Source organism: Azolla caroliniana, unplaced genomic scaffold (assembly GCF_043228905.1).
Source record: "Azolla caroliniana isolate FFs.n. ecotype wild unplaced genomic scaffold, voAzoCaro1.0.p SCAF_10, whole genome shotgun sequence".
Classification (NCBI taxonomy): domain Eukaryota; kingdom Viridiplantae; phylum Streptophyta; class Polypodiopsida; order Salviniales; family Salviniaceae; genus Azolla; species Azolla caroliniana.
This window is the reverse complement of record NW_028230445.1, coordinates 1,511,020-1,653,185: the sequence shown is the minus strand read 5'-3', so window position 1 is coordinate 1,653,185 and position 142,166 is coordinate 1,511,020. Positions and strand designations below refer to the sequence as shown.

The 142,166-nt window shown below is 37.1% G+C and overlaps 14 protein-coding genes, 1 non-coding gene and 1 pseudogene across 23 annotated transcripts; 6 read left to right on the top strand and 10 right to left on the bottom strand.

The window, feature by feature from the left end:
• Positions 1 to 6,010: 6,010 nt before the first annotated feature.
• Positions 6,011 to 8,558, bottom strand: LOC147858633 (uncharacterized). The gene has a single exon (XM_087325332.1). It carries the CDS (start codon positions 7,778 to 7,780, stop codon positions 6,014 to 6,016), a length of 1,767 nt encoding a protein of 588 aa, XP_087181458.1. The 5' UTR covers positions 7,781 to 8,558; the 3' UTR covers positions 6,011 to 6,013.
• Positions 8,559 to 17,741: 9,183 nt separating this feature from the next.
• On the bottom strand, positions 17,742 to 29,479 carry LOC147858632 (uncharacterized). 2 transcript variants are annotated; one of them, XM_087325282.1, is made up of 8 exons: positions 28,285 to 29,479; positions 25,791 to 26,956; positions 25,466 to 25,709; positions 20,142 to 20,390; positions 19,233 to 19,400; positions 18,972 to 19,151; positions 18,770 to 18,883; positions 17,742 to 18,193 (listed from the first exon to the last, which is right to left on the bottom strand). In XM_087325282.1, the coding sequence occupies exons 1-8, from the start codon at positions 29,284 to 29,286 to the stop codon at positions 17,870 to 17,872; spliced, it is 3,447 nt and encodes a 1,148-aa protein (XP_087181408.1). In that variant the 5' UTR covers positions 29,287 to 29,479; the 3' UTR covers positions 17,742 to 17,869. The 2 variants fall into 2 exon arrangements, with proteins under 2 accessions (XP_087181408.1, XP_087181407.1); XM_087325281.1 differs by having other exon boundaries at positions 25,791 to 26,959; positions 28,285 to 29,478.
• Positions 29,480 to 36,036: 6,557 nt separating this feature from the next.
• Positions 36,037 to 39,740, top strand: LOC147858631 (deSI-like protein At4g17486). 2 transcript variants are annotated; one of them, XM_087326233.1, is made up of 4 exons: positions 36,037 to 36,261; positions 37,233 to 37,520; positions 38,578 to 38,658; positions 39,384 to 39,740. In XM_087326233.1, exons 1-4 carry the CDS (start codon positions 36,159 to 36,161, stop codon positions 39,455 to 39,457), a joined length of 546 nt encoding a protein of 181 aa, XP_087182359.1. In that variant the 5' UTR covers positions 36,037 to 36,158; the 3' UTR covers positions 39,458 to 39,740. The 2 variants fall into 2 exon arrangements, with proteins under 2 accessions (XP_087182359.1, XP_087182358.1); XM_087326232.1 differs by having other exon boundaries at positions 37,233 to 37,562.
• A 994-nt stretch (positions 39,741 to 40,734) lies between these two features.
• Positions 40,735 to 44,661, top strand: LOC147858630 (uncharacterized). The gene is made up of 5 exons (XM_087326378.1): positions 40,735 to 41,016; positions 42,984 to 43,027; positions 43,211 to 43,434; positions 43,587 to 43,728; positions 44,221 to 44,661. The coding sequence occupies exons 1-5, from the start codon at positions 40,812 to 40,814 to the stop codon at positions 44,338 to 44,340; spliced, it is 735 nt and encodes a 244-aa protein (XP_087182504.1). The 5' UTR covers positions 40,735 to 40,811; the 3' UTR covers positions 44,341 to 44,661.
• A 453-nt stretch (positions 44,662 to 45,114) lies between these two features.
• Positions 45,115 to 52,185, bottom strand: EER5 (proteasome family protein). Its single transcript, XM_087326342.1, has 13 exons — positions 51,927 to 52,185; positions 49,661 to 49,797; positions 49,055 to 49,148; positions 48,882 to 48,971; positions 47,658 to 47,723; positions 47,421 to 47,510; positions 47,286 to 47,342; positions 47,005 to 47,066; positions 46,618 to 46,705; positions 46,063 to 46,139; positions 45,904 to 45,978; positions 45,728 to 45,833; positions 45,115 to 45,652 (listed from the first exon to the last, which is right to left on the bottom strand). The coding sequence occupies exons 1-13, from the start codon at positions 52,101 to 52,103 to the stop codon at positions 45,521 to 45,523; spliced, it is 1,251 nt and encodes a 416-aa protein (XP_087182468.1). The 5' UTR covers positions 52,104 to 52,185; the 3' UTR covers positions 45,115 to 45,520.
• Positions 52,186 to 53,573: 1,388 nt separating this feature from the next.
• Positions 53,574 to 58,549, bottom strand: LOC147858628 (internal alternative NAD(P)H-ubiquinone oxidoreductase A1, mitochondrial-like). Its single transcript, XM_087325982.1, has 8 exons — positions 57,359 to 58,549; positions 56,230 to 56,449; positions 55,866 to 56,026; positions 55,674 to 55,739; positions 55,369 to 55,532; positions 55,118 to 55,232; positions 54,713 to 54,895; positions 53,574 to 54,067 (listed from the first exon to the last, which is right to left on the bottom strand). Exons 1-8 carry the CDS (start codon positions 58,472 to 58,474, stop codon positions 53,912 to 53,914), a joined length of 2,181 nt encoding a protein of 726 aa, XP_087182108.1. The 5' UTR covers positions 58,475 to 58,549; the 3' UTR covers positions 53,574 to 53,911.
• A 15,045-nt stretch (positions 58,550 to 73,594) lies between these two features.
• On the top strand, positions 73,595 to 78,586 carry LOC147858627 (signal peptide peptidase). Its single transcript, XM_087326182.1, has 11 exons — positions 73,595 to 73,722; positions 74,975 to 75,090; positions 76,302 to 76,453; positions 76,534 to 76,622; positions 76,717 to 76,838; positions 76,926 to 76,976; positions 77,098 to 77,184; positions 77,256 to 77,325; positions 77,687 to 77,823; positions 77,910 to 77,987; positions 78,082 to 78,586. Exons 1-11 carry the CDS (start codon positions 73,683 to 73,685, stop codon positions 78,178 to 78,180), a joined length of 1,041 nt encoding a protein of 346 aa, XP_087182308.1. The 5' UTR covers positions 73,595 to 73,682; the 3' UTR covers positions 78,181 to 78,586.
• A 916-nt stretch (positions 78,587 to 79,502) lies between these two features.
• LOC147858626 (uncharacterized) lies at positions 79,503 to 85,916 on the bottom strand. 5 transcript variants are annotated; one of them, XM_087326074.1, is made up of 9 exons: positions 85,727 to 85,916; positions 83,469 to 83,584; positions 81,511 to 81,723; positions 81,321 to 81,426; positions 81,059 to 81,241; positions 80,817 to 80,970; positions 80,195 to 80,472; positions 80,045 to 80,113; positions 79,503 to 79,963 (listed from the first exon to the last, which is right to left on the bottom strand). In XM_087326074.1, the coding sequence occupies exons 2-9, from the start codon at positions 83,487 to 83,489 to the stop codon at positions 79,878 to 79,880; spliced, it is 1,110 nt and encodes a 369-aa protein (XP_087182200.1). In that variant the 5' UTR covers positions 83,490 to 83,584; positions 85,727 to 85,916; the 3' UTR covers positions 79,503 to 79,877. The 5 variants fall into 5 exon arrangements, with proteins under 5 accessions (XP_087182200.1, XP_087182199.1, XP_087182197.1 ...); XM_087326073.1 differs by having other exon boundaries at positions 80,195 to 80,499; positions 85,727 to 85,915; XM_087326071.1 differs by having other exon boundaries at positions 80,195 to 80,541; positions 80,817 to 80,967; positions 85,727 to 85,915.
• A 3,714-nt stretch (positions 85,917 to 89,630) lies between these two features.
• Positions 89,631 to 91,583, bottom strand: LOC147858625 (uncharacterized). Its single transcript, XM_087325221.1, has 5 exons — positions 91,311 to 91,583; positions 90,905 to 90,966; positions 90,698 to 90,782; positions 89,884 to 90,045; positions 89,631 to 89,792 (listed from the first exon to the last, which is right to left on the bottom strand). The coding sequence occupies exons 1-5, from the start codon at positions 91,539 to 91,541 to the stop codon at positions 89,724 to 89,726; spliced, it is 609 nt and encodes a 202-aa protein (XP_087181347.1). The 5' UTR covers positions 91,542 to 91,583; the 3' UTR covers positions 89,631 to 89,723.
• A 3,733-nt stretch (positions 91,584 to 95,316) lies between these two features.
• Positions 95,317 to 104,398, top strand: LOC147858624 (uncharacterized). Its single transcript, XM_087326067.1, has 18 exons — positions 95,317 to 95,450; positions 95,865 to 96,225; positions 96,982 to 97,447; positions 97,562 to 98,215; positions 98,592 to 98,738; positions 99,209 to 99,370; positions 99,473 to 99,655; positions 99,752 to 99,865; positions 100,525 to 100,634; positions 100,738 to 100,850; positions 101,207 to 101,268; positions 101,941 to 102,243; positions 102,669 to 102,821; positions 102,894 to 103,045; positions 103,313 to 103,421; positions 103,520 to 103,579; positions 103,812 to 103,955; positions 104,067 to 104,398. Exons 1-18 carry the CDS (start codon positions 95,339 to 95,341, stop codon positions 104,118 to 104,120), a joined length of 3,459 nt encoding a protein of 1,152 aa, XP_087182193.1. The 5' UTR covers positions 95,317 to 95,338; the 3' UTR covers positions 104,121 to 104,398.
• Positions 104,399 to 106,666: 2,268 nt separating this feature from the next.
• LOC147858623 (methionine-S-oxide reductase) lies at positions 106,667 to 108,053 on the bottom strand. 3 transcript variants are annotated; one of them, XM_087325381.1, is made up of 3 exons: positions 107,945 to 108,047; positions 107,614 to 107,701; positions 106,667 to 107,119 (listed from the first exon to the last, which is right to left on the bottom strand). In XM_087325381.1, the coding sequence occupies exons 2-3, from the start codon at positions 107,667 to 107,669 to the stop codon at positions 106,759 to 106,761; spliced, it is 417 nt and encodes a 138-aa protein (XP_087181507.1). In that variant the 5' UTR covers positions 107,670 to 107,701; positions 107,945 to 108,047; the 3' UTR covers positions 106,667 to 106,758. The 3 variants fall into 3 exon arrangements, with proteins under 3 accessions (XP_087181507.1, XP_087181508.1, XP_087181509.1); XM_087325382.1 differs by having other exon boundaries at positions 107,614 to 107,679; XM_087325383.1 differs by lacking the exon at positions 107,614 to 107,701 and having other exon boundaries at positions 107,945 to 108,053.
• Positions 108,054 to 112,589: 4,536 nt separating this feature from the next.
• LOC147858622 (uncharacterized) lies at positions 112,590 to 116,323 on the bottom strand. The gene is made up of 2 exons (XM_087325380.1): positions 114,276 to 116,323; positions 112,590 to 113,593 (listed from the first exon to the last, which is right to left on the bottom strand). Exons 1-2 carry the CDS (start codon positions 116,230 to 116,232, stop codon positions 112,965 to 112,967), a joined length of 2,586 nt encoding a protein of 861 aa, XP_087181506.1. The 5' UTR covers positions 116,233 to 116,323; the 3' UTR covers positions 112,590 to 112,964.
• A 7,599-nt stretch (positions 116,324 to 123,922) lies between these two features.
• LOC147858621 (PRA1 family protein B2 pseudogene) lies at positions 123,923 to 124,546 on the top strand (annotated as a pseudogene).
• A 2,554-nt stretch (positions 124,547 to 127,100) lies between these two features.
• On the bottom strand, positions 127,101 to 128,960 carry LOC147858620 (protein LEAD-SENSITIVE 1-like). Its single transcript, XM_087325266.1, has 2 exons — positions 128,650 to 128,960; positions 127,101 to 128,369 (listed from the first exon to the last, which is right to left on the bottom strand). Exons 1-2 carry the CDS (start codon positions 128,747 to 128,749, stop codon positions 127,537 to 127,539), a joined length of 933 nt encoding a protein of 310 aa, XP_087181392.1. The 5' UTR covers positions 128,750 to 128,960; the 3' UTR covers positions 127,101 to 127,536.
• Positions 128,961 to 132,327: 3,367 nt separating this feature from the next.
• Positions 132,328 to 132,399, bottom strand: TRNAC-GCA (transfer RNA cysteine (anticodon GCA)). Its single transcript has one exon. It is a non-coding gene; the product is annotated as a tRNA-Cys (tRNA).
• Positions 132,400 to 135,376: 2,977 nt separating this feature from the next.
• Positions 135,377 to 135,712, top strand: LOC147858618 (uncharacterized). Its single transcript, XM_087325655.1, has one exon. It carries the CDS (start codon positions 135,377 to 135,379, stop codon positions 135,710 to 135,712), a length of 336 nt encoding a protein of 111 aa, XP_087181781.1.
• The last annotated feature ends 6,454 nt before the right edge of the window (positions 135,713 to 142,166 follow it).

The window sequence follows — 142,166 nt, the reverse complement described above, 5'->3', positions numbered from 1 at the left end:
AACATCTAAAATACTGAACATGTTTGTACTATCATTTTACATTTGCTTTGAAATGTTGCCAGTGCAGATTACTAAAGATGACAATTTTATTCGAATGTGGCTTAAGATGATCAAGGTTTTGAGAGTGGGTGTGCACACATTATAAAGGCATTTCTTAACTTGGTAGTGACTCAAATCGTTGGTTTACATACTTCAACTTCAATTATACATGGGGTCTACATTATATGATCACATGAGTTTAAGACCCCAACAATTGTATCATTGAACACTACAAGTTCAAGGGATTAGCTTAGCAATGACCTAATTGGTTTGAATGAGTATGAAGCAAAAAATTGAACTAGATCCTATGCAATATAACCTTAACAATGGCATGATAAACCACAATGACCTCACAAATCCCTTGGCGTTATTAATGGCCTAATAGAGAAAATTCTTGAAGCTGATATAATTTGCGCATGAATTCTTCTTTGTAACCTAGGTCCTAGATGTCTTCAAATCACAACTCACAGCAAATGATTATATACTTCATTGTTTTTATGTCCACATTGTAGTGGTTCTCTTGTTTCTAATGGACTAGAACTAAGGGAATATACTTAAAGCTAGATCTAACATGAGGGGAACATTATTTTGGGCTTTATTGTACGAAGTGAACATAGGCTTTGAAAATCCCACAACCTTTGTTCTTGATACTTCATCCCTACATGAGTGAGTGCCATATGATCGACTTTGATTGTCAAATGCGTGGTAAAGCTACATTTCTTGAAAGTTAAGTTATATTACATGAACTACACTTTTCACATAGAGTTATCTTATTTTATATATTCAATGTGGTTTTACCTTAAAACAATGATGTATATCTTGGAATTGTTTTACATATATGGAAGGTAATGATAAAACAGGCACACATCATTGTCCATTTTTAACACAACAAATCATCATCACTAGCTGGTAACAACTTCCTTTCAATGTGTTGAGGTTGTTTAGGAAAATTTGCAACAATTTTAATTTTGTTTTTCTGAATTCCCCTCGCATTTATCCAGATCATGCTCATTGCACAATAAAAACCTTTAGCATTAAACCATAACAAGGCTCAATCACAACTGATGGCTTTGTTGTTTCTATACCATGTTGTACCTATATAGTGATGTGTATCAAAGTGAGCACTTAGCTTGTGTGAGAGTGATCTCCTCTCTCACAAGCCATGTTATTGGTCCTATTCATTATAGTAGTGCAATAATACATCGTCACCATCATATGTCTCTAGCTAATCTCATAAAGATGCAAATATCCAGTAGTTTGTCAATATCTACATGAACCTTTGGCTCTCCTTCTTTCTTTGACTCAAGCTACGTCTTGCTACGTCTCTATCTCATAGCATTGTGGTATTACATCATAATGTCAATATAAGAGAATGCATACTTGTAAACATGACTAGAGTATTGTGCCGAAAGTCCACCACAATTTCTACTAGATAGTCACCATTGATTGTTATCCACACATTTTATACAACTTTACTTAAATTCAAGAAAACATACTCTTATATTGTGTGGTTTATGCTTTTGTACACGCCCAAATTTTCTCAACCCTAAGGATTTATCATATGTTCACTTTATTCTAGTAAGCTACGTAGGTAGTAAAATTATTGATACTTCCAAATCCATGTTGATAGAAATTATATGGTTACTTATTGAAGAGAAATTGAACTACCACATGCGTTGTCTACTTATTACAATGGCATGTGGTTCTCCCTCACACATCACTACAAGCTTAGTATCTGAACCATAATAATAGCGTGATGGATTTCATCCCATAACCATTCTAAAAAGTAACAACTATAGATTTTGGACACAATGACCCCCTTGAGATAACAATGGATGAAGATTCAAAGTGTTTTCTTTGAGGAAGTGATCTTGCAATATTCCAGTTACAAAGAGATGTTTTTTTTTCAATTTATAAGAAAAAAGGCTTCATGGAGAACTCACCAAGAAGATATTCTTCAAATTAAGGAACAAACTAAGCAAAATTATAGTATCAATGTATATAAAAAAGCTTGTTTACAAGATAAAGAACACGTTTATTTAGTTTTTTCACTTTTTGTGGACATTAGGCCATTGAGGAAGCAAATGAGTGGCAACTTCTTATTTTGCATGGCTCCTGAAAGACTTTCATTGGATCGTGCTCCTAGAACCTACCTTCTATACATCTAAACAAAGCATATTTCTCATGAACAACTAGCAACCCCCCTCCCTTTTTTTTCCCAAATGGGGAGGGCGGATCTCTACTCCAAAGGGATGAAAGGATAGGCCAGTGTTTGGCTGATGGAACTGTGTTGTGGTATTGGCCAATAGAAGACAAATAGCAGACAAGCCAACTTCACGTGACAAGAATATTTCAAACACTAGAAACATGATAGTGCCGATGTTGCAAAACAAGATGCATACTTTTTTAATATATTTTCAACAAGAGGATGGAACCAAAGTGAGTGGAGATGTCATACAAGAGTATATTACAACAAGTACATATCTTTTGGGAGAATATAGCTTCAATTATTTGAACTTGTGTGGGTTCAAAGTCTCTAGTCTTATAAATAAGAGGGAAGTAAATGGTCCAAGACAAAGTGTTGGAATCGTTATGAATTTGGGCATCCATGTGATGGCGACAAAAACACGATACGGAATTTGGAGTTAAGGACAAGGTCTCCCATCATCCATGATAGAAAAGGATTCTCCTTCTTGAATAAAGCATAGTAAACAGATTCTGCATTTTGCATGATAAATCACTTGAATGCTAAATGTCATTACATAGTTGTGTGCATACATATTATACAAAGATACGAGGTACCAAACTCTCAATCGTCTTACATTACCCACACATGTCAACGAGAAATCTCAATGTAAGAGTAAAAACATCGTTTCACTATTTCCTTAACCATTTGTGAAGGATCGCCCTATGCTCATGGTGGCGCATGCACTTAGCACACTTACTTATCAATACCTTAAGTTTAATGGATCATGCATTGTGTCCTAATGGCATGTGCCATTCACCCATGGTGCTGTCATATGCATAAAAACATGAAATCCAATTGGTCCCCACCTTAGCACTATGGTTATCTCCGATGTTCTATACAAACCTGCAAATTTTGGTTCATATAGTTAAGTTTCATATAGAACATTGGTTGCCTATAATTTTATGATAATCATTGATACTGAACATACATATGCAATATAGCACTTTGAGAACACTTCAAGGATGTTGTCAAGTTGATTAATGGTTCATATTGATGCACCATTCAATACTTTATCCATATCACATGGACATTCACCTCCATTAGTTGCAAACGAAAATCAATTTAAAATTAAGTGAATGGGTACCTTTCTCCACTTGCTCTGTCATATCTACATGTACTTTGGAATCTCTGATGATTTATGGAAATTTGCATGAAGTGATTGAAATTACAATACACTTTATCGATTACAAACCTGCAAAATTTGTCCCCAATACCATCTACAAGCACTTTCCTATAGTCTGCAACCCTCACAATTTTGAGTTTATCGTGTGTGACACATACAATAACATATTTGATGATTAGAAGTAAAGATAGAATATCCAACATGTATCTCCATCTTTGCCAAACAAGAGTTCAAATGGAAACACAATTTACTTACAATTAGGCTTAATATGTTAAAATATGGATGGACACTTGTACAATTGTATAGTAAATCTCAAGGCAGCCAAATTAACCACTAAACTTACCTAAAACATGTATATAGATCTCTCTCATAACAAAACAACATCCAAGGACAAATTTAGGACACATAAAAGACTTGCAACTCATGTCTTCATCCAAACTTGGTATCATAGTCGTAATCCGACACATCACATACAAATGTCATCTTTTGAATAAATTTTGTTTTCATTCACACCATTTTCAATGAGTGTGATTGCAACACTTGAACTTATTTTCGTGTTGATTCGATTTAATTAACACGTGGTTACCCCCATTTTAGATCATTGTGTTGAATTGAGTGGATTATGCAGGCGTGAAATCTGTATAAACTATGTTGGAGCATATCAATAAGGCATCCTAGCTTATCGATTTGAAGCTCCTAATCACACTTAACTCTCTTAAACTTAATGAATACCTAGGAAGACATTCGCACAAAGAATGTCTTGACTCTTAACTGACACATAATAGCCAATTATTTCAATCTTAACGAAGGAAAGAGAAGTGAGATATCAAACATTACCCCAACAATATTTCCTATATATTACTAGCTGTACTCACACATTTTTAAGTATTAAACTCTTATCACAAGGTAAAATTTGTCACTTTATCGTGGTCTTGTACTATTGATTAGCATGGACAAGGAAGTGTTAAGGATAATAATATGTATCTACGGCCAACATTTAATACTTAAATACCAATGCATAATTATTTGTGCAACAAATACTCACATTACATTGTGAATATTTCGGTCATCCGTCGAAAGCTGCCATATCCCTACCCATCACACTTGTCAACCTTAAACACATAGCATTCGCTTGTCAACAAGCTCATTTGTGCGAATGGTTAGACCTGTAAGTCCACATATGTTCTTCATTTGTACAAGTCAGGGAGATGTTTTTCATTTGCATTCTTCATGACTTCCTCTAGAAATGCAGAGTATGTGAGAACTACACTCCTGATATTCACGTGTCAACAAGCTCATTTGCGCCGATGGTTAGCCATATAAATCAAGATATATTGTTCATTTGTACAAGCCCAAAGATGTTTGTCATTTGGGCTTATTCTTGATGTCTTTCTCTCACATTATGAAGTATATAAGCAATATTCATAAATTGCAAGCACCTAATAGCTAGTTAGAGCCACCTAAGGGAGGATTGATCACCTTTTCTATGGTCATGAGCCTCTATGAGCCTACACATGTCTCGCCAAAACAATGAAGTGTTAACGACATCCGAGGCATACGATTACTAAGGCTTTAGGCTTTAGACATTGCATTCTCATTCCTCTGATATAGACTACATTTTGGACCTATCTGGATCATCTCAATGGAATAAAGCTCATCCTAACTCTTGCATATCCAAATCAAGACTCTCCCCCCCACAATGCTCGACCATTAGCTCTTAGGCTCTATATCCTACACCATCCACACAAATCACCAAGGTACACCCCGAACAAAAAACATAATAACCAAATGTAGGCAAAATCCGAGAGAGAGAGAGAGATGTGATTAGTGTCCACCACCTCCCCATCTCGATTGCTAATGCCGACAATGCTTTCGCCCCTACCTTAGACTAACCAAGACAATGGGACCTATCCCTCTCGTCTTAACAAAAAACCCGAGAAAATCAGCCCGACAATGCCCCCTGACCATAAAATGAGCACCCAATTGTCCGGACAAATGAATCCTGAGGTAAGTGTCAATGGGTGTGACCCAATGCTGGATAAGTTAGTAATTCAATGGGCATATACTAAATGATTAGCCATAATCCCATGCAGCCAATTATGCTAATTATGCTTAATCATCTTCAATCTGATTGAAATGATTAAGTATAAGTTGGTCATAGAGCACCTGCTGTTTTTTGATTCACACAAAATAGTGAAACAAGAGTGATCATTCAATTTTTGCAACCCAATACCAGAGGCAGAAGAAAACCAGAAGTATATGCAACAAAAGCTTCAAGATGGATGGGTACCTACATATGGAACATGAAGAAGACAGACAGACAGACAGAAATACTGAATTCAATAGTGGCAAAATTATATATAAGAATCATACATATATGTATATATATATCTCATCCAACGGTTATGATCATCAGAGCATCCATGGCTTTCATTCTTCGTATCCCTAACGGTCATTTTCACACCGAAGTACTGATTTCTGGCTAGCATATACATAAAATACTTGGGTTCTGGTTATATAAAGATTCTGATTGAATTCAGTGGGCGATTCCGATGGTTGCTTAAAATCCAAGCTAAGATCATATACATATTAGCAGCAAGTTTTTAATTATCCGGTTTTGGCAGGAATTGATCTTGCATCAGGTATATCAATCCGGCCGTGGAGTTCCGCCTCAGTGATAATGCATCAGATGGCGGAAGTATGCAATGGGAGTGGGAATGGCGCCCTAAACCTAACTGATCTGCTTGATGCAAATACAAACTGTTGGGAGGAGCAGGAGAGGGAGAAGAATTGGGCATTTCCGATCTCTGCATCATCAATAACGAAGGAGCATTCATATGATTCTGGTTCTGCATTACCTGCATCGGTTGTTGATGGTAATCCATGTGATGGCGATGGTGGTGAAGAAATGGCGATGGTGGAGGTGGAGGAAGATGATGAGGATGATGGTAGAATTGGATATATGAATGATCTGAGGCAGTAATGGCAGAATCAGTGCTGGTAGTGGAAGCGATCGTGGCTAAATTGCAGAGATTAATGGACTGAAGGGTACCCCTGGGTGAATGATCACTGTTATGATGGAATTTGGGCGGCGATGGAGGAGTGCAACCTGTGTCAGGATCCAAGCGATGGCGGGCGATGCAGGAGGCCCCACCAAGGCTAGCTGCAGCTTCTGTGCAGAACTGGGGGTGCAGAGGCGATGGCGCCGGAATCCTGACCTGATTCTGCAGCTGCGATTTTGATGATGGTGATGATGAAGAAGAAGACGAAGATGATTGAAGGAGGAGATCCGACAGAACTTGTAGCTGCTTGACAGGCGCTGTCTGTGTCTGTGTCTGTGTCTGTGTCTGTGGCGATGGCGATGGCGATGGTGGTGGCATGGACAGCAGAACAGCTGCAGAAGCGGAGACCTTCTTCCACGGCGGCGATGGAGCCACCTCTGCTGCCTGATCCTTCCTCATATGGCTACTCAGCCTACTCTTCCCTCTCAGTATCACTCTCTCGCGAGCTCTCTCTCTCGCCATAGCCCTGCGAGCAACGCCATCAGGCACCACACTACCCACCTGCTGCTGCTGCTGCTGCTGCTGCAGAGACTGAGACTGAGACTGAGTGTCGTTAAGATTAGGGTTTAATCTGGAGCTATGGAGGTGGACACAGCTCGGCGGCAGCAGAGCAGAATCAAGGGATTGAGACATAGCCGAGTAAGGATTAGGGTTCGATTTGAAGCGCTTCTGCGGCAACGAATCATCAGAACTGTGGTGGTGAGGCAAGTGCTTGGCGATCCCTGCAGAGGGGAAGAAGGATGGAGCGGCGGGCTGAAGGAGCTCCTGCTGCTCCTTCTGAGGCTCATCATCAGCGATGGCGATGGCGATGGCGATGGGGGCGAGCTCATCAATGGCGGATCTGGCGTTCTGGATGAGCCAATCCACCGCCTTGCTGGGCTGATCGAAGCCCAGCCTGTCCTGGATCTCGAAGAATTGAACGGCAGTGGGTGCAGACAGGCGGACCCTTCGATCGCGAAGGCCTTTCGCCGTCCTCACCTTGCTGTGCCGATCCTTGGCGTTCGTCGATCGAACTGTCAGGCTGCAGCTATTCCTGCTCCTGTGGCCCGACAAGAAGAAGGGCCTGCTCGATTCTTCGTGGATATGGTGGGAGATCGGCGATGGCGGATGAAGCTCAGGCTCTGAGATCCGGCGGCGCTTCACAGGAAGCGCCGCCGCCTCCTTCTCCTTCTCCTCCTCCTCCTCCTCCGTCGCTATGGTAGCTCCTGCTTTCCTCTGATTATATGCAGAATTAGCAGCCCTACTAAAACCGATCTCCTGCTCGTCTTCTGCTTCTTCTGCTTCCTGTCCTTCCGCTCTGCTCTGCATCAGATTCAAATCAAACCCTCAAACCCACCTCTCTCAGCTAGCTTCCATTTTCCTGCCTCTGATCCGCCTTTTAGCTTTCAATCAGCTTCTGCCTTTTCGGCCATGAATCCATGCTGTCAATTTGCCTCTTTCGATTCTGTACGATAATCCGCTGATCATTCATTTTTTTCTGGTTATCTGATGATTTCTTTACACTTACTCCTCAGCAAATGGGCATGGAGAGATGAGTAAATTTGCTCGACGCCATATCCACTGGGATTGAAGTTCTTGAAAATAACCAGGTATAGGCTGGAAACACAGAACGATTTTGGAGCCAAGAAAAATCAGTTTTAAAAGAGAGTATGATTGCAGATACTACCGTGATTCAGCTTGAGATGAAATAGCATACCAAAATCTTTAGCTAGCAGTGGAGTGCAGCTCAGATGGGTGAGGTTAATTAATTAGCTGTGATTAACATCCCTAATGACCCTATTGGAATCGCTAATTACCAAAACAGCCTCTTAAACTACCCAATCGGAAGTGCTAATTACCGAAATAACCTCTTAAGTGACCCAAGCATCAGCATCCCTGATGACCCATCATGTAGGTATCCAGCCATTCAGAATCTCTAAACACCCATATCAGCATCCCGGATTAACCCAAATAGCATCTCTAATGACCCAATTGCTGCGCCTAATTACCTATCTGGCATCCCTTAATGACCCAATCAGAAACACCCGCATTAGTGTCTCCGAGGACATATAATCAGTATGTTTGTTTTTACAGCTTTACCTCTCTTTAATTAACTCTCTGATAACAACAGCAACACTGTTTTTTCAATTCAATTGTGATGTAAAAACAGACATGAGCCTCCTGTTCATTCTATGACTCATAAAAACGAAAGGCCTATCGATAATTAAGTGATGATTTGTTTTTTTTATTTATGCAGTAGGATTTTGTTCTCAGCCGCCTCCCAAAAAACTGTGCCATTTAATACACAGCCTTTATTTCTTATTCTGTTCACCATCACTGCTTTAAGACCCTATCTTCACCCTCTTTTTAGCTCCATCCACTAATTCAAGTTACCACCTGACCCCAGCTTAGTCATTAATTTTACCCGAATCACTCAATTATCCATCAACATTAGTGAGTAATTAGCAGTCACGTTTGCTCTTTAATTACTCTTACGTTTAACTTTAGTCCATTAATTGTAACCCCAAATCAGTCATTAATTTACCGCCCTGATCAGCCATTTAACTTTACCCAAATCAGTCATTATTCCTACTAAATTTGGTGAAAGTTTCCCAATATTACTAGCATAGTCAATTTTTTCTTCTTATTTAGTTCCTCCTCTCTATTAATATAAGTAATCCGTTCGCTGAATTTAACACCCAATTCACGCATTGATTTAACCCCAGATCAGTGAACCATAATTAATCACTGAAAGAAGTGACGAATCCCAACCAGTCTTTCAGTTTTTGTGTACTTGACTAAACTTAGTGAAATCAATCCATTTCTTTCTTTTCCTACAATTTCTCTTACCATTGATCTTTTAAATCTGTTTTAGCAGCCATTTTCTAGCTACAAACTGATGAAACCAATTCATCGTTCTATTTTTCTTCATTAATTGACCATCTTCCCTTCAGAAATTCATTACAACTAAAACGAAATTCATCTTTTCCTGCTCTTTCATTTTTATTGTTTATTTACCTTTGAGCTGAACGCCTGTTGTAAATATTTTATTCTGTACGGAGGAGTGAGGCCATTATCCGTACGGTCCGCTGCATATATGCATAGCCTGATTGAGAATTAAAATCAACTGGTAGAAATGAATTAATGGATTGATTTGTTTCTTTTACCGAAGAGATTTGATTAAAGAATTTGGTTTTCTGCAGTATATGACTATCATTACTGACTTTAATACTACTACCATCAAGACAGGTGCGGAATTTTAATGGTAAATTGCAGAGAAAATATATACATATATAACACTGATTTTTGTTTTAATTGTTTACTTTAAATGCAAAAGATTTCTGGGGAGGTAATATTATTACTGAAGCTAGATATATTGTTGGATAATGAATAAAGGAAATTTGATGATAAATTTGAGAGACATCAAATTGTTTTTTTGGTAATGGGCGATGTGAGGTAATAATTGTTTTTATGGTGGCAGAGTTTACATCAAATTAATAGAGAAATATTTTGATTGACGATGGGCGAGCGATTTACAGACAAACAATTTTGATGGTGGGCGACTGTTTATAGAGAAATAATTTCGACGATGGGTTTGATTTGCAGACAAAGGAAATGTTGATGATGGGCGATGATTAATACACGAAATGATTCTGTTGATGGGTGTTTTTACATGAATAAATGAAGCAGGAGAGAGGGATTTTACATACCAAGGAACAATTGATTTAGTATATAAATTTTCCCAAAGATGGAATTAGGATCAAATTAGGGGGCAGGCCCATTTGACATGATGAGTTTTGCGAGAAAAGAAATTACTGCAGGATTTACTGCATGAATCCATGGCACATAGAAAGACAGCGATAATTAATTAAACGGAAAGGTGAGGTAAAAGCTATGGATTAAAGCGCCAAACAAGAAGAAGACGATGATTAAAACATTACAACACACGAATGAATGAATGAATGAATGAAGACGTGATGATTGACAACAACAAAATTGAAGCAGAGATTTAGGCGCCTGATTGTGATAAAATTAAGACAGGAAATCAGAAAGGGAGGAAATTTTTTGTAAGTGTGCTGCTCATGGATGCAGCAAAAAGGGGATGAAACTGAAATTGAATGAATCATTGAGAAAGCATGGCCCATCTGCTTTCACATTTCCCATTAAATTTCTCCATTTTTCAGCCCAATTCCTTGCCATCATTCCAAATTTCCAATTGTATAAAATCTACAAAACATCTCCATCTCTCTCTCCATTCAAGGGGGGGGGGGGGGGGGGGGCTTTTTTTTATTTGTTCTTGTTTTCAGTCCATGGGTTTTGTCCGGATTGCATTCACACTATACACTTTGTCCGGGCTGCATTCACACTACTCGATTATGTTGATACGTACCCAAACGATGCCCACCCCATATGTTTTATTTAACCCTCTAGTTCCGAGGGTCGACAACCATCCAGTCGGAAACAATATAATGAAAAGGATGGTTCTCTTGTTCATGGCCCAGTTAGATGGCATTCATCTAGTTATCTATGAGATGCATATCGAGCTTCCGCTTTGCAACAGTGAAGTGGTTTTGGCGAAAACCCGTTATATGCCTTCCGACTCGCCCACTAGTATATCTCAGGTTCTTGGCCCTTTACTAAGCTTACTTCGATTCGCCTTTAACTCCTTCTCGAAATCCCCTAGGAGCATCTCGTTTTTAAGTATTCTGGGTTTCACGTGCCAACAAATATTATTGAACTTGTATGTTCGATTCAGAGGTCTCTCGCTTTGTGGATGGAAAGGACCAAATCATGTACCAATGGAAACGGATATTGTAGTTGTAGCTAACAATTTGATTTTCGTATTTAGATGGCTATATGTTATGTATGTGACCCATCTCCTTGCCCATCATGGAAACGTAAGGTGTCCATTGAGTACCGTATATATTTAATCATTTCAAAAGAGAATTTATACATCAAAGGATATTGTGTATATATTGAGTACAAAGGGGTATGTGTAGTTGATGGAGAGTTCAATTCCATGGGTTCACTATATGTTGGCCTTAATGACCTACATATAGTGAACACCTTGGAGTTGAATGCAATGTACGCGATGATGAACACGAGGTGTGGGAATAGAAAAACACCTTTTAGAGTATGTATGTTGTTTCCGACTCATTCAAATATGTTGTAGGCATCAGGACATTTGTTCTTCCATTTGTAATTGTCAACAGGAAGCTTCGCGCGGCATTAAGTGCTCATGGCATCTTTTGTTTCTCCTAGAGACGCCATGCAAAAGGTACCTATCACCTTGTGTTGTGATCCTTCATAATTATGAATTTGTTTACTCATTGTCACAAATCTACCAAACATCAAGCAATATAACGCACCGGCATGTTAATCACGAGAGAAACCGCAATGTCGAGGACCATCATTCACCAATCAAATCTCCACAATTCATTTGAAGTACATGCTTTGTCGCCAATTATGGCTTTTTTGTCAACCAATTATCATAATTTTGACTATCTTTCTCGCATAGAATGCCTACCACACCTATGTTTAGACCTTCAAAATCACAATTTGTTACAATCACATTTATATGTAATAAAGCATACCACGTCTCACAAATGTGGTCCATATGCTTTAAATCATTTTGGTTTAGATGTGATTTTCTAGGTATTGAAAAATATTCACAGCCCTTTCTACGAGTAAAAGTGCCTCAATAATTATCTCGTGTGGGTTCTCTTTCACTCTATCTCAACAGTACTTTATCTTAGTTGTCCAAAAAGACCTTAGAATTTGTCAATGTGGTGTAATTCCAATAATAGTACAAAATCATAGAAATGACATTTACAAATATGCCATCCTAAGTAGATGTAGAACCGAGTAGGAGAAACCATCGAAGGGGTTTGTACGACCATTAAAGGTCATCGAAAACACGGAATTGGAACTAAGGTGAAAATGACCTAAGGTCTCTCTCTCTCTCTCTTTCTCTCTCTCTTTCTCTCTCTAGGATGAATGAAATATATGAAGAAATGGTTTGGAAAATGCAATGTATCAATACATTCCTTAGTGGATTAGGCTCTTTCGTAACACAGATGTATCATGGCTTGAAAAGGATGTAAGGGCTCATGTTTCACACATTTTATCACTTATGTTGCAACAACCTACAAAACTATCTTCTTCTCCAAATGAGGAAACCACAGTTACTGGTGCATGCTAGATCCCATCCCTTTCTCCATCAACCAACCATTACTTCCTTACAAGCTAGCCCACATTCTCGTTAGTTTGAGGTTGAGGCGTTTGGTCATAGGAGAGGAGACTCTTTGACCATGCATAACAAGTTCATGAGTTAGAAGTATTACATATTGATACAATGCTCTCTCTTTGTATGACCACATTCGACTTTGCTTTCCATACGTTGTCCATTTCGTCCATCCCTAACACAAATTCCTCTCACAATGACAACATGCACTCTAGATTGTAGCCTTTATTAGTAAAATTCTTGAATATCAAGGGTTGTTACTCCATTCCACTCATGCTATTTAAAAATGTTTAACTTTTGGTTCCATGAGTGATTTTTTATCTTCAAGGATGATAATAAAATATGTCCATCTATCTCTCATAAAAGTAGTGTATATTTTGAAGAAATATGACAATGCAACAAAACATTTGCTGTCTCCACTATAATATAGTTAGGATCTTATCGCAAGGCAAAACCCTCTAAGGTGTTGTAACTTGTGAGACTAACATAAAGGCAACTCCTTTTGAAGAGATAGGTGACTACAAAAGCGTAATTGTGATATATGTCCTTCATATCAATCAATCAATGTTCAAAATTTTGTAGATGACATGATTACATGCATACGTGCTCACATGTGCACTCACAAAATATTGACAAGATATAATAATATTTATGTAGGTAACTTTAGGAAGGGGAAACCTCACACAATACCATGTGTTGTAACATCTTCATTGGAATGTAGATCCATTAAGGTGCATGTCATAGTTAGAGCATTATGTTATCTTATGACTCATGAGAGAACATTTAACTATGGGATCTCATTGTGAAGCAAATGGGAAAGAGGAGATTTATGAGATCATATCCTCAAAATTCACATTTGGTCTACGGGGCTAGTTTGTTGGATTCTAACTTCTGCCAAGATATTGTCGTATATCCCTACAAAATACGTGAATATATGTAGTCTCTATAGTTCAACATGTTTTATGTCACACCTATCAGGTGCATTTGCACTCTCCGGATATCCCATTTTCCATAAACAATAGAATATGACAAATTCGAGGCAATATTCGTCAAATAATAGCCCAATCCCATATGCACCGAATGGTTTACAAATCCATTTGCATCATGTTACACGATTAATCTTTAATGCTTCTTCCTCATAATTTAATACTACAATATTAATTAGCATATACATTCCACCGTTGTTTGGTTTGCATCCAATTCCTTTATATAAGCATTATGCAATCTTGGTATCGACAACATAATTGCCCCTTGGTTTATACAACTTTTATAGAATTGTTAAGGCATCAAAGGTTCTACATTCACAAATAATTGGTTGTCAATTTAACACTACTTTATTTGATATGTGACAAAATGTTGACATTGAAGTAATGCTTGTATCAAGAAGGTTATTATAAATCCATAGTCAAGAAGTTTATGGCATGTGCCCAAACTTTAGGTGCCATGAAGATTTTGACTTTTATTAATTTTTACCATTGAGATTTATAAGAGGAATTGTAGATGCAATGCAAAGCTTGTTTGATGAAGTTCATAAATATTGGTATCTCAATTTTATAACATGCACATGGTGATGTTAAGTTGTATATTAGCATTAATTTTCTTCGAGTAAGAAAAGGATGGTTTTGTCTATATTGGAAATCGTTGTAGCTACACATTTGTCTAATGTTGGTGGTAAAAGGGATATTCTTAATGATGTTTACTTTTGTCATATTTTTCACCTGTCATAACCTCCAATATTCGTTCCACAATTTATAAGTAAAAAACTAAGACATTTCTATCCGTCTCCCACACTAGTTGCTTTAGCCCATAGAATCAATGCTATTGTTAAATTTATTTTTATTTTTATTTTTATTCCAAAAAAAAAACTCCTTCCATTAGTTATAAAATTTTATAAATAAGTTTAGTATATACAAATCCCTGTAGGGACACGATAGGTCCATCTTATGTGGATGCCCACTGACTAAATAAAGGGGGAGGACGACCATTGTTGGATGAAGGCTAGCCATTGTCTTTCAACTCCATCGGAGTCACCCTTGAGGCCATCATGTTTTCTCTTTAGAGTGGCTACCACTTTACTCCATATCTCTTGCATTAACACTATTGGTTGCACGGTTTGGTTGGAGAAGACCCATCTACACCGTTGTTTCCATAGAATCCAAAGAGTTATTGGGCTGACCAATTCCAACACAACTTGAGATTTGGCATTGATAGGTGTTGAGTGGACATTGTCGATGGTGGAGCAAAAAACCTCTTGTGCTTTTATAACCAAAGTCATCCCCTCATCCTGATTCTCATATCTGTCAACTAGGGCCTACCATGATAGCCAACATACATTCCCCCACTTGATTGAGCCTTGCACCTAGCATAATTGCAATAAGCGGCCAACCCCCCGCCATATTCAATGGGACTCTGGGCAGTCCCATAGAGCGTGTCGTATTGATTCTATTACAGTTGGACACGCTACACAGTTAGGAGAGTTGAGGTTCCCACGCTGCCATGCACCAACCAGTAGTGACTTATGTATTAACAGCCATTGGAAAGTGGTGATTCGCCTCGTGTGTTGTTGTTTCCAGAGTTTCTACCAGAACTCGGTGATAATTGTGTTAGGAACATGATATGTTTTCCAGACCTTTGCAGCAACCGGATCTCGGGCAAATTTAGCGGCTATAATATGGCGACCCAATCTAGTTGTGAATTGAAAGAAAGGCATAGGTTTGCTTCCTTGCCCCGCATAAGGATCACACCATGTCCATTGCAAAGGGTTCCAACTGACCTTACATAGCCATGTGTTTTCATGAGTACATATGTGCCAATCTGGTTGTACTTTGATCGGATTAAGATCTACAATCCATTTATACTGAGTATATGCTAGTACTCAAATTGCCTTACGTTGTGTTGATGCCTCGTTGTCCTGCAGTTCTGAGCCTTCAATCCTATTTAGTGTGTCCCTACCTCGTGGGAGCAGAGAGCCCTCCTCCTTGTAGCCTATCCATTTCTTCGTTGTCGTCCTTTGATGAGCAGCTTCCCTAATCAATAGAGCGTTATTGATTTCAGATCTCATAGCCCATCCGCCCCTGATTCCATGGAGGATGTTGGCCTAGTCTTGTATTGGCAATGACATAAACCGTCTCCAACATTCAATCTTCATATTGTTCCCATTGAAATTGCAAACAATCAATCTTCATTATGGTTTCATCTTGCCAACAACTCTATTTAAAACTTAGGGGTGAGTGTCGAAAAATCATCATTATATGAGGTACCGATAATGTCACGAATCCACATTTTGGACTAATGTCACGAATCTCTAGATTGCATCTACTACTCGCCTATAAATCAAAGCAAAAAAAGTGTCTCAAAGACTCTACTTGGCAAGAAAGTAATGTTTCTTAATGTGATTCTAGATATGATTTTACCTAGTTCCTTTTGGATGCTTATGACTACAATTTTATCTTTGTAGAGAAGATTATTTGTTATTTTATAAACACAAAAATGTGGTAAGCGCTTGACTAGGTTAACGAAGAATTAAAACCATCATGCATTAACATATTGGCATTAGAAATGGTTTGTCTAATAAAAAAATTTGAAATATGAATTTATTAGTATTCAAGATGCACACATGTGGGCACACACACACAATGACAATCAAAACAAGAGCCAATGAAGCACAAGAGAAAGTTTTATGAGATCATATACCTGTACTCCATATCGCTAATGTTTGCTTTCTTTAAAGTTAGCAACAAATGGCCTTATCAAACAATATATTTCCAATATCTTTCAATTTAATACAATGTTATGTTAATGTGTAGGAAGTTCATGTCATATATGATCTAGAAAATCTTGGTTTTAGGAATTTAGCACGCACACACACATCCTAATTCATGGAGTGCATAAAATCAATTTAAATACTTTGTATTCACCAAACAACCAAGCATGTAAACTGAGAACTTCTCATTTTCAAAGTTTTGATGGCAGATTCTAATGTCTGCTGATTAGTGGAAGGTGGATCATTATCATCTTAAACCATTAGCCGTTAAAGTGTATTAATGGCATATTGATGCTCCCATATATTTATATTCATTACATGTAGAAAATGAAAACCATATTCACACTCTAAGCACGATATTCACTCTAAAGTGAGCACATCATTTGCATTAATGTTTTTTTGTAGCACATATCAATTCATTATATTTACAAAATAAAAAAACTCACCTACACCAGCAAGAATAGACCAGTAAGGAAAAGAATAACATTCTATGAAGAAATTCCGCATGAATCGCGATCGTGTGTTATTTATTAAAACAATAAAGCGCCCAAGTATATTAATGTGCAAAATCATGATCCAGTTCTTCTAAAGGTGTTTTACTTAAACACACTTTCATACAAAAACGTAATCAAATAGGGCAAAATACTAGAGACAACTACATGGAAGCATGGAGAAAGCATGGTGGCCACAACCATGTAACATGTTTGATGCCACCAATATTAAACTTTGGTTGAAGAGTTCAGAATACATACCAATCTTTTGCCTCACGAAGTGAGGCTTGACCAAATGAAGAAAAAAAGTATGGAATAATCCCACAAAAATGACCAATGCATAACTATGGATATGGACTAAAGGGTGCGCCAGAAATATGAAGATAGCAATCAAATTCAGTATCTTACAATAATATTTAAAAGCTTCCTCTCAATTAGTGTCAAAGTAAATAAGCATTTATTTTCAGTCACAATGATAATTCCCTGTTCTTTTTGTTCATCATCCATATTGTCCAGAGCACAATGGCACAAAAGGACATAACCCAATAACAAGGTAAAGAAGACTTAATTTTCACACGTAGGAGCGTGTCTAGTGGAAGTTCTAGGCATGCTAACGTGGCACGGCATTGCACTTAACAATTGAGGTAAGATAAGAAGAAGACGAAGGCATGAAGAAGGCAAATTATGTTGACAAACCAAATCCGATGGGTGCGAAAGAGAAGGATGTCTGTATGGTTTCTAAACAATTACGTAAACACTGCCAACTACCAAAAGAACATGGCTATATATATATATATAGAAACATCCCTCTCTTTTATTTACAGTTGGAAAAGAATAAAGTGTATCATACCTGTACAAATTTGCATTGCCATTCACAGATATATATACTAAATGGCAGAAACAGAATTTTGATAGTCCATTCAACCACTGGTCCAAACTTCTCGGAGTAACCGAAACCGAGAACATGATCCAACTTCTTTAATGGTGCCACTGTTTTTCCTAGTAATACGAGTTGAAGGCGTGTTTTCCAAAAGCCATGACATGGGAGATTCAAGTTCATCAATCTCATCATCACTTGTATGGCCCTTCCTCAAAACAGAGTTGCTTCTATTAAAGAGACCATTCACACTGACAGCATCTCCAATCCAAGGTTTCACCATACTTGAATGAGGGCGAGAATACGTTACTGGAGGCGAAACAGCAATATTTAGTGACATCATTCCTTCGTCTTTATCTGCTGCGATCTGTTAAAACATGACACAAACCAATGGTCTTACCAATACTCAAATTGTAATCAATATTTTGAGAGTACCTCAGTTCCCCAAAAAGGTCAATACAATTCTCAAAATATAACACCCAAAATCGCACAACTGCAAAATGCATGACCCCACGAAGATTACCGAGTTGTACAGTGTATGACAAACCGCCACCATTTACATGCATCTTAGTTCCCATCATTGTCTTATTGCAACGGTTAGCATATTGTTTCCCCAGACCCAACTATACCGCTCATTACCTAATTATACTAAAGGAATTCTTATATCCTTGCTATATTCCATGTGCTTTCTATACTGAAGAAACATCACAAGGGGATAGAAGGCTATCTAGCACAGCCCTAACAGCTGGCAAAAAATCAGAATGGACATACAACAAAACTATAGTCTCAAATATGAAAGTTGAGACAACAAAAGATCAAAACAATAATCTGTGTATAAAGATTGAGTGTTTCTTTTCAAATTGTCTCTTGATCTTTGTTGAAACAAACTCACAGATACTATTGTGTTTTTAGATGAAATTGTGCAACGAGGAAGAAAATTTACTTCAGAATTGATGGCATCAAGCAACTCTGATGAGACAGGATCTGGGGAAAACTCATCTGGCTGGTACTTGGAGAGAATTCTTCCAATGAAAGTTAAACTTAACGTGGAACAGACCTGTATGTCAGAAAATAAGAGAAATGAGAAACCTTCGCATTCCATAGGAAACTATTTCAAGAAAACTATTTGAAGCATTGGCAAACACCTCTTTTCTAAGAGACTTGTCAATAAGCATGTCTTTTGGAAGCATCAACAAGCCTCCCATTGCTTTCAACAATGGAAACATAACAAAGCTTCTCTCCGACTCCTCTGATGTGTCATTAGAAATAGTACTATTCACATCTTTATAAATTAGATTTGAGAGCCATGATGATAAATTGGACACCTGGAGAATCACAAAATGAATCAGGCACACGAACTTGAGAAAAACTTGACGCAAAGAACAATTACGAAGTTAAAATGATACCGCATTTTTAAGTTGTGCTCCAAGTCCAAAGCTCAGACTGCCGATTGGGATTGGGAGGACACAGGTATCACTTATTGGATCAGATATTGGATCTGTAGGGGTTTCATCATCACGAATGATGGCATTGAACATAGCAACATCCAGTCTCACAATACATGCTTCAAGGACCTACCATTAAAAATTTGAAATAGAGTCTCAGCATCTTGGAATAAATTCATACACAGTTTATTTACTGTTACTTCAAAAACAACCAACAAATATCTTCACCACATTCATCAATGAGATTAAAAATCTCCCAACCAAGCCCAAAAATGCTCCTGTTTCATAGTCTTGAATTCCAGGGAAGCCCAAACTTTTGCCATGCATTCACATATGAAGATGCGCTATCAAAAGCCTTCCTATTTAAATACTCACAATCTGGATGGCACGTTCATATTTTAGCTGTAAACCTAATATATTATGAATTATCATTCACCAATCTTGCTCTTCATTTTCATATTATAATTAATTTCTAAGACTCATCTAAATTTCAACAATCTCGACCCAACCTCTTGCTTAAAATGATTTCCTGGCAGGCTGAGATACATTGAAAATCTTCCACCATTATCAGCAAGGAAAGCGATAAGAAATAAAAAAGGATTCTAGAGCTTGTCAAACACCAGAACTTTTGGATACTACCAGAAAGATTCTAGATTTCAATGACCAAGCAAAGTATATTAAACATATGCTTGTTTAGGACTTTCTTTATATTGCTCTGATTATCCTACTGAAAAGGAGCTCCATTGAAATGTTGGACCTAAATAACTTCCATTATTAATCGATACAATATGGATGTGCAAGTATTCAAATTCCAACTGATTACTCAGGTTCACCATGAAAGGATTCAGTGTTGAGATTTGGTGTATTTACCATTTTATTAAGCATAGGTAAGCAGCCACACTCTACACCAAGCCTTCGAACTGGACATAGCCTTTCATAAGAATCAAGGAATGCTTTTTTCCATATCTCCACTGAAATGCTTCCTTGCTTGATATCTTCCAAGTCTGAATTAACTGCCATTTTATGGTTACTAGCATCCTTCCTTTTTTCATGCATATCATCTTGCTCACCTTCAGATGTTGCATCCTCAATTGGTTGTTGCATCTTCGGTGTTAAAACCTGCAAGTGATCCACTTTTAAGACACTGAACAAAGGAGATCTCAAAACTGTTGCATCAAATATAACAACAATATTATTAATATTTTGAAATGGCCTAATGTTTAAATAGTATACATATGCAGCATAAAAGTCCATTGTATGCAACAACAATCGATAATAACCTTTAGACATAATTGTTTATGCAAAAGAACGGATTAAGAAAAACTTTGCTACTGCTATTTTTAAGCAACTCATAACCATACAAGAAGAACCTCATTATATATACAAACAAGAATTCTTCTCAATAGCATTAAGCACACATATAAATTCTCATAAAAGGGAGAGCTCCCTCGTTTGGATACTAATGTGAACGTTGTGCAAGTGTTGTCATGGAGAATTCTCTTTAGATATCAAAATAATTTGGCAAGCCAATGACTACAAGGGCGACCCTCCACTGTAGACTAGGACAAACTTTCTAACTACATGAATACATTGTGTAAGCCTATCTATTCCTACCCTAACGTATCATTACATGAAATGGCGGTATTTGGTTTTAGCAAAACAGACTATCACTTTGACAGCGTTAAAATGGAGCAGCAGTAAGGAAATTGTTCAAATGCTGAACTGACACAGGACAGGGGTAACACTGATAATAAAAAGATAGGCATCACTCAAACTATGTGCATAAAGTTCTTCTGATTGAACATTTGGGAAATGCTTCACCTAGGATTCTTGGTTGATCACATAAGAAACAGCATACATTTTTACACAATTATTATTTCTGTGCAACACCCAACTTGGTGAAAACATTAAAAGGCTTTTCACCAAGAGTACATGTATTGACTCTTTCGGCGTCCTGTTTCCTAATGCTGAATTCACTGCAATAATTTACTGTAAGCTTGAGATCATCCTTTGCACTTTATGCCTTTCCATCTCCATCTCCACAAAAATGACGGGATGAATGCTTCACTATCTCTTTCCCTTTATCCTCCATATTCAATGACAGATTCAGTGCCAATGTTGATTTAGCACTCTATGAATGTTGTGGCTTCTTGGACAATTTTGCAAGATCAATTTGAGATGCCAAACAAGACCAGAATCCAACCCTGGAGAATCAGTGGCCTCTGAGTGGATGGTGGAAGGTGACAAAGCGGAATGGTTTATCACAATGATAAAGCATTCCCAGATGGCAATTGTCAGATTAGTGAGATCTGGTGTCGAGTTAGCTCGAAGATGTATCCACACTGTGCTTCTGAAGAATAATGGCTTGGTGACAACCTGGACCATTCAGGTAAGCAATTCTCTACTTTCCTTCAAGTTGTGGATGAGAACTCAGCTTTGACCACTCATGAAGAAACGTAGCATATGGGAAAATGTCAATAGTCAAATATGGAATCCTCATTCTCTGCTTGATAGGGTAGAGAGAAGGGTGGAAGGTTGAGCGGAAAGTCCTTTAGTAGAGGGTGATGTACATGTGGCAAACAGGGCATATAGCAGGAGACTGCAAAGTCAAAAACCAAGAGTTTGATACATCTGGATAAGGGAGAGCCAAGAAGGCATCCCTTCATTCAGCTGACGTTGAGAGTGTGGAGTTGTTGCTAGTGGAGAATGCAGATCGTGTCAGCTCTCTAGGCCTCACTGAAGTGTGGTCAAGTGCATATGTATTGAGAAGGAGCAAGCCAGGACATGACGAGTCAAAAGAACTCATTCTGGAACTTTGGGGCGTGTCAAAGATGCATTCTTCCCAGTGGGAAACGATCAGATGTCCTGCCTAGGAAAGCAGATCAGTAAAGGGGCTGGAACAAAGTTCTTGGAAGATGTACTTCTGGTTCTTCAAGTCTGGTGAAATGTATTGTGGATGTCAAGATTTGCAGGTGCTGACTATAAGCGTAGCTGTGAAAACCTATACCAATAACAGACAGTCATTGGGTGTTCTGCTTGAGTTGACCGCATTAGTCACAAATGAGTGCAAGACAATATCGGATGCGAAGCTACAGTATCAATGCTTTGGGCACCTGAGTTCCACAATATCCTGGAAGATTCAAGCAGATCAACTTGTGTAGACTGGCCAAAGTGCCCAGGAAGTGTGAGGCTTGCATTTTGGGTAAGCAATGTTGAATGTCTTCCCTGCAATAGGTCGAGAGAGCAAAGTCTTCTCGAAAGTTGGTCTCTAACAAGCTTAGCAGATAGATAATGACAAAAGTGTTAGGCAGATTATCTACTCAACTAGGAGCATATGGATCTCTCCATTCTGGATCGACTATGCAAAAGATCTTTCGAAACAGAACTTATAGTATATCTAACTTGAGAATCTTATGTGTCAAAAACCAGATTCTTTCATCTCTTTTTATCTTATTTACTTTTATATTTACTTAGTAATATTTATTTTATTTTGATTTGTTTTTCTCAACAAAGTGACAATACTTAAGATGTAATCTCTTGTATAGTCTTATAGGCCATTTTGGCCTCTTAAAAGATATTAACATTTCTTTCTTTCTTATCAAACGCTTTCTTGTGGCTGGGCTTTATCACTTCGCTAATATAAATCTATGTCTTCTCCAGTATAAAATATTAGTTTGTGCATCCCCATGTTTCTGTCCAATATTTATCATAATCATCTAGTAATAATTGGCAAAATTACAAAATTGACCTTCTCTTCAGAGATTTATTGGTAAGCGCCTTCTAGTTAAGTTCCCAATCTGACAACTATTACAACAGCAGTTACTATGTTACCTCAAGAAAAGTTATGCAACAAGGGAAACATGAGTCAAAGATGCAAGAACCCTATCTGTCTAGTCCAGATGTTTTGTGTCACACAAGTTACATTGATCTCTCACAGGTTACAGCTTAGAGAAACAAATAGAAATTTTGAACAGAAATCCAAAAGCAATTTGCGAATATAATCCTATGTATTTGCCACTGTATACTCTGTGTTTGACATCCTCATGTTTCTGTCCAATATTTAACATGGTTACCTAGAATAATTAGTGGAGGTACAAACTTGATCTTGTATATGAAAGATTTATAAGCAAGCATCCTCTAGTTAAGTTCCCAATCCGACGACTATTACTACCAGCAATTACTGTGTTACCTCGAGGCAAGTTGTGGAAAAGGGGAAAATGAGTTAAAGATGCATTAAACTTATACATCTAGCTCATGTTGTTTTGTATCACATAAGTTGGAGTACTGACCTCTCGTTTAACACAGAGAGGGAGAGAGAGAGAGAGAGACAAGGGGAGATTTGGGACAGAAATCCAACTGCAATTTGCAATGCTCAACAGCACTTATTATTTGTCCTTCCCAATTTGCCTCGGTTTCAATAAGCATTCCCACAGCTTCCCATGGAATGGTGTCTTATTGCAGTTCCAGAATTCTAGGACAGAAAAAGGTTCTTGTGCTAATGAACTACAGACTTAGAATTGCTATACAGCACATGTAAAGTTCAGGGTATTCCAGAAAGACACTTACTCCATATACCGTTTCTTGTTTACTTCACTATCTAGCGTCTCGTCACTGTACAAGTTGTATATTTTCACTGTGAACACAATTTAGCTCACCTATTCCATGAACTGACAAAGGGTGTGCAGTGAAGATTGTATAAGCCATCACATCTACTAGTGTCTCATGCAAGGAGCTCAATTTAAAATCAAGTTACCTATAATGCTAGCCCAAACACAAGAAAGACCTCCAAAATCGCCTCAGCCACCCATAATCATCTGCAGACTGCAGTCCCTCCTATCTTCATCAGAATAAGAATAACGTATGTCCAGATGTCTGGACTCTGCATGGAAAGGAAAACTACGAGACTTAACATATCTCTGTTCATTCATATAGAACCAAAATGTTACGTATGAACTTATACTTCCAAGAGGTCTACTCACACTGGGAGAACTCTATTATGTCTAACTTGAGCACTTGTTGCTCCTCATGAAAAAGGTGCCCCAGCTTCAGTTCCTTTCTTCATTATCCACATTGCAGTATTCATGTAGATTGTAACCATCATGTGCACATAACACAGTCTGTGGATGATATGCTACCTGAGTCCCATGTATGGTAATATTATTATCGAAATTTATATTTGTCATTTTCTTTTGAAGTGCATCAAAAACCTTTTTATCATGTGAATGTTAACATTACTAAATGTCGGCGAAAAATCCTCATAATACTTGGGGGAGGGGGGGGGGGGGGGGGAGGAGCCATTTCTTTTATCATCCCCAAATACTCCTTGCTTCTTGTTATTTCACCAAAAGGCCAATTGGTTCAAAATCCCCCCTCCCTCCTTCCCCTTCCCCCGAGCAACGATTTTCACAACATAACTTAAATTCCAACAAAAATTTATCCAAATGCCGCACAAGTTTTTCTCTATTTCATCAAATGGCCATAAGTTCTTATTATTTTCGCCCCTTGGTTGTCACTCTCCGGTGCTTTCCGGCTACAGTAATACATACTATACATGGTAGTTGAATCACTGGGAACCATCCGAACCAAAAGTAAAAGAGGTTCCCTTATATGTGCCATTATGATCGAATCTCGTGTGGCTAAAAAGCAGGCGTAGATCTGGTGACACTTCAACTGTCATGATTTTCAATTTGAAAGTACATGGCCGGAACGGCCTTAAACTAAACTGTCTTATAACTCAGACCCATCCACTACCTAGTGGTGATAAATAGCTATTCTCAATCATACAGTTCTCATTCAATATGGATAGAAAAAATTGCTCATTCTTTCTTTCTCTTTGAATAAAACTCCATTGGTTCAATAGATTCTGTTGGCTCAATGCTTTAGGAATTGGAGTCAATAATCACATTATTAATTAGTGTTATTCTGTCACATTGTATATATATCATTCATTATTGAGGTTAACCGAATGGTTAGGTGAACTAAGTTACTAATCACTATTTGCGTGTATCTATACTTGAAATCTTCAGACACTGTTATTATCTATACTGAATTTCAGCAGGCAGACACAATGTGTTGAGCATTCAGAACTTCTTTGCTGGATGTTGACCATGGACTTCATTTTAGAAAAAAGATTGAATATGTCTTATGTATTCTTTCTCATGCATAAAATAGTTGGTAGAACTTGTGTCACAAACCTGCCACCATATTGACTCCACCACTTTAGTGTAGATCCATCCCTCAAGCTGTTCTAAAGCAGCAAGAAATGTGTGCGGGTCTCTCCAATCCCCAAGAAAAAGTTTTTGTTGATGGAGCTTTAGGTCATCAGATAAATTTTCAGGATGCGTTTTTGTGACTATAGTTGCAGATGCTAGCATGATATCAATATTACTAGAGATGATTTCCCGCAGCACGATAATGTTAGACCACCAAAAAGTCAACCTATAACCAAATGGTCACTTTAAAATAAAACATACACATAGCTGCAACATTTTTCACAACAAATACAGAAGCATTCCAGACCTTGGAACATCATTACCACAAGTTCTGGCAACTAGAACAAGCCCTGCCATAGTATTCCTTGCACTTCCTGCCCTTGTCTCTTCAGTCCCATGTCTACAAGCAAACGAATACACTCTAGCAAGCCTACGTGCAGGAGCATGAAGCTTTAATGATGAGCTGCCATGTTCAGCTGTGGCTGAATACAAGGAAGCTTCTACAGCCGCAACATCTCTCAGTTCTCCTCTCAATTTTTCAATTTCTTTTTCCATCTGCAGGGCCCTTGCTTCTGCAAGTATCACCTTGCATTTGGCTTCTTCTAACTGTTTCCAATCAAAGTTTTCTTGATTATTTGCATGTTTGTATGTGAAAAGCTTCTCTTCTACTGGATCTGGACTTGCTGAGGTGTTTGCCAGGGTATTTTCTGCAGCATACTTCTCCACCAAGGATGATTTCAGTACATTTTTTATCTCAGGCACAATCGGCAACTTTGGTTTATGTGTATCCTCAGCAGATTTAACTATTGATAGAGACCTCTCTTCTATAATCTCAACTTCGTTGTTTGATTTTTCCAAATTCCCATATGATTTCCTATCATCAAAATGTTGTTTGGCAATCATTTTAAGCTCAAAATTTCCTTTTGTGGAGTTCTCATTACTTAATTGGTTGGGTGAACATGAAATATCCGACTTTGTTGCGATGATGATCAACGATTCAGCACTCTCTCTAAGCATCTCTTTACTTTGTAACAGAGGTGTTATGTTTGTCAGTGTCTCTGATTGAATGGTATTTTCAGCTTGATCACCTTGCATGTTGGAGTTTTTTGACATCTTACCCTCTTTATCACTATTTCCCTTGGCATCAAGAATGCTAGATACTTCCCTCACTGTATTAGTATTCTCCACTATCACTGGCATGTCACGGGTAGTTTTTATGCTATTAAGAGGAGACTTAAGTGACATGTGCCATCTGTTCATGGGAGCCGAGGGAGATTGACGTGAAAAACGGAAGGGCAAATCATCCTCCTCACTGCTGTATGAACTGTTGGGTTCATCCTTGACATTTCTTGTTAAAAAGGAACGTTTTGGAGTGTAAGCAGTTGAAGCTGCAATTGCTGCAGCCCTCGCAGGTGAGGCTTGCGGCGATGGAAGGGTAGGTCTTAACATCCAATCATCGGCTTTGCCTGGTGGCTTCTGTGTCATGGTAGATCAAAATGAGTGAGTAACATAAAAAATGATAAGAATGATGAATTAACCACAATTATCACTGCCTATTATTATGAACATGCATGCTAAGCACATTAAACATGCTGTTAGGGTTGGAATAAAGGCTAGAGATACGACAATCGGAAGTTAGAACCTTATGGCCACGTCTGTCTGGATGACTATGTTCTGGGCATGGACATTGTCTCTGCAGGTGCTAGGGCTTTTAGAGTTACGTAGAACTCTAGATACCCATGTGCATCGCGTTCACTATATGACTAATCGCCTTCTTGAGATGGCAGCTCTTCATTGTATACCTTTCCCCATGGATCATGCTAGAGACCTCTGGGCGTAGAATGGAGGTGCAAAACCCTTCTAATAGGCTAATTGGCCTCACCTCATAGGAGAGACCCTACTCTAGCCATAATCTGCTGATTTGATTCAGCATTGATTAAGCAAATACCTTGATAACTACGTCGCTCACACTATTTCATTAATGATTGATTAATTGATGCCCATTTCTTGATTGGGACATCTACTTGTGGAACCCACCTCATCTCTTTATTATACTCAATGTGAAGGAATGATAAAACTCCTTAACAAGTAACCAGCGGAATAAAGGAGTCCTCCACATTACATAATGAGTGATCGATGCAATGAATGAATATGCCACTATCAGTGTTTAACGCAATGACTGAATCCTCCACAATGACTTTGATTGGTGCAACGCCCATATCAACTAAATCTTGTGCCATGGGTATCTTTGTCCTCCAAAACTCGTTTTGAGGAAGCAAAGGAATCTCTTCAGATTGTTCCATTCTTCATTACTGATTAGTTTATACATATATCTTGCTGAGGACACCTATCCCTGAACCAACCTTATCCACCTCTTATGTGCAATAAAGATGAATGTATGCTCCAGATAAATGAGTGCGTGAATTCTTGATGCTTACCTTTACTTAATCAACATGTACCTAGGGGTTTCTTCGCATTCCAGGTTTCATTTCGAGGACCTACTACATTGCTTCATTAATAGCCAATTGATTGATGCTAATCTCTATATGCAAAACCGAAGTAAATGAATGCATGAACCAATGACTACCTCTCCTAAAACTATATTTGATGTTCGGTTTGCCCTCCAAATCTAGCTCTGAGCAAGAAAAACAACATATATTACATCACGGAAAATTAATGGATGCTAATCATAACCTCTTGAAATGGAGATTCTGTTCATAAAACTCACCCCTCTTCATTACAATGTGAAAATGAATTATTCAGAAAATGATTGACAACTTGAATATTCATTCAATACTTACCTCTAGTAAATCTGGAGCCAAGGGATTGTTCACCTTCCGGATCTCATTCCGAGGAAGATTGGAATTGACATCCATTACTACATCACTCGACCTAGATGAGGTCAGAGGAGGAGGAGGATCTTCTTCATCATCGGTAAAGCTTTCCATCTCTTCCTCTTGCAATAGAACATCTCCGTTATCTCTTTCTCTATCTTTTTCTCTTCCCCTAGTTTCTCTTGTTTCTTCTTCTTCATCAACATCGTCATCATCATCATCACTCAGTAGTGATGCCACAATAGCTCGTTGCTCATCTTCATCAATGGGTGGGGGAAGAGAAGAACCATCTGATGCTGATGAGGCAGCTGCCGACTCGAACCCTCCCGAATTATTACCCACACTACTACTATATTTACCAATTGATTTTGCATCATCTTTATCTTGATCTGATTGTTTGTAACGATCAATAGTGAAATGAAGCCGAGGACCATCCTTCATCGAAGGATTAGCCAGTATATTGTTCTTCTTCTTTGAAACAGAGAGAGGAATGGAGAATGCTTGTGGGAGTGTCATTGATAGAAAAGGCTCCATTTTGAGCTCAGTTTGTGCTAAAGGGGGAGAATTATTCTTACTAGAATTCAATTTTGGGTTTGGAGAATCAGCCTCAATGAGAGAGAAGACTAATGGACGGTCCAAATCAGGTAATATCTTCTTTGCTTTCTTAATTATTTCCCGATTGGGGGCTGTAGAGATCCGGATGGATTCATCTAATACGATCTTTCTTGATCCATCGATAATCTGAAAATTGTTAGGGTTTATTATTTTGGACACTCCAACTGCATTATCTCCTCGGTTCCATCGCAGGAGAAGCAATGGAACATATGGCGAAGATTTGGATGAAGACGGAGGAGGAGTCTGTGCTGGCCATGGCCTGATCTCGAGAAGATGAATGTGAAAGTCTACTAGCTGAGAAGCTATGGAGGAGGCCTGATCCTTTTTGGATCGGGACCCTAACCCTAACACCATGGATGATGGATGGTTTGATGTATTGGGGGAGAAAAGGAGGAAGCTCCGATTGTCAGAAGAGGATGATGAAGAGGAAGGGGGGGGGGGGGGGGGGAGAAGATGAAGATGAAGATGAAGATGAAGATGAAGGAATTAATTAGGAAGGAAAAGATGTGCAGAGAAGAGAATGGAAAGAGACAGAGAGAGAGAGAGAGAGAGAGAGTTATGTTTTGTTATGTTATGTTTGTTCTTTTGTTTCCTGACAGTGAAGATCTTCTTGGAAAAGAGCAGAAATGCAGTTTTCTAAAACAATGGAATTGTGTGTTAAAAAAGGAGGTTCATATTTTGACAAAAGCCTCTTTCTTCCTTCTTCTTCTTTTTTTACATGTAAATTGAGTTGTTGTTAGGTTCCATGTGTGTGTGTGTGTGTCTCTCTCTCTCTCTCTCTCTCTCTCTCTCTCTCTCTCTCTCTCTCTCTCTCTCTCTCTCTCTCTCACACACACACACACATAGTCTTATGTCTTTGCCTGTTGTCTTCTGGCATCTTCCCTACGGCCCCAGGACACCCATCCCATCTCCCCTGCTCGTCACCTTTCCTGAATCTTGGGCAATCTCCCCAGATAGACCCGTCTGCTCCAATAGCTCGCTTCTCCATGAGTCCACACCACGATCTACTTCGATAGGTAGGTCGCCTTGATCGGATGCCGATTCGGCTCACAATTATAGCGTGGAATGCTCGTGCCATCCTCGATATTCACGGGGACAGTTCTGAAAGCATCTTATTGGGTCCACACCACAATGGTTCAAAATTTCCACATAGCGCCCATGATGACATGTTGTTAGATGTACACGTATGATTGCTAGAAGCTGAGAAAGTTGAGACCCTCTACTCGATTCAAGAGGTTCTAAGGTGATTTGTTTTAAGATCGAAGCACGATAAGTCATATGTCTATAGCATTTTCAAAGGAGTTGGTTCGAAAGCATGTTGATGTTGCATTGTTGTGTGAAGAAGAACCATGGATGGGCGAAATTTTAATTATTGACCTTCAAAACATGAATGGTTGTCTCTACAAGAGGTCACAAGCCGAATCTTGGCAAGGTCATGTGCCTTCTAGGACTATTTAAGCTTAAAGTGTTTGTATTTTCAAGGATTTTATTAGCATCATGAGGTTGAGTCTTGGTAAGGCCATGTCCCTTATAGGATAGGGAAAGAGTATGTGAGTTGACCTTTTTCAAGGACATGTATAACAATGAATTAATCGTTGGATCGATCACTTTTAGACACATAAATCGGCATGGAATAATAGATGGCACCTCTTTTGTATTTTCAAGGGCACGTCTGGTTTATGAATGGTTGGCCAAAAATATTGCTTCTGAAGGACCCACAAATTGCATATGCAAGCAAGGAATTGAGAAAAATTAAGCTAATTTCTTTTTCAATGTGAAGGATCTAGGCATGACCATGAATGTTTGGATATGTAGTCACTTTCAAGCAAGTCCAAGAACTGTGTTGGGGAGTTTTGGAATAGGACATGGAAGGCAATTTGGTTACAAGTGCAAAGAATGAAGTATGCAAATTTGAATCCTTACACTATGAAAGCACATACGAGGCTTGGAACAAAGGTAGCAAGTTCCGGTCTTTGGATGAATCATACGTAGCATTTTAGAACAAGAAAATGCAATAATTTTTTGGTTCACGCCAAGCATGTTGTGTTTTCTTGAAACAACCAAGATGCACCATTTCAATATTGTGTTCTTGCACAAACCACTTACTGTGCAATGTGATTTCAATATTGTTGCTCTTTTTCCAATGACCAATAAAGGCCTCTTTTTTGCTATAATCTTTCCACACATTTTAGAACTATGCATGTTCAAACGTGAAATGCTTCAAATGGGCCCCGTAAATTCATGCACGTCGGAGTCCAATGTAATCCTTCCATAGGGATCGTGTCCTTTTCCTTTTTCATAGCATGATCTAAATCCAACATCAACTTTTTGAGATAATAGATGCCATTTGAGCCTTCTAAACATTGATGGCTTTGTCATTTCGTGAAACACAAGGTTTTGTTTCCTTTAATGAGTGAAATGGCAACTTGGAAACCTAGGAAGGGAGAATCTATTTATTTTCCCCCTATTCATGTTAGATCCACCATATCATATAAACCTTTTCGAGATAGAAAGTTGTCTTCTACCATTGTAATACTTCATGCACATTTATAAGGAAAATTATCCACACATGTCGGACTCTCTAACTTTTGCATTCTCTATTTGCATAAATTAGCAACTAGCACAAAACAATATGATGTTCCTTCAATGTGAAGTTATTACTAACAAGGATGAAAAAAAGGTGGGGCTTGATGCAAAAAAGTAAGTTATGCCTTCTTCCTTTGCTTGAAGGCTAAAGCAAATGGGATTTTTTGAAAAAGGAGGTTTCTTATAGAAAAAAACAATATTTGTGTTTTGCAGCCCAATGTGTATAGTGAATCTTATCTTAATTATTCTTCCAATGATTAATCGAGATTCAAAACCATCCCAAATCACATTTGATAACTAGATGAATTGAGTTATTCTTATTGTCCATAATGGCTTGCTTATATAATTTGCAATTGGATGTTGTCTACCATCTTGCCATTCACAGATAGCCAAACACTTTTATCCAATGCTAAAATATTTTCAACTTAGACTGTGGTCCACTATAAGTTAATACCATGCTCAAAAACATAAGCTTAAAAGGTAATAATACAAGCAACATTGTTTAGGGGAGAGTACTTTCTTGATGAAAATTTTTGCATGCTAACTTATATGAAGTTGGTTTACCAACTAATTAAGTACTAACCTAACCCTAGGCTCATAAGGATGGGAAATACTCAACAAATATGGTGATTTGTCTTTGTATTAAACCAAGCAAATTGCTCCCGACATCCATCCAAAACAACATTCATAAAAAACTACTTTGACGTATATTTAAGTATTTTTGTATGCATCCAAGATATGCTTGAGTATAAAGAATGGATATATAAGGTAGAGTGCATATGTTTACATAACAAAGCCTTCATATTCGTTGCTTTCTTGATATTTTAAACATGGTCGTGGTGGAGGATTGTCATAGCATATATTTCATCACCTGTACTTTATGGTGTTTTTATTTTGACATGGATGTTAGGTGTGATGCATGAATGACACAAGCATCATAGGGATGAACCAAATTACATATCCAAGATTGTTGATGCATGGCTCTAAACATGTCGAGATAATTGTAGATATAAATAATCCAAGCATGTTTTTATCCATGATTGGATCTTTACTATATGGCAAGGTTAACCTATTTTACAACATCGTCATGATTTCTAATCAAAGTTATGATACACTTATTGTGGGAAGACTTGCGCCCAATAATATGCACTTTGAGCACTTTCATGATTGAAATTCAAATTCATGGTAGTGTTTGACCTAATTGTAGTGCTTAGCATAGATTGTAGTTAGTTTAGTTGTCAATGCTTGGGATGAGTCCTTCGTTTTTGGCCATGTTATCTACAAGGATGATATGTTGGAACATTGGTTATCTTTTAAACATGTTCTTACATGGTTGTTTGTGTAGAAAACATCATCTCGGTCATTCACGTGTTTACTAATGGATATCTATTGTGATAAGGTTATCATATTTGATGCATAAACTTGTTTGTTTGATTGTATGGTTCTAATATGTATGTATGTATGTATGTGTGTGTGTGCATGATAAAAAAAATTGAGATTATTTCATGTTTAACCGGATTGTGACTCAAAGTTCAAATAATTGGTGGGGAATGAACTATACGCATTGATCATTCCCCTTATCCTTCCCTTGTGTATTGAATTTAAGGGGGATGATTAACTTGATTTTGATTATAAATGTTACTTTAGCTTTATTGCAACTTGGCATCGAGATAAACTCATAAATCCATTTGTCAAATGATCAAAACCCAAAATTGTAGTTGATAACACAAATGTTTTTAATCTCAATTGATATCATTTTGTATTGAGTGTTGTCACAACCACTGGAAAATAAATGTGTTTCATCCACAAGTTATGTATGTATTTGAAAGGGAATGCTCCTCCATAATAAATCATTATAAAAGAACATTACACTCGTAACCTCTGATACAGTGATGTGCATTTCCATTTTAGTTCTTGAGCACGCATATAAAATTGAATGGGATATTTTGATGGTTCAAAATGTATGCAATAACGAGACCATAAGTATTGCATGATCCATCACTCTTACCAACAATTCGGGGTTTGATGCAAGCTATTTGGTGAATATTGGATATTGCTCACATGAATTGTTTGGGATACTCAATTGATGTTTTGTCTTTGTCCCCTTTTGGTCACCCATCGGGGTTTGATGGATTGGTTTTCATGGTGAACCACTCATATGTTTTGATTGACATCTTACATTGGTGTCAATCAAAAAATTGTAATAAGTAACTTTAAGTGCTTCAATTTTCTTTTTTTGAAGGTACTTATAATCTTGGACGTTGTCCACGATGATATACTTAAGTTAGTACTCCCATATATTTGAATATGTAAATTGATCTTCATAGTGCATATATTCACACAAAAAGCTACATAAAGGCTGCAAATTTTATATGAACTAATATTGGTACAATTAATTACATATATGTAACCACATTTTTTACCATCTTATTTATGATGCTAGCTATAAACAATGTTGTTCGTCTTCTTTATATGGACAGTTGGTATGTTTGTATTATGTACTAAAGTATTATTGTATTTATTTAGTGTTCTCGTCGTTGAATGTTTGGTATGTTTTCAATTTTTCATTAAAGGACGCCAAAAGGATGAGCACAAGCAATTCGAGCTATTTTGGATAAGGACTTTTTGGCAAATCTACCCTTAAAAAAGTAAAGCTTAGGTGTCTTTAGAATGGGACGTCAGACTACAATATTGTTCTTGTTCATTAGTAAGGTTTCTAAAATATCTTATACGAGTAAAAGTCAATCCATAATCATGCTAGCAAACAACAAACTAGAAAAGACACTCGACCACACCACACTTTGTAAATAATGTTGGTTTTGCCCCATGTGATTGGGATGTAGTCATGGTGGGATTGTTATTGTAAATGCTCTTATATATGTAGCCATAGATTGACACATGAGTGATATTCGTGTTATTCTCCATGCGCAATATTCTCAATATTCGAGAATACAAAATGGCCCCAAGAAGATTAAAAAACCATTCGTTTTGTAAAATAAATATAAAAAATTATTTATTTATTTAAATAAATGTATTTCACCAAAAAAAACAATTATTCATTAATAGATTATAGTGTCAAGAGAGTTTATGAAACTTATTTTAATTAATTAATTTTTTTAAAATGAATATTTTTATATTTATTATACAAATATGATTACTATTAGTATGAACTTTGAAGATATAATTAGTTTGAAGTACCATTTTTAATGTCAAGATAAAAATATCCATAAATTTTGAGGAAATAAAAAGTGAGAAATTAATCAGCCTTTATTTTATTTTATTTATTTATTAAAAATAAAACGACTATACATTTATTATAAATTTTTAGTAGTGTCAAGTCCCAAAAGTCCCTCTTTCATTATCCCTATTTATTGTTAAGTTTTTTTTATTTTATTTATTATCTTAGGATTTTTTTTTTTTAAAGTTTTTTTTTTTGGGGGGGGGGGGTAAACGAATACTTGACTAACCATTCGTATTCGTATTCGTTTGCATTCGAATGGGAAACACCACGAATGCGAATATGTCAATCTATGTATGTAGCATATCATGGATGATGCCGCTCCAAATACAATTTTGTTACTCTTAGAGAACCTTCATTTGGCTAGAATATATATAAGAGAAGAGGAATGACACAGGAAGTTAATCAACACTTATTTTTACAAACAAGAAACTAGGGAATGTGGTGCGAACACTTTTGTTATGTGTAGGTATTTTTGACATCATCCATCATTTGCGCGGACCTTTTTGTCGTGTTTAGTTCAATTGAAATAATAACAAGGGTGGAAAAGAATAGTTTGAAATAACTTATACTTGCAACACTAGTGACGTATATGACATAGAATACTTCATAAAAACTTTATTAAATGGACCTCTTTGTGAACTCCTATCGAATGATGTTGACCAAAACAAGATGTTCTGTTGCAATTACAACCTTTTGTTAATCTCATCATACTAGACCACCTAGTCCGCTTTTCACAAGAGGTGGGAAGGGCAATGTCAATGACAAAAACCAATCAGATTGGGTGTTGAGCATCGAACTAGAATATTGGCAAAACTCACATTTAAAGCTCGTGACTAGCTGGTTGTATGCCCGTTAGTAAATTGCTGAGCCTTGTGGAAAGCTCACCGCACAACCATTTGATCCATAGCTCTTGCATGCCATCTCATATTCGGTGAGCGACACTCGAGCATTTCAGAAAGGTGTTTCTAATACTGATAATGGACTTGTCTGTCCACACCACAATCACTTCTACTCGTTTTTTTCCGAGAAAATGTACTACGTGAATCCTTCGATGCTTACAGAGATAGACAAAAGAAGAAGGGTATAAACAGAAGAAGAAGAAGAAGAAGGGAATAGATAGAAGAAGAAGAATCAGGAGAATGTGGTGGGGTTGCATTGGGGGCATTTTCGTAAATATGACAAACACTGTTAAAATTTACTATGAGGGTCATGCTTTGTAAATATCATAAACCCTATTCTTTAGAACTCCTCTGTTAACCTTCACCAGTCGCTCGCACCTTCATCATACCCTAACATAATTTGCCCAAGTATTCGGTAAAACTTAATCTGTAGAACCCAGCAAATGGATGTGATCCACGCATAGATCGTCTGATTTAGGTTTAGGAAATAAAGGTCAGAGATGCAGAGAACAACCCCTGTTTATCTAAACATTTATGACCTTACCAGTTTCAATGATTACCTTTACTGGTTTGGCGTCGGAATTTTCCACTCTGGCATCGAAAGTAAGTTTCCACTTTGTTTTTTTTTATGTAGTTCCTTGTGAAGATTGTTTGCTCCACTGCTTATTTCCTCCCTTGTTTCTTTATGCTGGGTAGTGGAGGAATTTTCAATCAATATCATTGTGATCAAAATTTCCTCCAGGCTTGTTTATTTTCTCCATTTGATATGCCGCCACATTGTTGATAATTGAATTCTTGTACGCTAGCAACGGAAATTTAGATCCATATAATAAATATTACCTTTCATTGTTAATTGGTATCTCCACAAGTTGCAGAAAATATAATGTTCTTATGTGGTCAGTCAGCGAAATCGAGATGCATGTCATTAAAAATATCTTCAGCATTTCTTTTCCACGTTGCTGAAACCTGAAATGTTTCTATTAGAGTGCAGCAATTGGATTTGATGCTGATGATGAAAATTTGCTTTGATATTTTTTGTCTCTTCCGACATTGCTGAGTATTTTTTATGTGGGTAGTAGTCAAACTGAGATACATTTGATCAAATTGTGCGTCATTTATTATTTTCTACATATGAAATCGCAATCCTTTGTTGTGGGTAGTCAAATAGAAGTAAGATATACAGGATCCAAGTCATTGTTTCTAGGTAAAAACTCCTGATTTTCTCTTTCTTTTCCCGATTGCCCCTAAGTTAGCATTATTTTCCTCAATGCCCTCGGGTAACCCTTAAAAGAGCAGTTGTATGTGCTATTCAAACAATTATATGGTCAATTCATCCCTTTTTTGTCAACTATATGTGCTATTTAAGCAATTGTATGGTCAATTTGTGCTTTCGTCATTCTTTCAGGGAGTCGACCAATGGTGTTTGGGGAAGTAGTGAAAAATCTGGGGCATTTGGGAAAATAAAGGAAAATTCATGGTTATTTCAGAGTTATTCCCTTATTTTCTACACTAAATACTTAATATGTCTCCACATTGGTAATAATTAATTAATTAAGTTTTGTAATGCTGACTAGTCAATGAAGTGGAGTATGCGTTTGGTGGTCATGACTTTCATACATGTGGGATCTTTGAGGTCAAACCTCGAAGCTGCCCTGGCTTCACATTTAGAAGAAGCATCGCGATTGGGTCCACTGACTTAAGCCCTTCTGATATATGGAATGTATTAGTTGACATGTCATCTCATTATACTGGTGATTCGTACAATTTTCTCACTAAGAATTGTAACCACTTCACCAATGAGCTTTGCTTAACGCTTACTGGAAGATCATTGCCAGGATGGGTGAATCGACTTGCTGGCCTTGGTGAGTTTCAATCACACACTCCAAAATATGCATCCATGATTAGTATAAGAAGAATCACTACACATTTTAATATGCTATATTTCCAATCATTATTGTTTGGTTTAAGCTTGTTCTGACGTATGTTCTTAATAGATAGATGAAAAGAAAATCAATTTTGGTTTCAGCTTCTTTTTGTTGATGACTCTTGTAATTTATGGCTGGCCTAAAAAATAGCGAATGTTGTCTTTTGGTGTGTAATACAGCCAGTCCCATTATATTGGTTTGGTTAAAGCTTTATTTATAGAGATATATGCACAAAAAAATCCAATTTATCTGTTTTCTTAAAAGAGAATCCTATTTGATGTTTGTTTGGTTTAAAGCTTGTTTTTAGAGACATGTAATTTATAAAAAGGTTGTTGCTAGGGGCATGTGTTCTTAATGTATATACGTGAAAATTGCATTTGGATTTAGCATAAATATGAACAATTTTGCATTGATGATCCAGCTTTTTGGATTGTGGGGTTAAGAATTACCAAGCTCCTGTTTGCTACATCGGAAGTCACCTGAGTGACAGAACTCATGCTTTAGGTTGAGCCGTCTCTTTTCAAGATGAAGCAGAGGCAAGCCATAATATTGTGATCAATCATTTTGAGATGCGAAAACCATGATAATGCATTAATTAGTATAAATCAAACGTTTTCTCTTTAAAAATATATCAATATTTAATCTTATCACAAAAACTTAATAGTGGCTGCATCTTTTCAATTCATGTGTACCATCTATTGCTTACGGAGTGTTAGAATCAAATGGTTGCATGTTTTCAATTCATGTAAACCATATATTTCTTACGAAGTGTTAGAATCAAACTAAAAGGATGTATATAACAAGCTTTACCTGATGAGCAGATCATTCCTTTTTCTTCTGGTCAACCTATGGTGCTATCTTTATCTTTTGCTTTTTATGTTTTAGCATTTTGGTTTTTGTTTGATATGTTTTAGCATCTTCTACTACACTGCAAAGCATTGGCTTAGTAAAAGCAGTCGAGTAAATGTGGTTGTGTTGTATGTTTCATTTTCAGGTTCTTTTTGTAGCTGTGTACTACCAGAATCTTTTCTAATTATTACTGATCAACAATCACTGGAGTATAGCTCATCAGAAGGTATTTTTTCCATCTTAATTTCTTAAGAAACAAACACAATAGACCTTCAGAATATGTAAAGTCGAAACATAGGGCATGCTTCAAAAATTGAAGTTTTAGGGTTTGTTATTGTGGGTTGTTATGGGGTCTGATAAGGGCAGCCCCAGATGATTATACTTCCTATTGGTGAGAGGTGGGATTGATTAGTAACTAGTCAAGGGAGAAAGGTGCTCCTGGATTGCACCTCATCATCTCCATTAGCTGATTAGTCAATGAGTTTGGCTGGACACTCAGGCAGCTGAATTATTGTTAACACTTCATTAATGATCATGTAATCAATAACATGCGGTGAAGGGAGCTTGACTTACTAATTAACAATAAAATGTAATTATATTCTCCATCTCCCTTTAGGTAGGCATGGTGTTGAAGGAGAGATTTTGGCCTTGTGACCTAATCTTTACTTCTATTTGCTTTACTCCTACTTGGCGCATGAATTAGAATTACATTCATATCTATCCTGATGATCACCTTTGATGTCCCTATTTGACAGTTAATTCTACTAATCCCAAAAATGTCGCTTTCTTTCCCTTACTATATATATATATATATTCTATAGTTCTACGAATTTACAATCATTTTTAAACTAGCACGCCAGATGATTAATAGGTTTCAGGGCTTATTTAAATCAACAATGGCTCACTTCAACAAGATGGTTTAAAACATGCTAAATTGCTTTATGTTTACAGATGTACAAAGTTTTTCGAATGACTCTGGTGATGAAACATTATTGTTAGTGCCATCAAATGCCAACTGTAGATAGCTACGTGATATCATGCTGTGACTCGTTACTGAAGGTGAAAGATGGCATAGTGTATTATACAAGCAAGATGCTGTTTTGCCACAGGAGTAACATGTAACATGGATTCCAACCTAGATGTTCCATGGCTAATTCTCACATTGTATCAAATCATCTATGCTAAGCTTACATATGATGCCTTCCTGCCTACCCTCAATTACTTTTCATTTCATCATCACATTTTATGATTTGTTCATACATCCATTGTTGTATTAAATCCTCACATGAAATGATTAATTTTCTACCATTACTTTCAAAATTGTCATAATTTGAGTTGGTTTTTACATGCTTGTCCATTCATTGTCTTGTGAAATGGAAGTAGCTCTTTCATTCCATCAATCGGACAATGTTAAGTAAGTTTTTGTATCACTCTTCATCAATATGGTACTAAAAATGAAACATTTCTTTGACATATGTGTAGATTTTAATAACGACTCTTGATTCTACAGAATTTTACTCATTAATTTTGCAAGCAAGAATGCAATTTGAGATTCGTATTTTGATGATATTGAAACTTCCATAATGATAGTAACCCTAGTTTTTTGCCTTCTTGGCACCTAACCTTGATAGACTTTTTCGCTAAGGTCTAAGGCCCTTGGGTGATCTATATTGATTTGTAAGTTGATGATAAATGATGGAAAACACCGGGGCATGTAAGGTGTTAGGTCAATTTGATGAGCTAGTGGTTTAACTTTGTGTTAGATCATTGCAAGGTCTAAGGTTCTGGGTTGGTCTATAATGTCTTGTAAGATCATGGTAAGTGAAGGAAAACATTGGGGCATGTATCATGCCAGGTGAATTCAATAAGCTAGCGGTTAACTTTGCATTAGATCATTGCAAGGGATCAGGCAGGCGTGATGCACCCTTTTGCGGCGAGACGTGGGTGCTAACCACTACTCTCAAGCGCATTTGACAATGTCTCCTAAGCTAGCCCTCAGGAGAACTCGCTAATCACGCACCTCTCTCAAATAACAAATACAATGGGAAAGCTTAACAAACCTACCCACAACTCTTTAATCACGCTTAATCCCGCACTTATGAGAAATCAGGTACAAAGATTAAGGGCCAGTGTCTCTCTTGTTCCTCCACTAATCACTCTTAGGAGAAAGAAAGAAAGATATATTAACGTCTTCTAAGGCCAAAATTGATCCCCGAGGAAAAAACACAAGGGCATTTCGGGAAATATCAGAAAGTCAGGGGCATTTCGGGAAATAAGGAAAATACAGGCCATCTGCTGTACGAGCAGAAGAAGCTGCAGAAGAAGAAGAAGAAAGCAGAAGAAGCTGCAGAAGAAGAAGACGAGGAAGAGAGAGGAGGTATGGGGAAGGGTAAAGGAAGGAAGCGCCGCGAGGCCAACTATCGGGCTGCGCATGGAGGACATCACTCTCTCCCTGGCCCCCCTACCCCAGCAGACGCCATGGCTATCCCCTCCAAGCTCCGCCACATCATGAGCCTTAAAGCTTCCAATGCTTCTTCTTCTTCTCCATCTCCACATCTTCCTCGTTCTTCTCAAAGAATTAACGGTAAGTTGCTTCCCCCTCTCTCTTCTTTGCTTTTCTCTGAGTCCGTTTGATGCGATTAAGAAACGGAAAGCTCATTACTGCCATTTTCTCTCCTCGTTTTCCTTTGATGGAGGAAAGAAACTTTAGTAATTATGTCTGCTTTTCTCTAAGTTTTGTTTGATAGAAATGACTGCAAGTTAAATGCCTGGTTTTCTTTCGTTTGACTGAGGCAACGGCACGTTTAGTACTGCGCTTCCGTTTCTCCGAGTTCAGTTGGTGGAGGAGACGACAAGGTTAGGTTGTCGCAAATTCTTTTCTTTACCTTGATGGAGGAAACGACAAGTTTCATGTCACGTTTTCTTTTCCTGTGTTATTTTGGTGGAGGGAACGGCAACTTCTCTGAGTTTGTTTGGGGGAGGAAATGTTTGGGGAAGGATATGTTTTGTTATGTTTGTCTATGTTTGAGTTCGGAAGTAAAAAATTTAATATCACCTTTTCTTACCTCTCAGTATGGTTGTCTGGGGAAACAGCGTATTCAGTGTCTCCTTTTCTTTTCTCTTGAGTAAATTTGACTGGGAAAGTGATACGTTTAGTTTCACCTTTTCTCTTCTCCGAGTTTGTTTGGTGGAGGTTTTAGCATCACCTTTTCGTTTATCTCAGGTCTTTTGATGGTTGTGACAGCAAGTTTAATATCATATCTTCTATTTTGTGAGTATTTTTTATGGAAAGGCAAATTTATGCTGCAAGGAAGTAAAAATATACAGCCACAGGGATATGAAGTAGCTGAAGATGATCTCGTTTTAACTCAGTATGCAATAGCTTAGCAAAATATAGTTTTTCTTTCTTTAGAATGATTTGCAAACAGTATTATCCTAAAGAAGAAAAGAACATTCCAGATTACATGATGAGCAAAAAAGTATTTTCTTTAAACGGAAAAGGAAATTCTATCTATATCAGGATGATAAGCAGAAAAGGACTTTTTTTAACAGGAAAACGGGAAAGAAAATCTAGATCAGTTTGATTATCAAATTAGCATTTTCCTTAAACAGCAAGGAACGTGTGGATAATCAAAGACTATCCCGCTTTAAACAGAATGAAACTGAAAATTATGTGATAAGAACACAACATATCCTTTAAACCAGAACATTCTTTTCTTTGGATGATCGCTAGATGATATATAAGTTTTGATACCGTAAGCACTTATGTTCTTTAAACTTCAGGGGCTTCTACATCTTAACAAGATGTAGACAGTTGGGATGGTAATGCATTGATTATGGTCATTTACCAGTTGCCACCGAGTGTGACGAGGAACTGCTGCTGGCTTGGCTCTCAAAATGATCCTTGTGAGCTCACAGATCATCTGTAGGATATTGGTTTTATAACTATTTTTTAGAGGAAGCAATATATTATTCACAAAACAGCAATTGGTTTAGCACAAGGAACCTCTGTGTCTTTTTTACTGAAGCAATATATATATTCGTTTTCAATATCTAATCAGGACCTGTCTGTATAGGTCTAGGTACTCATGAATGGATATTTATAGACCATGAGCTTGAAGAAGGTTCTGGGAAAATGCTTTGAATGTACGCCCCACTATGTAACATGTCTGAGGATGTTTGCAACGTGATTGATTATATTGCTGCAGTAATTTCTATATATTATAAATTAAACATGAGAATCTCCTAAGCATGTTATAACCTTTCTTTTTTCCCTTTATCGTAACTATTTGACTCAATCACATGCTCGTTGGTTTGCAGTAAGAATACTTTATCTTGATTCCAAACCTCGAAGATTTCGTTTTTTTTTCCTCTTAAAACTAGTTCTGGTTTCAATCAAATAAGAGTCAGATTAGCAGCAACCTTGTGTCTGGTAGTGTGTGGATTTTCACAATACTTCATGGGTGCATCCATAACCAAATGCTACCGTGTCTAATCACAAGTCAAGCTAAAATTCCATGACCTGATCAATAGTGTTTTTTGTTTCATTAGGTCAATTGAAGTTGAAACCAGGCAAAAACAAGGATAAATTTGAGGTGCGAATAAATGCATGCTATTTCTGAGCTTACTAAAAATGTAGGGGAGACTTAGAAATAGCCAATTTGAAAGTAGTGCTTTTCCGAGATTACAAAGATAATTCTGATTAACACATTATTAGTGAAGAAATTAAGGGTATACATTAAATGTGAATGTTCTTGACACCCTGTTTGGCGCTGCAGAGTTTCAAAAAATTAAGACAAGCTGATGAGAACCAAATCCAAAATTTACAACAAGAAAAACATGAAGACAATTCTGTCAGAGAAGGGGTTGATGGAGATATCCAAATCGAAAAACTATCTGTACCAAAAATAAAAAAGAGAAAGCGAAATGAGAGCATGCAGGATCTAATGGACAAATACAGGATCACTCCTGTACGCAAAGGGCTTAGTGAACGCAAAAAGAAGTGAGTGCTCTCGAATTGAAACGTATTTCTCTTGTTTTTGACAAGGAAAGCTAATGTGTAAATAGGCTTCGGAAGATTATCCTATGAATTGTCAAAAGTTATACAGATAGGTAATGTAAATTTGCTAACAATGTAAATGTCTCATTGTAAAGGTACCTACAGGATAAAAAGAAAAAGAAGAAACCAAGCAAGAACTATTCAACTGACTCAAGTTCTTTACATCAAGAAGATAGAATAAGTTTTGGTGAAGTTGTGGAGGCACCTCCAAAACTTTCCATACCCAAAAAAGAAACTGTAAGTGCTCATCATACGCTTAAACAACTAACAATGATTTGACTTTTTTCAATTGTCTCAATGTATGTATGCAATTCTGATTCTTTAATTGCCATAAAGTTTGAGGCATTCGGTGAAAGGTTAGTAACCTCTATATCTTTAAAATGGTTAAGAATTGAAGCGATAATGCATGACATAGCTGACACAAAATGTGGTTTTAAATACATAATGTAAGTTACACCAGGAGAGTTTTCAGAAACCGAGCTGAAATGGTTAAGAATTGAAGCAATAATCCATCACATAGCTGACACAAAATGTGGTTTAAAATACATAATGTACGTTACACTAGGAGAGTTTTCAGAAACCGAGCTGACTAATTAGTGCCTTGTTTGTATAACTTCGCCATAATATTGCATGTGAAGGGTTAAAAAAACTACATTGATTACTCTTCAAGTAATCTATTTAACTTGCAAATTCTTTCTGTGATAATTGTAAGACTGTTATCGTGTGCAGAGCATTTCACAAGAACGGTTGCGGCTACAGGCTGTAGAAGCATACAGGCAGAAGAAAAAATGGTCTTCAAGGCCAGGGAGTCATAAGCCACCTCTCCTGAAACCTGTCAATTCTCATTAGCCTGTGATTTTGGAGTATATTTCTAGTCCTGAGATGTGAAACCGTGGTTCCTTCAAATGAATAAACTCATGCTAATGTCCCCATAAGTTAAATTGATTCTACTGCTGGCACCACGGAAATGCTGAGTCAGCCATTAATGTATATATGATGTCAATTGACTTTTATGCTTAAATTAGAGAATTTAAATATTTGGCTTTACTGCGTGAGAAGGATGCTGTTTAAGCATTTTCTAGAATTTTGTAATGGACCGTAAGCAATAGAAGTGAGTGTAAGTTAAGCCCATTTTAGAGGTTTGTAATTTCAACCAAAATATTTGAAGCTCATTGTAGTGTGCCATCTTTGCCTCACCATTATCTTTTATATAGTCTATTGATGTAGACTAACTACTTTTACAGTTGGTTTAAGAGATAAAGAAAGTATGCTGTTTGAAATAGTTAACCATTGTACATATAGTGATATATGCCCGCATATAAGAGAAGACCATCTGGCATTGGATCTGTCTGGTATGACAAGTGGAATGTGACACATGAATTGGTCTAGGTAATAACATGCAGGAAAGTATTTTAACGTTTCAACAACTTTCCCAAGAGATAAATGTCAGTTACACATAGTCCCGTGTATACTTTTTTAAAAAAACAGCATCACTTTTAAATATGCCATAAATGACTTTGATCAAGAAATGCAAATGTTGCAATTATTGTGCCAAAGACTGATTTAGTCACATTCAACCATTCTTGATGCTTCTCTTCAAATTTGCCTTTTTATACAATCACGTTATTTAAGAAAGGAGAACATAAAAACTAGCACAAAGCAGGATTACAAACAATCATAAGCTTTGCAAGGTGCAACCATGAAAAATAGTGAAAAAGCCGGACTTCATAATATTACACGAGTCTTGTTCTAGAAAAACAACTGAGTGTTCCATTATATCTCTATCTGGTGTAAGAGGTGAATCTCATTGTAAAGCCCAGATCCTCTGAACATGGTGGCAGTTGGCAGTATGTCATATTAACCCATTTTGTTATAATTTTGCACTTTGTTGGGTTAATACTATTAGCCATGGCATTTCCCATCAAGAAATGGATAAATCCATTCAGCTCCATAAGCCTGTTTGTCGGTCTTTGTTTCAACATCATGCTTCGTTCATAAACTGCAGAGTACTGTTATGCAATGTCAAGCCTCAAGGATTCACGGGTCGCCCACCCAACTTTGGGAATGGATCTTGCTTGCTCAACACCACAACTTTGCTTTTGTGGGAGAAGTAACCTTTCATCAAATTTTTGTGAATCAAAATGGCCATTATACATTCAACCTGCAATTCAGTCATACCTTGAAAAGAGGAATATATGAACATATAAAATCAAATAGACGCAAGGGAATTTCATACCTCATCAATATCCATATCTATCTGAAGCCATTTCAAAGCCTTTACTACCACATCCATTTTTACCTGGTGTGCCTTGCTAGGATCCTTCTGTTTCTGAATTAAGTGTCTGTGGATGGAAGTCTATGTCAGTAATGACCACAGGGAGCTCTGTATATTGAAATTCAATAGTCACTCACATTTTTTTCATCAACCTTTGATACACTTGGAGTTCTAGCTTTTCAAGAACAAGATAGACACCTGATCTCAAAAATCTGTTTTTCCAAGAAACATTTATGAGATGTCAGATAGTGTTAGGGAGAAGAGAAGATAGTTTAGATGATGCAGGGTAAACTTACTCATCTTCATAAGACTCTAATGCCTGGCGGAGTAGCCTTATATCACCTCTTCGTAATGCGTGCACAATATCTAAGTACTGCAAATAATATTATAAAGATTATCTCCCAAAGATAAAACAGCAAAATTGAGAACGTCAATTTTGACTGTATTTCATGTACATCAATCTGAAATAACTGAAGGGGATCAATTTCTATTTGGTCATCACATTTCTTGTATTTAAATCTTTTTAACTGAAAAATCACTGATAATGCATTTCATGTTGTTATGAGCAAGAAAATTGGCTGATGGGGAATCCATTCATATCAAATCTATGTATTTCTGGTATATTGACTATGCATATCTGATCTAGACTTTCTAGCTCTGTAGACCTGACTATGCGACAGGCTCAGCTATGTTAGGAAAGCCCACTTCACATTTGTTATATTATCGTCTATCTTACTTAACCTTGAGAGCAGAAAGTAGCAGCCATATTTTAGGGAATTTAAATAAATGGTGTTAGCTTACAGAATATATACAAATGGATTAGTTTACATTCGACATGATAAATAATTTACCTCAACCAAATTGTATTTCTGAAGCAGAACATCTTTTGGTAGAATTCCAAGGGACAACTTTACTGGTATCAAATACTTCAGTATCATTCTATTTCCAAAAAGAACCTTTTGATCAGTAAATGATGGCTAACATGTATATAATCTCGCCTGAGAGATTTGTAAACCCCATTATTTTAACTATATTTAATCTGAGAAACTAGACAATATGGAAGAAACCAAGACTATTATTGAGATAGATAGATATGACCTTAAGATAGAGGACAAAAACTTGATATAAAGGCAAAAAACGTTACAGCTGGATAGCAGTTACAACTATAACAGAGGCATTTACAACTATAACATTTATAAAACGGAAACAGCCAACATTTCAGGTTTAGATCGCCTGACCTTACATTTTGAACTTTTGATGCAGCACAATGCACCAGTGCATATGTGAGCTTTTGGTCAGCCTGCAACATACTCATTAATCTTAGCAATTAAATGAGAGCTCAACAAAGCAAAAAAATCAACTTTATTGTGAGCATGAAGCTAAATGGTGCCATTCCTATGCCAATCAACTCATAAGAAGACATGGTATGTGAACATCAGTAATGGTTCTTATAGCAATATGCCATCCATATTATGTCATGGAATAATCAAAGACAGGATCAACCAGAGGGATGACTTACAGCAATAAAATTATCATTGAATACCTCCAAGCGCCCAGTGTAATAATTGTAAGTTACCTATGAAACATAAGATCACAGAATAAATTTGTTAAACAAGAAAGATAAAGGATTACAGCTGCAAAAAAACTCATTTACTTTGTCTCTGGTTGGAAACTCTTCGAAATCAAAAACACGTGCTGTTTCAATACTGCGTATCACACTTCTGCAAAGATGAACTGTACCCAGCTGCAATGTGAAAATGATGGACGGCTCAGCATGTATACTATAAAGGAACAAGATGGTACAAATCTGGTGTTCTCACCACCTCCAAATTTGTCCCCTTAGAAAGACCAATAAACAGACCACAATGAGTGAATTAATATCTTTTCTTACCTTGAAATACACCTTGAATAATTGACATGTAACATATAAAGCTCCAACTCGCTTCGGACCTTTCCCCTAAAGACAATACAAAAGGTATAGCATTGCATCAGCAAAACATTTCCAGAGTATAATGGCATCCAAAAAGCCTATCACAAATAGAATTACATCAGTTCATACACATTTCCAAGTTATCAAGGTATCCAAAAAAATTATCACATAATCCATACAGCATGCACAATTCATATATCTTTTCTTTAGCCTCATTTGTCATCAGATATGCTTACATAATTTTATTCTTATTTACTGTGAAGAATAATAGAATTGAACATTATTCATTTCAGATAACTATATCATTGCTCAGACCTCTGGGAAAGATGTAGCAATAAGCTCTTTCGGTTTTTATTAAATATTCCATTATATGGAAACTTATTAATTTGGGATAATAGCAAGGGTCTTCTGTAATACAGGCAAAGCCCGTTTACCTTTGCAGGAAAGTAAAGAACCAAAAAGAGAGAAAAAAATCTCATGACGGAGCCAAGTTTGTGGTATAAAAAGATTCCTGCAGGACAGTTTGCATAGATGAAAAGGCAGATGAGATGGAGACTTGAGCATGTAACTTGTGTTTTGTAATCAAGGTCATGTTCCTCTGATCAGCAGAAGGTGTTTTTATCCTGTAGGTTCTATCTCTGTAACCGGTAATTCCAACTTAGTATATGGTTATTTTGAGATTAGATTAGATAAAATTATTTTACTGTCCACAAGGAGGCCGATTTTGACCTATGGAACCAAACATATCATCTTGTATGTGACTCCTTTCTAACAAGGGGGGTTATTACCCTGTAGTAAACACTCTCTATGTGAAAATAATGCACTCACCCTTCTTCGACCCTTAAATTATCATGCCCGTCTAACAAGTCATCATACTTCTTGCATGGGAGTGTAATAAGGATTGAATCCTCAAATTCACCCTAGAGTATCATTATTTTCTTGGTTTGGAGTTTGGAAAATTCAAATAAAATTTTCCCTCTCTGCATACATATACTAAGACAATTCTGGATCGTTTTTAGAATGTCTTTTTGTAAGACTATTTCATTTACTTTTTATCCCAACTACAAATTGAGCATGCACACTGAATCTTGATATTCACCCTAGGTCAAGTATCTATCTTATTTTGCCATACTACTTACAGCGAGCAGAAAATAAACAAATTCTGACTACATCAAAGAAACTTACAGCCAGCGCTCCAAAAACCTTCATCAGAAATGAGCCTGCTCCTTTTAACTTGTCCGGTACCCTTCCACACATGGACATTTCTCTGTCCGCCTACGGGAGCACAAGAAAATGGAAACATCTGAAAGTAAAATCTACAATATGGAATTGATTGAAGAGGATCTTAAGAATCTTACCATTTCAGCCAATGTCCTTAGCTCGTAAACCATAGTATAAAGAGCATCCATTGCCCATGCAGTCTCCCAATTTCGAAATTCTTGAAGAAATGCACTGAGATTTCGGAGTCTAAGAAAACATTGGACAATGTGATAGCATAAGAGTTGCACGTGACCTATTGTGTTCCTTTTTTTGCTACAGTCCCATATAAATACACACCCACCAGAGATATACCAGACAATTCTTTCCAAGAATTTCTCAGTGACATGATGCAAATTTGAAACTCAAGAGGAAGATGAACACAAAGATAGAGATAGATAGAGAGAGAGACACACACCAAAAATGGTTAACCGAAAGAGAGCTCAGCATGCATGCTGTGTGCATTCATACACTTCTGAACATATTTAAGAGTAGATATATCGATGTTTGCATTATCCAATAGGAAATGACTTTCAACTAAAGAGAGAGAGAGAGAGAGAGAGAGAGAGAGAGAGAGAGAGAGAGAGAGAGAGAGAGAGAGAGAGAGAGAGAGAGAGAGAGAGAGAGATTGTCATGTTCATCAAACATAAAACACACTAAATGCCAGGGCTGAATAGTAATTCCAAATATATAACCATTCAGGATACTTTGCTGACTTTTCCAAGGCATTATATGAATCTACATAGTTTTTGTGGTAATAGCTCTGCATGCAACGCATGTGCTGTGCCAACATATCTGCTACCTGGCCATGCTTATCAATCTGCTTAACAATCCTGGTGACATCCTGCATGAATACAACTGTAAACATCTTAATGACCTCATTGATCAAATAAGAGTGCATGCCCAACATGTTAAAAACTTCATCATAATTGTTCAGATGTAGATCAGCACATGAAGCTTTTGTCAGCAATGAGCAATGATATCATCATACTAAGGAGCATATTTAATCATATTATTAAGAGTGATCACAATGATATGAACAAATACTAACGATTAATGATCAGGCATCTATTTCTGAATTTTGGCATAATTGATGAAGTTCAGAAGTAGATAAGCATATGAAGCTTTGTCAGCAATGAGCAATTATCTCATTGCATTACGAAGCATATTTCATCGTATTAAATTTTAATAATTCTGATCACCACTATAGTTAAACATACTAATGATTTGGCATACAAATTTCAAGTAGTTTGACATTTTTATGGCAGTTTTAAGACAGTAAACCAGATGTAGATCAGCATATGAAGCTTTTGTCAGCAAGGACCAATGACCTCATGCTAGGGAGCATATTTCATCATATTAAGAATGATCGCAAAGATATGTAAATATACTAATGTCTAATGATTAGGCATCTATATCTGAACTTCAGCATAATGATTAATTGGTGAAGTTTAGATGTCGATATGACCAACAATCTCCTCACATGAGGGATCATATTTCATCATATTATTAAGAATGATCTCCACAATACGACCGACATATTGTTGATTTGGCATAAAAAATTTATGTTTTTTATATATTTTCTATGGTATATTTTTAATACAATAAGTCATCTCCATTAGTGAAACTAGTAGTTGAGCAAAGTGCCCTTATTATTTGACATATTATTTCAAACAATTTATGACTTTCAGGTTAATTTTGATACAGACAATGAGTAATTAGCATAACCACCACTTAGTTGAGCCATATGTTGAGTTTTCTACATGTGATGGCCATACGGTTTATACACTTCATATAGTGAAGGTGTCATAATATCCATCTTACACCATTATGCCTTACCCACACACATTACGAACACAAACTGAGTGCATATTTGCATATGGCCCCGTTATTTATTCTTTACAGAATATTCACTAATTATTTGCATAATAATGGACACTATCATTACATATTCGGTGGTTGCATCTTCACATATAATTAAAATTCAGGGCTTGGGTGTCATTTCAACCACCAGAGCTACATTTTCTAATTGCTGGTTCTTTTCTCTATTTCATACTAGAACTACTATTCCCTAATGTTTTCCATATGCCAACTCAAATTCTAAGGCTCCAAATAAACAAAGACTGTACAATGAAATTTACACATGTAGCTGTAGGGCAATATTTAGCATAAACATATCAATCAAGCAATCCATAAAACATACCCTTTCTCTCGCGAAAGGCTAACAAGTTTAAAGCAAAGATGAGATTCATACATAAGACATAAACGAACTAAAATAAGTCAAAAAAATCTTCAAACTAGTAAGCTAACACCCAATTCATACATAAATTAGCTAAATTCCAACTAAAAATTGAGTTTGTTATCTAGCAAACCAAATCCTTACTTTGTTTGGAGTAAATATCAGGTTTCATACAAAGGATGTACTAAAATTGGACAAAACAGAAGTTAGCTACCTAGTAAACAAGAAACTCGATATCAAGCCAAAGGCCAACATTTTACTATGTTTTAAGCAAGGATCAGGTTTCATGCAAAAAATGAACAAACATTGGTCAAAAGTGAAATCTGAGTTCTTATTAAGCTTAATCAGAGCAAAAATAGTAAACCAGAAGCATTTTTCTAGTAAAGCAGATTTCTAACTAAGATCAAACCGAATAACAGATTCAAATACAAACTACTCAAACTCAGAAAATAAAATTGATTTCACTAGATATTAGAAGTTCTTGATAAGAGCGAAGCAAATAAGTTACTTTTTAACACACAAACGAAACTATAATCATAAAAAGCATATGTTCGTATTTCCATCTAAGAACAAAAGCAAAGAACAGATTCGAAGTTAAACGAACTAGACGAAGAAGAAGACAACGAGTTCTCCTACAAATTATTCCTAAGATGGAATAAACAAGTAAAAAGCAGATTCAAACAAAAAAAAAAGAGCTAGAGTCGGTCACTTAACCAGAAAGAAAAGTGACTAACCTTAACCACGTCAAGGGCCATGGCGATATTGTCGCGATAAGAGAAGGAGGGGGATATGGCGAGGAGGTCTCTGAGAGCTGCGCCGTTCTGAGAGGCGATGGATTCGATCGTCCAGTTCACGTATTCGAGAAGGCGACGATTCGCTTCCATGACGTTCAGCGTGGGCGCCATAGCCATGGATGTGGCTATGGCTATGGCCTCTGAGGGACAGCAGCAGGAGCAGAAACACCAATAAATAACTAAAGAAAGCTTTTAAGCTCTTTAGAGCAGACACTGCAATTACATGGCTATATAATATCTGTATGAATCTGTGTAACAACAATGTGCTCAAAATGAATAGTAAAGAGAAGAAGAAGTAGTAGAATAAGTGAGTGTATTCACTTCACTCCCCGGCAATGTGGCCTCCTTTGGGTCAGTGTGATATGTATCCTGGTTTATCGATCGAGAGATAGATAGATATGTATCCCGTCTTATCGATCGAGATACAATTTGATAGATAGGTAGATGGATAGATTGCCACCTTTAGATCAAAGCAATATGCATCCCATTTTATCGATCAATCGAGAGATAGATAGACATGTATCCCATCTTATCGATCGGGAGACAATTAGATAGATAAATGGATAGATAGATAGGTTTTATTTGCGCCCTCGAGGTCAAATATGACTTTGTGATACCAAAACCGAATCACTTTTTTTTCCCATAGTACTATGGTAGCCGTGGATTTTAGTAGTAATTCTTGACCTTCAACAATTTTGCTAATAAATTATTTGTGATTGAGAGCGTGCACAAGTTGTGAGTGTGAGAGGAATGTGTGTAAGGAGTGGACCGGATTGACAACATATGGAAAGCCAAACCTGAATGTGATCGAATGAAACCAATTGTATTAAAGTGTGACACTCTTTAAATCCCACACATGTTCAAGGAAACTATACGCAAAGTTGAGAAGTCACAATATGCATGTTTTACATGTAATAGCCCATGCTTTAACACCTAATAATGTCTTACGAAGGCTCTCCCTTTCATACATCAATATTTCAGGAATCATGAGAAGCTTCAATCAAGCTACTAACATGATTGACCAATGCTAACCTCCTATATAATGATGAATAAACCGAAAAGAATACACTCCCTTGTCCACAATTGATAAAGGATGGTATTAGAAATGTATTCACCATCTTTGGGACCTTTGCATATTGTACCCCCATACTGGATGTCGTCCAAAGCTAGTAGTCATGAACCAAACCAAATAGACCATGATCATTTATGACTACGTACATTCCAAGCTTATTAGTTTTGTGAAGCCAATGTGGAAATATATGCTTCTTTCATTAGTACCATTGAAAGGTTATTATTGCTTCACCTACCCTTTCATAAGTTGGCTTTGAAAGAAAAACATGGGGATTGCTTTAGTTGCTTGCCACCTACTTTCGTAAAATTGAAAGTCATGGAAAAACTAACCCATGCATGTGTTTTTCAAAGGCATTGATCATGTTGATTGATTAATAGAAACTAATCCAATGTTTTTGTACTTGCCTCCATGAAAGGAAATAAAAATAGAGTTTTCTTCTCACTATATAGCATTGTTGCAATTCTATCATTCCTAGAATCAATCTTATTTTAAATTGTACAAACTAAATCGTGAAATTTTCAAATAAAGCATTGTTATATTGCATGCCAAACATTAACATTGTAAAATGCCATTGTGCCCATCCATCTCTTTGAGCCAAGTTACCTAACAAATCTCAAAAGAATGACGTGTGATCTCCCATTAATGATGTAGTACTCTTCCAACACTCTTTTAGCAAAATGTTAGAACCCATGCTTTTCTATCCTCTCCCTTTTTATTGGTTTTGGGATTGTAATCTCATTAAGACCGAATCGTCTTTTTTTGTTGATGATTACTATTTTTCATTAGCAAAAATTAAGAAAGGTAAATGCTAGAATTAAGCTATGTCCTTTGGACAAGCTAGAGCTGCCCAAGCTCAGATGCGCGATATATCACGACCAAAAATGAAAGTGGTAGCCCAATTCACAGCTACGTAGAATCGATTACGCCAACTGACCACACGTGTCAAATAAGCTGATCGCCATACTAACCAACTCAAGAAACCAGCCCATGACACTCCTCTCGACGAGTCCTGTAAAAAAAACTCCCACGTCAATCAACGATATGTAACCATGCACTTTACAAGGTAGAGGGAATCAGCAATACACAAATATTCAGCAAATAAAATGTATATGTATTAGCGCCTTACAAAGATATGTACAAATGTAATTGATAAAATGCAATAAATCTTGATTGATGAAGAGCCAAGCAAGGTGTTACTATATATGAACTAGTTCTAACAAAGGTTTGCACTAATGAATTAGTTTTAATGTATAAAATTAATCAAACATTGTAGTTCTATGTATGATTTGCATAAAGTGTTTAGTTTTTATGCATTAATCCTTGATTGACGATGTGCCAACAAGGTAGTACAACCTATAGATACTAGTAGGCTATCTAGTACTCTTCGTACCCTTATATATGATGTAAGTTTTGACACATCAGCAAGGTATAAGTTAATAGATACTAGTGGTTATCTAGTGTTAATACATAAACCTTCATGCCTTCCGAAATCATGGAAGTTGTGGGAAGCATGCAGACAAGCAATTTGTGTTGATTCATTTATGATGCCACAGGGAATCATAAAGGTTGGTACAAATCATTAGTTTTTTCGTATCTAAAGATGTGCATGCCATGTGAGAATGTGAATTCATAAGAGCTTGAGAACACTTGTCACCTTGTTTTCGCGTAGATCAACCAAAGCTTTGTACCTCCCCACAGAGGCCATGCTTCCTAAATGCCTATACACAAAAGGAGGACCCTCTTCTAGCAGGGACCCGCTGGCCCCAGCTTGTCCACCACCAGCTTTCAGAATCCTATTCAGCTCCTTGGCAAGGTATTTGCCTTGCCTCTCAGCAACCTTGAATAACATCAATTCAACTCAAATGAGCATTCATAGAAGCAGAATAACATCAGTCCCAAGAATCCATAAATATTCTGTGGTTCAGTCATGAGAATCCACATGATATTCCATATTCCGCCTTTCGGGCTTGAGAACCCATAAAAGTTTCCGTGGTTCAAAATCAAGAATCTATTTGGTCTCGAGAATGCATCAATTTTGAATTGGAGAGACAAAATTAACCTGAGCTAGCGCAGGTAAATCAGGCTTCCCTACACTCTCCATAAACCCCGCACAATCACCAATCGCATAGACATCTTCTAAGCCAGATACCCTTAGTTTTTCATCCACACCAATCCTGCATAATAAAGCAAAGCAAAATTCCTCAAATGTGTCTTTTTCCTACAATAATAAGTGGCAGTTTGAACTAGGTAAGAAGTGAAAAGGATTATAACAATCCAGTTAGACTATGCAATTACATCTGTTGTAGCTACCTTCCAACACGAGATTTGGGCAGTTGAAGAGATTTCACAAAGCTAGACGGGCCAACGCCAGTAGACCAAACTAACAAGCCATAAGGCACTACTGATCCATCACTAAGTATAATCTCCTTGGGTTGAACATCCTTCACAACACCTTGCACTAATTTGACTCCAGCCTACATTCACGGTGAGATATGTTCCTCGTCAAAAAACCAAAAAATAATTGCAACACCATATAGAATTTAAAAAAACCCTTTTCTAGGGGGTGGGGATGAGGGGCTTATAAAGGTTTTAAGGTTGTTCATCTACAGTTCTACCTTCTCTAGATGCTTCATCGCATAGATGCGTAACCTTACATCGAATGAAGAGAGTATCTCCTTTGCCTGGAAATTTGTTCATTTACAATTTCTTAACAAAACAAGCAGATAACAGATGAAATCAATAAAAAAATATATTCTGACATTTTTAAAACGTCAGACTGCATTGATCAAAAGCCGATATGCTTATACCTCGATGAGTGTAACATTGATATAATCCTTCACATGTGAGTATCTTTGGTGAACATCGCTTCGGATGAAGTCACTAAGCTCACCGCTAAACTCAACACCAGTAGGCCCTCCACCTACAACAACACAATGCAAAAGCCTCCTCTTTTCTGCTTCGGAAGTCCCTGATCGAGTGAACATAGCCTATAATTAGAAGACCTTTCTGAACAACCAGCTTCTATAAAACAAATAACTGCATTTCATGTCATTAGATGTCTGACTTGTGAATGCTTAATTATGAAATTCAAAAGGTGAAGTTCTGATTTCATATACAAGGCCTACAATCAATTTGAAGTTACCTCGTTCTTAACATTGAGTCCCAGCTTACCCGGAATGTCAGAAAGCATAAGGTTGAGCAATAGTTTTTTTCTTATTTTTTGAGCATCTGTAACCTCTCTAAGGAAAATGGCATGTTCCGCGACACCATTGATATTGAATGTGAGTGCTTGTGCTCCAGCGGCAATAACAAGTTTATCATAAGCTATGGTGAAGTCCTTGCAACTGGAATCCACACCAGGAGCATCCTTACCCTCTGCTATACAACGAATCTTTGTAACAAATAAAAAATGTCTGGTGTTAGCAAAAGGTATAAAATAAGACTCATAAAAAAAGAGAGATGAAAAAATACAGAATAATTTGCTTGAATCATGAGCTTTTTGTATGTAAATAGATTATGTGTACAAAAAAAGCTTTTTATGGACGTTACATATAAAAGAGAGAGATGAAAAAATACAGAATAATTTGCTTGAATCATGAGCTTTATTGCATGTAAATAGATTAAGTGTACAATAAAAGCCTTTTTTATGGACGTTACATATAAAAAAGAGAGATTAAAAAATACAGAATAATTTGCTTGAATCATGAGCTTTTTGTATGTAAATAGATTGTGTACAAAAAAGCTTTTTATGGACGTTACATATTTATGAGTAACTTACCCTTCATATCAATTCTTTGTATATGGGTTTTTTCTCATGAATAAAAGTGACTCTTTCTTTCCCTAAAAGACACATATGATGCCAATTACATGGGAACCTAGATTGTATGTAAATGATATGCAATGAAAAGAGAACTTTAAACCCCATTTTGTGTCAGAACTCACATGCAAATTAAATTACACCATGCTCGTTGCTACGATATGGTTACCAATACTAGAAAAAAAAGGTTGTTATTAACCCCCCTCCCTTGTGCTGGACTCATTCACATGCTATGGTTATAACTTATAACATATTTATAATTGACAAGCAAATTTGGATGGAGGTCCTATAAGCAGGAGAAGATGACCTTATAATATATTTAATTTGTTGATCAAATGTCCAATGATCAAGACCAGATAGCATGAACAGATCCAATTAGACTATATTTATAACGATGATTGAACCAAATGCTCGAGATCCAATATAGCATGAATGGATCTAATAAAATGTTTATGATTGATTGGACCGCAAATAGAACCATACCTCGTGATTTTGCGGATCTATACTGAGGCAACGTCCAAGAAAGAAGAAGGAATCTGGCGATTCAGAGAGGGCGGGTTGGATACGAACAATAGGTTCAGCCACAGATCTGAACTCGAGGGTACCAACACAAGTAGATGCAAGAAGAGGAGTGAAGACCATGTGATTCCTTGGAGAAACACACACAATATCACACATTTTTGCATTCAAATCCTTCATAAGGCGAGAGGCAGCCCAACCCGTGCCTAAGACAACAATACGAGGCTTTTGGCCAGCCTTTGTAGCCAGCAAACTTCCTCCGATAGAATTCTTCATTGGGCTCGATTGTGTACCATTTAAATCTACAACTTCTCTGCTAATATTATCTGTTGCTGCTAACTTCTCCATCATTCCATCGGTGCCATTTTTTGTTGCTATTTTTTCTGTCATTTGATTCGTCAAATCCATTGCCGACTTGATACACATACCCTCCTCTGAATCTAAAACTTTGCTACCATTGATCGTTGATAATTTCTCTGCCATTTCTTTGGTCTTCGAGATTGACCCAATTGCACCATCAGAATTAGCTGAACCATCACTAACACTGGGCCTAGCTAATTTGATTCTCCCAGTTTGATTTGCTCCAAGGCCACCAATATCTGAATCTTCATTTTCATTGGTAACAACCTCTAATTCTTCTACCGAATGAGAATATGGTCGGACATACAAATTACAAGAACCATGCAGAAGAGGATATAATTCTGATGGCTTATTAAATCTTTTCTGGCCTGTCATAAAAGAATTAGAAACTTTCATTTCTTTGATAATGTTGTTGCTGATGATTCTTCTTCTTCTTCTTTCTGCTGTATATATAGTTTCCATATCCACTACATTAGATGCAGAGATAAACATTAGTGACGAATCGTCCGGAGCACTTTTTCTGTGTTTTAGGGTTTGAAGATTCGTCTGATCATGAGCATTGGAAGGACCAGAGATGAATGGAATGTGATTGAAGATGTACATGTCTGCATGGTTTCTCTGCGAGTAAAATGAGCTTTCTTTGCTCGAAGTCCACGAAAGGAAATTCCCATAGCCAGGTCTGCGTGGAGCAGATTTTTCTGCTAGAAAACGCAGCGTCATAGAAAACAGAAGGAAATGGAAACAGAGTAACAGCTAATTCTACAAAAGAAACAGAGGATCTCAGGAACCCCAAAAATGCAGAGATTTAGGAAACACTAGTAAAGGAGGGGGGGGGGGGGAGAACAGGTAACGCAGAAACCCTAAAAATATAACAGAGTGTCCATAAGAAACGGATAGTAAAAACAGCGTACCCAGGAACCCTAGAAAGAAACAGAGGACACGGAGAAAGCTCAAAGAACCGAGAGTTTTAACAGAAACACTAAAACACAGAGAGTTCAAGAGAATGACATAAAAGCAGAGAGCTCAACAGAAAACCTAAAAAAAAAGAAACAGAGAGCTTAGGAGAAACCCTAAAAAAAACATAGAGCTTAATTGGAACTTTAATATGGTGAAGAAGAAGGAGAAGGAGAAGAAGATGAAGAAGAAGGAGAAGGAGAAGGAGAAGAAGAAGAAGGAGAAGGAGAAGAAGAAGGAGAAGAAGATGAAGAAGAAGGAGAAGGAGAAGAAGAAGAAGAAGAAGGAGAAGGAGAAGGTGGCGAGCGAGCGCAGAGATCGCTGCATTTTTCATGTTTGAGCGCAGCCTTTTAATCTGGACCGTCCAAACTCTACGCTTGATCGGACGGCCATCACGCTTCCTTGGAGCCCAAGTCTATATGTCTTGAGTCTTGAGTCTTGACCACCCCCACATGCATCCAAAAGACTCACAAAAAATGTTCACGTTTTTTCCCCTTCTTTCATGCATTACCATATACCTCTCCTGTGGCCCTTACTCTCCTATGATCTCTCTCTCTCTCTCTCTCTCTCTCTCTCTCTCTCTCTCAAATTTCACTTGGCCACCCTCAGCTGGCCAACTATACGGCAATCTCTCTCTGGTCTTGTTGCACATGATGCCTATCCAATACGCTCGATGCTTGAAGCCATCAGTGAGCTTTTCTTCAGCTCCCGATGCCACATTTTGCATGCTTCGGGGAGGGGCAAAGACACCAATGAGGAGGAGATTTGAAGCCACTCCCCGTCATAGTCGTCCTTGTTAAACGTATGTAGGGTCAAAGTGCATGTAGGGTCAAAGTGTTTCGCTTGTTGTTCGCCGACAGTCGAGCCGACTCGAAGAAGTCCACGTTATAATGATATTAGGTATCTGAGACTAAATCAAGGGGTTTATGCCTCCTAAACGAGTGATTAATTTTTTGGGGTTTTCTTGTTTTTGTTTACGTTTTTGTTTTTGTTTGATGTGGTATATTTTTCTTCCCGTGTATCCATGAATGATAGCACACCCTTTTGAATTTTGGGATGCTAATCCCCATCACTCTCTTCCCGTCTAAAATGTCACCTTGTTGTGCTAGTTGAGTTCTTGTAGGAAAAGTATACCCTTTATATCATGGTATTGCTTTGAGGTCAAGCTAGGCCTATTACTATAACTCCACGTGTAGACTTACATCATAGACTTTCATGAATAAAGTAATATTGTCGTCGAACGTCGCGGCGGCCATTGTTGTAAAATACTTAGCATAAAATACGCGTACAATACGTATTCTAAGTATTCTACAATTATTCTAAATTCTTTTTTTAAATACTTAGAATACGTATTTTATAGATAAAGTATGTGAAATACTTAGAATACGTGTAGAATACTTGTAAAATATGTTAAATGCTTCTTAAATTTTAAAGTTTTTTTTTTCAAAAAAAAGAAAATATTTTTTGAAATGATAAATACTTGTTAAATACGTTGAATACATAGAATACGTCAAATTTAAAAAATCGGCAGTTCTAAAACGTAGAATACGTGTAGAATACTTCAGAGTATTCTAAAACGTAGAATACGTGTAGAATACTTCAGAGTATTCTAAAACGTACTCTAAACGTAGAATACGCGTTTTTTAACAACTATGATGCTGCCTTATTGTGCATATCAATGCTCAATGCAATTGAGTGCTTGTTGGAACTTGGAAATATGTACTTGAGACCATTTGCGATCAGGTTACAATTATTCTTCCACATGCAAAAATACATCATAGACTTGTAAAACCTTCCTATTCAACTAAAGTAATTATCTTGTGACAGTGTGACGTTGTTGTGCATCAAGACTCATAATTTTGGGTGATATTAGGAAGCATACATTTCCCATTGAGTACCATTATGCCTTAGGATCAACCCTATTTGATAAATTTAATATTGTTGCAACCTTTGTTGTGCATCGATGAAGCTTGGAAATTTGAGTGCTTGTTGGAAGGATATACGAGTATATGATGTAAAATTACACATGGTATTTTGACATATTTCAATTGCAGTAGAAAGTAAGAGAGGATATGTAGGTAGTCTCATATTCTTGAACTCAGTTGGGGGGCGATTCCCCAATTATATACTTGTATTATGTATAGTCTTTCTGTAAAAATCTCTCCTAACTAATGGGAAAGTAGCTCCTTTTTTGGAAAATAAAAACCCCTTAAATATTGGTTAAGGTATGCTTTGTATGTTCTCTTGCATGATTGGTCATTGTTGGCATGGTGTCAGGCAATGTATTTGATTGTTAGGATGCGAAGATGTGGTGATATACTTTCACCTCTATACAATGTATACAATCATTAGGTCAAATGTTATTCCATTGCCTTTAGAGTTTCCTCTTGTAGGTATCATATTATGTTGTGTTGTTTTGTCTAGTTCTATAATACATATGCCTTGTAGAACATTTTCTTTAGTTACCTTTTGTAGACATTCACAAACATAGTGAGCCATTCCAACAACATTGACACTTGTTACACGTAATGTTAATGTTTTATTTCAATGCACGAAGATAGTGAGTTTGTCTAATTATTGAAGTAGGACATTGTTTCAAGTTGCATGTGTATGTCTTTATTGGGCCATGTGAAGACATTGTTTGCAAAGCACCACATGATGATGTGTCACCTATAACATTTGAAAGCATGTGTATCCGTGTATGTGCACATAAATATGTAATGATATTTCTGATTGAATAGAGTTGAACCGAATATGCGGAGTTTGTTTGATTTTAATGCATGGAGTAGCGAGTGTTTGTAATTAATTGAAGTATGAAGTAATTATGAATTGCATTTGCATGTTTTTTTATTGAATCCTATCAAGATATTGTGTGTGGGGCATCATGTGACCAAGCTTTACCTATAATACTTGAAAGAATGCATATGTACATGCATGTGTAATGAATTTTTTGATGGAATCACAGAAGGCGTACATTTAACACATTGAATGGTTGTTTCATTTCTTTTTTTCACACTATTTTTTATTAATTAAGTTTGATTTCAAAGAGACATTCCTAATTAAGTGTTGCAAAAAAGACTCAATATGTGGGTTGGTGTAAATTCAAGTCGTTGTCAACTGCAAGATAGAATGTGCAATTTTATATCTTCATGAAGACTCTTCTTAAAATTCAACATATAGGAGTGGAGGTTGTTGAGAACGAGTTAATGTGTTGGGGTCAATATTAATGAGCCACTTGAGTCAACCGCAGAATGTTGAAGCGAATCAATTACAGTTGACAATGTTCCATCTAAAAAATATTGTGTTTTCATAATCTAATTGGGCAAGATATTGGAATACCTTAAGAATCGATGGACCTGACCAACGAAAATTAAAACTAAAAAGAAAGTTCAAAACTTGATATAATTGTAGCCTCTCAAACCCCGAGAGGCTCAAAAGAAGCATGAACCTAGAATTAATAAAGAGAAGAAAGTTAAAAGACTATCTCATTAGCTAATTCCGCAAATTATTTAATGAGGTATTTTTTCAATTATGGAAGCAATGGTCTCTTCTAAATATTGAACTAGTGATGCTTGCTTAATTGTGGACTACTCTTTGAGCACATGCCACTAAGTTCTCTTATGGCAATATTGTTTTATAATTTGTATTCTTAGCTTCTCTAATATTTTGATACCTTCGTCGACTAAAAAACATTCCATCTTATTATACATTAGAACAAGTGGCAATCCATGTTGTATGCTGATTATGCTTATGGAATGTATAATTTGAATGGATAAATTATTCAACTAATTGGATGTTGCCATGATAACTCATCAACGTTGTCCTATCAATTATCATTACATGTTGTATGCTGATTATGCTTATGGAATGTATAATTTGAATGGATAAATTATTCAACTAATTGGATGTTGCCATGATAACTCATCAACGTTGTCCTATCAATTATCATTATTGAGTTTATAATGAAGATGCACCTCATTGTGGTTTGAAGGGAATTCTCAATTATATACTTGTGAAGAAGGCATAATAAGTTTAATTATTCACATATACATGCATTGGACATAATATATGATAGTTAGAGGTTAGACTACTGAAACTTTCACATTTATTTTTGTCATGTTGCTGACATTGTCAACTTTTGAATATAACACAATGACACAATCTACAACGGTTCGACGGATGAGAGAATAATAATATTTTAATTGATTCAACTAATATAAGCAATCCTAACAACCTTCTCTTCTTTTCCTTATTTGTTGATTATTTTATGACTTATTATTGTTGTTTGCTGCAAAGAAATATACAATCATCTTTCAAACTCTAATATTTTGCAATAGTAAGCTTACTTCAACAATTAAAAAACTATTGTGCATATGCAAGACCTAAGAGGATGCAATATTATATGTTCCTAGCTCCATTTTTAGTTTTTATCATCATGCAAGTGGAAACAACATGTTCATAATTTAGTGATTACCACTAGAATGCCTTAACCTTAGTTCTCCCAACATGAAAACACATGGTTGAGTTTGCAAATGTATGTCTTTCAATAATGAGAATCATCTACCCTTCAATTGTATGGTTCAAAAACATGACTCTCTCTCCAACCTTGACCCTCATTTTAGGCCATGGCCAAAACTTTCAATCTATGTGTTGAGTATTTGAGCTTTAGTGCTTGTAATTGTGCGTGGTTGGTTTGTCATTAATTAATAAGAGCAAGTTGTGATAACCAATTACTTGTGTTGCTTCAAATTTAACAAGCAATCAATCAATGGTGAAGACACATGTTAAGCCTTTTTCATTAGTGTATTATTTGTTGTTTAATTGAGTGTAAGTGTGAGGTTAGGAAAATGGTTTGCCAAGTGAGCTAGTTTGCTTCATTGGCACAATCCAAAGTGGTTGGGGCACCCTCTCTTGTTTATCTTGCAAACACTATATAGGGTGTTTACCCACCCAAATTACCATTGACAGTGAATCAACAATAGGTACTCCCTTCATATGCTAAGTAGATAGGACCACTAGCTTAACGCATCATCTTACAATAACCTTCCCTTCAAGAGAATTTCATCCTTGAAAACATAGTGGGACATCTTGAACCGTGATTATTGATGTCCACTCCCAAAAGCCTTGTTTGGAATCTTCCATTACGCAATATGGTTACATATTGAGCTCCTTAGCCTTACTAATATCCCAATATACAAGCCTAGCTTTCCCACATAATACTACATGACAAAACTTGTTATATTACCATTATCATTGAGTACTAATTACAAGTACTTGATTTATTGAATCCCAATAATACTATCAATTGGCCGTAACTTCCCGTGAAGAATTTATCCTTCAAAATCATTCATTGTCTCTTAATATATAGTATATATAATGATTTGTATGTTAAAATAATTGTTATATAACCTCTACTAGTTTTATCTTCCGCGCAAATTGGACAAGCAAAATATTTGATCTTCCACGCAATCTTTTGTATTGTATCTCTCAAGAACCAAACTCTTGATCTTCCCCCTTGGATCATCTATTTGATGATCAATTATATGAATCCCATCACTTATTGAAATTATTTTTCACTTGAATTTTGATTCTATGAAATCAACCACAATTTTGAGAATCTTACCAACGTAATCCAAATTTGATAGCAATATTATCATAGTACAAGTTTAACAACCTTATAATAAATGGAGTTTATAACTCGATGACCTTCTTGATTTAACTATCAACTATTTGACATATATTGTTTTATTAGTAATCGTATTTGATAGTTTGAAATTCCCTCTCCATATCTTCATATAGTAGCTACTTGTGGTCTGTTGAGTTTACCTACGAGTTACATTATCACTAAATATGATTCTTTTATGTGAATCATTTATTGATTAGCTTATGCTCTAACCATTTATGCTCTTTCTATCAATTCTTCAAACTTCTAAATATTTTCAAGGCACTTATTTACACTAGAACTACAACAACTATGGTTGTTAGGATATTTTTGCCCATATGTTTGTCTTTTCTCATGTGACAATCATTATGCTCTTTAATAGCTACGTATAGGAGGAGACCTAATGGGTAAGGTAGGATTGAGATTAATCAATTGGGGAAACTATTAAGGTTTTTCAAAGCCTACGAAGATGTAAAAGTCATCTAGCTTAAAGGGTGTAACACCATCTCTACTGAAACCTATGCAACAATACAAACCAACTCTTTCATGTCCGTAAGAGGATAAAATATTAATGGAACTTTCAAGTTTTTAGGATGTAATTAAGCCATTTCAATTATTGTAATGGTACTACTACACTATAACAAACAATTCTCTCCATTTGAATATGTAATCGAACTATATTTGTTAGTCCCCGCCTTGTAACTCATTTGAAGCCTCTAATCACTCAACCTATCACTCATAACATCTTTAGTTTCTATGATTATCCAATTAGCTCCTAGATTCTATCATTCTTCAAAACCCTGCTTATTTCACCTCAAGATGCACTTACCCCACAATTTACACAATAATGATTTATCCTAATTGCATCAAACATAGAATGTGAAGTATGACCAAAATCTCTTTAAGGATTCGAAAAATGAAATGCATTACTTATAGTTGAATTGATGAATTGTGGATGAAATGACTTCACAAGAATGTATTGATGCATGTATAAACTTACTTTTTACGAGCAACATATTTGTGGCTAGGCATTTTGAACAACCCCAATCGAACACATGATCACTTCTATCATTTAAAAAAAAAATGGTGAAATGCAAGAATAATCATGAAAACTATGATGCCAAAATACAAATAAAACGATGCAAATACTTTGGAGGATTGTTTTAGTTTTAGTTTTTTTAGGGGGAGGAGGAACCATCAAAGAAATAGTCAATTGTTAAATGACACAAGATCATGGACTTGGAGCCATTCAAGCCTTATAAAAGAAAATTACATAAAATCTTGGTCATTAGTCAACCTCCTAAGAGATAAGTGTCATAGATAATGTCATGAGACAATAAACATTGAATGGCTCTTGTGGCATGCGTAAATATTTAGAGTAGCTAACACGCAAATTTACTTGGAATTTTGTGTCTCTCGTTTCTATTTATAGATATCCATTGTAATGCTAAAAGTATGTATGTTCATACTTCACACAAAGTTGATTAAATCTTATTCGTGATCAATACTAAATATGGAATTCATTATACTTAAAGTGGATCACAATATATTGCATTATAATCTAAAAAAGAGAAAGCCAAGTAAATATATTGATGTTAAATACTTTGGTGGGCACATGGCAATTATATCCATAGAAGTGATATCGCCATTCTTTTCAATGAAATACAGTTAACACCTAGTAAATACACGACGACTCTAATCAACGGGTTGCAAGTCAATTGGTATGCCAATAGAGCAAAATGGGTAGTTTGGAGACAATGCTAGAAAAGTTACTAAGAGTGTACCATGTCACAATTTACATTGTTTGGATTCTTGGAGACCACAATAACAAGACTTCACTTTACTTGTGCTATTGGATATACAGTAAACATGATAAAGAGATAGAGGTCATAAATATGTAGACGTTGATTTGTCAATCATATTGTTATTGTCGAATTCTTCACGTGTGTGCATTATCTCAAAAGTCTTCATAAACTATGCATCATAAGATGTTTTCATGTCGTGTGCACATTCATGTTTTGGTTATAAGAAATGGTCTACCAACATTTTCCACAATATAAAAAGCGAAACCCATATGAGTGCATTTATTTTTAAGACAAATTACTCGCATAAACAAGGAGAGCCTTGAGATGGAGTCACGATCAATTGATAACGGAACCACTGAAATGGAAACAAGGCATTATCATATTAACAATAAAGAACCATCGGGACAAATCATAGCATCACTATATAGAACATGTTGTTAGCAACATTAAGGATATGTTCATACTATAAGTTAAATGGCATATGGGATGTTTAGTACTTCTAGCCAAAACAACAACAAACATGCATTCTATAAGATCTCTAGTGTCCAACTAACTCAAATCAATCAAGGAAGGCTCACAACCATGAATACGAAAGCAATTGGCAATAACTTGCAATCATAAACAAGAAACGGAATATTGTTCAAACACACACCACACACACACACACATTTGTGAGGCTGAAGCAAATGACAATAACTTGGATTTATCAATGACAACCAAAATACAAAGACCAAAATTTGACATGAGAATCCTCCCCATGTGCACACACACAAAGGTGCACGCATGTTCTCATGAACTCTCTAAAATACATTAGAATTAATACAACTAATTATTGCATGGTGTTCATACTTGCTAATTTTGTATAATCTTGTCGGTTTCATGTTCTCTTATTCCTCCTATTTCACCATCCTTTCTACTTCTCTCTACTTTTTCTTCTAGGCAATCTTCTGATTTTTTTTTGTTAGTACTGGTTCCTTTCAATTGTTTTTACCCCATCAAGGTTTTGCTCTATAATATATGGCCCAAGAGGACATGGTGAACAAGAAGAAAGAGACCATGAATGTGGAGGAGCCTCAACAACCTCCTTCTTTACCTATACCTCTAGATGAGAGAGGTGACGCCCACCCCACCTCCCACCTTCCACCTCACCACCATGATGCTTATATCCACACCCGACTAGTGAAAATGGGCATTGAACGACGAGATCGTCGCCCTGCCTCGGGTGTCTACGGGAATCCGAAGAAAGAAGGTCATGGTGGGAAGTTCACTTGGGTTGGCCATGCCAATGAACAATTTGATGAGGAAAATGCTTGTGCTGCCATTGATGAGGGTGACCCAAACTTTGTTGATGCCAAAGATGAAGCTCGTGATGCGGAAGAAGTTGTTGGGTTTGTTAATGTTGCGAAGGTCGCTGGCCCTCAAGGTGTTAGTCGAGTCAATGTCAACCTTAAACCTAATTAGATAAAATTTCAGTTTTGAATCTCCATCGTCACAAATACAAATATGAGGCACCTTCGGCTTTTTACTCTGGTCAACCCCAAATTCAACCCTCAGGTAAAAACTATTGATATATACAAATGTATTTGAGTACTCAATGCCTACCATGGCTTTTTGTGTAGTTCCATGATGAATGATGTAATAAATATCATTGTGGCATTAGACAACGTTTTCAAGTATTTGTAGGAAGATATTTTGTGTACATGAGAGTATTAAATATGATTGACCATCACTTTTATCAAAGCAAAGCACTAATTTGAGTGTGAATAGTTTAGGTTTGAAGGCATCGTGTGAAGTCCCAACTCATATCATTGTATGTAGAAACTTACGAATCCCTTATTGTCTTCAATGGTACATATTTTTTCCAAGGGGGTTTATTTAAATCTTTCCATTTATTTAAGATGTCATGATGGATGAAAGTCAATGGTACATATGCATAATCAATATCTTTACCTTGCACGTTACTATCAACAATGTCGAGCTTGTTCTAATCATACAAGGAAAGTAATGATGATTATCTTGAATTTTGGTGAATACAAATCATTGTGATATATAAGTCTTGTTGTTGCTCATGTCGTGATTGTGAAGGGTATAGAGGCGCTCCTATCCGAAATTGTAGACGTTTTTATCTCTTTTAACAAATTAGTTGATTCCTCAACATTCCATAAATACCTCGTCCATTATGGACGAAATTCATGGTATGTCTTTGAATGAACTTTCTACTCCATCAAGACACAATTCTATTATTGAACTCTATTCTAGCTTTTGTAGGCAATTAGCCTTTGGAAAAAGTGAAGTATTTTAATATAATTCAAATCTATTCTACCTTTGGGATGTAATTGGAAGTGGTCTTTGAAAAAGCTAACAATGCAAGTATTGTTGGAAATCCTTTTTATTTCAAGTAAAAGTATGAGAGATTTTAATGAAATCTAAAATCCTTGAGCTATGTCGTGCCAAATTGGTCATTAACATGTCCATTCATGTAAGTATAGGTGATTATGAAATTGTCACATTATGATTAGTTTGATTATGAATTTGGCACATTATGATATCTTCGTCTCCCTCATTTATGATTGCCCAATTGTTTAACCTAAATTTTGATTATGACCAATCAAGTCTCCCTTATTTATGATCTACCCAATGGTTTAACCTATATATTGATTATGAGCAAATCCCTTGCTACTCATACATGCCATATCATCATAACAAATAGATGATAAAATAATACATCACCATAACAAATAGCATAAATGATAAAATATACATATTACCACAACAAATAGCACAAATGATAAATGCAATGCATTAAAGCCATTGCATGAGTACGACATATTTCAAAGATTCACTTTTGGTAGATTACCTATTTTTTGATACTAATATTTAAGCAATGGTATATTATCACAATTGTAGCTTTATCATCTATATGTCCTAAGTTTTGCATTACATAACTAATCACTATGGTTTAATATTGTGGAGCTTGTGTCGAACATGAATATGATCAAACTATCAAAACGTGGATAAATGAAATGCTAGTTTAGATAGTATTATATGTCATTTGTAATTAGTCGTTATATGCCGAAGTAACAACTAATTAATCTCTCAATGTTGGCCACATTCTAGACTTTGTGGTTTGATTGTGCGTGCAATCATTCATGCAAACTTCCTATCTTCACTTGAAACCATTATTACCTCCTATTGTTGATTGTTGATTTTTCATTTGCACAATTACTTTGTCATCTTGATAGTCAATTAACTATGAGAATTCTGATCAATTGTACCTACATAACTTCACAATAAGTACCTCCATTTATGGCTCAAATGCTCCTTCACTCATTTTTTTATGTCTCTTCAAGTGTCAGACCCTATCAATCTTTAGATGTATGGATGATAATAAAGTTGTAATGAGCCCCGATCACAAAGTTGACCTATACAATGCCACCTGAGTTAGTTGAGAAACCTGTCAAGGCTTTTTGCGTTGGTTGGGTGAGTGCCAACTTCTATATAGCCTTTATACTTATTTGAAGCTTAATTACTTCAAGTTAATGCTTACAACTTAAGATCTAGAGAGAGAGAGAGAGGGAGGGAGGGAGGGAGAGAGTAAAGATGAATAGTTCTTATCCATAATGGAACGTGGATAAGTTAGTGCTCATTGACAGTTTTAGAGAAACTTAGGATGGCAAAGATGGTATAATCGTGCAAAAAAATGTATATGCATAGATCACGACGACCCTAGGTGAGGCGGACATGTCATATCAATAATGGGCTACACTCCATGTTGTTGCTTATCTAACAAAGAACGTCCCCCCCCCCCCCAAAATAATGATAATATGGCAAATGCAGAATCTGAGGATATTGCAATGGCAAATAAAGATATCCTCAAACCTTTCTTAATGTTATGACAAAGGTGTTATTTGTTTTTTATAGGCAAAACACTAGCCATCAAATGGGTTTACCAAAGGATTAATGTTATGACAGGTAGATATTATGGATTGACCTAATGGCGATCAAAGAATAACATATTAAGGAGAATAATGGATTAGGGGTGCTTAAGCGTTGTCGAGGTAATCCACGCGTGCGTGTTAGATTCGGGGCGGGACCACAAGGGTCTTGGACCAGAGACAGACGGAGCATGGAAGGTCGAGCTTCACTGTTTCCCGCGATCGGCCAGGGCACCAACGAGAGCGTTTCCAGATATGTACCGAGAGTAACCGAATGAGAGAGGGAAAAGGGCGCGCACACAACACTTACTAGACACACACATCCTATGTACAGAAACCAGAAAGAAGGAACTCCAAAGACACCGACACAGACACAAATGCATAGAACTTCACTATATATATATATATATACAAAAGCAAGATACAACTCTAGCCTTGAGCCGGACCAAGGTAGGTTAGGTTACAACAACAGTTTGCTGCCAAGCTACCGACCAGGGAGCTCTCGGGCTTGTCATGCCGAGCGGGGTCTTGCACAGAAGACAAAATAGAAGCAAAAACCCCTTAGGACATGCAAGCTCTTAACCGGACTAAACCCTAAAGAAAGTAAGGAAGGAAGAAAGAAAGAAAGAAGAGAAAAGCTACCTTACTTTAGACCTAAGTGGTATACCCTCTTAACTCAAAATGGGCAACCCTTTTACAAGGGACCCTCCCTTCCTTTTATAGTTCAAGGATCGAGGAACGTTACAATGTGGGATAAATCCCTTATTACATGGGATTCTCTGTCCCAACTTAACTCCTATTCGGCGCCATAAAGGCACCCCGTTATCTTACACGGGTATACAAGGGTGAGTGCTCACGCTGCACCCCGCCGATATTCCCATTAGCCTCGGTTTTCTCACTATGGCCGCAAATCTCCACGACAACGTACCAAGTACTTCCAAGATAAGGACACAAGACAAACATAATGTATCATTAGTGTTCCATACCACCTAATGTTAGCTTATGTTATACATTGGTAGTTGAATAACAAATATGAATAAGAGAGGTTAGCCTCACCAATAGTCTTGAGGACATCTCAATCTCACATAATGAAAGGGATAATTAGTTCCCTTGATATGGTTCAACGCTTATGGCTCCAAGACCACCACATGTTCCCATATGTCATAGGTCCTTATGGGGTTGTCCCAAATCCTATGATCATTGGTTTCCTAACTAGAGAGAGAGAGAGAGAGAGAGAGGCATGAAAAGAACAACATAAAGTTCAACACTCCGTGGTAGAGGGAAGAGCAAACAAATGAGAGGAGAATGAGATGAACGTGTTTTAAGAAGTGGAGAATGTGTCTTTCATAAATCTTATGAAGAGGCGTCATTGTAGCTTGGTCTATGTGCAGATAGAGAGACATGGAATAAAATTAGTATTATGCCTATAACAATTGAAATAGAGCTAAAAGATGTATACAAAGACCCCGTATTCTTAGGTTCTTTTTCAATCCTAGGAACAATGAGATGATTTTTTAGAGACTATTAGTTGAGGTTCAAGAATTTTTGAAGCAAGTGTTCCCAAATTAGGTTTGAGGTAGAATGCAAATTTTTTGTGGCCTTTTATTCAAAATGCCTTGAAAAAATAAGGAAAAGTGATAAATACTCCAAACCCTAAGGCATATAATCGATTAGGTTACACATGTAATGGGATAGTAGTCATGGATGTCTTACATGGTTAAATATCAAAAGAGAAGAAATGAGGTTGTTGTGTTGTCTATTGGAGTAGGGGCCATTTGCAAGACATTGCTACAATCATAGTACGTAATATTTGTGTTTGTTAGTCCAAACAATCATTTTCATGCGCATGCAAACAAATGCTTATGTTATTAAAACATTCTTGTGTTTATTTATTTTTTACACTTTTTACCTTAACTTACCTTAACTTTCTTACCCTAAAAAAAAACCTTATAATAAATAATGAATGCAAAAGTATGGTATTTACCATACTTCGAGGGTGTTCTTCTTACACGAATGATAAGAATGTTCACAAATGTGAATGGTATGTATGCTTCATACTATGGCTACAATCATGGTGGGTTGGGCCATTTCATGATAGAATGTCAAGAAACACTATAAGTAAATGTGTCTAATATTACTCCAAAGAGGGTTCTTGTGAATAATGAGGATACAAAAAGGTAAAGAACAACAAGGGCACAACATCTTCTAAATTCTGTTGGGTTACAAAGTTTATCTTCTTATGGATAATTTCAAAGGAAATCAAAACAATGGGATTGATCGAATGTTCAATCTAACCCACTTATAATAAGTTTTAGTGGGGCATTACATTAGCAACATTGGAAACTAAATCATGCCTAACGTACTTGGGAATATGTGGCTAACCATCAAACATTCATTATAAATTGCTTTTGTAGTGTCAAATGATCAATTATTTTGGGGATACACCTAGCATATTTCCAAAATGGGAACGCACGCTTGACTTCACAAGACCACACTAGGGAGTTTGGAAGTTAACTACATGGAGGGAACTTTGCTCTCCCGCAAAGATGCACATTGTATGTGGAGAAATATTTTTGGTAATCATTGGGATGTATTATTTATTATATGTAGCTCAATTGGCAAGGTTGTTAGGTAAAGACAATCAAGTGAAGTTGTTCTCATGGCTACAATAGTTCAAGTGAGTTTCGAACCCAAGTGTGTGGGTGGTAACAAAAGAAAAGATGTACGGACATTAGCATGAGAAGTGTAAAAAAAACCATTAATACATGGTGAGATTGCATGTATTGGAGAGAAGGGAAAGCGTATGTACGTGGATCGATTGGTGAGGTTGTCAGCCATCAATGTTCAAGTTAGGCTATTTGCAAGTAATATTTGAGCCCCAAGCGTGCGAGCAGCGAGTTGGAAAGAATGGAGACATGTGAGGCGTGGCATGACCAAGGGCAAATAAGCTCGGACACAAACAACGAGATCGAGCATGCATGCGCATATTAAGTTTATGTTGTAGCAAAACAAGAAAAAGATGGGAATTACATGAACTTCATGGGGTTTGGCTACTGCTAAGTGACTAGAAAGAAAGAGGGTTCGACAATATTGAATTTGGTATGCATTTGATGATGCCTTGTTTTTCTTTATTGATAACTATTTTTCAAGAAGGGCAAACATGGATACAGGATGCAACATTTTATCGAGAAAGAATGATTGGTTCAACATTTTATTGAGAAAATTAGGAAAGCAAAGGCCTAATAGTCAAGCCTTGAATTCAAGACCTAAAGAGACAATAGTCTAATACTTAATGGTAGGGTATTCTAGCTAAGACTAAGAGGGAAGGGCATTTGTTTCAAAATATTTCATAAGGGTATATTTTGGAAATAGCATAATCTTGCATTTTCTTCTAATTTACTTTTATATGTATGTACATATATACGCAGATATAAAGAAAAACAAACTACTTTAATTATATATATATTATTATATAAATATAATATCGGGGAAAAAAAAATCTGCTCCACTCTTCCTTCTTCTTTCTCTTTCTGCTGCTGCTTCACCTGCAGATCTGAGCGAACGATTTGGCGATGGCGATCTCGCTCCACCTCGCGACCATCGCGTTGTTCGGTATGTACCTCTCTACCTCCTCCGCTGAAAATATTCTCCGTGTTTTTCTTTTTCTCCATCTTTCATCTCCGCATCCGTTAATTCCGTGCTCTTATCTGTTAAACATGTCTGTATGTATATTTCTGTCCATTATCTTTTCTATGATCATATATTTTTCCCGCACTTGTTTAGCTCTTTGCACTTGTACGCGTAATATATGTGTCTTATCCGTTAATTCACTGCGTAGACCTAACGATTAAGACCTTTTCGTTTTGTTGCGACGTTTGTTATGCCCGATCTGAGCTTTTTGTCTGATCTCTTTTACCATCTGCTGTGTCTTTTGGATTGTCTTCCGTCTGGAGAGGACTAAATATTCCATCTCATCATTAACTCTCTTCTCTGTTCTGAGTCCAAAGTAAGAAGGAGTCTTGCTTTAATCTCTCCTGCATTTTGGATTATTTTTTTTGCCACATCATGTCTGAAAAATAGCAATTGCTTTAGTATGAGCGAGATTGTCTTGGATATGGCCTAAATCTATCAAATGTAATAAATATTGCCGTTATTTATATGCAGTTATGCTTATTCCTATGAAGGTAATTCTCATTGAGGCAGAATGAAGGCTCATAGATTCTTGATGGTGTGAATATAGTTCTCCCTTATCAATTATCACATGAAGATTAATGTGATTATATTGATTTCTGTACAGTCTTAGATCGAGAAATGAAATGAAATTCTTGAATTTTCTTTAGCAAAAGATCAAATCAATGCAAAATAAGCTATCTTCCCTCTGGTGGATTAAGCATTTCATTTAATACCCAGATTGTGATAGTTCAGATAATCTACAGAAAACATGCATCGTCCAGGAAACACGTTTTGCTATGATATTAATTATGTAACTAATGAACCACAACATAGAGGCTAAATCCCAAAAATCTGATGCACTTGCAGACTATATGAGGTCTATTCCATTTAGGCTTTGATGCTGGCTATATCCTGTAAGATTGCAATCAGGATGATACACATGCATTCATCTCTAACTAAGTAATTAGAATATGCAATAAAGCTGAAATGGTCTTTGAGATAAATGTAGTATAATGTGACCCATGCACAGTGATACAGGTGCATATAAAAAATTAATTAAGATGGAAAATATTGTTTTATTCTGAAATAATGGCAGACACAATTCTAATTATCATGTGAAGTGTCTATATGAAATTGAATAATGAGACTTTTGTCTTATAATGATTGAATGTTTCACTTTGTTTGCATGCAGGTCTTACTGTCGCACCTCTATTTGTTAATGTTGATCCAAATTGGAACTGCATCTTGACTGCTTGTCTGGCAGTTTTTGTTGGCTGCAAACGATCGGTTAAAGAAACTCCTCCCACTGTAAGTTCACATTCGCACTTAAGCCCAAGTGTGGAATATTAATGCCATTGTATATAGTTCCTTTGTAGTTGTTTTTATTTTCAACTGAATTTATGGACATCTTAGTAGTTACTTTCATATCCAAAGGGTAGGGTCTATAGGCTGTAGGTTAGTGTTCTGACGATTAATTATTTGAAATAATGAGAATGGGATAGATAGGGATATATAGTTACTCACAGAGATGTATATCCCATGCACTCATACTTAGAGCCTACATGGGATTCAGACTAGTCGACAGAAAAATTTAGTGGGGGCAGATAATAGTCACAGCCACAGTGTATGAGAAAGACAGGGTATATTTACATTCTCTGTTTGGTCTCAGTGTCCCATTAAATGTGCAAATCAGTTAATAGTAATGGGGATATATTCCTTTTATGCCTGCTGACTTGTCATTTAATATGACCCAGCACCTAGATACAAGCTAGTGCTCGATAGTACTTATCTTAAATTCAATGACACATACTTCGAAACTAAGTACATCCTAAGTTGCGAACAGAGAATATTCTTCTAGTCGAGATGACTAGTCAATAATATTAAATAATAATAAAGTCTTAGCTCAATTGCCAAGAGTTTGTAATATGAGTGAGAGGAAAATTAGAGTGTGTAATTCGAACCCTACTTCCCTCTTTCCTATATACATTCTGTCCTACTCATCTATGTTTCCTATATTGACACCTCATTGACCCATATGGTCAGGTTGCACAATAGCTACTCCTCATTTGGGGTGTTATCACAAAATGTGCACTAGAATGCATGTCGGGATAAATTGACAACTTGGGGTTGATCATTCATTATATCTAACATTAATTCCATTATAGAACGACAAATAACTTGAGATAATTTTTGCATAGAACTGCTAGTGAATGAGGGGTGTAGAGTATTCAAATACTGCTCATATCCCCAGATCATGGATTCATTCAGAAGGCTAATTTGTGTCATGAGATGCTGGGTAAGCTAAAAAGCCTCATGCTTTTCATGTTATGATTACTGTATAGGTGGGTTGTGACTGTGATGACATGCCATCATTAGGGTAATTTCTTGGATTCTTATTTTTAGTTAGTGGTCAAGGTTTTACTTCTGAGTTAGTCAATAAATCTTCCTGTTTTACTTCTTATTCCTCCCACTCTTATTAATTTCAATCAATTCTAATGAGTGTATTGTTTCTTTTTCAGGAAACTATTTCGAAAGAACATGCAATGCGCTTTCCTCTGATTGGGAGTGCTGTCTTGCTATCGCTTTTTCTTCTTTTCAAGTTTTTACCCAAAGATTTAATAAATAGAATACTTGCAGCATACTTCTTTGCTCTAGGAATAATCGCCTTAAGGTATGTGGTATTTCACACTTTGTTCACTGCTCTGAGATCTCTATTCTACTCCATTTTATCTTGAATTTCTATCTTTCCAGTGCAACAATTCTACCCGGGATTCAGAAGTTGATTCCTAAGCAGTTTAGTGAGAAGAGCTTCCTGACAGTTAAAATTCCATATGGACAGAGTATGTGAACTGACATGTCATACTTATATTCTCACATGCTTTGGAAAATTCTGGCACGTAATATATTTTTTCCTTGCATGGTTGTGTATCACAGCATTTGAGTTGACTTTATCGGAGCTGATGGCTGGGATACCAGCAAGTGGGTTTTGTGTATGGTATATCCTTAAAAAACATTGGCTAGCTAATAATATTTTGGGGATCGCATTCTCTATACAGGTACTCTCTTCTCCTTTGCACTTTTTCTACTCTGGCCCACTATAGTTTACATGCATAATGAATCTGTTGCAATAAATTATGGCTCAGGGAATAGAACTACTCTCATTGGGTTCATTCAAGATTGGTGCTATACTTTTGGTAAGCTTGAGTTTTCATGGGATGTGGTGTTATGGTCTTCATAGCTATATTAGCCGTAGATTTGCAAATTCTACCTTACCCATTTGATACAAATAAATTAATGCTATTTTTTTTTCTCCAGGTTGGGCTTTTCTTTTATGACATTTTCTGGGTCTTTTTCACACCTGTAATGGTCAGTGTTGCGAAGTCCTTTGATGCACCGATAAAGGTATATATACAGTATCAAGTTTACAAAATGATTTGCTATGTACAGGGTTGTAAATAACCTTTACTGTGCAGCTTCTTTTCCCAACAGCAAATGCACTGCGGCCTTATTCCATGTTGGGGCTTGGCGACATTGTTATACCAGGTTTGTATGCTCATACTTTCTGTTTGGAGGGTTTTCATATCCTAATTGTTTGTTGCCCAAGTCAAAATTTCATTGATCAAACTTCAGGCCTCATATTCAACAATTTAGGATGTTTGCATAGTATTATGCATCATACACTGGCTGATGTGAATGTTACTTGGCTGGCTCCATGACCCAAGGGTCTATCTTGTGTTGAGCATTTGCATTATTATCTCCCATGTTCATTAAGAATACTTATTCCATTTTCTGCAACTAATTGATGTGGGTTGTAACCTTGTGAAAGGTGTTATTGTCATCTGTGTGCCTTTTCCATTATTGCAATGGAAATTGAGTATTAACTTTTTTGTATATCAATATCCAGGAATTTTTGTGGCATTGGCCTTGCGGTTTGACGCTTCTAGGAAAAGAGATTCACATTATTTCAGAAGTGCGTTTGCGGGTTATGTTGCTGGTTTGGGAACAACTATCATTGTTATGAATTGGTTTCAAGCAGCACAGGTCAGTGATTACAGAGACGCTTCCATATTTTTGTTTCATTTGTCTTATGGCTATTTCTCTGATGCGTTTAACCTGATGCCTTATAGCCTGCCTTACTATATATTGTTCCTGGAGTAATATGTTTTTTGGGTGTCCATTGTGCTGTAAAAGGCGAAGTTACAGAGGTATGAAAAGTTCACCATTTTTAACCTTTTCTTGTTAAGTGTGTATTACTGCAATGCACATTGGTTGTAAAATAATATATTTTGTATGTCCCAGTTATTGACGTATGATGAGTCAACAACCACGGAATCACAGGAGGAGGAGGTTTCAGCAGAGGGTCAAACTGATCCTAAGATAGATAAGAAGGTTAATTGAATCCACTAATGACTGGTTGCTAAAGTCAAAAGATCAATTTGCTACCAAAAGGAAGAATCATCATTTTTCCTCAATTTTGTAGCAACATCTTGTCAGGAGCAAACAATGCATTAATAGGGACAATGTTTATTACTCGCTGACAAGATCAGCAGAGATTAATTGGACCACTTTTGTGTGGTATATAGAACAGCGGAGACAGTTATGGTATATACACAATTCACAAATATCTTGTGAAAAAAGTCAACAAACTGAGTCTTTTTTTTGGGCACATTATGGTACACAGTATGTGAAGACCAAGTTTTAATGAGGGAAATGAACTGCAAGGGTTGTGTATGTGCGCTCAAATGTGCTCAGGAATGATTGTATTTCAATTAATTAGGTGTCATTAGATACTGCTATTTGGTTTTAGTGCTGTTTGGTACGAATTGACATCTAAACTGGCCAATTGTCATGGAAGTTGATAAATAGGGAACTCGTGAAATTATATGGTAAGGCTGATTTTACAAAAGTATAGTTTTGTTGATCAAGCACTAAGGATTGCTAGGTAGCCTGGTGATATGATAGCGATCTTAGTTTTCTGTTGATAGCATATGCTATTTACTCCAGCATACCATCTCCTTTTGCATTAAGGGTGTTTCTATGGTCTATAAGCTAGTCTAATTAACTTAGCAAGAAACATGGATGACAATATAATAATAGAGTTTTGTGTTGTATCAATGGTATTACAAAGGTTTTTATGCATAATGGAATTTCGAAGGTCTGCAATTAGGGGAGGCACCAACATTTCACAGATGACCTGGTCTGTAACATTTCCTTTGTGTCAACTAGTTTTTTCACCATTCGCATTCTGATTCCTTTAATGGCTTAGTGATTAGGGATTAATTCACCATCATTAACCCTAATCCAAATCTTAATCCTAAGAATATTTAAATTTTAAAACACATGAAAATGTTTCATAACCATCATTACATATCTTTGAACCCCTTTCTAGCAGTGATGTGTTCACATGTCTATTGCGGATTTTAATATAGAAATATTCTTTGATTGATGACAATCCTTCTTGATGCAAATATCAAAACGTATAAGATACACTATAAATCTAAAGACAATGACGCAATCTACAGTCACCTTTATCAAAACAGTGCTTGGATGACAAGACACTAGAATATGATGCCATTTTGATTCTGAATTACACAATATTTTCGCCCAAAGTGTTGGTCTGACAACACTATTTATACATTTGTTAAACAGAAAGTAGATTTTTATTGATATGCAGAGCCTGCATTTGTTTTAATGACCGCACATTTACACAAAGCAGTACATAGGTCAAAATTCTGCAGTACCCCGTAGATAAAATTTATTAACATCCCTATGTTGAATCATGCTTTTTTTTTGCTGCTCTCAGTTAATACAAAGAGCTCATTAGCTCATTTACAACAAATTCCCTAGTACTGTTCAAAGAGCACATAATTCGTTGTGCAGCTCAATTTATACCAATCCTATATTAGTAAATCTCCCGATGTTGGAACATAATTTCCTCCCACAGCTCAATTATTGTATAATTCTACAACAGAAGTTAATTTGCTCTAAACAAAGTTGACACTACAAATACATATATACAGCTCATTTTTTGCTTCAACTGCACAGCTTGTTCTCTGAAACAATCAAAAGCTTTAAAAACAAAGGCTAAAACAATATCATGCTTTCTCATCCCCAAAATCATCATAAGCAGATGGATCTCCAATTTGGTCAAGCATTTTCTCATCATCTGGAAGCATAAAAGCTAATTTTCAGAACTAAGCATGGAAGTATAAATTCTATATATGCCAATTTCATGAAAGATGATCCGTCCTTCAATCCTTACCAGAAGACCGAATGAAGGCGTCTGGATCTGGAGCCAGAAATGGAGAGCCAATGTAGCTTCCAAGGATATCTAAGGACAAAGATCAAAATATACCCAAACACTGAATCACTGACCAAAAATGTATCACATATATGATGAGTTTTAAATTACCTGTACTACTAGATAACTCTGCTGTTAGGTCTGATAAACTAAAATTCCTAGGCAAGTGGCTTAAAAGACCTATTGCTTCTCTTCCGCCACCTGTATCTGTGTCCGAGGTGATTTGTAAGCTTCCCATACCATTTTGTGTGTGATTTTCAGTAGAATGAAACGAAGCATCTGAGGGAAAATTTGCCGGAACATCCATCACCATTCCTGACATGTCGGTTGGATTTCCCACACCAGAAAACGGGAATGATGTGCTTCCTTGTAATACTGCATTTGGAACACTGCCAGAATCTCCATTCAAGGGCATGCTTGAATTTGATGATATCAAAGACATATTTGGATTCAAATTGCTATACGATGGAAAAAAACAAAATAAATAAATAAATATACAACAGGGTCTCAAGGATAAATAAATATTGGGAAAGAACACTGATATATCAAAAACATAGGAGTGTTTGGGGAAATGAATGACCATTTAATTACCAAATAGCAATATATAAAATTTATCGGGGGGTTAACCAATGGCAATTTCAATATATAATGAAAACTTAAGGGCATACGGGGAAATAGAATAATTTAGTGATGGTACTTGGGAGTTTTTCCATAAATATTATCCTGCACTCACTTTGATCCATGACTTTCATGGGAGACCACAAACCCATCGGCAACAGGGGCACCTCCAATCACAGGAGGCGTTGGCGATGGCACTGGCAGTGGTACATAATGTGGATGAGTTGGCGGCTGCTGTGGAACTGGGTATCCAATTGGCATGTGCACTACTGTATAAATTTCAACAATTTGAGCTACATAAACGGATGTTTGAACATATCTTTTAACAATTTCAACTAAATGATACAAATCAATCACCAGCTGGTGGATGTAAGCCATTTTGCAGTACTGGTAATGAAGATTTCACTGTATGTGCTTTCTGAGTGAGTTGTGCATGCTGCTCCAGGAAATGGTTGAACAACATGATTTGCCGTTTGAGCTTCAATCGGACATAATATGCTTTGAAGAAATCAGGGTTTTGTTCTTCCAATTTTTGCCATACTGTGAAAGGTAGTTTTGCCACGCTAAACAAAGGTTAACCTAAATGTGAAAACTCTTTCATATCAAAATAACAGCTTACCAAGACCAGTAAATCCAGGCTCAATATTAGCTTGCTGGAAAAGTGTATTGATGACTTCTGTCTTATTCATGTACAATTGAAGGCATCGTTCAATTAGGTTCTGTACCTGATTGGTTAATACCATTCCTCATATTAGCAAACTATTTGAATGTTCACATGTTGAAAAGAGTTATCTGCACAAGCATTTTACCAACTGAATGTCTTCACAGGAGATTTTCCGTCCTTCTCCACTTGTGGTCTGACCAGGAACATTGCTTGTGGTATGGCTTGAAGGTTGGGTATGCTGTTGCAAATTCTGCTGTTGTGTGCTTGGTTGCATAGAATGAGTTTGCTGCTGAGTTGATTGCTTCGGTTGTAGCTGTTGTCGTGGTGATGGTGTGGCACCAGACGAGAGGCTTGGAGACTGTCACATTGAGTTCACATTAGAGGAATGCAAAATAGAAAAGAAATACAGCAACGGAGCAACAGTAGACAATAACAAGATAAAGCAGATGCAGACACATTAAAAGATATAAATATCTGGTGTGTATAATACTTATCTTTGTTAAAGAGCACATACTGGTAACTAAAAACAATTGCTAGAACTCTCAAATGTAATTAAGTATACATTCATAAATATGTTTTGAGATAAATGATCTAAGCCAGAGAATGAATTTTGAGTGAATAACGCAAGCCATATGTAGTTTGTCAAGAATCTCTCGATCAGAATCTCTAGATGGCAGACAGAAAACTTTCTGCTATATGCTCAAATACAATGCTGCAACAAAAATTCTACTAATGAATTTCAAAAAAAGTGTTCAAAAATACAAAATGCCACAGATGTGAGGGCAGACAGTATCCAGAATGAAATATGTTCCCTGAACTTTCACCTTTTGGATTAGCCTTAAAGAGAGCTTTCAAATAACGTTTACCCCATATTTTCCGAGACACAGATAGATGGGGATGAAATAAGAAGAATATAAATAATATTAATAAGAAGTAAGATCTATATTGGCAAATCTATGCACCATCTATGCCAGACTGATCGTCTTGAAATTTTGTCGCATACAGATTACAGGAACAAAATTCCTCTCCAGTATTCACATCATTTTCAAGTAATTTTAGAAAAAATAGTAGGGAAATCACCAGGGAGATGATATATTTCGTGATATCCCATTTTAATTCTGAATTTCACACTTCGGATTTTCTTTGGTCACGCATATAATCCAACAAAGATTCCAGAAATGTGCAACAATACGTGGATTCATCTGTGTAAGATGCTTAAAAAGTTTCCTATAGCAATAGTTTCTATCACATGCACATAATACTAGGTGTATGTCACAGAAAGTATTTTCAGGAGAACAAGTTATGTATTTTTGGAAAGGTATGACCCAAACAAAAATGCCTATATTTGCTTAATCATCTGTAAAGATGAAGAAAAAAGATCCGTTACACATGTGGGATGAAAAATATAACAAAAAATAGAGTGCTCATGTTTCCAAAATTTTCCCATCTGTTATAACTCTCTGCGTCTTCTTCAGAATCTTCTGACTTCAACCTTCACGTCTTTTGTTACACATTATGGTTTATAATCTGTGGTTTGTGGATCAGAAATAAGGGATTCCTGGACAGCTTTTTACACATTTGGAATTAAAAATTTATGAAATTAGGGGTTCTCAGCAGGAATTTAGTGTTACCCAGAATTTATGAAACAGAGGTCTGTAGGGACACTCCTGCAGGTTAGTGTTACCCTGAATTTGTGTTGTGCTCACTGAAACACTCTATATTTGTTTGGCTTGATTCTCAATGGATTACTACAGACATACATAAGGGGATGCCGAGCATCACAGCTAATCTGAGTATTGTGTCAAACCGTCCAAACTCAATACTCTTTTCTTCATAGTACTTTTAATTCTTTGATATTTGGGCTTGTTATTATCAAAGAGATGTTAATCATCACCCTTGAAGCTTTTCAGCTTTTGTTCTTGTGTTATATATATTCGTTACAGTTTCGTGAAACTTTTTGCTAAACAATAGAGCAACCTAGGTATTAAGACAGGAGTTCTGAATCTTCACATTCTTTCAAAAAACTTTAAGACCAGCAGCAACACATCAATTTCCTAAAAGCTATACATCTGTAACAGATTCAAATGGAGATGTGATTGATACCTTGGCCTCGAGCTTTGGCATTGTTTCAATGATAAGTCATTAGTATAGCATGCATAGCAGCGGAATATTGGATAATGGGCTTCATAAAATCCCTTAGCTTTGCAAAAGCCAAAACCCTGTGTACACACAGAAATATTCATAAACTTCAAAATTCACATGGAACATACCCTACACTGAATCACAAATATGAGAATAAGTGAAGAAACAAATACAGAGGAGAGTCAAAAAAATGTCAACATAAAAAACACAAGCCTAATAGCTTTGATACTAGGGAAAGCAACAAAAGGATAATCGTATCAATTAAAGGATAATCTACCGAGCAGGGAAAGTATGAGAGAAATACTAAGAGAAGAACAACTAAAAACAACAATTGGGGCTATGAAAACATTAGATGACTCAAAAATATCGGAGAAATACATAGTAGAAAACAAGGTGTTTGAAAGTCTTGCATATGAATTTCTAACCTTTATGCCTCAAGTTCTATACATTATAACTCAATACCTCCGCAGTTGAGAGTTTGCTTCCGAGCACAAGCCAAAATAAGTACAAACTTGATGTTCTAAAGCTTTGGATATGGATTCTTAAACTTTATAAGTTTCATATAGTGATATTTATCTTCCAGCATAAGGCTTGGTTGAAAACTTGCTACAAGAAATATTTGGTTAAGAATATCAAAATGATTTGCAGTCCTTTGTGACATTTCTGTCACAAATAATCAGACTCACTCTTTCTTTTACTCTTCCATTCATTCATTTATTTAAACGTCAAGGAGAAACTCCTTACACACCGTTCAAGGAGCAAATTCATAATTGAAAACAACATAAAGAAAAAAAACTGATTCAGAGAGAATTTTGTTGACAGTTGGAGACATATACATAAACATAAAATAGAGGTTGGTTGGAAGAAGAAGAATATGTTCGTACTTTGTTGTTCCTGGAAATCAAAAAGAATCAGACTCACTCTTTCTTTTACTCTTCCATTCATTCATTTATTTAAACGTCAAGGAGAAACTCCTTACACACCGTTCAAGGAGCAAATTCATAATTAAAAACAACATAAAGAAAAAAAACTGATTCAGAGAGAATTTTGTTGACAGTTGGAGACATATACATAAACATAAAATAGAGGTTGGTTGGAAGAAGAAGAATATGTTCGTACTTTGTTGTTCCTGGAAATCAAAAAGGGGGAAAAGAAGATGTATTTCGTAAATAAAACAGATTGATAAGAAAACATTTCTACAAAAAGAAATAGAAAAAAGAAGACAACGGATATTAGTACGAAGAAGAGGAGGATACAATACTTTGCTGTTTTTGCATGAATAAAAACCGATTCAAAGGAGATAGTTTTTACTACTCAAATATAGTACGAGGGAAAAAAGACGACATTTCCATGAAAAAAAACAGATTTGACGGAGATAGTTTTTATTGATCAAATGTAGATACGAGAGAAACATCTGAAACGTGCAAGAAGAAGAAATTATCCATAAATTGTTATTCTTGCAAAACATAAAAGAACCAATAAGATATCCGAACCTTGTTAGGAAATAGAAGTCATTTTCATGAATAAAAACCAATCAAAAGGACGGATTTGTTTTTAAAAAATCAAACATAAATGTAGGAAAAAACATCAGAGGTCAGTAAGCGGAAGAAAAAGACAGAGACGGCCAATCAGGGGAAAAGAAGGTATTAACATGATGAAAACCTGATTCGAAAGAGAGATGTGTATTCACAATTTGAGGAGAAATACAATAAAAACATCCGGGATTAGTAGGATGGGAAGAAGATTTTCATCCTTTGTTGCTCTTGCCAAACAGTGAAGAAGAAGAAGAAGAAGAACATATCTATACTTTGTGGTTCATACAAATTAATTAAGCAAAAAAGAAGGAATTTTAACAACAAAAACGGATTGAAATGACAGATTGTCTTCAAAATTTGAATATAGATGCGACAAAAAACATCGGCGAGTAGAGGAAGAGGGAGAATATGTTCGCACTTTGTTGTTCTCGGAAAACAAATAAGGGAGAAGGTAGGCATTTTGACTGAATACAAACAGCCTATAAGGTAAACTTCGTTGTTTAGTAAGAGGAAGAAGAGGACATGCATACCTTGTGAAATAGGGGGGGCATTTTTCAGTAATAAAGACCGACTGAGAGGAAAGATTTGTTTTCCACAAATCGAATAGAGAAAGATGCGGGTAAAACAGCGGAGAAAAGCAAGAAGAAGAAGGCGAAGAAGAAGAAGAAGGATATACATACATACCTTGTTGTTCTTTCGGAGAGGGAGAGAGAATGTAGAGAGAGAGAGATCTGCGGAGAGAACAGAAGAAGAAGAAGAAGAGAAAACACTGCTGTGAGAGTTGTTCTTCTTCGTCGTCGTCGTCGTCGTCGTCTAGGGTTGGAGCTGAAGCAGAAGACGAGCCAACAACAGCAAAAGAGGAGGAAGAAGAAGAAGAAGAAGAAGAAGATAAACTGGAGAGGTGTATGTATATACAGACATACAGAAAGAAAGAAAGAAAGGCACAGGCAGGCGAAACAAAAGAAAAACGAGTAGTTATAGAAATTTACAGAAATAGCCTCCTGTATACATACATCAATACGTACATTTATACATATATACAGTATGTATTATGTACAGACAGAAAGCATTTACAAAAATGGCCTCTTTCAAAGAAAGGCAGGCTGAGGCAGGCCAAACAAAAGAAAACGAGTAGTTATAGGAATTTACAGAAATAGCCTCCTTTGTCCCATAGCAAAGAAATCATCTCTTCTTCATACTCTACCCCTAAAGAATGAACAACACAAACTCGTTAACACACACAAACACAAACACAAAAATAAAATCCGACCACACAGGTGCGTGTGCACGATCACGGGCTCATCTTTCCCATACATAATACATACAAATTACAATAGCTCCCTCTACGTGTTCATCCGTTTTGTCCGGCTTGTCTATCGTCCCCCCCCCCCCCCCCCCCCCCGTCTGATTTGTCCGTCGTCCACTTACCCGCTTTCTATGATATTGCCCATTGCTTGCTCGCCTATCCATTTGCTTCCTAGTTGTCCGTTGTCCACCAACCCATTGTTGTACCTTCTGGACAACGTTTGTGGGGTGTGTGTACCCTCTTTCTTCTTTTCTGTTCCTGTTTTTAGCATAATGTAGTGATGTGTTGACCAATAAAAACAATAGAGGACAAAGAAAAACTACCATCGGTATATTTACCTAACCTATTGTCGTGGGTGTGGGGTGTGTTCTCTCTTCCACTTTCTTCTTATTCTTTGATGCTATAAGGGCACCTCGATAGTATACCTCAATGGGGGGGTAATCCCTTTGAGTATTTAGATCCTACACCATTCACACTCACAAATGACTTTTTTGTACCTTAAAAAAGGGTTTGTTTTCTCTCCCATATTTGCTTTTTCTTTTAAGCTTATATACTTAGGGGAAATTCGTACTTTTTTATAATGTTTGAGTATGTGGAAGTCACATATAATGTGGGGGTATGTGGTAGTTTTGTATAATGTATGGGAATCATCTAGTTTTTTTTTTACAACGTAGGGATATCCAGTAGTTTTGTTTTTGTAATCTAGGCTAATGTATGGTTCTTTATGCCATTATTTTCTAGCATAGGGGTATCTGTTTGTTTTTTATAACGTAAGAGTATCATATGGTAATTTTCTTTATAACATGGGGGTATCTCTATAAACACCCACTAAAATATTCCTGTGTTTCTTCCCAAATAATAGAAAATCAACCTGTTTTGTCGGTGAGCATTGAGCTACCTGTTGATGACTGTCGCATTGTAAATTTATTTTATTTGAGCTTGGAGATATATTTGGTGTTTTTGCGAGGATTCATTCCAATAGGTAGTTCAGTAGTCTCTAACATGAATGGTGTAGTTTGTTGTCCCATCTATTAAAGTCTCTCGCGGGACTACTCTCAAAGCGGGTAGTGAGTACCATAAGCTCGTGGAAAAAGTGTCTCTATCTTTCTAATTTGAAGGGCATTTGGATCACTTGGGACATGTCAACTTCATGCCTTTTGCTTCTTAGTATATGCCGTGAAACACGTTTTATTATATTAACTTACATTGCAACTTTCTATGTGATTAGTGACAATTTTCCAAGATGTACCTAGTTGATCTCATAAGTTCTTTTAAACGAGTACGTGTGATATGGCGACATAAATTAATCTAGCTAATATACTTATTGTTATCCTTTCCACTTTTACCTCCAATTATATCTAGAATATGTCAATTTAAGTAGCAATCAACTTTGTGCCAAATAGAAACAATGCAAAAGATTGAATCTCGTTCTCTGTACACACCTAATGCCTAAATTCCATTATGCAAAAGGTGAGTCATTAAGGTGGAAATTGTTATGATGAAAGTTAACAATGTTCAATTTTGCTCAAAGCTTAATAGTGGCTTTGTCTCCGATTTTCATTGATAATATACTACCACTATAGTTTTTATAATTATTGTACATATATGAAAGTTTGGTCAACCTATTACAATTGAAGCATTCGACACGATAATTATTGTAGCATTTGCTATGATAGCATGCATTAAGGCAAGGTTGGCTCCAAGTTCTTTAAGTTCTTCACCAATTATGAAAATATGGCCTTAATGCTAAAATAAATAAGTGCAAATTTGATGGTAAGTTAGTAACCTAGTGGAGTTTCTGAGATATATAATCTCACCAAACAATATTTCTATGATCCAATGAAATTTGAATCAATTTTAAACTAGTAAACGCCATGGTCAATGCAAGTGTAATATATGTTGGGATTCACAAAAATTTGTCTCAAGTTCATGGAGAGTTATTTTAAGAACATGTTTCCTCCTAGGAGTTAACCCATAAAAATCAATTGTTTGCATGAACTTCATGCACAACTAGGGTGTTTGGCAATTTTAAGAAAACTTTTATACTTGCTACCAACTTCCATGTCATCAGCCAAACCTTCTCCCAAATCCACTAAGTTGGGATAATCATTCAACACACCATCCCTAAACCCAACTTGTAAATTTGTACCTAGTTTCCACATTGTCAACCAAAGTGTTCTACCCATGGACGATACCATTCTCAAGTTGAGAACATCCACTAATGCAATTAGGTTTTGCATATAGGGAAAAATCAATAAATATTCTGTCCCTTAAGAATCCTTGCCAAGATACTTTGAGTTTTCAAGATTTTACATCCTTAGGGTAGTAATAATTTTTTTCTACTATGACTATGGTTCTTGAAACCTTTTAGGTGTTATAGTATATATCCAACATGTTAAGGGACATTTGGTGTTTTTTGCTTGTACAAATGCTCATGGCAGCAAACATATATCATTATCATGCCTTTGATATTTCTTTCATTTGGTCGCCTTATTTATACTAATTGATGTCATATTGTGGTGTTGTCATTATGACGGTCAACAATCCTCAATCAATCCTATGCATGCTTCCAAGTTCCTTGCACAAACACAAGGCAAAGGTTGGTTCCAATGGATACTCTCTACAAGCACCATGAGAGGCGGTTCAACAAGGTAGTATAAAGACCATCTATGACATCATTCCAATGTGCTTCCACATAAATATCATGTCATGTTATTATGATTCTATCCACTTGGAGTTAATCTTTGTAGTTATGAATCATGATCATAAAACAAAAGGATGTGTACCACCTAAATTACGTTATGCTTGTGTTTTAATAATATGGAGACCTTATAATTACACATAGGTTTGGTGGATACACTTGAGCAACAAAACACATTGTTTGAGGGAGATCTTCCAGTGATGAATTGAGTGCACAAACATGAGAACCTAATGACAAGGTTTGTAGTGCAAACCTCACACAACTTTATCATGACACCATGTTCAAGGATATGCACATTTGCATATACATTCATTGTGAAGGTTGGGTGATTTCACAAATTTGATCTTCATTTGTGAAGGACCTCTTTTGAATCATCCAAGGAAACAAATTATGATATCATGTTATTGTTCTCGCAAGACGGTGAGCATTAGGCCATTGATGCCAATGCACTTCATAATCTATAATAAGATGTGATTTCCTTTGATAGTTTTAAATGTCCCAATTCGAGAGAAGGTTAGAAATTTTGGTGACAGAGTAACCAACTATGGCCAAAGTCTAGAATTGTTTACGGTTGCACATGGTTTGTCATTGGTATCAATTAATTGGTAAATTTAAAAAAATTATACAAACATATTGGAAAATTGCATTATGTTACAATCATTCTTTTAGCGAACTCAAAGAACTTGTACTTGTGCAAATCGGACATATACTCGTCCCGAATTGGAGATCCGAGCAGGGAAAACCTATCATTTCCAAAAGAGAAATGAAACCAAAAGAAAATTGGATAGGTTCTCTAAAGAAAACCAAAACTTATATATGAAAAGAAGTATTCACCTTCATTGCTTCAGCCTTGCCTTTTTCCTTCAAAGTACCAATAACCCATTGAAGGGGACCGTCCTTAGGACAATATTCCACAACTCTTCCGTCACTTAAATCGAACTTCGAATGGCAAAGCGGACAACTGATATATAGTTCCCCACCTTCTTGTTTAGTTACCTAATGCAATGCAATTGACCAAAATCAAGAATCAAATGCACATTTACAAATCATTTAGAGAAATCTAAGCGGATAAAGGGAAATTGGATTCATGACGTAGTGCATAGATTATAAAAAATTTGCTCATCTAGAGAACGTGACTAGAATTTCATTGCCATATGTCAAGATATTTGTGGTAACATGTCACAAGTGATAGTTTTAATCTGTTTTTAACGGAAGTTTATTGTATAAGATAGAATCAGGGAATTCCTATCTTATCTACAAGAAAACTCTGAAGTTCCCTTTGGGAATTTTTTTTAGTTCTCCACAATACTCTCCCCCCCCCCCCCCCCCCCCCCCCCCTCTCAGTAGTCTTTCATTATTTTTGCAAATACCCTTGACCAAGTTTCCTCCCTTCCAGTGAAGAGAGAGACACAAAAAAGGATGCAACGATTCTACCACATAATTGTTCAAATAGCTCATCGAATCGAGAAGAGAAGGGTGATAAATTTACCACGCAATTGTGTGCTCCTAGGGTTGCTTGAGAGGGGGCGGGGGCATCTAGGGAGATAAAGAATAACTTAAGGGTTATTTTCCGGAGTTTTTTTGCAATTTATGTTCTGATGATTTTCTAACAGTATGTATGTATGCAAGTATGTACATATATGCCTACCTTGCCTTCAATTATAGGGAACTTGCAAGAAGAGCAGTTGGCTTCTATTGCATATAGAGAGGTTCCTTCTTTAACTAGCACAAAGCTAAGAAAATTCCAAAGTGAAGAAGGATGGATGAGATTGGCAAAAGATGAATATAAAGAAAGATTTATCAACACTATACATACTATATACATGTAATGTATGCAGGCATATCTTCTACTCACCCTTTATCATTGTATATAATAGCCTTGTTTTTGCCTTCCTGAACATCTTCAGCGGTAGCAACCTGATTGATTTAAACAGACAGGAATTTGTAAGGTTACCATTTCAAAAACCAAATTTTCTGTTACAGGGTTTTTGGTGGCTTATGGTAGTTTAGGATTTATGGCATTTTAGGGTAGGGTTTCAAACACTACATACATATTACAGACAGATCAAAGGCAGATACAGGCCCCATCTTATCTGTGGCTTAAGTTTTACTAGAATTTCACGCAGATAGATAAAAAAGATATAGACGGACGACATCTTTTCTGCTAACCTAATATACACACAACATTTCGAAACAGAGAAAATCTATCATGAGAACTGGCCTCCCTTTTTCTTTTTCTTTTTCTTTTTCTTTGGATTTACCTGTGTCCATCCTTCCATGTCTCTATCGTTTCCTTTCATGATGCGTCGAAGACCCTCTGCAGAGGCTTTGCGGGACGATCGACCTCTGCCTTTCGAGGGGGGGACATCTCTGGCATAAAAGCGAGGCCTCCAGATCTGTGTGGGCAGAGGAGGATGGAGATCTCGAAACGCGGTGCAGGTCTTCCTTGGGAGCAGAAGAAGCGAGCCAGGCGAGGAGAGCAGGGCTGCCATGGCGACGGCGATGGCGACGGCGATGGCGATGGATAAGGAGGAGGAGGAGGAGGAGGAGGAGGAGGGGAGGTTCGTTGGTAGTTTGGATTGGATAGGAAGAGAGATTTTTTCAAGGTACACTTGGCAAGCAGCTAGTGGGTCTCTCACTCATTAGTCTCTCCCATGGGCCTGGAGCCTGGGCAGGGCCAAGGCCAAGCCAAGCTCTCCGGTCACTCGTATACTCTGGGAGAGTTACTGCCCGCCTGGCACCCAAATGAAACACCGCCAATCCCGCCACATACTCTTATCACCATCCACCATCGCAAGCTTTGTTTGAGTATCTGTTAATGTGTTGTTGCCTGCACCTTTTTCTGTCTCGCCTTGTTTGGGGTGGCTGCTTCCCATCTTTCAGTACGAAATCATGTATGGCCGAAGAGATATCTGTGGATATGTACAAGAGTACATTGTGGGGTAGGTTAAGAGGCATCTTAAATGTTGCATCAATCAAGAAGCCTTCTTTTTTTACATGGCAACCAAGTCCACGCGTGAAACTATGCATTGTGTATCGCAAACTCGCATCTACATTATATTAAATAACCATGAAATGGCATGCAACAACTTTCATTATCTAGATAGGGTTGATTCCCGAATATGAAGTTTAAGTACTAGGATTCCCATGTTTTATTGATTATCTTTATAAGAAAGAAATAGGTGACAAATCAAACTCATCTTGTTCCTACCTCACGAGTCGCAGTACTCACATCATTTTCTAAATGTTGATTAAATTGTTGAATTCTTTCTCTGTGTGACTTGCCATCTAGTTTCTCAAGTTGGCGCATTCCCAACTTCTTCTCGAACATTGCGAAGTAGTTTTCTTCCATTTCTAGACCGTGTGAAGTGTTTCATCCATTATGGTTTTTTACCATGAGAGAGTGAATATCTTCGGTGCCAATGTGGGAGAGTTGCGCTTTATGGCCAATGGAGAGAGTGTACCGTTCTTGCAAATGGTAGACATTTGTTTGTAGTGAAACTTGTCTTTCTTCTTCTTATTATTGGAGCCAAATAGAAACTCAAGTACATTCCCTCTCAAGTTAAGCTTTCTTCGAACAACATTCTCGTAGGTACATTTCGAGAGATATATTAACCTTTTTGCTCGAGTGTATACATCCTTCTTCCATACCAAACACACACATGGTTCAATGTATATGTAGTAAAACTTGTATATTCTAGATAAAAAAACTCAAGGAAATTGCCCATTTATCTAAACATAAAAGTAAAGTAAATAAGCTTGAGTTCCAACATGGAGAAGCATGTTATCATGGTGGTGCCTTAAGGAAATAAAAATATTATATTTAACATGTGGGATGTCATGATTGAAAATTTGAAGCTGTGTATTTTCTATTCCATGTGTCCTATCTTCCTTATGGATGGAAATATCATTTGTGAGGTTTTTTGACATAGAGGTAAAATGTGATTTGCTTTCTTCAAACTTCTATTCAATACAATGTGAAATTGTGAGAACCGACAAAAATGTGTTGTAAAAGTTAGTGTGCGGAAGCGTTAAACAAACCGGCTCTGCAAGATAGCAACAGAAAATGAGAAAAGGTTTAATGGAGAACTTAACGTAGAGAATACGCGTGGGGGAGAGAGAGAGAGAGAGAGAGAGAGAGAGAGAGAGAGAGAGAGAGAGAGAGAGTAGAACATAAAATTCAATTCAAAATATCACTTTGAAAACTCTGTACATACAACATGCTAAACAACACTATTTATACAAGTCCTCAAAAGGACTCATAGAAGTACTATGTACTTCAATGCTCATACGAGCAACTGACACTAACTACGAGACAATGATTACCTAGTAGTCTAGGCTACTACTAGGCTTCCGGTTCGCACTCAAATCTGGCTCTCCGTCCGGCCGGTTGTTTCCGATGCCGATCCGGCTTTGGTTGAGCTTGCTTGCTCAATATGTGCCATGCAAATTGTATCCATGTTAGATTGCTCAAAATGGTTGCATGAATGTATTCTTAAAACATAAACTATCCATATGCTTTGTGTAAACAATCGTTCATGTTAACTCAATCTTAGGTTATTTGCCATGAAATGCATGCATGGCCTTTTTGAAAATGAGGCAAACATATTTTCACCACGTCAAAGAGACAATTGTGATGATGATAGTGACATATTGTCATCTTTAGAGCACCAATACATTAAGCAAAGAGCATGGGTACATGAATCCAACTTGAAGAAACTATGCCAAGTGAGTGCATTAGGCGATCAATGGTAGAACGCATTTTGGTATAAATGTGGGATTCTATAGCCAAGGACATTTTCATTTGCAACATCATGACTAATTTTATTTCTATGCGATAGAGACTATCTATTTATCACAATGATTATACAGGGAATCCTTAAAAGTTCAAGATGCAATAAAATAAGTACCTCAAGTAAATAGAGTAATTTTTATACAGATTTTTGTAGAACCAGATCGGGAATTCCAAATGGTTATTACATTAATGGGGAGACATGTGCGTACCCACCCACCTTTTCTCATAATTTTTTATATTGCAAGCGATAAGAATAAGTTATGTAATTTCCAAAGTACATTACAATAGGATCAGAATCATCATTGGAACCATCATACTCACTGACCATCGATGGACAAATCGAATCAGCCATCCAAAATTGACTTCCGTCCTTATATATTCAACCGAAGAAAAAGCTTTTGTAACGGTCGGGCGATAATAAGAAGTCGTGGCAAAACCGGTGCCCATCCACAAGAGAGTGGTTCGACCGTTGCATGTTGAATGGGATAGTCATAATTTATAAGTGTCCTCTATTTGCTTAATTGTAAATGACCTTGATTAGAAGATGATGATTGATTGTCCACAATAAAGTAATTTCATCATGTCCAATAGAATATGACAAGGATGCCAATTCTTTTGAATGAATGTTGTAATTAAGGGAGCACATAATGCCAATGGGGGAAATGTATAGGGATTGGACCATTTCAACAATATGTGGAAAGCAAACTCGATGGCAGTGGAAATTGAAGCATGGTATCAAGGTAGGATACTCAAACTGACAAAAAAATTCATGGAAAAAACACAATGTACAAGTGTCATTGCTTATGATTGAATACCCCATCTCACATTAAATAATAAAGAGAATGAGTTGAATGGGAATGTTATCGGGGTGTGGGTGGCAAACAAAGGGATTAGATCTAGCATGTCTCGGGTGGGTGTGAAGTGGGAGAGGGGGACATAGAGTCTACTTCACACGAGCTATAAACGCCCCATCCCACATAAGAGAGAATGTGAGTTAGGTAATAGAAAACGTATAACGATATAGATGGCGATCATAGGCATCCAACATGGCATAGGTGAGGGTAACTACCCGAAGAATATATCGAGCGTTCTTGAGAGCCTCCTATGTGTCACTTCAGGACCTAGTAAAAGTGGTGCAAATAAACGAGAGAGTGAGTGGAGGCCAAATGCATGTAGAAGAAGAAGAACACAATGAATGGGCTAGTAGCTTCACCACAATGAATGGGCTAGTAGGTTCACCACTATGTATATGTACATACTATAAGTCTATATGTATAGCAATAGGGAGGGGTATTTTTGGAGGAATTTGTAAAAGTTGAAAGAATACACAGAGAAGTTAGGAGGGGTATTTGTTTCTGGTCAATCGTAATTTCCTAAATCCTCTCTTTCCTTCTCATTTTTGAAATACATACACATACATAACTCAAGAAAAGCCGAGGTTGGCTACACTGTGCTGTGTAACGACTTCTCTCACTCACAGACAGACAGACAGACATGACGACACCGTCAAAGAAAGGAGCCATGAAAGCTGAAGACGTCCACCCTCCTCTCACGAAGTTTCAGGTCCGCCCATTCCAATTAGCTTCGGATGAACCTGCAACAACAGGTAATTCTATCTGGCTGTATGTGCGCGCGCACACATACATATACATATGTATATATGAATACTTTGATCATACTGATTATCCACATCTACATCTTCCTAAAGGATTTATCTAATTCTTGATGATTTTTCTACATATACAATGAATCTGTAATTCATCTTTCTTGATTTGAAGTATATTTCCGATGACCATCTGCATTATGTAATTCCTAGGCATAACCCTGAAGGCATGAACGTTTTGAATATTTTCTTTATAGATGCAGTGGAATCTGTATTTCATCTCTCTCGATGAGGGAACATAAATGCATACATATGTACATGCACTCATACATATGCATGCATACATGCATGAATGCATCTATCCATATATCTAGCATTAATGGCAACACAAATGTCGTGGTTTTCCTATGAATCTAGATGCAGTAGACATGGAAACGAAGGAAGTCCATGCATATGGTGCAGGTCTTGAATCTATCTCAGCTGTTATTGGTCTTCAAAGATTCACAAACTTGAGGTCTCTTTCTCTTCATGGTAACCAAATTTCAGTTATAGAAGGATTAGATGGATTGCATCACTTGGAAAATCTCAATTTATCATCAAATCGCATCAGAAAAGTAGAAGGGATTTCTCATCTCTCAAATCTTAAGGTTTTGGACTTGTCAAGCAATTTTATTGAAGAAATTCAGGGCTTTGGAGGTCTCACTTCGCTTGTGAGGTTAGTGCTAGCTCACAACCACATAGAGAAACTCAGAGGCTTGGCTATTCAAGATGGACCTGGGTACGTGAATCGGTATTTCAGGATTTTGCTAGAATTTTTTAAAGAACTTGGTTTTATGTTTACAAGTCTCATGAAAACTGTATTTTTATGTAGAGAAAGAAAGATACATTTATGTCTCTAAAAGATCATAATAGCCAATCAGACCTAACAGAGATATATTTTACCGATGAAAGTGCTTTTCTATATTGGTAGAGAAAATGTGTCTCAACCAATGATAATACTTGCTTGTCTAGGTATTTGCTGGTAATTTTTTAATATGAACCAGTTTTCCAAACATAACATTTTATGATTATATTCCAAAGAGACATATATCCCAAATTTCACTAGTTCAGGTCAGGGCAAGTAATAAAAAATGTTGGGCTTTTTGTCTTAAAATTTTATGATTATATGTGAAGCAATATAAAATGTTGAGTTTTCATCTTCCAATTTTATGATTATATGCCAAAGAAACATATATCCCAAATTTCACTAGTTCAGGTCAGGGCAAGCATTAAAAAATGTTGGGCTTTTTGCCTTAAAATTTTATGATTATATGCCAATGAAACATATATACCAAATTTCACTAGTCCAGGTCAGGGCAAGCAATAAAAAACGTCAGTCTTTCATCTTAAAAGTTTATGATTATATAGGAAAGAAACATATATCCAAAATTTCACGAGTTCAGGTTGAGGCAAACAATAAATAATGTCAGGCTTTTCATCTTTTTATAGGTAAAATATGCTATTAGAGAAACTAAAGATTTTTAAATGTGATTAGGTATTCACTCAAGTACTTGGACATACATGACAATAAAATCCGCTCGCTATCTGAGCTCTGGTTTCTTGTGGGGTGTGTGAACTTGCAAGAATTACTTCTCGCGAGAGGACAACAAGTAAATGCAGTATGCAAGGAATCCATGTATGTTGTGACAGTAATTTCTATCCTTCCACATCTTGAACTGTTAGATGGTCGATTGCTTCAGCCTCAACAGTCAAGTGATGTGTTTAATTGTTTGAGAACGACTAGTATTTATTGCAATACGCCCTTCAACAGTATGCATGCGGATCAGCTCTTATGCTATCTTAATAATAATAAGCCATTACGCCCTGTATACCATGAGAATTACAGATGTCCTCCAAGAAAACAGGACAATTGTCATTATTTGCTGCAAGGGAAGGATCAATTCTGTTCTGATATGCCAAAATCTTGGCCAGAAGGTTTAACACATATGGCCCAACCAAAGGCAAGCATTTAAAAATTCCTGCATTTATCTTCATTTTGATACAAAATGTTTATCTATCGTCATTTATTATACAAAATGTTTCTTTATAGCATATACCCCCACTGATTGCACCAGGAGCTCTCTTCTTATTGGCAACAAATGGATAACAAAGAGGAAGAGATGTGCATTATGAAAGCATCAAAAGGATCTCATTTACGTCAAAGAAAGACCGACAAAGTGCAAGACAGCTTGAACAAAAAAACATCAAAAGGTTCTGTGCCACGTAACTCAAACTGGACTATTCCAAATGAAAAGGAATATAATTCACACAAACAGGACTCCACTTCACATATTGGCCATGCCAAAATCATGTTTCAAAAACCAGATGACACTAATGCACATCCCAAAGATTTGATATTTTGCGAGGAAGAGATATCATCTCTTGAACAAGTCACTGGCAATTCTTCTACTCAAATTGATCATGATCTGATTGGATTTTATAGGAAGAAAAAGAAGAAAGATTTAGGAAATCAGAAATCACATAAATTATCAGTTGAGAAATTGGATCGTCTAAACTCTATAGAGGCTCGCTTGAAGTTCCTTGAATCTTGTACTTTACATGCTTGTAATACTTTAGATGCTGTTGAAGATGAAAGTCTCTGTAGTGCACAAAATTTAAGCGAAGAAGTGGAAGAAAACAAGCAAAACAATATCAGAAAGAAATTGTTGGATCAATCAGAGAAAGGCATTATAGATAACGTGGTCCAAGTTATGGAAGACTCAGACAAGGTGAGAGTTCATACAGCTATTCTCTTTTGAAACTAAATAAATTATAAATTCAATTCATCACAAGGATATGAGATTATATGTATTCTAAAGTGATTCTAAAAACTCTCCCTCCCTCTCTGCCATTAAGTTCCACACAAAGGAAAACCTCAAATGTGCCTTCACGAATAGTCAATATATCCAGGTGATCCACCGGCAATAACCACATTGCAATACTTGAGTTTTGTGTCTGCAAAGAAAAAAGACAAATTTATTTAATAAAATTACAATTAACAATATTTTATATCTCATGTATTATGGACATCCTACGTAGGAATGAAGTTTTTATTCTAGAGGAGATCTAGATATTCTAATGCTAGTTCTTGATGAATTCATGTAGGCTTTAAAAGACTTTAAACATCCATCAGATTTTCATACGTCTAATGAAGCTGCCAAGGTGCGAGAAAACAACTTATCAGCAAAGGATTCTGTATACACACAAACCGACATGTTTGAAGGATCTAGCACTGGGGCAACTTGTATTGAGGCACGCTATCTTAATGCTCTATTCAGTATCTTGTTGTCAAGTCCACTGGTTCTTGAAGCATTAGACCGTGCAAACATCGAAAATATACTAGAGTGAGATAGTACAACTGTCACCATGCATACTGGCCATAATTATGAGGGAAAAACTCTGAAATACTTGAGTTTTTCTTTGTTTCCCCAAATGCCTTTGATCAGCCTCTGAAAGATAAATTATATGCGCTATTTGAATAATTATATGCTTAATTCATCCCCCTCTTCTTAATTATATATGCTATTTAGATTGTCAAGTTTATTCCTTTTCTCTCTCTTTTGGGGATTGACCAAGGACATTTGAGGAAACAATGGGAACTCCGGGTCATTCGGGGAAATAAATTAAAAAGCAGGAGTATTTCAGAGTTTTCCCTTTCCATTATTCTTGTTTATTTCAAGCCAATCAAACTGCTTATTTGATCTATTTGCATGCCAAAACAGGTGAAAGATAAATCTACTGATGTCTATTCTGCAGAACTCAAAGAAAGAAACAATAATTGCATTGGTTTGCAAACTGAGGAAGAATCTAGCAAACAAAAAGAGACACCTGTAGAATCATTAATAGAACACCAAAGAATTTCTGAACTTGAAGCAGAAATGAAGGTGTTGAAGCTCTACTATTCTTGTCCTATTATGTATAGTGCTGCCTTTGTAGACATTTTTCTTTCAATATGTTTCCAAATATTAAAAAATAATTTGTATCAGAAAAAAGATGCAGAAATTTTGAGATACAAAGAAGGCATAATGAAGATGGAAGAAATGATGAAAGTAAACGGAAGCTTAGGTTCTGCTTTACATCATGAACGTCTTCTTGAGGTTGTTGTGACAGCAAAGACAGAAATCTTGTCACTTAAGGAAACATTAGATGCAATGAAGCATGCAAAACAGGTTATTAAATAATCTCTACAAATACTCAAGATTTTAGTATTCATGAGAAAGATCTGACACTAGTATTTATGAGAATGATATGACACTTAATTACAGGTTGCAGAAACTTCTCTCAGAGATATTGTGTCAGAAAGAAATCAGTTGAGACAGGCATTGTCAAAATTGAGTAAATCCTCACATATTAAGATTCAACATCTTAATGCTGAACTGGTTTGTTCTTGAACCTTGGTTTTCCTTCTTGTTTCATGTTTCCTAATACCGTTTCTCTCAACTTCGAAGAGAGGAATGTTAGGATAATTCTAAAGTTGGATCTCCTTGCTTTCAGTAAATCATAAGAATGCATTACTGAACAAAAGCTGTCAACTTGTATCACTTTCTGCTGATTCCTTCTGGAAAATCCTCTAATTTCTCTTGGATGACAATTATCTTATGAACTTTTGTTCCTAATATGAAGGTTTCCATTGTTGAATTCACCTTTTGGCATTTGGTTTCTTGGTATTAATTATATCAATCATCAGATGATGCGATTTTTCTGCTAAACAAGTTTCAAGGATTTCATAAAGTTCTGTATTTACAATTCATAAATAAAATTAAACGTGAACAACATTATGAAGCTAAAAAATATATAATAAACCAAATAGTAGAGGTCCTGAAGTCTGGAGACGATGAAATGCATTTCTCCATATGCAAATTGTAATGGAGAGGTATTCACTACCAATTCTTTGAGATTAGTGCATCTTCCATATGCACCAGAGACTAAATGCCTCTTATTCTATACAAATTCATTATTGCCAAAATCCTCTTTTGTTAGCAATTGAAGTTCTGGATTGTTTTGATATCTTTAACAATCTGTGAATTATCTGGAACAGGAAACATGCAAAGATAGAGAGTTGACAAGCAGAGAAGAAATTAAGACACTATCATCTTTATTGAATCTCGAACGGATTGATTTCCAAAGGCAACTTACTGAATCAAAATTGTATGCTTGTTGTTATAATTTACTACAGCTTATTTAATGAATGTGTGTTTACTTCAATATGATGGTATTCGTCAATAATGGCGAGTTTCTTTATTCTACACAGATTTTCCGTAAGCCGACTTCCACAAGTATTTTTTCTAGGGCTCAACTCACGAGAAGGCACTTTAGCCTACCAGCATGCACTTGTTGGACAAGAAGGCAGGGTCATTGATTCTGGTATAAATGGAAAGAGCTATTATTGCTTGTATTATGTGCTAAGTACTAGTTTTGGGGTAAACTTTTAAGTATCTCAACAATACCCCATAGAATGGCCAATCACGTTTTTCTTGTTTATATTGGGCTTGGTCTATATGTCAATTTTCGTCAGCTCTTTTCTCCCCTGAAAATTACTTGGGACGTTTCACTTGAGCATACTTGAATCAGAAAGAGTGAAACACTGAATTATTGGTAACTTCATTGCGAATGCTCATATGAACATCGACCTATTTGTGCGCTTTGAATTTAGCAGAAAATACATGGAAACCTTTTCAGTTTGTATTAACTTCACTCTGTGAGTTTGTGTTTTTATTCAGCAGAAAATACATGGAGAACTTTTGAGGATAGCAAAGAACTTGCATTACCTCCGCAGATAAAGGTGAGAATCTGAAAATTAGGTAGTATATATGTACATATTCTCATTTATTTCTATTAATTTGTAAATGTGTGGGAGAATTTGATGCTTATAAACTCACTGTCAATCATTTGTTTCAGTTAGCACATTTATTGATAGGAAGATAGCAACATATCTATGTTTCATTTTATTTTCTCCACGTTGTTCCATGACCTATTCTTTGTTTTATCTCTATGTTCTATCTTTTGAAAGGCTATACCTGACATATTAGTTTGGTTCATACTTTTCCTTGTTCTTATGATAATAACCTTATGTGACAATCATGAAGGGAAACTATTTAGGAAGTCTCTTTAAAGGAAAACAATGAATGTCATTTGTCATCACAAGGAAGGAGTGTCTCTTTGGAGGAAAATAATGAACGACATCTGTCATAGCAAATGATCACAGATTACACAAAGGTTCTGTCATATTGATGATTGATAACTCTTACAATAATGAATAAGCACGAATAAACTAAATTAAATGCCACAAGGATACTAAAGGTGAAAGAGCTTGAGCAAAGATTGAGTTTCCAATCTTTTGGATGCTCTCAGTGTTTTTATTTATCACTGGTAGTATTTAGACCTGTAAACTTTTTTCATTTTTGCAGCTGGGTGGAGGCTTTACTCTTGATGTTTTGGATGTGATGTGATGCAGGAAATTGCTGAACTGAAAAAGGAGTTGGAGAACATGAGAGTGCAAAGTATGAAATCAGAACAACTCACAATAGAGGTTGAAATGCTTCGAAAAAAATTAGAAGAAGCTGAGAATCATATAGCAGATAATATGCAGAAGAGAATTGATTCCTTAACATATGAAAATGATCAGCTCTTGGAGCAGAATAAGATTCTTTCTTCAAATTTGTCAGAAAACAATAAACTTTTGGAGGAAAATAAGAATTTGTCTTCTATGCTGTCAGAAAATGTACAGAAAGTTGTAGCCACTGAAGATGCACTTAGGGTATTCCAAACATACACTCAAATTTTTACCTTTTACATTATCATTTGCATCATATGTTCTAATTTAATATTACTTGCAATTAGCATAAGTCTCATCCCTTGTCATTGGTGGCAGAACTTTTGTTCATAAATCATTATAGTGTTCCAGTTATTTTATTTGAGATTAGAATCATTCAAATAAACAAGGCAAAACAGGAGTGACTGAAAGAACCCAAAGAAACCAGAATAAGAGCAGAATGAATATGTACTGATAATGACTCTTCTAAAATTCTTCTGGTATTGGAGCTGGATTTTAGGAAGCAAAATGAATATGTACAGAAATTAGCAAGTTTCACGTGGTTATAAGAATTATGCATGTGCATGTGACATGTTTGCATCCTTTTATTCCCTTTGAGTAGAAATGAAGACTGGAAATATTGATGCCAGATAAAGAATAAAATGCTGGACAGCCAAAATGATAGCATCCGAGATCTTAAGTCAGAAATAGTAGCCTTGAAGAAATGTATAGCAGACAAAGTTGCAGCGATGGAAACAATGGAACGGAATTTGACAAGGAAACTAGAAGAGGAAAGGGATAAGGTGCTGAGAAAGTTCTTGTATATTTCATTCTGATTTCTTATATATAGCTGTGAAAGAGACTTGATTTTTCAGGTTCATGAACTCCAAAACGAATTGGCTGAAGAAGAAATAATCTTCTCTCAGATTGAAGAGGAATTGAAACGGGAAAAGAAAGCTAACGTAGAAGCCGAAATTGCAAAGTCTTCATTACTAACGAAATTGAGTGAAAAGGACGAGTTATTAAAGTATGTACTTATATTAATGCATGAAAATGTTTACTATGTGAGTGAAAAAGAAAATGGAATTGTACAGAAAGGCATTGGAAAACTGTCTGAAGACTCTTACATAACATTCATAAATAAGATACTATGGTAACATTATTAATGATCTGGAATAAGATGCTAGAACATCAAATAATCATCAGATTCACGGATTACTAGCCATTGATTCAAAGCTCAAGATTTCTCGTGAAATCGTAAAATGCGCTCATTTCATGTGTTCTTTTTTTCCAGGTTTGTGGAAAGCAAAATAGAACATGCAAATCAGCTTTATGAAAGTAGAGAGAAAGCTGTTATACTTGATAAAGACAAGGCCTTAGAAAACCTCCAGCTTGTAATTAGGGTATGTTGCACGTATAAGGTTTAAGTTTGTCCTGCATTAACTTCCTATTATTCATGAATAAAAAATATCAAGAATCTTCTTGACTATGATTCACACAGGAAAAAACTGCATTACAGTCTCAATGTGAAGGTTTGATTGCAGAAAAGAAGGCTTTAGAGGTATTTATTGCTGTCAAAGCTTTTTGAAAAGGAAAGTGACGAAGTTCCCTTGGGATGAGATTAGTTAGGAAATTTCTTTTGTGGTAACCTAACATGGCTGTATCTTTTATGCATAAAATTACAAGGTTTCTTTTTTATTCCTTAAAACAAAAGGTCACAAGTCTGTATACATTTGAGCCAGACATGGTTCAAAAGTCCTGGATGGTTAAGCCCAAATTTTATTATCTTTCAGGAAAGAGAACAGAAGCTCATCGAATCTTTGGCACAACAGAGCAAGGAATCATTAGAACTATCGGAAAAACTACTGGTTGCCACCGCTTCCTTAAATGCCCAAACAGTGGCACAAGCTAAGATGAAGGATGCATATTCGTATAAGGTATATCACAAATTGTCCAATGTACATGTTGATTAGATTGTGGTTTTCACCCGTAGAAGAAACAAAGTACAAATTATTTCAAGAGTGACTGAACATCTTTGTGCTTGACAGGTGAATCAATTATCGAAAGTTTTGGAAGAATTACAGGATGTGAGTATCTCCTAAGTGCATCATCAAAAGAGCTTAGGTTGATTGACAAGATGCGTACGCAATTTGTTTAATGCATCGATAAAGACAAACCACATATTATATAAACATCTGAACATCTCCTAAGCAACATCAGGAAAATGAGCTTAGGTTGATTGACATATATGAATGATTTGTTTAACTCATTGTAAAACACATGTGAGTATCTTGTAAGTGTGTCAAAAAAATGAGACGAGATTTGTTGACAAAATGTACAAGAAATTTGTTTAATTCATTGATAGAGACATTTGAAATCTGGGTGAACTCTTTGTATCTGAATGGGAGCGTTACCAAAGTGGCAAATGCCTATTCAATCGTTTCCGTACATCTTTATTATGGTGTACTGAAGTTGTTTTTTTGTCTTTTCTCATAAAAAGATTAAGTAGAACGTCACATGTGTCCAAGTGTGTAGTTATCTTTGTACGCATCATATGATGAAGCTGGCAACATGGTGGTGTTATGATGGTGAATGTAGAGAAACAAGGATTCAGTTCTAAAGGGATATAATGTAAGGGACTTGTATTAACAAATATGCCCTGATTCTCTCAGTCAATAAATTAGAAGAAATGGATATGTCTAGGTAAAATCGAGGCAGGATTATGAGATGTTTTTTGGGAAGCATCATAAGAGTGCATGGTTGTGGCTTGAGATGTGCCAACCAACCTAAGGGTGGATATGAAAACAACATCTATGGTTTCCCATTAGAATGCCAACCATTGCCGAGAAGATATGCAAATTTGAAGCTAAAGAGTAGAACAACTCAAAACCACATTGGTTATGGGGCATAATAGTTTACCCATGTATACAAGAAGTTTCTTCAAAGTGGCCATCGTGACTTATAACTTACCACGTTATAAGTGCATAAGAGTAGAAGAGGCCATGTTATACTTTGATGCATAAGTGCACTTACCGCTTGACTCCATGCAACTAGGAAGTGTCAAAGTCTCACATTAAACTAATGTTAAGACACATAAAAGAATTTTATTTGCTTCAAACCCTACATTGTCTTACCTCAATAGACATTTATGGGAAAACTACATGGAGAAAAGTGGCTTTAATGGATGCAAACAAGAGGAAATAAGAACCAAAAGGTAGCCCCAAAGTTGGAGAACCAAAAGCTCCTTTTTACATGAGAGCTCTTGGCATTTTATACTAACTTGGAAATCCAAAAGGATCCCTTTCACATTACAAGCCCATTGAGCACTTGCAAAAACTTTAATAGAGCATTGTGTTCGGGATTTTCCATAGTTTGTCAAATTATTACATATATATAGATCCAACCTTGGATTCATCTAGGTTCAACAATTGGTCCCAATATATAGATCTATATTGGGTGATGACTTCAAGGAATAGGCCAAGGAGTAAGCAACCCACTTTTAGCAATGTTTAGCTTTTCAGAAAGCATTTGACATTGAGCCATGGCCAAAACTAATGACCTGACTACATGCCATGGGAGTGTCTTAGAATATGCAACCTACCTAACTATTACAAGGAGAATAAGGGCACCATAAGGAATGCCAAAACCAAATTATAGCACCGTTGAAGTGAAGCAATGATGCTTGATATTGTTCACCATAATTGGCCTTTACATAAACAAGCGCTCTCAAAATATATCGGATGAGGGGGAAGACCTAGTCTAGGAATGATATTGATATTGCTTGATGTCTACGAATGATATACATCATAGGTTTCATAAGAACATTGAAGCTCTCCATGTCCTTTCCAAATATAGAGATCCACCTAGATGCTCTACATGTCATATGACATATCCAAAGGATCACACATCAAAGGTTCCATAACCCACTCAAGCTAGAACAATTTATGCAATGGTGAAATGCTCTCATCTAAATGGATCACTATGGAGAGCTATTCTGAGAGTAAAATGAGATACACACTTCACAAAAAAAATGAGAGCAAAACTTAGAAAGCACCAGGGGCTTCAGTGGAGACTAACTCAAGCAAAGAGTAGTATAATCAAGATGAGGTGTCACATAGGTCATGGAGATGGCTGACTTGATCAATCTAACTTGCACCGTTTCTATATTTATTTGAAGTCTGTTTCTTTTCTTCAGCTAGTTACATTTTCATATTGTTTTAGTCTAATAAGCCACATTTGACTCTTTAAAGACATGGATATCATTTTGTATATTCTCTACATTCATGTCAATGATTATTTGCCTCTAGATTACTACTCAGACATGCTTCTTGACATGGAGTGTCCATTTCTAGCTATATTATTTCGTAATGGTGACAGCCTAAACAAGAAGATATAATGCAGTGATAGCCTATGCTTATCACCTAAGTTTTAATAAGGGCAATATGGACACCAGAGATGTGTAAGGAAATTAAAAAGGAACTTTATTCCCTGGACATGTTCAACAATAACGTCATATATGGGGTTCAGTATACATCAACTTTCTATTATCACATTCAGCCTAATTCATTATATCCATAGTTTTAAGAAAAATAAGTGTTAGCTTGAGGTTGGTCATTTTTTTCTATACAAAATTCACCTCAAAACTTGAGTGTATCTCAAGTATTAACTTGATTATATGTATGTACAATAACATAACATTTTTGTTAGTCTAATTACAAATGTTGCCATATAAGTACTATTTTATTGAGTATAATGTTGCAATGCTTTAATCTTCATCCGATATCGTTTATACCGAGGGGTTACTTGGCTAGGACCCATGAAATATTGTCCCGTACCATTGGTAACAGGAGGCCCATCATCGTAGATGTGACCAATTAAGGCACCACAAGAAATACAACAAAGCTTCGTTCTCTTGCGCTGAATGCCCCAATAATCCCGAGTTTCAAAAAATGGCATCAGCTTTGCCTCTTGTGTTTGACGAAATTTGCTTTCGTTTATTGAGAAGAACGACAAAGTGCCTTTATTTCCAGCTTCAAAATACTGATTTGGATTATATAGGTTACTTGAATGTAAATCCAAGTTTGTCCCACATTGTCGGCAGCTGCAATGGACATAGCCCAATGTTAATAATGCAGACGCTTATGTTTTATATCTAATGTTTTGAAACAATAAACCAAAAGTTATGATATGAATCAAGTATGTGGATATTTTTTAGTTCACACAAGATATTCGTATAGTACCCGATATATCAACATAAAACAAAAGCAATTAGGTAATCCTTCTTACATATAGATCAAATACCACTAGTCGGAAGGGTTTCAGACAAATGTGAACTTATACTGTAGCCTGAGACAAGAAGGCACCATAATCATCATCGTCTTAATAAAACATCACATTTATACATCATCATCATCGCCACCATCTTAATACATCGACTTGATACACCATAATCATCTTAATCTGAATACAATGTCTAAATATTGTGTGTAATCATTATTGTCTCTCCTATTTTCACATCACAGAATCACAATCCATCTTCTAGAGCATATATTTAACATCATCAGATAGGATGAAGGGTCAGATTCAGGACCTCACCGTTCACCATTCACCTTCCGCCATCGATCATCCACTATGCATGCATCATGAACCATCTCTCATCATCTGCCATCCATCATTCATCATCCTTCATCCTCCACATCATCATCGTGCAATTACACATCATACATCATTGAGCATTCACTGTTATAATTTGTTATCATGATGATCATCATCAATGATAGTCATTATCATGCATCACTTCATCCATCATTGAGCATTCATTATCAGTATCATCATCGTACATCATGGGCATCCCTCGTTCATTAAAACCACCATTCATCTCTCTCACTCTCTCGCAGGCTGCTTAAAAGGGAGAAGAAGGAATTACCTGAAGCAGGCTGTTTCGCCCATCCTGTGCAGAGGAAACAAATTTAGGTCCTGCGCAGAAAAGAAGAAGAAGAAGAAGAAGAATAGGAAAACGAAACCCTAATTCAAAAAACTAGAGTCAAAACGCGGCTGTGTTAAACAAAAGAAAGTGAGAACATTTGAGAGATTTATAAAACTATGCTCCACAATTTTTCCTTCATGTTTCAGAAACAACATGACATACATGTAAATGCTTGTCCCAAGGACCCAAAATCCTTCTCTTCAATGGCCATCCCCATTCATTCCTTGATGGCTGGTTTTGGTCGGGCCGGACATCCCAAGCCTCTTGTGTCCCGTCCAAATCTCAAATCCCGGCCGGTTTAGAAATTTATCTCCACACACCACTCGGCTTGACTCGTCCATGCAATCACGACAGGTGTAGAAACGATCGCCAATGATGCTACAATAAAGCTCGAACAACAATACTGCCCTTTACCTTATTCTCCGTTGGCATTGAATGTACAACAATAGTCAAAAACTTATACCCGTAGTGTTAACTCGCCCTCGAATCATGAGTCTCATTTTCAACACAACTCACATGGATGAACAGCACGCAATTGACATGGTGGTGTTGTCGAAGCCATGTTTGTTAGTTGTGATATGCGCATGAACCGCACGTTTTCCCTAGGTTGTAATTTGGTGCCACCATGTCACCGATTGTTTTAATCGCTCCTCTAAATCTAAGAAGATATATATCATAAATCGGATAAGTATAACTATATACGTATCCACGAAATCGAGTTTATAATCTTCACATTCATAAGTGTATTGATGATAGATCATAGAAGGTCACATAAGTCTAAAATAAAAGTTTTGCATTTTATTCATGAAATATCAATGTATAAGGAGGATTTCATTTAACCATATTTAACTAGAATGGAGCAAGCATTGTCTTGCCTCATTGACGCACACACATTACATGAGTAAGTGTTGAATGAAACAAAACAATTACAAAATAGCTTAGCAAGGTCCTTGGAAATTTTGTGTAACTATTATTCACATATATGTAAATTCATGTTATTTTTTAGCATTACCGAGATATGCCTTGTTAAAGTTAGGCTCCTAATAATATGGAAATATAGATTAAGTGCATATTTTAGATCATATTATAAGTATAAATTATAATGTATCTTCAAAGCATGCACTTGATGAATATAATGACGAGTTTAATTCGAGTTTCTATATTAGCTTAATCTTCATTCGTTTAACGCTCATTGTAGTTGGTAATTTTCTATCATAGAATTGATTTCCATTGAAAACATGGCTAGTTGTCTTTTTAAATTTGCACCTGTCTTCACAAAGCATGCCTATTTCATTGAGTCTTCCTCCAAGACAGTCCCTACATCTTTACGTCTTTCCTACAATTGGATTGAAACCAAAGTAAAGAAACCCAAATATTACAATATTTCACTTTGCAATACAATTGTATTTAGGAAATGAGACTTTTCTATTGACTAATCATGGCTTCTAATTGGAGAGCACTCCCTAATTAGCAAACGCAGTATCCAATGGATTGTAAATTAATTTTTAGAACAAGCCATAGTTTATTCTTAGTGTATCACTAGAGTCTCAATTTGCACGTGGTTAGCAACTTGAAGTTGCCAAGCTATTTTTACCAAGATACTTATCAAACTTGACTTTGTTCATGTTACAATGGATAAAGCAACATTGGGTGGACACAAACTTGTCCATTTATTTCTCCTTCTTAAAGCCTTGTCAACTTTGCCTTAGAAAGACAATCTGGTTGTTTTTTACCCTTATGTTGTGAGAAGTTGTCACAAGAAACTATGAGCTTGCATGATCCTGGATAAAAAAGCATAAAATCACCGAGGATTCATGTGAAATATATCTTGGCAACCAATGATGAGCTTTATTACCATTGAATTTCAATGACATCCAAGCAAGCTATATAAACATTGTCATTTACCACATAGATGAAGAACATTGTTGGACATATTGAATTTATATATTCCTTCAGCACCACGTGTTTTATTCAGTTAGCAAAAGTGCTATTTTACTTGTGGATTCAAAGATTAGAATGTTTGCAAGCACACATTCTATGCATAAATTCTAAAGGCAATGGCTTCACATTGTCTTTTAGCATGAAATGAGATGTTAAGTATCCTCTTTGTTTCGGTAACCAACATGGCATCAATGCCTTCTTAGATCTTATAGGCAACACTTACGACGTTAGAAAATATATAATCAAGGACTGAAATATGTGTATGTCGTCTTGTATGACTAAATGTACTAGCCCAAATCTAGGAACACTAAAACATATAAAACAAGTCTAGGATTCATGTACGAATGTTCATTGTCTAATCTCTATTTACCCTATTTTTTTCATTATTACAACTCTCTAACGTAAACGGTTCCTTATCAACTCGAGACACACGTGAAAATGCTTCACTTTGGTTCCAAAGAGTTACAATTGACCTCCCAATATGATAATAAAAATCACTCTTGAGTCTCTATCTCTCACGCACGGACGCACTAACCTTTTTTATATATATTTGTCACATCAGGAGGAAAGTTCTCTATTTCCAACAAATTCTATCTATTTCTTTAGCTTGGTTACAACTTTGGAATTTGAAACATTAATATTCAATGTTACCAAAACCCATGATATGATAGGAACACCCTATGCAACCCACATTGAAGTCTAGAATCTAGATTCATCAAGATTGTGTAGCCATGATGATCCATCCACTTTGATACCATGCCATTATCCTTTCTTGTGCAAAGAGGGGTTGCAAACTTGCAAATTTGCAATGACTAGAGATGAGCTATCATCCTGATTCCTCAATTAATTTAAGGAACATCGTGAATGTTAAAGTTGTAGTTGAGCATTTCGTAATGTGTTTGTTCTAGTAGACAAAAGCGTGCTATATTTGTACGCAAACACCTTGGGAATCCCTTGGGGGATAACGATCACACACCAACATGATTAGGTTAGGTGCCATGCACTATCCCTTTACTTTGTCCTTGCCCCCACCCTTGCTTTAATTCTTTCTGGTTTCTCATTATCTCTTCACCTTGCTTTGATTTATTATGATAGATTATCACTGAACTACTTTTTCTTATGGCTATTTCGGACAAGGTCACAATTTATTTACTAATATGATCATGGCCAAAAGTGATATCCCATATTACCCTTATAAATTATCATGAGATATTCTTTATATTTTCCCTTGAATTTTTTCTCCTCGCATAAGTTATCAAAGAACAAGGTCTTCCTACCTAGACACTAAAGTGTTTAACATTTCCAATGTCAGAAACTTCAAGTACTTGTGAGAACTTAATGAATGGGCCATGACAAAAAATGATTAAGAGTAGGTTTGGATCAAAATAGTTATAAGTGGCAACTTGGCAAGGCCACCTCTAAGAACACTAGGAGAGAGGCATGGATTTCTGCTTTAACAAAATGGATATGGTGTCCTTTTTTGTCATCAACAAAAAAGAGAAAGTAGTAGTAAGTGGTTGAATTCATTTTTTGTGTGTTTCAAACAAAAGAATGGATTTTGGTTCAAACTTTCACTTTTTGTATATTTTCCATTTTCCTATTCCAATTTGTGTCCAGCAAACTAAAAATATTTTTACCTTGAAGTTCCAAAAGTTTGTCTTTTCAATGCAAGAAGGCATAAGCCACTAGAGAAACGGTAATGAATCGCACTAAACTAAATGCGACAAAGTGAAAATTTGGACCAATGTAATAAACCAAGGTCGAAGAACCTTTGAAGGGATGTCTCCAAGTTCGGGAGAAGAGAGACAAGATAGTCGAGGTTTTGCCAAATGTAGAAGAGGATGGGACGTCCTATTTTGTCATTCAAGATCGAGAAGAGATAGAGAGAAAGAAAGAGACCCATTAATGCGAGGCATTGTTTTCAATGTTACCAAAAAGAAGACACCCAACAGTTCCATTGCAAGGGGCAAGCAAAAGAAAACTTTACAACCTGCAAGGTATTTATTAAAGAAGCACCATAAATATGAGACGTTGGTCCTTATGCTTCCGAATGAGTGACCATTGCATTTAAACATGACAGAGGTGCATATGATATTGATGTCAAGCTTGAAAGCCTCTTGCATTCATGTGCCATTGGGAACATCAAATGTTTTGGCCAAAAGTAAACAACGAAACCCCCCTACCCCTAATTTGTAACAACACAATTTAAAGGAATTTATGAGCATAAAGCGTGGATTCCACCAGATAGTGTCTTAAGGTTCAAAAAATTAGTTTCTTTTTCTAAGGACAAGTAGAGGAGAAAGACTATGAGAAAAGCTTAGTGACAATTGGAGTTTTTGTATACTTGATCACAGGTGTGAGGAACCACATGTACAAGCATTATGTGCTAAAAATGTGGTTTCTCGATAATACTCAATTTTGGTCGATCTTCGGCATCTGTCACTAAGTTGATGGACAACCTCGATTTGCACCTTTGTATGTTGCTAGACTGAAAAAGAAAAATGCTTGAAAAGCTTTTGACATTGCTATATTTTCCATGATTCAAAGAGCGAGAAAGATCACTCTTGTGCTAGCAAAAACACCTTGGTTTGCTCCTTTGTATAGCGCGCATTCAATCGGAAACAAGCAATTCGAAGCAAGTAAGGCATAAATGTTTGTAAATAAATCGATGCCGAGCGAGAAGGCGGTGGCAATCAATATACAAATCAAGCAGAGGAGGTAGGATAATAGTAGAGCTCGAATGGCATATAAACTCAGCAAATAAATTGATTCAAAATCGAATGAAATTATGAATGAGAGAAGATGGCAGATAATTAGAAGGGGCGGGGGATTATGAAGCTCAAGCTTGGGTTAAGAGCTCAGAAACTAAGATTAAGATCAACCCTTTGCTAAATTAAGAGGTAAGCATATGTTGATTAGAGTGAGCTTTGCTTAAATCTATGTATGGTAAGGAGGTGTACACATCATACATACATGGGGTAAAAATGTGTACACATGGTAGAGATGGATGGGCGAATTTTTAGACGGCCGACGAGTCGGAGGACGTCGTGGTCGTGTGCTGGTGTTGGTCGGGCTTACCGAGCGTCTCATCGAGGTGCCGGGAAATCTCCTCCATTGAGGGCCGGCTGCCTGGGGACGGGGCAACGCAGTTCATGGCCAATTGAAGCGTGTTGATGAGCTCGTCCTCGGTAGGGGCGGAGCCCTTCATGAGCTCCAAGTCGAAGATCTCATTCGTCCACTCCTCCTTCACGATGGACGCGACCCACTCGGGCAAGTCCATCCCGGCCGTTTGGTCGCCCGAGGTGGCCTCCGCGGGGGACTTCCCCGTGAGGAGCTCTAGCAAGACAACCCCAAAACTGTACACATCAGATCGGGTGGTGGCCTTGCGTAGCTTGGTGAGCTCGGGCGCGCGGTACCCAAGCGCAGTGGCGGTCGCGATCACATTGGCATTCGCGGCCGAGGTCATGAGCCGTGAGAGGCCGAAGTCGGAGAGCTTCGAGTTCATGCGCGCGTCCAGGAGGATGTTGCCCGCGGTGAGGTTCCCGTGGATGATGTGCTCTGTCGCGTGGAGATGGGCGAGCCCACGCGCGGCTCCGGCCGCAATGTTGAGGCGCGTGTGCCACGTGAGGGGAGTCTCGGGTCCGCGAGCTGTCAAGAAATCATCAGTAAAGAGAATACAAATCTTCTATATACATATTATTACAGAGGAAAAGGGGGAGACAGACACAGATTCATGACACCCAACCAAGATTTCTCTCTACACCATTGTACTCCTTTGTTTTGTGAAGTTATGGTGCAGCAAGACCTAGATTTATTTACTAGGATAACACACAATTCCTTGTGTGAAGTTAATGCCAGAATTGCTTAGTACCCAAGCTTTGAAAAGGTTTAATTAAGACTAGCTGGAGAGAAAACAAAACATCAAGTTCTAGGCATAAACATATATCCTTTCCATAGATTTCTTGTGGGTAGAGTATGGAGAGCCAAATTGGGTACTAAGCAATCCTGGGGTTAATTTCTACAATCAAAATCTATGTTACTAAGATCTTTTTCCCCGACAGGCTTGAACGAATCGAAGTGTGCTAAACTGTTTCATATGCTAGAATGTGATGATGCCTATATATATTCGCAAGGATGTGGATGCGTGCTGCAGGATAAGTGCATCGAAGCATCAACACATCATCATAATCATAATCATCATCATAATAATCATAATCCTAATCATCATCGTAATAATCATAATCATCGTCATCATAATAATAATCATAATCATAATCATAATCATAATCATAATCATCATCATAGTTGAGTTAAGGAATTATGGTCTTACCATGAAGGAATGCGGACAAGCTCCCTCCCGGCATGAAGTCGAAGATGAGGAGCTTCTCATTCTTGGGTCCCCAGTAGTAGCCACGGAGAGACAGGAGATTGGGGTGCCGGATCTTGCCCAGCACATTCACCTCCAACTCGAAGTCGCGCTGGCTCTTCACGACCCCTTCCCGGAGCCGTTTCACGGCCACCTCGCTCCCATCCTCGAACGTGGCCTTGTAGACGGTGCCATACGTGCTCTTCCCGAGCACCTCGGCAGTGGCGCACAGCAGCCCATCGGCCGTGAACCGCAGGGAGCCATCGAAATGGACAAGCTTCCCACCGCCCACCTCTCCTCCTCCTCCTCCTCCGCCCGATCCATAGGCATCTTTCTCTTTCCCCCCCGATGAGATCCGTCCGGAATTGAACTTCTGGCCCCCGTATTCGTCCGCATTGCTCGAATCGGCCCCTGAATTGGTCTTCGTCTTCGTGGTGCTCGACATGTCATCTCTCTTCGTAGTGGTAGTAGTGGAGGAGCCCATCTGCCTGCAGAAGATGCAGAGCAGAGCAGATAGCAGACATATGAGCAGGACCCCTGCCGCCACACTGCCTATCACTATCACAAGAAATGTGGCCCTGCTGAATCGCCTCCTCCTCCCCCCCGACTGGTCGGGATTCGGCGTCAGAGATGATGTGGTATTGCTATCTGAAGGAGTGCTAGAGATCCATGGAGAGCTCGGCGGCGGAGATTGGAACGCACAGGCTACAGATGCATCGTATCCACACAGACCTTCGTTCCCTGCGAAAGAGCTCATGTCGAATCTGTGTACAAATGCAGGTACCCCACCTGTTAGATTGTTGAATGAACAGTTGAAGACCGTGAGGTTCTTCAGATCCGCGAGAGAAGGTGGTAAGCTTCCATTGAAGCTGTTCACCGAGAGATCTAGTGACTGTAAGTTTGTTAGGTTTCCGATCGCTGCAGGTATCGTGGAGGAGAGGCCATTGTTGCTTAGGTTCAAGGTGTTCAGGAAGGTGAGGTTACCAAAGAGGTCTGCAGATATGGGGCCTGACAGAGTGTTGAAGGAGAGGTCCAAGAAGGTGAGGTTGGACACAGAGAACTGAGGGAGAGAGCCGTTGAGCTGGTTGTGGGAGAGGTCGAGGATGGAAAGAGAAGGAAGGGGATTCATGAGCGCAGAAGGGACAGATCCTTGCAGAGAGCTATGGCTGATGCGGAGCTCCTGCAGAGATGGCAGGGAGGCGAAGGAAGAGGCGGAGAGAGAGGAAGAGAAGTTGTTGTAGCTCAAATCGATGAAATAAAGCTTCGAACCAGAAGAAGAAGAAGAAGAAGAAGAAGAAGGCTGTGCAGAAATGGAGGTGGAATTGGCGGAGACGACAAACGCAGGGAGAAGACCAGAGAGAGAGTTATGGCTAAGGTCGATACGTTGCAGGAAAGGAGAATTAGCGAGGCCAGGAGGAATGGAACCAGAGAATTGGTTCCTGTTGAGATACAGGCCACGCAGGTTAGGGAGCATGGACAGAGAAGAAGGAATGGCACCTTGGATACTGTTCGAATGGAGGTTAAGCTTCCTGAGAGCGAAGAGCTGCCCTATCTGAGGAGACAGAGAACCTCCCAGAGCTTTGTTTGCGAGCTGCAGAGCTATGACTTGGCCCTTCGCGCATTTCACCCCTACCCAGGATCCCCCGCAGGCTCCTCCAGAGCTGGAGGAATTCCAACTCTGCAGTATGTTCAGCGGATCGGTGAGCGCACTCTTGACCGCCATTAAAGCTTGGAGGTCAGATTCGGCGATGATAACGCCATCAGGTGGAGGCAAATCTTCTGCTTCTAAGGAATACGGAAAAGAAGAGGAGGAGGAAGAAGAAGAAGAAGAAGAAGCAGCAGAAGCAGGAGACAGCTGCAGTATTGCTACGGCGAGAAGGAAACTTGCGAGGATGGAGGAGGAGGAGGTGAAGGTGGCCATAGCCGCAGATGTGATCTGGTGTATAAGTTGGGAGTACAGAATTAGAGGCCAGTGAAGGCCACCATAGCTGGAGCTTGCAGCTGAAGTACAGTAATACTCTCAAACAGACGAGAGGAGTAAGCCGGAGAAGCTGAGCTAATTAGTGCTCAATCTTCACGCCGGCCAGGCCACAATGTCTGGAAAGAAGAATCAGAGGCCGCGACAGATTGCAGTAATGTATACAGAGACGAAAAATGCAAGCGAAATCAGTTCTGCGGAATCAAAGCAGGAGCTGAGCTGGGGGGTGGGGGAGTAATCATCAGTCTTCTGTGCAGAATGCAGATGAAGATGAAGATGAAGATGGTGCCAAGCAACAGATGAAGAATGAAGAATGCAGAATGCAGAATGGAGATGAAGAAGCAGGTTGAAGATGAAGATGAAGATGAAGATGAAGAATGCAGAATGGAGATGGAGATGGAGATGACAGACGAAGAGTGAAAGCAATTCTACAGGAAGCAGCAAAAGACACACAGACACAGAGAGACACAGAGAGAGAGACAGAGACAGAGAGACAGAGAGACTTAACGGTCATGAATTATATGAGAGAGAGAGAGAGATGAGAAGGGTGCCCACCATCGCTCTCGGAATCTGTTCTCAGAACGATTTGTTTTTAATTTCCTCTCTCTCTTTCCTCTGTATCTCTCCTGCAGTGAATGTTGTTTATTTACCTCTTTATGTATGTATATATGTACATATGTGTGTATATACATACCTATGTATAATGTATGTATCTGTCGGACGTACGTACGTATGTATGTATGTCTCTGTATGTATCTATGTATGTCTATGTATGTATCTATGTATGTTTCTGTATGTATCTATGTATGTCTCTGTATGTATCTATGTATGTCTCTGTATGTATCTATGTATGTCTCTGTATGTATCTATGTATGTCTATGTATCTATTTATGTTTCTGTATGTATCTATGTATGTCTATGTATCTATGTATGTCTCTGTATGTATCTATGTATTATGTATGTAGCAAAGCTTATGTAGAAAAGAAAAGAAAGAGGTCATCGGATCGAATCCATCCACATTGCCAGCATATGACGACGACGATGATGGGAATCACCTTGACATGCTCTGTTTGTTCATCCATCCGCCCGTCCTCGGGCACTCCTCCCAACAACCCGTAACCCTTGACGGACCTCATATACCTACCCAGCCACGACACTCTCGCCCAAATCTCGTGTTGCGTGTTCTTAGGGTCAAGCTATGCACCCCCAACCAACCAACCAACCAAACCATACGCCCGCGCACTTAACCCAGTATGTCGTCATCTGATCACAAACGAAAGAGTTGATGTTGGCCATGGTCATGGTCATGTTGAATCATGACTCCAATGATCATGGCCATGGCCATTTTGAATCGTGACTCCAATGGTGATGGTCGTGATGATGCTCTATCTCGTGACGGTTCGTCCTTCCTTCGGAATCCCCTTCACAATTGTGGCATGTGGGACTTGATAAGTGTGTTACAAAAACATCTTGTCTCTCTCGACTGGTGCAACGGGGAGAGAGTAGACACTCCTTCAAAAACCACCCCACTCACACGAGCATAAGTGATGGGACTTGATAAATGCATTATAGTGGCCTCTTGTTTTTGTATCAAGGGTGACGAGTTTTCCCCAATGAACACGAAATAAATGGCCTAGAAGACATGGATATTGGTGGTTTGGACTTCAAGGAGTTATATGAGATTGATAGATAGATTTTGTTACCGTCCTTGGAAGTAATATTTTCACGTAGTATATGTGAAGTTGAGTATTGACAACAATGTTCAAGAATTTTACAAATGGACATAGCAATTGAGAGTGCACGTTGTGACACACAAACACACACACACACACACACACACACACACACAGATTTATTACCTCAGGGAGCCAAAATAGCACATGAGACATGGTAAGAGAATACAACTAGAGTACATGAGTACGTTTTGTATTATCAATGGCAAACAAGAGAGACAAACATTTTGATCAAAGGTCCATGGTGAAGTAATCGTGCGAGGGTTTGTGCAATCATATACAAAGGCCATTGTTTTCAACAACAAGGCATTTCTCTGGCTTTAGATAAATCCCCGATCTATGGTCGGCATCCCATCAACATATTTGGACATGTGGATGTCAATTACCAAAATTATTGAATGCATATTGTGTAGTTTTTGTTCAAGAGGATAAGGCAACAATTTCACTTCTAACCTTTTCCTTGGGTCTTGCGTGGTATTTTGGCCTCTAAGTAAGGTTAAATGACATTTTTTTCTTGCTTTTATTAGGTTGTTGACGCATTGAAATATTAAAGTCACAAACCATGAAATGTTAGGAACTCCGAACAACCTCTATATACACACACATTATAATTGACATCCATGACAATCAATCATTTGGAGTTGACCAACCAAGTCAACCTCGATGAAATCGTATGCATTCAATCATCGACTCACATCAAGAAGAGCGGCTTCTCCTTTGCCAACTGTTGCCATAAATCCGAGCATAATGTGTAAAATGTCATGAATGCCCTACATAATTCTACTAATGTTGTTGGTAAGTCTTTACTCTCTATACTATTAACTTTAGATGGCTCACTACCACTTAACATTGTAGGGTAGGTGATTCATTAGAATATTGGTTGGCCATTCAATATCCACATTGACCCCATTTTGTGCATCATTCATAATACCATCAGTTTACAATCATAAAGTGACTTATTTCTATTGAGTTTTACCCATGGCACAAGCAGCTCAAAATATATGTTTCTTGAGTTTATGCAATAATTTGTACGCACTTTAATAAAGGTTTCAAACACAGGTTCTTCATGAGCCTTCATAAGCATTAGATGTACAAGTTTTGTGAATTATGGCCATTGACCATTTGATTTCAAAACCAAAGTTATTGCACTTTGTGGACATCAAACTAGAAGTAGTTTGTTCTTTGCACATCAACTTGACTTAAGAATTTTACATTGCAATGTATAACATGTACATAATGACTCCATATGTGGGCAAATAGTGTAGAATAGGTGATAGCAACAATGTGGAAGAAGAGTAGTATCATCCAATCTACTCCTCTTGTTGTGGACCAAAATTGTAAAGTGGCTAAGAGCTCTATGTTTACATACAATGTTTTGAGCAATACAAAAGAGAACACATCATCTCTTGAAATATGTAAGGTCGATAAGCCTTCTATAATCACATAGTATGTCATATACATACGTTTACTTTTAAGAGCCACAATGGATGTTTGACCTCAAATGCTCGTAGTAGTTCCTCATGATTAGTATTCTTTGATTGATGTCCATTTTGCTTTTTTATGGTCTTCCCCAACATTTCATAGATCTCCAAAACAGACGATAAAAGAGCAGACAGGAGGTGCATGTTTGAAACCATTGAAAATAGGGATCCGCAACGGCTCAGCTCAAGCCTAAACCGTTTGGCTTAGCCGGCTTAGCGGCTCGGTTTAGGCTTGAACTTGCCTTAACGGTTTGAGATCAGCTCGGCTTGGCTTGAGCCTCGCCAAACCGGCTCTAAGCCGTCTAAGCCATTTAGAAACTTTACAGAGAGGGAGAGAGAGGGAGGGAGACAACATACAAGGGGAAAGAGAGAGGGAGAGAGAGAGAGAGAGAATGAGAGAATGAGGGAGACTAAACAGACAATGGGAGAGAGAGAGAGTGAGGGAGGGACAACTACAATGACGAGGAGAGAGGGAGGGAGACAACAAATAAGGAGAGGGAGGGAGGGAGGGAGGGAGACAACAGATAAGGGGAGAGAGAGAGAGAGAGAGAGAGACTACATAGAGGGGAGAGAGTCAAGACTACAGACGTGAGAGAGAGAGTGGGAGGGAGAGCTTGTACAATGTATACTATATAGTATATAGTGGATTATCTGAGAGAGAGAGGGAGGGAGGTTTCCAAGTCGTTTGCCAAGCCAGTTCACAAACCGGTTTGTCAAAGGTTCGGTTCAGGTTTGAGATCCCTTCAACGGTTTAGGCTTAGCCGGTTTGGCTTGGATTAGGCCAAACCGGCTAAGCCTAAACTGAACCGTTGCCGATCCCTAATTAAAAATATGTTGTGTGATCATTCATGAGATATTTGGAGGATGCGTATCTAGTAAAGCTCTTCATTTTTTGTACGTTGTGTTTGACTGACTTGTCGTGAACTATTAGAACCCACGATCGAGTTACGAAGTATATGCATGAATTGTTAACATATTGTCTAGGACTTGATGTTGGTCTTATGCAAGGAATTCATGTTGACAATATAAACTTTGGGTACTTTGATTTTGTAGCTTTATGAATATTTTGCTTTTGGTAGAATATCAATCCGTTGGGCAATTGATATATTCTATCACAACAGATAGAAATCAATTTTGTCAATTGTCATGTGATACAACCCTGAATGCGAGGCACTTAAGAACACGTGATGAAGTAGATTGGATAAATTCTATCAAGTTGGCTACTAATAAAAGACAGGTGAAATAGCAAGAATAGGACATGATTCTTGAGTTTAACGTGGGAGTCCTTACCCATCACATTATTGCATTTGTGACATTTTTATATACGATAATAATTTCAGTTGACTCCTTTTTATATTAAAATAATCACTTCATTGAGATTAGGAGTGGGATCAATTTCAACCATAGAATTCCAATGTTTGTTAGTGAGACATACTGTAATAGTTGTATCACCAATGAAAGGTATAAATGGAGAGCAATGTTCCTTTCTCGTTGAAGAGGGGTTTATTTCAAAGAAACATTGAAACACATGTGAAGCTCAACGTCACAACAACATGTCATAAGTTACACTACTCATAATAGTCATCTAACTAGGAGTTCCTCTTTGGTTAAAAAGAGTGGAGTTATTTAAGCATCAACATTGTTGACATGATATCGATTGTGGAGTTTGATTTTGGCAACATGATCTTATGTTCAACACGATAACGTGTATGGAACCACTACATTCTTAGATTATTAGAAATGAAATAAATTCGTTTAGTACTCGAGTATTTTCAACGTGCACATGTTGTGTTATTTCAAATGAATGTTCTAGTGTTTTGCATGCTCATGCAACACCAAACATTAATGACACAATGTTCCCTTGTCTCCCCACATTCACCCAATATCTCACATGCAACCATTTCATTTGTATGGAAAGGAGGCTGCCCTTTGACTTGAAATTTATTCAACCTCAATCCAAGAAACAAAACAAACAAATTCACATAAAGCTATTTAAAATTGCAAGATGCATTTGTTACCAAGCGAGATATGCAACAGATACGATCTTTGGTATACTCTTGCCAATACCAAAACATTGCGTGAATTTTGGACTTATTGTTCAAACAAATATATATGATGTTTTTGCAAAAGCTTTCTTAGCATTAAGGGTATTTTCTCATCGGTTACTATTTTTCATAAATCAAAAGGAAACTTGATTGATCACTCTTTTGGAACTTAGGTTTTTATTGTCTTAGTCCTTGTGGAACATACCGTTGGGTGGGAGATACACAACATATTTATGTATCTGAATGTGACACTAGTCGAGCAAGAGATAGCAACGAGGGACAATTCATCGTGTTAGGTCAATCAGAGCACGAGAAGCATAAGAAGTGATGTTAGCATTGACGAGTCTTTGCAACCCATTGGTCCCAATCCGATGCCAATCGAAGAACAACCCAAAGGGATTTGCAACATATACTTTTAGGTGCATGGGCATTGATGAGCTTAAGGATAATATCAATTGTTAGACCATTGAGTGGAAAGCAACAAAATGGAGCAAGGTGCACTTTCTGGGAAAAGATGTCAACATCGGGATTTTTAGTTTTTGAGTTTAGCAACATTTATAAAGGGAACAAAATCCAACATAAATATAAATTTTCTACTAAAAGTGTACAAATGTATGTGCCCATCGTCACAATTTCCTATCACATTTATGACAATGAACCTTGGTCTATGCGGTAAACAATTCACCACAACACTACTAAGGAGACAATATGAAGGTTAGTAATGAAGTTAGAGATACATAGATACATCTTATTAACATATTTGGAAATCAAAGATAACGCATGGGATTGAATGCGAAACATTTATATATAGTATGCTTGGAATTGAGTAGTGTTGATCTGCCGACAACCAACTGTTGTAACCGACAATCACAATAGGTCGAACGTTCTATCAAGATGATTGTGGTAGGAAATTGGATGGTTGGTAATAGTCTATACTCAGACTTGTTGTACAGAGCCCTATTATGTTTACTTAGTAACCGTGATAGACTATTATTCTTAATATAATTAATTAGTCGACACAGAATCAAAGTCGACATAGCTAACAATACAAAATAGTAAGAACACCGTTGACAGAGATATACTCTAACTACTAACTTATATTAATTCAAAATAGAACGATAGGATTACAATGCTCTCAGTCCCTTTTTATAGGTGATATGAGAGTCTCTCTTCAAGATTTACACTTGCCATGTTCGGCAAGACTACAACAAAATTGTCCTAGCTCACTCTATTATTTTTCCTACTTGGCAAAATATATATTACTTCATTTTTGAGTCATCGATCCAACTCTGACACTTTCATACTTGTTTGACTCCGACTTCCTTTCACATCTGTCCGACTTCGACCTTGGTAGTCATCTGACTAACAAGTAGTAACCTCAGATATTCTAGATTTTTATTAATAAACACTATTATTGAGAGTGCACATTGCGACTATCGGAAGGAGTGTGTTAAAAGGGAGTGGATCAAATAAACAATATGTGGAGACCAAACCCGACGCAACATATTGTATTGAAGTGTGATAACTCTTTGACGTTTGAACTTGTTCAGCGAAAAATATGCATATGTAGTTCGATGAGTCTCCTTGGAAGTGCTACGAGACCCCGAAAATACCCAAGCTGAGGCTTAGGGATAATGACATGGAGGAGAAAAGGGGATAATAGTTGAGTATCAATAACCAAAGGATTTGAGTCAAGGAGTCTTATTATAGAGAGAGGCGTGCAAGGTTTTCCATTGTTTGAGCAAATGCACTAGAGAGCAATCTCGCATGCAATATGAGCTGTGGAAATGGTAGTGAGCGGATTGTAAAACCCGAGGGGCATCATTGGAAGAATAATGAAGAACTAAACATACTTTTCATATTTACAACAATACCCCTCCCTAGGCTTGCTCTATGTCGAGACAATTTCACGAGTTGCTTGCCTTGCTTTTCACCTGACTCTTAGGGTTAGGGTTTTTTTAAGGGTTACTTAGCGGACCGTAAAACTTGAGGGGCATCATTGGAGGAATAAGGAAGAACTGAACAACGTTTTCATATTTACAACAATACCCCTCCCCTGGCTTGCTCTACGTCCATCGATTTCATGAGTCGCTTGCCTTGCTTTTCACACCGACTATTAGGGCTAGGGTTTCTTCATTTAGGGTTTTTTCTAGGGTTACTTAATGTGACTCATGGTGAGTAAATAAAACCCAAGGGGCAGTGGCGGAGGAATAAGGAAGAACTCAGCAGACTTTTCATATTTACAAGAATAACCCTCCCATGGCCTGCTCTATGTCGAGACAATTTCACGAGTCCCTTGCCCTGATTTTCACCTGACTGTTAGGGTTAGGGTTTCCTTCATTTTGGGTTTTTCTTAGGATTGCCTCTGCGACCCATGGCGAGTAAAGAAACTCTCCCCATCGCCTCATCTTCCTCCCCTTCAGGTAGCATATCGTCTTCTTACTCTTCCTCAGCCATGGCGTTTCTCGTTTCTGTATCGGAGTATGGTAAATCCGTGCTCTCCCGCCAAAGGCCATGGTCCGAAGCTTTAGATCGAACCTGTTTCAACACACCAGATTCGGTTTCGGATGCATCCATCCGCATACAGAAGAACCTTGGTTACTTCAGAGTCAACTACGCTGTTCTCACATCACTCGTTCTCATCTTTGGTCTGATATGGCACCCTGGAGTTTTCCTTATACTCATTGCCTTACTCTTTGCTTGGATTTTCCTTTACTTCTCGCGATCGGAACCGCTTGTCATCTTCAACAGGTTATGTACCGAAAGGGAGATCCTTTTCTTCCTTGGTTTGGTCACTTTCATTGTGGTCTTCTTCACTAGCACAGGAAGTACTATCTTCATGGGATTTGCCATGGCATTTGCCCTTGTTTTTGCTCATGCTTGTTTCAGAAATCCAAATGATCTTTTCCTCGAAGAACAAACGAATGTCTCTAGTGATGGCACCAACTATCGTGTAAGTGTCCAACCACCACAATCTAGTGTTTTTAACAAGGTTTGATTAGGTTTCTACCCCCACTATTGTTTACAATACTGTATTTTTCTGTCCACATATTCATTATTACTTAATTGTAATGGATGTTATAGACAAAGGGGCATATCACAAGCTTTCATTGATGATGTAAATTGTAATAGACAAAAAGCTATGTTGGATTGCCAGAAGATATCTTAGATTGCTGTATTCCAATTATCTTCTTGAGAGAGAGAGAGAGAGAGAGGGCGCATTTGCAGGATTTGAACCCAGGTCCACACTTCAAGAAACAAATGGCTTATCACTAGGATATGTAAGCTCTTTAAATGGATACTATCATACTATCAGGAAGAAGTATTCCATCTTGTTTTTAATAAGATTTGAAATGCTGATTTTGTTTTAGTTGCACGAAAATTTTCTCATCGAGGGTATTTATATAAAGAATCCTATACCACAGAGTGTTCCCATTTATGATGAGAAGCATTGGATGGGATAGTGATTGTCTGAATCGGAATTGACAGTTGATATAGAAGCAGACAAATACGTTAATCCATGGGAGAAGACAGTGGCAATTATACAAGCCACAGTTGAGATGCTTGCAAATAGGGAAATATAGAAGACCTATGTTTAGGTTAGAGTGGGAAGAAGTTAATCATGCCAGGAACCCGCTCCATTGATTCAAATAAATCAATCTATGTTATCAGCATGGATTTGAAGGATCTACTTGTTTCATCATGTGATTAGCTTCATACTGTAGAGAACACATAGGTCATGTGGTTTTTTTTAGAAGCATGAATTTGAACATTCCCATTTTTGATAACATCTGCTAGCTCTTATAGTGATGGTTTCGTATTTTTGCATCGTGAACACCATCTGTTTCTTCTTATCCTGGGGGAGTCTTGAGTGCGTGCATATAGTATGATATTGATATGTGTCTTGAGCTAGTGCAAGGAAATATTACTCCAAAGATACTCACATGAAAAGCAACAAAATAATGATTTTTTCTTTTTGAAAGCTGGTTGCTTCACTTTAGTCCTCAGCCAACACGTTTGATTGGTTCTTTAATGAACAACTTGCTAGCTGATTAAATTTGAAGATAATTAAATTGCCTTAGAGATGTGAAGAATCATGCAACAACTGCCCTGACCCCCATTTTTGGTATCGCTTGGGTTGATGAATGTTTTGCAAATGGTAATCAACACTCACACATTTTAACTGGCAATAGTTCTGTTATAACAGTAAGAAGCACTTTCAAGGTAGTGTCATTTCAATGGCAATAGTTAATATGGATAGTTATAAGTTATAACTGTTGGACGGAAATATTCTATTCTAGAGGACACTACTTATCAGTTTTTATGTAGATGGTTTTCTTGGGTATCCAAAAGAGCATTGTACATCAAGTGATGTGAAGATGTTGAGGTATACATATGTCGATAATAAGCTTGTAAAGTCTTATCTGCAACGCTACAAACATCTGTAATGATTTAAAAGCCATAAATAAGCACAATATATGCGCCTGTCGTGATAGGGTGCACACATTTCACATGATTTATAATTTGAGGAAACTTTCGTTATCTACTTCATTTGTTTATTTGTTTCTCATGCATTGTGTTGGTATAGGACAAACTTGACATTTTGGTTGCACCGTATCAGAATGGTGTATGATGTCTGTAGGAAATTTATGAAGTTTTTATTCAACAATTTGTTCATGGGAATACATGGTAGCTTCCATCTGTTATACACTGAAACAGAAAGCCATTACAAAAGACTTAGATCTGTGAGCTATCACTGGAAATGCTATGATATAGGTGCGACTATAGTAGATCCATTATGATATAGGATTCCAGTCTTGATTTTGGTGGCTTTAGTTTGAACACTGAGGTTTTCTACAAGCGGATGTAAGGAGGCTTGATATGTTTTTCATCCTCAATATATCATCTCAACCAAGCCATAGAGTTGATGATTAGAAAGCTTAGAGCATCAAAGATCCCCCAGCTTTCTAGGATTACATAGTTAATAAGTAGAAAGTTGATGGCATTAATGACAATTACTTACCAATGTGGGATGTGGCATAATCAAGTTCGAGGCATTTGCATGGACAATTATGCTTGGTTTGACAAGTGTATTGGATTATGGATAGGAGAGATGAGAGTTGTAGATGCCAGTGTCTTTTGTCTTTATGACAAGTGAGACTATCGAAATGGATTGGGGCCTTATGTTGTCTAAACATGTCTCGTTATTTACTCTTTTCAGAATATAGGGCTGTTAATATATGAATCATGAATGCCCCAAATGTTCTTTCAAAATTATGGGCCTCCAATATATATCCATAATCATTCACGAAATAATGGCTTAATTGGTGCTTATTTACTTGGAGATTGGATTTGCAGCACTGGAAATAAAGAATCGGGCTACCAACATGTCTGAAGATTAACTATGTATCTGTACAACATAAAAATTTAGATTATTTTTTGTTTACATTTGCTGTCTTGTAATCACATAATCACATCATTGTCGTGCGCTCTACATGTAAGACGAATGTATGCTCATTGTTATGTTTGGTATCATATGTATGCATCAGATATATAACAAGTAATGAGCATTTGATCTGTTTAATTTTATGAATGGTATTTCCAGAAAATGTCCTCATGTTGGCAAGAGTGAGCGTATAGACTGAACTGGTATTTGGAGGTATCCACCCAGAAATTGGTTTGTTATAGGGAATTACTGGGTGTGGGGTGTGTTATATGGTCTATGCTTGGGATTACCTGCAAGCATATCACTGAATTGTTGAATGAAAAAAATTGTGAATGAAAAAATGACCATGACCAAAAGGTATTGATGGGTCAAGGAGATGATTTGTGGGGGATAAATGATGATTATTTGTGGGGATAAATGATGATTTGGTGGGCCCCGTGGAGACAATAGGAAGAGTCGATATGTACAAACTTGTTAGAATGGTGTGTAAGGTGACATGACGTACTTGCCAAACGCACAACATATGGAGCATCTGGACGCGATCAAGCTTGGTGAAGGTGAGAGGTGTTGTAGTAAATGAGGTTAGAAAGGAAAGCAATGAAGTTTGGAGGAAGCGGGTGAGGTGCTGATGAAGTAGGAGCTTCCAAGTGCAGCTTTGTGGCTACTAGGACTGTTGCTCCTCCTCCGACACCCTCTTCTTCGAGAGGCACGAGGTTATCCCGCGACACCTTCAAGTTGGTCTGTCCTAGGGTTGTGACACTTCCATTAGAACCATCTCCCCCGGCCTCCATGGTGTAATTGCTGCTTAAGTCATGATCATCGCCAGGGTCCACGAAGCAGCACACGGCAAGGCGCAATGTAGAGCTTAGCAGGACTAGGGCGAGGTTGGACCGGTGTGCCACGGTCGCAGCAATGGCGTGCTCGACTTGGGAGACAGGCAATGGGTGCCTTACTATGGTCAGGGTGGAGGCACGCGGATAGTTCCTTGCCTTGCATGCATCGATGAGGCCCGTCTTGCAGTAGAAGGCGAAGTGGAGGCAATTGTTGTGCAGGACGTGGTACGGGCCGAAGGTTTTGCGGGCGAGGAAGTGGAGGGCACGCGAACGGACGAGGCCCGGCTCATCCGTGGGTGTCATGGAGCAACACCCGGCACGCACCGCCGCCATGCGCTCCGCCAGGCTGACTCCATAGCCGAACCTCCGGAGCTTCCCGCCTTTCAAGAAGCACTTCAAGCACGAGGAGACGACCCCTGTGAGCATGCCATCGAAGCCGCAGCCTTGGCAGGTAGGCGAGATGGTCGCATTCCCGCTCACCATGATCATCACCGTGGGGTCGCCCATGAAGTGTATCACTCGATCTTCCTCGATGTACACCCCTGCAGCAGATCTAACTAACTAATTATAGAGATTAATTGAAAACCAAAACCAAAGACAAGATCCAGATCAGATTCAAACGTAAAAAAATTTGAAATTCAAATCTAAATCAAAGTCCAGAACAAGATCAGCATCAAAATCAAAATCGAAATCGAAATCGAAATCAAAATCGAAATCAAAATAAAAAATAAAAAATAAAAAATAAAAAATCAAAGTCAAAATCAAATTATACCTAAATTTATAATTGGAAATAGAAATGAAAAACGGGGAATTTTCTTTCACCGTGATGGGCGTAGAGGTAGGCCCAGGACCTCCTGTAGGAGTAAATGTGATCTCCCGCCACAAGGGAGGCGGCCTCGATCTGATTGGAGAAGAGACCCATGGAAGGCCTGCCACTCCTTCGCACCTCGCCACTGTGCTTCCAAGCCTTCTTCTAAGACAAATTGAACTTCGAATGTAAGCTAACAGGGCAGGCGATACCGAGCTTTAACAGTACCTACGATGATGGAGAGGGCAGCGGCATTGTATATACTTCTATCTGATGGGAGAAGGGATCCATCAAAGGCCTGCGGCTCTTCACGCCGGGCCGATGCAACTGGTTGCTCTGTTTCTTGGGCTTCTTCTGGAATATGATGAGATCTCTTCCCGAATCTCTACAGAAGACTAGGGCATATGCAGAGGAATCATGCCCCCCTCCCCCCTCCCCCCCAAACAGAAAAAAGACTCTCTTTGTTTATTTGTATTATGTTTTTGTTATGTTAGAAATTTAGGCTCCCTAATTTGCACAAATTACATTTCTAGGCTTATACCACTTTCTCTAATTTGCTTTCTGATCTTGTCTCCTTCCGGTAACTTACCATAGGTATGTGCCATGTACACGCACACGGATGAGACTCGAGGCTACTTGCCCCCACTAATTGTCCACACACGACACTACTTAACCTGTAGACGGATTGACCTTTGGTTGGACATGGGTCCTTGCTTTGGCGTCTCATCTGTTGGCCCTTCATGGGCTCGATCCTACTTGGCCCCCCTAACTATCCACACATCACACTGCTTAACCTAGAGATGGATTGACCTTTGGTTGGACATGGGTCGTTGCTTGGGTGTCTCATCTGTTGGTCCTTCATGGGCTCGAGCCTACCTGGCCCACTAACTGTCCACGCATGACACTGCTTCATCTATAAGATGGATTGTCGTTTGGTTGGACATGGGTCGTTGCTTTGGCGTCTCATCTGTTGGCCCTTCATGGGCTCGAGCCTACTTGGCCCACTAACTGTCCATGCACTGCACTGCTTCACCTATAGATGAATTGACCTTTGGTTGGACATGGGTCCTTGCTTTGGCCTCTCATATTTTGGCCCTTCATGGGCTCGAGCCTACTTGGCCCACTAACTGTCCACACACGAGACTGCTAGATGGATTGTCCTTTACTTGGATACCATCCTATTTTTGGCTCCTCATTGATTTGCATTCAATCCTGCTTTGCTTGCTTACTTAAATTTCACATTTGATCCTTCATGCCCTACTTAATATTCACACACAACACTTGGGCTACTAATTATTTGGACTTTTCTTGGATGAAATTGGCCTTCTTTTGATTGATCTTTGCTTGGGTTCCTCCTACTTTGCCTACTTGTAGCTCACATACAAACATGCTCTCTTTTGTGGAAATATAGTACACAACTAATATCTTCAGTATCTTCTCATGATATACAACACAATATTAGGGCCAAAAAATATCAGAGTTAGATTTTCATTGGGATCAAGACATGTGTCAAGTAACACTTCATCAGGTTGCTAAACTTTAGGGTAAAACAATATTGGACTTAGATTTTCATGGTTCCAAAAGAACACAAGGAAATTACTTAACAATGCAACATTGATAAGAGGTTTGTTCGCATTAGAGGGATGAGGTAGTCATGAGTGTGATCAATGTTCTCTCATCATTTTCAAGGGTGCATCATAATACATGAGACATTGTGACATTTCGTGTTGTACCAATCACTAGACTCACATACTACACTAGAATCAAAATGATTTGGTTTTAGAGACGCTTGTAGCTAGCTACAAACATTCTCCAATTGTTGATACCAAATAAAAAAAGGGTAATCAAGATTTACTAAATGTAAATAGTTAGGCTTTGTATTTTTAGGGTACAAATAAACGTTATTGGACAATATTACTTATACTCATTACACACTTTTATTTACTTGGGTATAATGGATAGTACATTTACTTAATCTAGGGTATTGCTTATGTTTTTCGTAAAGTGAAGTACCTCAGTACAAGACCCTTTAATTTGTTACTTCAAAGTTAATCAAAGTTCTAATTGGATTGGTTGTTGACACAAGGGATGTGTGAGTACACTTTTTGAGAAAAAAACGTCACATTTTATCAATTTGTGTGAAGGAAGATCCCATTTTAAGTTTTCATGTGTCTTTGGTACATATACATTGAGGGTCTCATGACTTTGCTCCTTTGTTGACAAAATGTAACGATTATTGTGACATTACTTCCTAGTTAAAAATGTACGCTAGGAATATTGCCTCTTTTGAAAAGCAATTTTAGTTTCATGACCTAAAATTTTATTAAGCTAAAATAAACATAAAAAGTTTTTTAACATAAATGTATGGATGACACCGATGATAGTATTTATTTTTCATTATAGTGTATTTGAAGTGATAAACGAGACAATAGATTGAAGATAACAATTGACTTCAATAGGCATTACATTGCATTTTTTAATATAACAAGGTTGGTGCAAGGTAGGTTTTGAGTCATTGGGGAGTGCCAAGTTGTGACATTATCATATTGGGTGTCACGCTTTCACTTTATATATTTAAAGAGAAAACGAAAAACACTACCTTAAGGTGGAGTGTAATATAGGTTCAAAAACCTTGATAATATTGAAAGTATCAATTACACCCTATGATAAGAAAAGGCAATGAAGGCAATACATTTTAGTGAGACCAAATCATAATTAGTCTAGACTTCATATAAGTACACCTTCATTACTCATCTCTCTCTAAACTCATCACACTCAATCTTCTTTCCTTCTTTAAATACAAAGGACAATTCTCATTGTCTCGTAAAATCATATCACATAAGCATGATGTATGAGTGAAGAGGAACACAATGGTGGTGGTGAGAGAGACTTGAGTGTTTTGAAAATGATGGGGGGTAAATTTTGATAAATCTTGATATTATGTCAACTTTTTTTAATACGCATAAAATTTGATTGATATTACTGTCAATGTAAGGGGTAAAGTTCTCGACATTTTCCTGACATCGAATAATAACAATCATATCGTGCCATATAGTTTGTATATACTACCCAACATTGACATTGGTTTGTATATACTACCAAACATTGACATTTTCCCATTCGACTACAGATGCTCCCTTTCACATGTATGGATGAGAGGCTTGCATGAGAAGTCATGGTTCTTTAGGGGGGACTTGAACCCATGACCTGGACAACACAAAGCTCAACCTTTTGTATACTTGACTTTCGAAGATTTTACTCACTGAATAAACGTACTTTATAAGCAATAAATTAAATTGACCCATTGAGTTGTAGATTAATTTAATGAAAAAAAAAGTTACAAAACACATGTGGACCCCCTACATCACAAAGGATACTTTAGATGTCACGACTAGTTATTAGTTCGATCCAGCTAATGATCTCTCATAGGCTCACAAGCTTTATCTTATGCGAATTATTCAATATAAATATACGTGTTGTCTTGAGTAAAAGTTCTCGTATGTCATGTGATACAACTGCTTTTGTTTGAGATAATGCATGATAGCATTTCGTTCATAAAAAATGTGACCCGGCTTGGTAGATTCAGTTTCCACAACCCAATGTAAAGGGCCCATTTGTCTCTACATGAAGAAAATGATTGAAAGCTTTTGCGTTATTTACTTTAAGGAAATGAAAAATGTGAAGATAAGAAAAGGGCGCAACCAGGATTGAACTGATGACCTATCGGACTGCAGCCGATTGCTCTACCACTGAGCTATACACCCAGTTACTAAATTAACTTAAATAGATTGATATTATATCCTATTTTCCCTCCTCAAAGGCATTCCATATGATGACTCCGATTTTTAATGCAATAATTATCTGTTTCTGGCTTTGGAGAACCACATGATTGGTTGGTTGTATGTGGGGGTACCAATTTGTCACTCTAGAATCTCAAAATGTGTTTGAATGTTTTGGTCATGTAGCCTAGTGGGAATCAAAGTTATATTTAAAGTGTATACCGCCGTTTAGATTGCTTGGAATCTATCATGTTATTGCCTCTTTTTTTTTTCCTCCTCGAGAACCAAAAGCACATGTAACTATGTACTTTATCTATGTAAATTCTTCCATTTTCAATCGTCAAGAAAGGGACAAAGGATCAATGAATTAAATTTACAAGTAAAGTGAGCAACCATGGTTTTTTTCTTCTTTCTTTTCTGGAGTAGCAATGAATCATTTATAGTTTGCGTTCACGTTCATGAATAAGTTTAGTTAGCATTTGTGTTTATAAAACTTATTTTTAATGAGAATTTGGTGATACTTTGCTAGAGCACAACCCATTATGGTTACGAATTCAAAGAATGCTAAATGGCTATTGAGAATAAATACTTCTAAATAGGTTGCTACACTTCCATTTATTTGCATTATTACACTTCGTTTTGATCTCAAGGAAAAATTTGGGTTGAAACAAAGACATTTGTATGAGAGCTTTATCGTAGAGACGATGATGGTTGGTTACAAATTTGTAACTTCTATCATCCTTGGCATTGGGATCAAGAAATACCCTCAAGTGGAAAGAGAATTGTGGAGAATATTAAAGTAAAATGTGACAAGGACCACTTGATCGATAGTGACATTGTGGAGATAGATTACTTGCCTTTGTTGGTGATGATTGCAAAATGCTCTATATTTGAGGTGGTGATGTTGAGGTGGACTGCTAGTATAAAGTTCTTAATCCTAGAGTTCCACCATATCAAAAGGAAAGATAACATCATGTTGTCTAGAACCAAGTTTGAAGATACTAAAGAAACTCAATAGAATTAAAGTGATGATGATGATGTAAACTTTTGTACATCCTCAAATGCAAGTGCAAGTGTGGAAGGACCAAGCTTGTTGAGTTTTGACGTAGAGAAGAAGAATATGATGGAAAATGAATCAATATTGATAGGTATTTGAGTACCTTTGTCAAGGAAGATTCCTAGAAATAGGAAGAGTATAAAAACTTAAATAGGTTCAATAGAAATGTTTTTTTTATGAAGCTATCTTTGGTGGCATCCTAAGAAAGGGGGACTTGCAACTAGTGACCTAAAAGAAGGATGAACAATATGCAAAGTTCTATGAAAACCTATGGGTTGGGGGTAATGGTGTATGGCCACATTTTCTATATTGAAATAAAAAATTATTTGTGGGCAAGAATGTACATGGATGTGGTGCAATATGTGGAAACATGTGATACTTGTCTATTCTAATGTGCATCTCAAAGATGGTTTATATCCAACCTACCCACTAACTATGCATCATAACTGGATGGTTGACTTGGTGATGATGCTTATTAGACTCTAGAAAATGAAGTAGCTAATGTGAGCCAGAGAGGATGTAACCAATCATGTAGAATGAAGAGTATTGTAGAACATTTAGAACTAAGAATGCAACTTCTTGTGCAAAGCTTGGAGAGAGAAAGGGAAGAATTTTATCCTTGAGGTAACTGCAACTTGACAGGTTACCATAATATGCTTTAGAAGATATTTCCGAGGTAGGACAAACTTTAGGGAAAGGGGGGAGGGTATTTGGAAAAGTAAAAGTTTTTTTTGGGGGGGGGGGGGGGAGAATGTATCAGGGAAATGAAACTTTATAAAGGGGAAGGGTACATTGGGAATATAATAATGAGCATGGAAGATTGAATGTAGTGCCTAACTAAACATCTAATGCATTGGAGAAATGTTTCATGGAAGTTGAACACACCCTAGCACCCAAATTTGGGAAGGGAGATTATGGAGGGAATTACAAGGGTTGAAGGTTAACTATTGCATAACCATTTATGAGTTATACTCACTTGGCTTTTGAGTTGAGTTAGAGATTGAAGTCATGACAAGATGTCAAGGAAGGACAATGTTGGAAATCAAAGAGTTAAAAAATGCTCTAGAGTGATACAAGTAGGGAATAAGATTTTGGAATTACAAAAGGTTTCAACTGATTTTACTTATCATAATATACTTTCTGAATGGGCAGAGTCGGGAGATAAAGTGAATAAACCGGTTTTTTGCAATGCATAATCATCATAAGTTGATTGATAGGATTTCTTGTTTAGAATGTCATGATGGCTCTTATACCACTGATCCTAGTCAGATGCGTCAAATAGCCTCGAATTATTATGAAAATTTATTGAAGGCTGGATCCTTTTCTAGAGATGGTTTGTTTAAACGGGATATTGTATGGTCAAGGATTCAAAGTAGAGTATCTATACAACTTTCAGAATGTCTTTTGAAACCATTAAGCCCTCAAGAGACTCTGAAAGCGGCAAAGACCTTAGCAAAGGATGTTTGTCCTGGATTGGATGGGTTGGGGGTTCAATGGTATATAAAGTATTGGGATATGATAGGTGTGGGACTAACCAATCAACAAATTTTAGATTCTGGAAATATGCCACAAGATTGGAATGAGGGGTTAATATATATGATTCCCAAATCAAGTGGCCAGTTAGAGGAGCTTCAAAATTGGAGACAAATCACTTTGTTGAATGTTATTTATAAGATATTAGCAAAAACGATAGCTAGACATCTACAACCTTACCTTTCTAAGTTAATTCATGTTTCCCAAACTGGTTTTATGCAAGAACGGAGTATTTTTGATAATATTATTGTTTTTTGGGAAATGGTTGCCTTCGCTGAGCTACATAAGCAAGATTTGGCAGTGTTATTTCTTGATTTTGAGAAAGCTTATGACATAGTGGATTGAGATTTTATGGTGGGTACTTTGCTCAGGATGGGTTTTCCAAACATATGGATCCAAGGAGTTTCAACACTATATTGTAATGCACACAACTCTCTTCTATTTGCAAGGGATATTGGTAGACGTTTCTCTATTTCAAGATCTGTAAGACATGGATGTCCACTTGCTCCTTTTCTGTTTCTACTAGTTTCTGAAGTGTTTTCTGTACATTTAAATTCTCATAATGTAAATATCAAAGGTTTAGCAATACCATTTGCAAATGTTGGCGTGGATAGTGAGTTTGCTGATGATACAACTCTCTATGTCCAAACCTCACAGGTTGATTTCAAAAAGCTGTGGATGACTTCTCACATGCATTGGGTGCATTGATTAATTAGGATAAATCATCAGGTTTTTGGGTGGCTAAGGGAGATCCGCCAATTAATGTATTTTGTTCAGGATTTACATGGATACATACAGGTCATTCTATTAGGTATATAGGATGTAGAGTGGGTTTGGGATTAAATGCAGAAGATATGATAACGCCTTTGTTGTTAAGATTAAGAAATAAGTTAATATACTAGAATAAGGAAAAGTTGTCCTTAACATGACGTGTAGTTGTTGCAAATTCGGTGCTTTTGTCCTCGATTTGGTATATTGCATCTACATGGTTGTTTTCTAGGTCAATAATGCTTAAAGTTCAACGTCTAGTACGAAATTTTATTTGGGGGAATGCTAGTTCACACACTCTTGTAGCAAAGGTCGCTTGGTTGGTTCTTATACAGTCTTTAACAGAAAGGAGCTTTAGGTTTGATTGATCCCTTAATGCAAAGTAAGGCATTACCGGCTAAACATGTTGTTAGAAGTTTATTGCCTGGAGAGGAGTTATGGATTCTTCATTTACATAAGTTTAAGCCATATGTAGGTGGTCAATGGAGGGATAGTCTTAAATGGTTCTTTAATTCGGTTTTCCTTTACCGAAGTCGTCTGTTGGGTCTTTACGGTTATTTAATGTAATTAGTCATGCATGGGAAAGTATTCGTCAAGCACTTGTTTTCTTGCCACCAAAAACTCATTCTCAATTCATGCGTCAACCATTGTTATGGAATCCTTTATTTACTGATGAAGCTGCATGTGTTTTGGGTTTACGGCCTAGGTTATCTTGGGCGGCATTGGATAGTGGCCCCGCCCATACGGTTGTGGAGTGGCTAAAGTTTTCGGAGACTTTAGCGCAAGACCAAAGGAATAGGTTGTCTAATTTAAGAGGGGCAAATATTATGTTCTCTCAAGTGTCCACGATATTTCAGGTAACAATGCCAACTATGCAGTTTGACCATTTTCAGAATTGGTATGGTATGTTTTCGACTCTTAATATACTTATAAGAGCTCCTTTATACCATCAAAATGACAACCTTTATTTTTATGGAGTTCTGGATAATGGTAGACTGTTTTTAGTGGAGGAGGCTCCAATTATGTCTTCTGCAAATCAATTACCAGTGCAAGTAATTGCTCGATTAGATAAAAATATCTTTATAGATCATAGTTCCTTAATTGCTAAATATTCATCTCATATTTGGGTTTTACAATCTAGGCCAATTGCTGATTTTCATTGGGATCCGTCTGATTATTGTTGGAAGCTGTCTAGATTTGACACTTCGCAAACGAAGGTCCTCCCATTCTTCACATATTCTGTGGCGTTTGGAAGGAATTTTCTTTTGAATCATATTGAATCGGTACCTGCGGGGAAAAGATATTGGGAGGAAGGTAATGTGTCATCCTCGTAGATGTTGAAGTTCTGGAAACAATTTTGGTCTCTTAAGTGTATGAATAAGGTATTACATTTTGGATGGTTGATGATTCATTATGCCTTGCTAGTAGGAGGTTTATTGAGGGGAACAATGCATGATAGATCATGTGTTATGTGTGGGTTTGCAATTGAGACATTGCATCATGTTTTTTGGGAATGTGTTGCGGCCAAAAGTTTTTGGTTTCGAATTCTTAGGTTATTAGGTTGTCAGTATAGGTCAGCCATTTTCACGTGGGGTGCAGTATTTTGGGGAATGTTGGATCAACAAAAGGCTTTTTATCATTATCATAATTCTTCATTGACTTTACAAGTAAAAAGTTTTTAGGTGTACTCTATTTCAACCTCCGTACCGGGAATCAAGTTCTTCTCATGGTGTTATGTTTGGCAGATTGTTTCCTCTTTGGCCCTATGGGTTTTGTGGAAAGCAAGATGTTCCAAACTATACAACGATGAACAAATTCATGTTGTGGATCAGGTTAAGACCTTTTGGGAATTAGTGATACATACAGTAAAAGGTGAGTATGATAGTTATAAGGGTTATGGAAATAAAGCTAACCGGAAAAAAAGAAGAATTCGTAGAGTTTGGGCAGCTATTCCTATTTTGTTGGGTGCAAGTGATGATGTTAAGTGGAATTACGTTCCACCTCGTTGGTTGTTTCCGCCACCAGCATCGTTCTTAGTGTAGACAATATGGCAAGGATGAGTGAGGATGTTGTTGACGGTTGAAGCAAAATTTCATGAGCAAATGAGGACAGTTCATTTATTTTGATTGTTGTCTATACGGAATTTGGTGAAAATGGCGAGAGGGTTGCTGTGGAATTATTTTGAGGTAGATTTAGTTATTGTAACTTTTAGAACGATGAATGAAGACGGGGACAGAGGCAAATACAAATTTTCATGATGGTCTGAGGAGTGTGTATATACGAGAAAGTGCTGAAAATGGAGAGGATTTTGATGGAAAATGGCGAGATGCTTTGATGTGCAAGTTTTTTGAAGCAAACTTATTTATTTTCAGTTTTTAGAATGATGAGTGAAGATGGTGGTGGAGGCAAAAGCAAGGTTTCATGAGGGTTTGAGGAGAGTGGATTCATTTTGGTCTTCTTTTTGTAGGTACAGAACTCGGGCGATTAATGGCAAGATGGTTGTAGTGAAAAATGAAGCTGATTTATTTTGAAAGGATGAGTGAAGATGGTGGCGGAGGCGGAAGCAAGGTTTCATGAGGGTTTCAGGAGAGTGGATTCATTCTGGTTTTTGTAGGTACAGGACTCGGGCGATAAATGGCAAGATGGTTGTAGTGGAAAATGAAGTTGATTTAATTTTGGAAGGATGAGTGAAGATGGTGGTGGAGGTAGAAGCAAGGTTTCATGAGTATTTCAGGAGAGTGGATTCATTTTGGTTTTTGTAGGTATAGGACTTGGGTGATGAATGCCAAGAGGATCTTGATGCAAAATGGAGAGATAGTTGATGTGGAAGTTTTTGAAGCAGTCTTATTATTTTCAGTTTTCAGAATGACGAGTGAAGATGGTTGTGGAGGTAGAAGCAAGGTTTTATGAGGGTGAGGAGAGTGGATTAATTCTGTTTTGTGTATGTACAGGAAATTGTTGAAAATAGAGAGATACAGGACTCAGGCAATGACTGGCAAGATGGATGTTGTGGAAAAGGAAGCTGATTTATTTTTGAAAGTATGAGTGAGGATGTTATCGAGGGTTGAAGCAAAATTTCATGAGTGGATGAGGACAACTAATTTTTTCTTTGTTGTCTATACAGGAATTTCATGGAAAATGGAGAGATGGCTGATGTGGAAATATTGTGAAGCACATTTATTTGTTTTTAGTTTATACAACGATGAGTGAAGATGGTGGGGGAGGCAGAAGCAAATTTTCATGAGGGTCTGAGGAGATTGGATTGAGTGGAGAACCAATATTTTCATATGGTAGGTTCATCTAGATCATTTGGATATGATGAACTCTTACATGTAGCAGCGATCAAGGAATCATTGTGAAAGAAGATATATCACTACATGTTGAATACGATGGAATTGGTTCTAGGGGCTTTGGCATGGCATCAACATTGCTTGGTGATATGGACGCTGGTAGGGCAACAATATTACTTAGGGAGAAGATCACCAATATTATCTTGTATCTTGCCTTTATCTTTATCTAGAAAGATTGGTTGCACAATATTCATTGTAATTAACAATCAACAACGGTTCGGTTTGAGAGGGTCCAAACCGTTTAATTTTTTTGAAACCTGAACCTAACCGAACCGAACCGAACCACGAAACTGTTAAACCGAACCATTAAACATTTTTCAAACTGTTAAACCATTAAATTGTAAAAACTGCGGTTTTGTGGTTCGGTTTCGGTTTTCAACATAGGTCAATTTATTTATTTATTATTTATTATTTTTTAAAATTTATAATATTTCATTATTTAGAATTTTTAAATTTTTTTAGATGTTTCTAAAATGTGAGAATAAGGTGTAAAAATGAAAAGATTGTTTAAAAAGAATTTTTAAAAATTTTAAATTTTTTTTAATAAAAATTTAAAAAAACAAAAAACAAAAACCGTTAAACCGTTTAAATCGCGGCTTTTGACTGTTGAAACCAAACTGAAACCGAACCGAATTGTTTTAAAAAACCTAAACTTGAACCGAACCAAACCGAACCGTCGAAACCGTTAAGCCGTTAAACCGCGGTTTCACGGTTCGGTTCGGTTCAAACTGAACCGTCGCTGATTGTTAATTGTAATGTTGGATTATCTTGTATCTTGCCTTTGGCTACTTTAATCTTAATACTAATGGAGGATAATTTTTATGGAAAATTTTTTGTAGGTGAGGCAGAAGGATAACGAATGGGATGTAATAATGATAAAGGGCCATTAAAGAGATACAATACAAGGTCTAAAATGAAAACACATATTCGAGAGGAGAAAATAGTTGGTAAGAACACAAGAAAAAGCTCACAAAATTTGAGGATGCCACAAGCTTAAATCTAAAATTTGATACATAAGTGACAATTGATCTTAATGGTGTTATAGAGGAAAATGTATTAATCAAGAAGGCAGAGTTTACTGTGAACAAGGTTGGGAATTAAATAAGGGAGTTTCATAAAGAGATAATTGGCATCATAAAAAAAATGTTGATGGTTAGTGAAGAAAGCCAATATCAACCTCCCGTTGTGTAGGGGTGGATCTTAGTATCTCACAAAGGTTGAAGCCAAAGAGGCTACAATTGAGGTAATTATCTTAGAAAATACCCTAGATTTTGACACTTGCACAAGGACATACAATGCAAATCTAGACAAAAGGTGAGATAAAGAAGCTTCTATATTAGAAAACTGTAGACAAGGGCACCCACTTACTATAGAATGTTTGTAAGGTGCACCACATCTTTGAATGTAAGGAGCCTATACACTCACTTATGCCTGGGCAAACCTACATAATTTAGTCCTTGATGATGGGTTATATGAAGCAAGGATAGGAAAATGATAGTTTAGTTATTGATCATGAATGTAAACCATTCTTAAAACAAGAACTATCTTTGTGCTTAGCTATGGATTTTTGGAGTGGGCCATGATATTGTGAGGACAAGATGGTGCCAAAGATGTGGAAATATTGCTCCGATAGTTAAATATGGATTTTCTTGGATGATAAGAAAGGAAGAAATTCAGGCAAGTTAAGATACAATAAGTTTGCTTGAATATTCATGCATACGATATTTGTATAAAGAAAACAAGAAAAGATCATAATAATAGTAAAACATTCATACAAAATTCACAATCGGTGCATACATTTATAATATGCTAAGTTAGGCTATGCATCTTGTAAATAACTTTAGATCATAGGTTCAAGAGCTACAAGTGTGCCCAAAAATGCCCACTTTTGCAAATTTGGTAAAAATACTTATTTTGTAAGGATGGATTAGTTTTAGTGCCTAGCAATGATGTTTTTGTAGCGCCTTATGTGCTCATTAAAAGCTCATGGAGAACAATAAGGGAAATAATTATCATCATCATCATCATACAACTCATCTTCATTAGGTAAAAGGGTTGTGTTGAAGAGTATTTTTCCAAAAAAAACTATTCTTCATTAGTAGAATTATGCATACACGACAAAATGACTACACTAAAAACATTACAGTGGTTGTAGCCATGATGACCTCTGAAAACCACAACTAAGGGAAGTGAAAGACCAAAAAGGAATACCATGAGACATCTTACATGTAATGAACATAGAAATTTGTACTCCGGTCGAATGTGAGCATGTCCTCCGGTTCCCCAATGAAGACAATTTTCCTTTGCTAACATTTATGAAGAGAATATCGTGGAATATTGCTCGGCCACAACCATGTCTTGAATCACTTTGTTTATAATCAAACACAGAAATGGGAATAGAGATAAATACTCATACACACACGAGCAATAGAGAGTACATAGGATGTTTACGTGGAAAACCCTAATAGGGAAAAACCACGGGAGCTGATAAGCTCTGAACTATCACTATATGAGAAAAGGTACAATCAGACACTCGGAGGCAACGACCTCGAGCTCTGTTTCTTCGCCAAGTGGCGGTTACAACAGAAACCGTTCTGTATCTCCCTCCCTCCCTCTCTCTCTCTCTATCAATAGTTATACACATACAACAATATGGCTGCAACATCACATCTAAAGTGATTGCCCTAAGTCATATTTATACTTATATGAACTTAGGGCTATTTACAAATATAGCCTCAATAGGCTTACTCAAAACATATTTACAAATATGTCTTCTCTTCCGGTTCTCACTGGGTTCACCAATCCGGTTTCCAGATCTCTTACGGTTCTCACCGGGTCCTCTCCATTCATAACCGGATAACATCTGGAGGGACCGATTTCCCAACAATCTTCCCCTTCACTCCAGCATGGGATGTCTCACCAGCCCGATTTGCTTTCGGCACGTGTCCAGCTTGTCGGTTGTCAACACCTTGGTCAGCATATCCGACTCATTCTCCTCCATGTGGATCTTCGTCAACACGAACTCTTGATCTTCTACTCTCTCC

Coding starts and splice junctions, on each gene's coding strand:
- LOC147858633 (XM_087325332.1), bottom strand. CDS start 7,780: ATGCAGAGCAGAGCGGAAGGACAGGAAGCAGAAGAAGCAGAAGACGAG.
- LOC147858632 (XM_087325281.1), bottom strand. CDS start 29,286: ATGGTGTTAGGGTTAGGGTCCCGATCCAAAAAGGATCAGGCCTCCTCC. Junction 25,710..25,790: donor TGTGGTAATGATGTTCCAAG/GTCTGGAATGCT, acceptor ATTTGGTTATAG/GTTGACTTTTTGGTGGTCTA. Junction 20,391..25,465: donor TGGAGTCAATATGGTGGCAG/GTTTGTGACACA, acceptor GATCACTTGCAG/GTTTTAACACCGAAGATGCA.
- LOC147858631 (XM_087326232.1), top strand. CDS start 36,159: ATGCAGAGAACAACCCCTGTTTATCTAAACATTTATGACCTTACCAGT. Junction 37,563..38,577: donor AAAATATGCATCCATGATTA/GTATAAGAAGAA, acceptor TTTCATTTTCAG/GTTCTTTTTGTAGCTGTGTA. Junction 38,659..39,383: donor GGAGTATAGCTCATCAGAAG/GTATTTTTTCCA, acceptor TTATGTTTACAG/ATGTACAAAGTTTTTCGAAT.
- LOC147858630 (XM_087326378.1), top strand. CDS start 40,812: ATGGGGAAGGGTAAAGGAAGGAAGCGCCGCGAGGCCAACTATCGGGCT. Junction 41,017..42,983: donor TTCTTCTCAAAGAATTAACG/GTAAGTTGCTTC, acceptor TTGTTTCATTAG/GTCAATTGAAGTTGAAACCA. Junction 43,028..43,210: donor AAAACAAGGATAAATTTGAG/GTGCGAATAAAT, acceptor TTGGCGCTGCAG/AGTTTCAAAAAATTAAGACA.
- EER5 (XM_087326342.1), bottom strand. CDS start 52,103: ATGGCTATGGCGCCCACGCTGAACGTCATGGAAGCGAATCGTCGCCTT. Junction 47,511..47,657: donor TATTCAAGGTGTATTTCAAG/GTAAGAAAAGAT, acceptor TTCACATTGCAG/CTGGGTACAGTTCATCTTTG. Junction 47,067..47,285: donor TCAATGATAATTTTATTGCT/GTAAGTCATCCC, acceptor AGTATGTTGCAG/GCTGACCAAAAGCTCACATA.
- LOC147858628 (XM_087325982.1), bottom strand. CDS start 58,474: ATGACGCTGCGTTTTCTAGCAGAAAAATCTGCTCCACGCAGACCTGGC. Junction 56,027..56,229: donor TATGCTTTCTGACATTCCGG/GTAAGCTGGGAC, acceptor TCACTCGATCAG/GGACTTCCGAAGCAGAAAAG. Junction 54,896..55,117: donor ATTTACCTGCGCTAGCTCAG/GTTAATTTTGTC, acceptor ATGTTATTCAAG/GTTGCTGAGAGGCAAGGCAA.
- LOC147858627 (XM_087326182.1), top strand. CDS start 73,683: ATGGCGATCTCGCTCCACCTCGCGACCATCGCGTTGTTCG. Junction 76,454..76,533: donor CTAGGAATAATCGCCTTAAG/GTATGTGGTATT, acceptor CTATCTTTCCAG/TGCAACAATTCTACCCGGGA. Junction 77,824..77,909: donor ATTGGTTTCAAGCAGCACAG/GTCAGTGATTAC, acceptor GATGCCTTATAG/CCTGCCTTACTATATATTGT.
- LOC147858626 (XM_087326070.1), bottom strand. CDS start 83,489: ATGCCAAAGCTCGAGGCCAAG. Junction 81,242..81,320: donor GCCTGGATTTACTGGTCTTG/GTAAGCTGTTAT, acceptor TACCTTTCACAG/TATGGCAAAAATTGGAAGAA. Junction 79,964..80,044: donor CGCCTTCATTCGGTCTTCTG/GTAAGGATTGAA, acceptor TCTGAAAATTAG/CTTTTATGCTTCCAGATGAT.
- LOC147858625 (XM_087325221.1), bottom strand. CDS start 91,541: ATGGCAGCCCTGCTCTCCTCGCCTGGCTCGCTTCTTCTGCTCCCAAGG. Junction 90,967..91,310: donor ACATGGAAGGATGGACACAG/GTAAATCCAAAG, acceptor TAAATCAATCAG/GTTGCTACCGCTGAAGATGT. Junction 90,046..90,697: donor TCCCTATAATTGAAGGCAAG/GTAGGCATATAT, acceptor GCATTGCATTAG/GTAACTAAACAAGAAGGTGG.
- LOC147858624 (XM_087326067.1), top strand. CDS start 95,339: ATGACGACACCGTCAAAGAAAGGAGCCATGAAAGCTGAAGACGTCCAC. Junction 100,851..101,206: donor AGGCAGGGTCATTGATTCTG/GTATAAATGGAA, acceptor GTTTTTATTCAG/CAGAAAATACATGGAGAACT. Junction 103,422..103,519: donor ACCTCCAGCTTGTAATTAGG/GTATGTTGCACG, acceptor TGATTCACACAG/GAAAAAACTGCATTACAGTC.
- LOC147858623 (XM_087325381.1), bottom strand. CDS start 107,669: ATGGTTCATGATGCATGCATAGTGGATGATCGATGGCGGAAGGTGAAT. Junction 107,120..107,613: donor CGGAAGGTGAATGGTGAACG/GTGAGGTCCTGA, acceptor TGTCCATTGCAG/CTGCCGACAATGTGGGACAA.
- LOC147858622 (XM_087325380.1), bottom strand. CDS start 116,232: ATGGCCACCTTCACCTCCTCCTCCTCCATCCTCGCAAGTTTCCTTCTC. Junction 113,594..114,275: donor CTTGTCCGCATTCCTTCATG/GTAAGACCATAA, acceptor ATTTCTTGACAG/CTCGCGGACCCGAGACTCCC.
- LOC147858620 (XM_087325266.1), bottom strand. CDS start 128,749: ATGGGTCTCTTCTCCAATCAGATCGAGGCCGCCTCCCTTGTGGCGGGA. Junction 128,370..128,649: donor CTACCTCTACGCCCATCACG/GTGAAAGAAAAT, acceptor GATCTGCTGCAG/GGGTGTACATCGAGGAAGAT.
- LOC147858618 (XM_087325655.1), top strand. CDS start 135,377: ATGGGTTTTCCAAACATATGGATCCAAGGAGTTTCAACACTATATTGT.